At 46.0% G+C, this 121,896-nt stretch overlaps 2 protein-coding genes across 4 annotated transcripts; both read right to left on the bottom strand.

Moving 5' to 3' along the window:
- Positions 1 to 549: 549 nt before the first annotated feature.
- On the bottom strand, positions 550 to 110,363 carry KIF1B (kinesin family member 1B; the record flags this gene model as incomplete). 3 transcript variants are annotated; one of them, XM_084242122.1, is made up of 48 exons in its annotated part: positions 550 to 592; positions 1,065 to 1,183; positions 1,346 to 1,538; positions 2,110 to 2,259; positions 3,946 to 4,067; positions 4,979 to 5,050; positions 6,076 to 6,315; positions 6,431 to 6,576; positions 7,806 to 7,867; positions 8,611 to 8,744; positions 9,595 to 9,709; positions 15,037 to 15,142; positions 16,147 to 16,231; positions 16,834 to 16,900; positions 18,106 to 18,214; positions 20,049 to 20,104; positions 20,688 to 20,806; positions 22,391 to 22,481; positions 23,450 to 23,612; positions 23,793 to 23,922; positions 24,223 to 24,308; positions 26,235 to 26,353; positions 31,205 to 31,453; positions 32,792 to 32,929; positions 33,538 to 33,716; positions 34,928 to 35,076; positions 36,024 to 36,117; positions 53,270 to 53,342; positions 53,442 to 53,622; positions 53,821 to 53,904; positions 54,696 to 54,802; positions 55,294 to 55,373; positions 58,407 to 58,482; positions 59,332 to 59,411; positions 71,123 to 71,334; positions 74,349 to 74,390; positions 75,298 to 75,440; positions 76,357 to 76,435; positions 77,138 to 77,213; positions 80,270 to 80,287; positions 80,990 to 81,055; positions 82,427 to 82,504; positions 83,547 to 83,658; positions 84,822 to 85,000; positions 87,030 to 87,095; positions 89,159 to 89,338; positions 90,130 to 90,206; positions 110,258 to 110,363. In XM_084242122.1, 48 exons carry the CDS (start codon positions 110,361 to 110,363, stop codon positions 550 to 552), a joined length of 5,451 nt encoding a protein of 1,816 aa, XP_084098248.1. The 3 variants fall into 3 exon arrangements, with proteins under 3 accessions (XP_084098248.1, XP_084098249.1, XP_084098250.1); XM_084242123.1 differs by lacking the exons at positions 74,349 to 74,390; positions 80,270 to 80,287 and having other exon boundaries at positions 71,123 to 71,256; XM_084242124.1 differs by lacking the exons at positions 550 to 592; positions 1,065 to 1,183; positions 1,346 to 1,538; ... (24 more) ...; positions 74,349 to 74,390; positions 80,270 to 80,287 and adding an exon at positions 46,570 to 48,180 and having other exon boundaries at positions 71,123 to 71,256.
- Positions 81,381 to 81,842, bottom strand: LOC311177008 (signal recognition particle 14 kDa protein; the record flags this gene model as incomplete). The annotated part of the gene is made up of 1 exon (XM_084242713.1): positions 81,381 to 81,842. One exon carries the CDS (start codon positions 81,840 to 81,842, stop codon positions 81,510 to 81,512), a length of 333 nt encoding a protein of 110 aa, XP_084098839.1. The 3' UTR covers positions 81,381 to 81,509.
- Positions 110,364 to 121,896: the final 11,533 nt, after the last annotated feature.

Below are 121,896 nucleotides of genomic sequence, written 5' to 3'. Positions count from 1 at the left end.
TGCATGAAAAATACAGGGATTAGCCCTGGTGAAAGAGACAGAAGGGATACAGGTATGTTTTTTCCTCTCAAGTTCCAAAAAAGCCAGTAGTCTCTTCCGTTAGTCTCTAAGCCACCCAAGAATAATTAAAGTGACTTTACAAATGGTGAAATGAAAAGAAGTATTATGTTGTCCTGAAAAAGAGACAAAGGTATCCAAACACAGCAGTACAGACACCAGGGGTGGTCATATTGGGGACCTATCATATAAAAGGAAGCCAAAGTACACCAAAAAATAAGTGGAGATTCGCTGGATCCCCTCTGAGCCTTTTTGTTTGCTTGTCCCCCCACTTCTGTTAGGTCACATGCTACTAACAGGATTTTCAGCACAGGAAAAAAGTACAGAGCAATGAAGGTGGGGACAGGAGAGCTAGAAAAGTGCCGGACAAGGAGGGCGCGTAGTGAAGCCACAGGATCACATACAAGAGTAACCGTCAAGAATCACAACGAGAAATGAGAGGTAACACTTTCTTTATCTCTCGGAAGGCGAGTGAGGGCGCTCAGCAGTGGCTTAGTACTTCGGCTGGCTCGGGCATCTGCGGGAGAGCTTTGACCTGGGGGATAGACGGGGGGGCTGGTCAGAAAGCTGGGCCCAGGAGGTTCTCCCTCGGGGCCAGCTCCTCTATGGCTTCTCCTGGAGTGTCCCTACCCTGCCCAAGCAGCTGGGGGCAGTCATCCCCCTTCTGGGGACATGGGAACAAAAGCCCTTCACGGATGAGGGCAAAATGTGGGGAGACAGCTTCCAGTCTTCCCTTCACTCAGCCCACAGATCTCAGCCACGACCCCCCAAGGACAAAGTATCAAAGCAGGAGATTATCCAGTTGCCAGTGCCGTCAGCGTCTCTGCAGCCATTCAGAGCCTCAGATGACACCTCATGAGAAGCCGAGGCCTCATCACCACCCTAAACCCCACTTCCACCCACCCTGCCTCAATTTTAAACCTGTTTGAACAATACTTCTTTCCCTATTTATGTTGCTGTCAGTCCCTAGAGCCAAGGAGAGAGGCAATGCCTGAGCAGCTTCTCACCTTATTGTGCCGGCGAGGAGGGGGTTAAAGGCGTACAACCAGTCGTTCAAGTCTTTGTCGTTGAGAGCCTGCAGGAGGACCCCACGGTGCTTGGTGCACACAGCAAAGGTGTTAGGTGTCTGGAAGAGATTCAGGTAGGCTGCGTCACTGCAGAGCCCGAAGGCAGAGGGCACGCAGCACTCCCGGGATCACAGTCAGCACCTCCGGCCCGCAACACACACAGACTCTGGAACCCACAGGGAAGGGCGGGTGTGGCGGCGGCGGCTGGGGGCAGGACTGACCTTCAGCATGGCTTGCTGGTCCTCACTGTATTCCACCTGCGCCGTGGACAGATTGATGATGCCCCGCTCCACAGGGTCTTTGTCACTGTTGTAGATGAAGACGTACGGGCGACGGACCACCACGAAATGCTTAGCCCAGTTGCTGGAAAGCGGCTCCTTGAAGTGCAGGTAGCCTTTCTTCGAGACCACAGAGCTGGAAAGTACAAGAGGGGTCAGTTTCTCACAGAAAGGCAATGCTTGTGAGCTGAGGACTGTGAAAATAGGTCTCACTGTGGCCAAGTCTCCAGACTGAAAAAAACCGGCAAATGAACTATCTGGTATAGACTCTTATCTGTAACCTAGCAGAAAGCATGCAGCACCACCGCCAGGCTCTGCCCGGGACATACAGGAGCTTCACCTGGCCTACAGCCAGGCCCAGTGCTGGCCCCAGGTTCCAGGACTCCAGACAGCACAGGCCACACGAGGAGAGCTGGCCGTGAACCCCTCTTGCCAGTCTGTTTCCAGCCTGAAACACCGCCACGCAAGGGAAAGGCACCAGCATGTCAGCGGTTTGTCATACTGTGAAAAGATCACCACCAAGGTTCGGCTACCATCCACCTCCTCACGGATAAAATGAAGGAAAAGGACAATTTTCTTCTTGTGGTGAGAACTCTTAGGATGCTCTCTTAACTTTCTCATATAAAGGGGAGCAATGTTTATAGAGTCTTTTTAATAGCCTATGATTTGCTTTTATACCCAGTACCCCCAGTCAATATAATACTCACCCTGGTCTAATTTCTTCAATATCTGGAACAAGATTGAGAAATTCATTTTTTCCTGCACGGGCCAAAAAGGGCGTTTCCACAGCAGGGACAATCTGAAACTGTTCATATTCTGCGCAGGGGCTAGAGGCCCGCGAACTGGCTTCTGGGGTCCTTTAAGAGAGAGAGGGAGGAAGACGGGGTGATGAGAGTTTCAGTGAGGTCAGCACACTGTGCACAACCATCACGCTGGGGGGTCATTGCCTCCTCCTGAACACGGGGGCCTGGCAAACACTGGCTTCAGAGAGCTCCACAGGGAGCACAAGCTGGTGCCAGAAAGTTAATCCTGAATTCAGGTGTCATCCTTCACAAGTTACACAAGAAAACTGGTCACTGGTGACCAGAGACAGTCTCTCTTCCTATTTCAAAGCCCTCTGAACAGAAGTGTCTGGAATAGGAACTCCAACCCCTCTGTGTGTCTGTTTAGTCCACTTAGGGCAGTGGTGCTCAAATGTAGTCCCTCACCAGTAGCACGAGCTTCACCTGGAAACTTGTTAGCATTTCAAGTTTTCAGGGTCCAAAGCTGTTGAGTCAGAAACTCTGGGTAGGGCTCAGCCATCTATGTTTTAGTGAGCGCCCCTTGAGTGAGCATTTAGGCATGCTGAGGATTGGCTGGAAAGCAAACACACAGGAAGAGCCTGGGTTCCTGAGTGACTGTGTGGAGCGGAGCTCACCCCTGATTGGACAGTCCAGGACCATTATGTGAGAAGTAATTCCTATGCTCTGTGCTCTGAGTTCTCTTTGTAGAGCAGCTTGGCCTAATTGTATTTATGTATTTATTTATGCCACTTCTATACAGCCCATTTCTTTCATACTTTACCTTTCCTCAAACTGGGATGCTTTTCTTATATTGACAACATGTCACATTTTAATTAATGCTATTTTTTCTTAGTAGCACATAAAATAATGTTTGCAGTTGCTGGCATCCTAAATGTAACAAAATTACCTGACTGTCTAGTTTTTGAAGTCATACCTGGATGTGTCCGTGCTGGTGCCGTTAGACAAATGCACGGTAACCAGGTGGGCGTGGACAGGTGAGCACAATGAATGGAGACGGGGCAAAGGAATCTGATGGGGCATCGCCAAGCAGCGTTTGTCATGCCTAGTGGAATCCAGGCTAATATTGTCTTTTTCTTATTTACATATTTTATTGTGTCATCAAAATATTTTTTGGCAAAGTAGTTTCAAAACATTTTTCCCAAGGTGGGGCTTTGATGTTTAAAATGCTTGGCAAGACAGACAGGGGTGGGGACAGAAGGACAAAATGAGAGGAAAGGGAGGAAGAGGAGAAGTCAAAGTTTTGATGCAGAGTTAGTACAACGTGACATTAAAAAATGCCAGTAACGGGCCTCCCCGGTGGCGCAGCGGTTGAGTGCTGGGTTGCGAAGCTGCCCGCGGCCTCTGCGGCGCCGGTTCGATCCCCGGCTGCTCCCCGGCCACCAGAGGAGGGTCCCACATGGCGCGCAGACCTCTCCTGCCGCCCGCTGCTCCCCTCAGCAGTGTCCTTCGGTCCTTCTGCCTGCTCTGCTCCCCGCTCTGGCTCTGGTGAATTCTCTCACCCTCCCAGTGCTTCTGACTGTACCCAGTGCTTGTATAAACAAAACAAACAAACAAACCAGCAAACAAATAAATAAAGCATGCCTCTATTAAAAAAAAAAAAAAAAAAAAAAAAAATGCCAGTAACATTTCCCCAGTCTTTGTGACATCCAAAAGAGGTTCTCATAGACTCCCAGATGCAGGGCAGGTGCTGCCTCAGTGGAGAACCACTGAGTTAGAGGAGGGTGCAGCCTGGGAACTTACTTCTGATCCAGAGAGTTGCTCCTAGAGTCTACCAGGGAGGGGCAGGTGGAGGAGGGGGTGAGGGTGGCGCTGCTGAAACTGGACACAGAGGGGTCCCTTCCGAGCGGGGAGATATCAGACAACTGGAAGCAAAGAGAACACGGCACGTGAGATTCAGACAAAAAAGCTACCCCTGCAGCAGTGGTCTGGACACCAGTAACTCGCTTCATACAACTTCTGTTTCAAGAAAAGAAGCCTTGCACGCATTTTACAGCCTGCGGGTCACATTAGGGATCAAAACAATCACAATTTTGCTTTGTAGATGCCTGTCCCCTCCAGGATTAATAGAACACCCACCCCCGCATTAATAGAACGACAGATACTGTTCTAAGAACATTGCAGGGGTCCTGCCCTCCTAGAGCTTACATTCTAGTGGAGAAGGAAGACAATAAGCCAGTCAGCAAACACTATACCCGGGTCAGGTAAGCTCTACCGCAAAAAATAAAGCGGGAAAAAAGGTGAGAGAGTGTCAGGAGCTGTCGGCGGTCCATGGGTGGCTAAGGAAGTCTGTTACAGGGAGACAATGTTTGGGCAGAAAAACGAAACAGAAAAAGAAGCCAATCATGGGAATATCTGAAAGAAAGACTGTTTGCAAAGACCCAGGGCAGGGATGAGCCTGGAATGTTCAAGGAACAGTGAAAAAGGTCAAGAGGCCTGGGACGGGGTGGATGGTGCAGACCTTCTCTCAGTATTCACCTTGCTCTTGGTTGAAGGCAACAAGCCACCCAGAACCTCAGGACTTCCTGTGCCCGGTCACAGTAACAGAGCACCCCCTATGGAATGTGCCTCTCTGAGAGATTTAGGGAAAAGCAAATTTCCCATCTGTCTCAGTCGCTCTAAGAGACACAGAGGGATGCATTTACCTTCAGTCAGGGGTCTGACTTTGAGAATTCAATAAATGCAAAAGCAGCTGTGTCCTGCAGCCACATACACAGTCACACCCACCTCAGCTGCTGAACGCAGTGGGGACCTGGGGCAGAACCAAGCAGCTCACCTTGCAGTCACTGATGCTGCCGTGCACCTGGTTGAGCTCTCGGTTGAAAGTGTGAGTGAGAAGTTGCAGGCACTAGGGAGGAGAAGGGAAGAGTAAGTTTCCGTGGCTACGTGCAGTCCTACTGGGGAGGCAGGTGGGGACACCGAGTCTAAGACCACAGTGGCTCTCGGCTGCTTGAGAAAACACCTAAGCACACGGTGAGCGCAGCCTGGTGGATGCCAGTGGGACAACAAAATGAGCAGACTTTTAAAAAAGCTACCCACGTTTCTCAAGACTACCAGAGTGAATTACTACAGACATGACGGTCAGACATGCTGAACATGTAACAGAATCCCTTGTCTCGAGCCACCTTGGTGCCAAGAGACATGGAGACTTCTGGCTGGATACACTGTCGTTGGATTATTGAAACACACAAAATCCCTTCTCCTAGACCCCACCTCCAGCCAGCTGCCCAGACCCCGTCGCCAGACACCACCCTCAATGGCCTTCCACCGCTTCATCAGGCAACAGGCCAATTCTACCCACCAAAGAGTCCCCTTCTTCATTGCACAGGCCCCTACTCTAGCTGAAGAGCTGCCATTATTGCCCCTCTAGATTACTGCAATAGGGAATTCTTTCTGCTTCCAGCCTATCCCTTCACCACAAGTTCACCCTCTTTATTGCTGCCAGGGAAGCCAGTCTAAAAAGAAATACCTGTTGAAAATATTTCTGCATCACTCCGAGGATACCTACCAACTTGTCAGTACTGGCCCTCATGACCTGACCTGGCCCACCTCCCGTGTGAATTCCCTCACACCGATGGAGCATGCACTACCGGCTCCTGGCTGGACCTCCTTTGAAGGCCAACTCACCAGAGCACTCCGAGGGCCTCCCTGGCCCCCCTAGGTGGCCGCTCCTTTGGCCCCCCACAGCATCCTAGATGTACCCCAGCTATCTGCCTGCCACCCACTTGCCTGAGTTCATCACAGGGCAAAACTGAGGCTTGTTTGTTTCTGTGTTCACAGCATTAGCACAGGCCCTCAGAAAAGAGGGACGCGAAAATGCAAGAACTGCGCGCCGGGCTCACAGCGCTGGGGGCCCACGGGGGAGGTCCGCACCTTGGTAGCCAGCTCCTTCTCTCGGTCCACCAGGCTTTCAATGTCCGCCGAGTCGTAGCCGCTGCTCTCGCTGGGCGTGATGGCACTCTCGAAGGTGGTGGTGGAGATCTGAGAGGAGATGCTGGTGGAGGTGCTGAGGGTCCCACTGCTGAGGCTGGGGGACAGCGAGTCGCTCAGGGATTTGGGGATGCTGTCTCCAAGTCGCTCGCGGAGCAGCAGGAAGTGGCGGGTTCTCTCCACCTGAGGAGACAGACACTGCTGACGGCCCAGCAAGCGCAGAACACGCTAAGCCCGTGTAGATGCCGCCTCTGGGGAGGGCAGGTGCGTTTGTCTGTGGGCCCTGCCAAGCCGGTACCTCGTGCAGGAGCTCCAGCTTCTCCAGCTCCCACTGGTGCTCTAGGATGAGGCTGTCTCCACGGGGCCGCCAGCCCGCCAGGTTCTCCTCGCCCCGCACGTAGGCCACCGACGTGTCCAAGACTTTCCTTCTCCGCCTCTGCATGCCTGCGGCGAGGGAAAGCAATGCTTTGTTTTCATTCTTCAGGGAAAAGTCCAATTTCAACTCTAGCCCCAAGTGAATTAATAATTCATATACGTGGCCAATGAGGCCAGTTTGGTCTCAAAACACCCACGATTTTGTTTATTAATAAAACTTCACCCCTTTTCTCTCACAGCAACTCTCAGAACTTCTTCTAAAATTGAATTTTATATCCTTTGTTAACTATGAAAAATACAAAGCAACTTGAGAAACTGTCAACGTAAAAAGTGAAAATACTGAGATTAAGTCAAATATAGTTCCAAACGCTTCTCGACAAATCCATGTGGCGAGACAGGAGGGCCACACTCCCATCGTGCTTCAAGGTTCAGTTAGGACAGCAAATGACAGGGGCGTTACTTCATTATTTCACACTGGTTTTTAAAAAATGTTACAATGGTCTTTCGTATGAAAGACAGGAATTTATGTTAATTTTTAAAATTCTGTAAGGTGCTCATCTGGACTCTAATTAGCTGCTGTTTTTTTCAATCTAAATCTTATCTCTGGATCCTGCCCTGATTTCCACATATGGTCTCTAAATAATTCAAATCACATTAATCAAATTGTTTTTTAAAAACCGGACTTTTTCCTTGCTCATTTTCAAACACAGAAACGCAAACTTTTGCTTGAGGTCATGGTGTAAGGGAAACCCAGCGATTCAAGAGTCATAAAAAAAGGGCATGAAACAAGCTTAACTCAATAATTTGTCTCTCTAGGGCTCAGGAAGCTCAGATTCTAGTCCAGTGGCACCTGTATAGGTACACAGTGACGTCATCCTGGGCCAGAGTTGGGGGCAGTGGCGCCGCAGTTTTCCAAGCCATGTTCATTCTAATACATCCAACTTTCCAACCTCTCACAGCCCAGTAACATTTTGTTCTACACTGTTTTTATAACTACCACATACTGCAAATGCCATCACAGCTCAGGAGAGCTGTGCATGGCACCATTACAGAACGGGCTGCCTGTAAAATACACCTGGTTTTGAAAAACTCTCTTATCCATCCAGTTCTCCAGATAGCACACTCCAAACGTAGGCAAAGATAACTATCCAGGGCCTCCCCTGGTGGCGCAGTGGTTGAGCGCTGGGCTGCGAGGCTGCCTGCAGCCTCTACTGCGCCGGTTCGTTCCCGGCCACCGGCGAGGGTCCCACAAAAAAAAAAAAAAAAAAAGATAACTATCCAGATGCAGAAGTGCTTACCTGGACTACCTGTGTCTGCCATTTTGCATAAACTGAGTTCGTAAATTCCAGTGACTCGATTGCTGTTTGAATTAAAACAAAGAATTGCTTTATTTCTTACAACACAAAACCAGGTAAATCTCAGTTCTCTGCTTGAAACACTGCCCCCCTATAGGCACGCGTCCCACCCGCAAACATAATACAGATGCTTCTTACAGCCACTGCTCTATTCCAATTCTGAATTTAAGAAGTGTATTTTTTCCTAGAGAGAGGCTGTTTCCATCTCAATCTTTCAAACACTCATCTCAATAGGATGAGCACAACTGAATGATAAACTAGAAAATTTTATGTGAGAATTTAAAAATTTGCCTTTCTTTATCACAAGAGAGAGGTGAGGGGAAAACGTCCGACCAGGATGAAATGACAAACATCTTGGGGTGTGCATGGGGGGGGCACTGAACTGTCTATGACAGTAACACTCCTTTTTTAAGCTGGGGGGTGATGCACAGCTGTTCACTTATTCTCCATGATACTTCTTTTTGATATACCCTAAGTAGGAATAAATCTTAAAAAGAAAAAAATCCCAATGAACATTAGAAATACTATGATATTTTTAGAACATTCGGTCCCAGCAGAATTATTTGGCAATGTTACCAGTGTAACATTCCTTCCTTCCAGCAGCTTCCTGTCAATATTTTATTAAGTACCAATCCTCCAAGTCACTGCTCTCCAGGTGTCAGCCAGCGAAGTGGCCCAGAAGCCTGGAGGGTGGCTGATTCTGCGCTGGGAAACCCAACCCGCAGCTAAACTTGTCTGAAAAACTTACGAGTCTGGTGACTTTGAGTAGCCGCTGCCGAAGAGGCTGCGCAGAGAGCGAGGCGGCGAGATCTTGGCGTCGCGGGAGTAGAAGACCATGCACACGTCCTTGGTGATCACGGCCGGCTGGATGCAGTGGTCCAGCTGCAAGCAGACAGAGCACCTGTGACCGACCAGTCTGGGCCACACCTGAGCCGCACCTGGATATCGGGTCCAGAGGCGGGGGCTGGAGGGCCCCAGCTGCACCAGTGGTGGCAGTAACTCAGCACATGGTGGTGGATGGTTGAGGTCCTTGTAGATGCATTTCTTTTCTCCAAGTTTTTTTCCCTGTAGTCAACTAATATTTGTTATTTATTATGTGCCCAGCACTGTTCTAAATCCTTTTATATGGCCCCTCAACAAATCTCTTAAGTAAATCCTGTTACCATTAATTTATACGAAAAGTTTCTGAGCATTCCCAGGCCCCAAAATAACCTACCAAATCACTCCAAACAGGAAGTTACACTTAGGGCTTGTGGGGGAACCTGCATTATTACCGCTCCCCCTGCTTGTGAGATGGGGAAACTGACAGAGGGAGTGAAGTCGCTCGTCCAAGACAGGCAGGTGTAAGGGGCCGCATGGGGATGTGGATGCAGCTGAGCTGGCAGCAGGGCCTGCGCTGGACACTACCACAAGGCTCTGCCCATACCACTAAAGGCTCCACCCACCACGAGGCCCCACCCACACCACGAAAGGCACGGTTACCCTCAAATCAGACCACCTTCTAAAAGCAGGGAGGTTAGACTTCTAAAGCCGAAGCTGTTACAAAAGTCATGTGCCTTTTTGATTGTGACCAGGAGCAGACTCTAAAACATCATCACAATAAACCAAGTATAATAAAATAACTTGAGGGTGTGGAGGGAGTGGGGGGCCATCAGCTGACACTGCCCTGCCTGCTCCCCGTGCGCTGCTCAGGCGGGATGTTCACAGCACTGCAGGTTCCGGGCCTGCTCACCTCTAGGTAGGCCGACAAGGTCATGTAGATCTTCTCCCCGTAGGGTGTCACGCGGTTCAGGAGCAGGGAGTTGTGGAGGGAGCTGTCCCACACCGCCTCGAATCGGTAGAAGGTCCTAAGGCGGGAAAGGCAAGAGGGAGTCACCCCAAGAAGCTGGAGTCAGCAGTGCAGGTGCTGGCCCTGAGAAACAATGGAATCTATACCCCAACACTTTCAATGTACCAAGATCAAACAACTGAGCAGAAGCTTTACCCCAGGACAGGGAGGCTGCCCCATTCTCTGCCCCCCCACCCACCACAGAGGAGGACATAGGTGTCTGCTCCTTTTTTCTTTTCTGACCAGCCTGCTTTTTCCTCAACCCATGGACATGAAAGTAGGGAGCGCAAGCAAAGGGATCAGGAAGAGAAGGTTAAGTGAGCATGGGCAGAAACTGAAAGAAGACAAAGTAAGTGCCCCTGCTGGGCCGAGTGGGAGCAGGAGGCACGTGGGGACCCGCAAGCCCAGTATCCACATCACGGCCCAGTCCTCTGGCCTCAGGAATGTCCCAACCCTGGAGGATGAACCGAGGAGACAGGTCGAAGAACAGAAGAAGAGCGCCTTGCTTTAAATAAAAGATCGAGGTCATTCTTAGCTGATGTTTTTGTAAGAGAATGATCTTAACACCAGTCAACTATCACATTTAAATAACTTAATAAAAGCTTAACTTAATAAACATCAATCAACTATAAGTTGTCCTGGTGTCTCTTTCCCCGTGACAGACTGCTTGACATGAAACCCGCCAGCTCTGCAAACCTAGCCGGGAGCTTTGTGCTGAGCTCACCATAGCCCCTGACCTCTGACCCCAGACATATTCCCTCGTCTCACCCTGCAGAATAGACACTCCACGGTTGCCTGCTCTCCGCAGATGTAACACAGGTCACCCGATTCAACCAGAAGGATTCCGTTCCTGCCCCATGTACTCCTCCTCATGCCTCCCCAGCTGGCAGCGTCACTGCGACTGTCTTTTTTAGATTTCATGACAAACACTTGGCATATCTTCTCTCCAACACAATCCCAGGCATCCTACTCCAGACACAATGTGCTTCCAAAGAGGTCCCGAACCACCTCACCCTCCCAGGGCCACTGTGTGGAGTCTGATTTACTTCATGGCTGCTTCTGGATCTAAGTCCCCTGCAAGCACTTGCTAACCTCAAGCATCTGGGTTTGGAGGCAGCGAGGCAGTGTGTGTGGATGAGAAAATGCTCTACAGGACACAAAGGAATATGGAGTCAAATGCAAGACAAAGACAGACAGAGCAACCGAGGGGTCCTAATGGTGACCAGAGGAAGGATGAGGAGGCCGCTTCTCGCCCCTGGCTCTCCGGGCTCAGCACAGCCCTTCTGCACCCACAAGGCTCTGTTTTCCATCAGCTTTGTTTTAGGACAAACCCTGGTATTGGAATTTGTCCCTCAGTATAGAACGGCATCTGCCTTTTCAGCAGGAGCCGCACGAGAGCGCTGTCACTGGGATGCTCTCTCACTGCGCCCCTGCCTTCGTCCAGTCCTGGAATGCGACCCGCCTGTCCCACCGCAGGGTCTGGGCACACATTGGCTTGGATGCTTGGACGTGCCCAGGGTCAGGGCATCTATTACTCTGGAGACACCAGACAGAAGCGCCTTCACTGCCATCTATACCAGTAGCTCGTGAGGTTCAGACTCTAATTCGGCCTCCAGGGCTGTCTTGGAGGTTTCCGATTCCCTTCTCAACTGCCTGATTTTGGGAAAGAAGGCTCTTCACACCTCTGCTTTTAGGTTAAGCTTTCACTTAACCTAAAAAGAAAGTTTCACTGAGAAACTTGATTAACACAACGGGAATTTTGACTCCACAAGAACTCCTGTGTAGAGATGAGGTTTCTTGTTCTGTTTTGCTTGGCTCGTGAGAGTCAGGGCAGCGTGTTCCTTTGGCAGAGCCCCTGAGTGGTCATCTCAAAGGGTGGGTGTACGAAAGATAGCCAAGACTGGTGAGAAACATCGAGTGAATCAAGCTCGGAAGAGAATTTAGCGTCAGACACAGGCCGAGTCCTGAGACACCTTGTTGGGTCAGTCAGATGTGACCCCATGTGGTTGTCTCACAGTCGCCCGAAAAGCAGCTGCACGTACAGTCTAATCTTTTTTTAAAAAAAGCAAAAAACCCTTAAGCGATGTTGCCATGTATTGCTTCCTTAAGCCAGACAGAGATGGGAAAAAACTTCGTTGGTATAGAACCAGGATTTTTCCTATTCCAAAATAAGAGTAAGTAGATGAGATAAGTAGTCTTGACAGGAAAAGAGAAATGTTTAAAAATAAACAAAATATTTCTCAGACTCAGCTTTTCAAATAACCAAACTGGTCTCTTATTGCTGTGGCCAATTATGTAAAACCACAGAGCAAACAAACCTTGCAAGTTATTGACAGAGGACAGAGAAGCACAGAAAACAGAGCCTGCGATTTCCAAGTAAGAGTGAGCAAGTAAGAGTCTACTTTGTAATGTTGAAGAGGAAAATGGCCTGAAGAGGCCTAAGAATAAAGTGGATAAATTTAGAAAATGAAATGAGTTTACAAATCACTTAAGAAGTTACATTAAGAAGTTACACATCAGCAACACCCAGGCCACAGAGCAGAGGGCTCAGGAGCAGGGTTTGGTCTAGCCTAGGTTTGCACGGGGGAAAACCACTAAATTAAAACAGCAGTCACAGCAGCATAAGACAGCGTGAAGCGTTCTGCTAAGCTAGAGACTTTATGTGCAAAAAAGCAAACAAAATACCTAGGAATATCCTTATCAAGAAAGGGCCTGCAAAAACATAGAAAAAGCTTTTGTTAGTGCAACAAACAAGACAAAACAAAACATCAAAAGGAAAGGAAAACAAGACAGGAAAAAGACAAATCTGCTTGATAAGCAAAGTGAATTCAATGCAAGACAGTTAACAGAAGTCCGGGGACAAGGCTTGACAGTCAGTTAAGGAAAATGCTAGTCAGAGGGGAATGTGGAGACCAGTCTATGGACAGCCCTTTAGGAGGTGACTTAGCATTGGAAATGGCTGGAAGCTGCTGTGGACTTAAGGGAAAAGCAAGTCATTAGGTAACATAAATGGGGGTCTGCGGGGAGGGGGAGGAGGCATGGACCAGCTATACTTCACTGTTGGGGCATCAGAAAGACGTCTGTCGACACGCTTACAACCTTAGTCAAACAGGACCAAGCTCTCGTACGCCATTCCATGAGCAACTTGCCCCATTACCTTGTGCTCTCTGCTCCCTGACAAGGGCTGAGGTCTGTTCTCACTGCACATCCTACACTGGAGAGAGTATCTCACATTCTCAGTTGCCCGAGAATCTGTTCCAAAGAGCTGGTGGTGTGCGTGTCACGGGTGAGAAGTGGAAAGCTCCAAGCTGCTCATGCAGTTTGATTTTATGATCACAATCACCTAGTTTACTCAACAGTGAGGTGGTTCAATGAAGCGTGAGGATAAAAAGAATTGTTGCTTAGAGTGAAACAAGACTAAGTGTGAAAATTTAGTGTAAATCTTCAGCTGAACGTTTTAAAAAGATTTGGTAGTGGTGAGTTCAGAAAACAGCTGTAATACTAAGTTTGGGTGAGAAAAAAAGAGGGAAATGATCAAGTTTTAGTGATGAATGATTAAAAGTGTAAAGAATTTTGCACTTAGATTTTCTTCCTAGCTTTCCAGTTCTTGCTCCACCAAATCAAAAATCATAGCTGATGGATCCCGAGTGTGGTTTTGCGAGACCATCCTCAGACCAATGAGGGAGCCTATAATTAAAGAAAAGGTTTGGGCCTGGAACAAGAGCTCAGCAAATTAGTGTGCATTTTTGTAGGTGAGTGAAAACAAAAATGTTTAAAGTGTGTATCTTTTGTAACTTTTTTTTTTTTTTTGCACAGACAAACTGGGGTGCAGGCCAGAGGTATGGGGGTGAGAGGATTCACCAGAGACAGAGTGGGGAGCAGAACAGGCGGACTGACTGAAATCCACTGCTGAGGGGAGCAGCGGGGAAACAGGAGAGGTCTGCTGCACCATGTGGGTAGCTCCCTGCCTGGGGACTGAAATCAGGCCACAGCAGAAATAGTGCTGAGATTTAACCCAAGGCCTTATTTTGCTATTCTTGATGTTAGTCAGTGTCTGTTGTGAAAAATAAGCTGCTTCTTCTAACAAAGCCGAATTCACCTCCCACAGCCTCTGACCTGGTGACGGGTGTGAATCAGGCTTTCGGGTCACGCCCGTTCAGGCAAGTTCAGCACAACCTGTATTTCAACCAAACACCACCTTTTCCTGTGTATTTTACTAAATGCCTTAGGGAAATTTAAGACATATTTCTCACAGGGGCAAAGAAGACGTGGCAAATGCCAATGGAATAGTTGCCATAAATGTCCGGCAGGGGAGGAGTGCTCGGTAGGGTTCATGCCAACTCCAGAGAAGGGGTGTCATTCAAGATTGTGCCCAGGTAGGCCAGGGAGGGTCCACGAGCCCTCTTCCTCTGCCCTCAGTCAGCACACGCTCTCTCATGCTCCGCCCACTCCGCAGCCCCAGCAGCTCCTCTTACAGCTATAAAGCAAACAGAAGTTTCTTTTTTCTCTTTGCTGTGCAAAGCTATAACACGAGGAAACAATGGAAAGAAATTAATCCTGACCCAAACCTTCCATTTTCTCTGCCTATTGTCTCTTCGTTCCTCTCCTTCCCAACACAGACATGAGCAAGGTCTGCAGCAGAGGACGCACAGGCGCCATGCCTGGGAACTCTGCCGCCCCTGCTGTCCAGCCCTCACTGCGAGGCGACGCAGCCTCTGGGCCCTGAACAGCTGCTTCCTGAGGCTCTGACAGGCCCCGGCAGATCAGGCTGACGTGGGAAGGGAGGGAGGCTCTGGACGCCACGCACTGCTTATTGTCAGTTGACTGTAAAGTGGGATTTTAAGGGAAATCATTTGAAAACTAAATGATTTACAGCAGTCAATGGTGATCAGGAGAGTTTATATGTATTTACTGCCTTTAGGCCTAAATGACAATGCAAGGCAGAGGCTGAGCCTGAGCCCCCGCGGGGCACCCCTGGGGACCAGAGAGCTTGCCCCCACACCCTCAGGACCAGAAAGCACGCCCCATGGCAAGCACTTCCCGGGACACTCGGTCTTGGCAATCATCAACCCATCCTGCCAAACCCCCGGGCAGCAAGTTGCATTTCCTTCCCCTGCTTGGTCCTCAGCGCCTGCTCCTGTGGAAGGCTTCCCTCTGCCCTGGCGGGTGCGGAGCCACAGCTCCCGCAACTTGTTGGGTCACTTCGGGAGCATGGGGTGGAAACGGGGAGTTCTGAGGGAGGAGGGAATGAGTTTCTCATCTGAATGGGAGTCAGTAAGGAACCGGGTCTAAGGGTGCCTCAGTCAACCTCAAAGCGCTGACCCACCCCCGCTGAGGGCACCCCACCTGCTGGAGTTGTGGGAGGACTTCAGGTACTTGGCGGAGATGATGTTCAGGGAGAGGATGGCATCAACCGCAGCTTCCTCCACCTCAGCCTTGCTCCTTATTCGGCCTGGAGAGAAAGGGAAGGAACCGCGATGTGGGTACACTGAAAACAAACAAACTCAGAAGCCAAAGAAGAGTCTTTCAATCTTTGTGCAGCTGCAGGTGCGGGAGGGAAACGCAGAATGTTCTGGCTCTTCACCTGCCTCCAGGAGGTGCCTGTGAGGCCTGATCTGTTCTCTGTTCTAAGCATTTCTCACATTTGCCTCCACGCTTGTGTCGCCGTCACCACCCTGCTCAAAGGGTCCAGATACCCAACGGGCAAGGAGAAGAAAACTGAGACTTTATTTCATAAACTCTGTCTGAAATTTGGCATTTCCCTCAATTATAGGGGGAGGGACCAAACCAGAGGCAAATCAGCAGCACCCGGGACACTGTCCTCAGCTGTAGTCACAGGTGCTTTCTTGTCACACTCGAGAAGTGTCTTGACAAAAGTCATTCTGAGCGACAGAAGTTGGACCCACTGCCTACTGAATGCACGATGGAGAAGCGCTTACATCACAAACTGTTCGGACTTTGCCTGTGCTGTCCTGCCCCTGCCCCTTTTCTCCACTGGGCCCGCACGTGGACCGGCAACGCTGGACTCTAGCCTGACTCTTACACAAAGTATTTCTGTCTGGAAAACAAAACTAACACACACCCTCAGGTTTCTCTCGGCCTGCTCAGACGCAAGCGAGTGCTGCTGGCTGCCTCTGAGCACGCATCAGCACAGGTCTCTTGGCGCCTCCTCGAACCTGGCACTCACTCATCACACTGCGGCACCACCTCCCCTACCCCCCACGCTCGGTGAGCTGAGGCCTCTGCTATGCGCTCACGGCCCTGCACAGAGCCTGCCCCACAGTAGCTGAGCAGAAGGCTGGATTTCCCCAGTGATGGGCGCTGAGACACTACAGTAATTTCAGGCTCAAGGCCTCTCTATTCCCCAGAGCTCCCGTCTTCCAGGCGCGTCTTCTGCATATTCCTGGTGCTGCGAACAGGACAGTGACATCCCAGGGCCCGGCCCAGAGCACTCACCTACCACCAGCTCCCGGACATCCTTCCAGTGCAGCTCGCTTCCCTTCTCGTGGATGATGGTCACTGTGATCCTGCGCTGGATGCCCTGGGGGATGGGGGTTGGGGGGGAGCGCCGGGCAGTTAGGATGTGGAGAGCAGAAACTAGTGTCTCTAACAATGGCCATGGACGGGGGCTGCAAAGAGCACGTTCTAACGCGGCTCTAAAGGCTGACACCCAGGCTGTAGGTACATCAGGAGGACGAGACTCCCACTCTGAGCCCATGTGGGACACAGGCCTACATGAGCACTGGGGGAGCTGTCAAGTCACCTGAGGAGCCCTACATTCCACTTCCAGGGTGCTGGCCCCGTGGAGCCTCATCCTCCGTCCCCATTAACAAAGAACAGAATTTCCAAACATCGTGGACTAATAATTATATAAAATTGACATGAAAGCGGCACAAATTATATAATTGAATGAAACAAACCCTTTTCCAAAATCAGTCATTTAAAATATATATATAAGCGGGTATATAAGAGGCAAGGTCTGAGGAAGAAACATTAAAAAAATTTTAAAAAAGAAAACAGGAGATTTCCCCTGCCCTCCAAATCCCCTCAAAGGGGGGTGCAAAGCAAAGAAGCAGGGTCATGTTTCTTATTCAAAACTCTCTGGTGCTCCCTCCTAGGCCCTCGGCGCTCCCATATCAGTACCTGGTGAAGCAAAAATGTCCCCTGGCAGGGCAAGCCCGCTGTGTGGTCAACCACCGCTGGAATGTACCTGCAGAAACGAAAACCAGAGCCCATCAGGTGGAGCGCGGATGCCCCCTCAGTGTGTCCTCCCTGCCAGATCTGTCCTTGTGCTACAGCCCCCTGGGGTTTTTCTTCTTCCCTATTTCTTTCTCGCTCACGTGGGCACTTGACCTCACAGCCATGGGCATGTGCTCCAAGGACAAAGGCCTCCCCTGGCTCCACCAGGCCCTTGCATGGCAGACAAACAATAAATAACGCACAAGTGCAACACAAGTGTCCAGAGACGAGATTGTTTCAGGTTCTAGATCATTTTGAAAAATCAGAAAGTGAGTAACTTGGTAGAAACTATGACCGTACCCTCGTCTCACTCATGATTCAGTTAGTCATACTGCAGATCTACCCATGGAAAGTCAGCTCCTTCGAGCAATGACCTGGCAGTGGCTTCGTCCGCCCGTGCTCCGGGGCAGGCTCGCACAGCGCTTCATGGGCGGGGGTGACGTGGCGCCGCAAGCAGAACCACCAGGCCATGACCCACCCGGTATATTTATTGCCAGAGCCCCTGGCTGCTGCTTCAGGAGTGGGACCGCTTTTCTTTGTTTTTCCAAAAGTATTTTAGAGACAGCTATAAATAGTAACTGCATTTGCCACTTATCTTATCCTGACACAGCTCATACAGTGAGTGAGCTGATGCAGGACGATGGTCCTCGACTGGGGTGCCCATGGGGCATTTGGGCGGCCTGAAAGCATTTTTGGTTGTCAAAACTGGGCTGCCGCATCTCATGGAAAGAGGCCAGGGGTGCTGCCAGATACCCTGCAAGGGTAGCACAGCCCCTCCCCCCACAGAGAGTCATCTGGCCCCAAATCGTGGCCAGTTGAGAAAGCATGGCGCGGGGAACCCCTCTGCTCCAGCCCCTTGCGGTGACATGAACGTGCGTCCCAGCCACACCACAGCCACGGCTCTGACTCCCCTGCTGCGCTGCTGGTAACCCCACAATGCAGGCGCCTCCCTCAGAAGCGGGCTGGGGCTCCAAGACCTCGCTGTTGTTAACAGGAAGGTGAGTTTTGTACTGGGCGGTCAGCTTTCTGACAAACCTCTGATTCAAAGAACACAAGACCACTGATTTCAATTCAAAACTGGAATTCGATAGTGATTCGTAAACAAGGAGACGCAAAACGACATTTCCTAATTTACAAAAACATTGAGTTATTTAGAAATTCGCAAGCTGGACTTACTCTCCAGTGGGCTCCAGCTCGCTGATCTCAAACCACACCAGGAGGTCGTACTTGCTCATGCTCTGGCCAAGGCTGGTTTTGCTCATGGTGTTTAACTTGGTGGCTGGAACTTTTAAAAATTTTTAGAAAAAGTCAAATCTGGTCCGAGTGTACTAAGCAAGAGTACAGGCTTCTTTCAGGCAGTTTCAAGGACACACTTGGGAAAGGCAGCAAGTCGGGGGCAGGCTTCCCTGCTGAGGACCCAGGGCCCACGGCAGCTACATTGTGGGGGGGTCCCGGACCCAGACAATATGGGAAACGGGCATGTTGATCTTCCTCCCTCATCAAACGGTACCAACAAGGAGACGCGCTCTGAGCTCACAGCCCTTCCTCAGTCGCCCATGCCGGTGAGAGATGTGGGCAGAGCCTGCGCATCTTGGGCCCACTAAGGCAGGTGGGGGGAGGAAAGACACCCCCCTCCCCTTGCCAGAGGCTCCCAGACCTCCCTGCACATGGGTGGTCAGGAGCTGAAAGGTGGAGGAGCCCACAGCCTGGCGGCTGACAGCGCCCCATGCAGGAGGCTGCAGCCCTTGGGGCTCCAAGGTGCAGCCAAGTTTGGGAACCATGGATGGGTCTGACCTGCAAATAAGGGGTTCTGTCAAAGGTCATATATTACACAGATTCTTCTCATTTAAATTCCATACTCTTAACTGTACCAATGAAATCAAACCCAGTATTTCTAAGAATTTCAGATTCTATTCTACATGGTGGGTTTGGAAGCACTGTGCAGATCATGAAATCTGGCAACACCAAGAGGGCTCCTCCCGGAAGCTGGGCCTTCAGAACCTACAGGGAGAGAGTCCAGTCCCCTGGGAGTTAGTTCTGCCACCCACTACCCGGCTGATCCTCTGACCAAGCTGTTCCACTTGGAGCCTGTCTCCGCAATGTCACCCCTACCCTGCTATGTCAAAGAGGTATCGGGAGGAGCTACGGGGCTTTGTCAGTCTCGTGGGGCTGTCACCCCAGCACTGTCAGTGCCACCGGCTTGCTGGGGGTCACAAGAGGAGCTAGAGACGCTGGGCCATAGACAGGCTGCCAAAGGGTCACTTAAGGGTCAGAAAGCAAAACCATAAATACAAAGAAATCTATTAAAATCCTTATAACTGAGAATATAATTGCAAAGAATCCAAATATAAGGAGCCCTTCCCCCAAGGGTGCAGTGAGATGCACAGACACAAGGCCCCCTTGCATCTGAGGGAACGCAGGGCAGTCCCCACGTCCCGCCCAGGCAGCACAGAGCAAGGGGGCGGCCGTCCACCAGGGCCAGGCTTCAGGCAGGCTCTGAGGATGGGTCTACGCTAAGGCAGAGCTAACTCAGCCACGGACCATCTTGTCTGGGCAGCCCGCCGCGCTGGCCGCGGCCACTGGCCAGAAGAGAAAAGGCAGCGTGGCAGCCCCACCCTGGCAGGTGGCAGCGGCAGAGCAGGCGAGCACAGGGCGTGTCCCACACGTGCACAGCTGCTTTGCCGGAGGCCCGAAGCCCAACCACGCGATCTTTCTCGCATGGCCTGAAGGCAGCGGGAGAGGAGGACGAAGGTGGAGAATGAGCAAGGGGCAGGAAGGCAGCAGAAGGCCGTGAGGAGAAAGGATGGAAATAAAGAAAAATCAAACCATGAACATGAAGAATAAACTTAATACGCAAAGGGAAGCCAGGTCAGCTGCTAGTTCCCGGACTGCACGCAAGGCAGAGACGTGGGAATGGGAAGCTTATGAAATCTGCACTAGCAAGGCCGGAGAACCGCCTGGGAGAGAGCCCGGCTGGTTCTTATTTGAAACTGGGACCTAGACTGTGAGGAAGGAACACAAGAGGGCATGCAGAAGCGGAGCAGGAACCCGCACACGACTTTCACTGGACGGCCCTTCAAAGGGAGAGGGACCCCGAGCGGGACACGGGGCGGGCTCACCTGGCTTGGAGAGCGGCATGGGCGGAGGGAAGAAGCGCCGGCAAGGCTGAGGGGGGCTGCAAAGGAAGCAGACGAGATCCTTTGAGACTGAAGATCAGAGTCCCCCTGGATTTTGATGGCTCGCGTAACCCCCTTAGGAACAGATCGCCCGCACTGCCAACTTGGCATAACACCAGTCACTGACAGGGCTGTGTGGTAAAGTGAGGCTGAGACATTTAATGAGATTCTGTGACAGTAAGTGAAGTAAAAATTTCTGTGAACTCTGTCTGTCTGCATCTAAGAACCCCTGGCATTGCTTTCCTCACCCACGTAGTGTCCCCAGAAAGAGTTTATGCATCGTTAAAGTTCTGGGTCATTAGGGACAATTAAACACAATTCTCACAATATGTCCCCATCACCTCAACTTTCAATCCTATTTAAAAGTCTCTTCCTACAAAAACATGGTTCTCCAGGTCACCTGGGCAAAATTCAATTTGCTCGACCTGAAGTTAGTGATTGGGTGTCTTAGAAAAAGGCGGTGAAGTCTCTAAAGAGGAAACAGGGTAATGCATAAAGCTGTCGCCTCCTCTATTCCCTTGAGTTCTTCCTTTACAGCAGTTGACAACGTCAACAACAATCTTTGCTCCTTTTGGCCCAAACCTGTTAAGCTCCTGTCCTTGTAGGTGAAGTGGGTGCTGCTGATAATGTCCAAAGACTTCAAAAACGATAGGCTTGGTTTTGATGTACTCCACAAACGATTCTGTGACCTCCACGGCGATCTAGCAAGGAACAGACAAGTGAGACCAGAGAAACATTTCGTGTAAGAAAATCACATCTCTGCTGCGATCAGAACTTCGGCGCTTGAGTGATGGGTCTGCACTGGGTACTTTACCATGCAGGCCCCACCCCAAAGACAGGGTCTCCCCTCATGTCTTCATTCTACAGTGACTCTGCCAAGGTTTGGGCATTCAAGAACCTCCATCATCTCCCCAACTGACCTCTGGTCCAGCTGCTCTTCACCACTCACAGTCAAGCTCAATCACACTCACCACGTGCTGGTCCCCCACCTGCCCACCCCAGACTGCAGCCCCAGACCTCCCCATCTAAGCATCTCTACCCGGCAAGCCCTGCTGCAAGGCTAACATCGATGAAAAGAGGACGGTGGATAATGGACAGGACACGATGCAAGTGTGACCTGTCTTTTTTATTTAGAGGCCATTCTTTGGGAGCTCCCTACCTGCTCCTTCTCATCCAGCCATCGAGGGCCACCCCCTAACAGAAAAAGTATCGGGTATTGAGTTCATGGAAATATCTTTCCGTTCTCGACTCCCACTGTGGTCGTGAACCCTGTACACTGTCTCTTGCTCCTGTGCTACTGCTGCTATAGATGCATCCCCGGCCATAGCTCTAGTTCCGGGCACGCTCCTCTGTGCAATCCCGTGGGGTCAGGCACAGCCTGCGCACAGCAGCCAGCCAGCATCTACCAGAAACACACATGCTTGGATTCATGTGATTAAACACAACCAGAGAGAGTGTGTTTTGTCCTTGCTTGTGCCATTTTCGGAGCTGTCCTGCTCTCTGGTACCTGACTGACCAGATGTGGCTGGCAAGAAAATGAAAGACCGAAGAAGCAGTGACAAACTCTGGGCTCAAGCCCCATCTCTGTCTCTTCCTGGCTTTGTCACTTAGGCGAGTGACTAATTGCTCTGAGCCTCAGTTACCTCAGCTGTGATATGGAAGTCAGGAGTCCATGGAGAAAAGGTGAGGACTAAGTGAGGACAGAAACAGCACTCGGATCAGTGACAGACAGGAAAAAGCCCCGAAGGAAAGCTGCTGCAAGGAGGAGCCTGCTTGAGCAGCGCACTGAGCCTGCCCAGAGGAGAGGCTCACTTCTTCCTCCTCCTAGGAGGCAGCTGAGAGGGGCATTAGAGTAGTCACAGCTTCCGCTAAAGGAAACACTCTGCGTCTTAATGTCTTAATTTAACTTGAAAGGTATTTAATAGTTTCTACGTTATTGCAACCAACCCGTGAATACCTTATGGTTTAAAGGACAATATATGAACTTGAGCATACTTATTTTTTTGGGGGGAAACAGTGAAAACAACTTATCACATTCAAGCTGATGCTAGACTTTACTGCCAGCTCCCCACCCCCACTCAGGGGCCCACTGTAAGTCAGAGCATGAGCTCACCACTGGCCCTGCCCTCCATCATCTACTCTCCCACAGTCCCAGGGCTCAGGGCCCAGGTTTTCTCCCTCCTTGGCTGAGGAAGGTAGAGGGGCCCCAACGGGAGGATTCCTCACACCAGAGACTTCCAGGCACCACAGAGCAAACTTACTGCAGCCTTGACCCTGCCACTTACATTCTGCACGTGATAAAAGCCCAGAGGACTTCCTCTGCCGTTGTTTTTGAGGGGTTCCGTGGAGAAAGCTTCATCGTGGCGATGCAAAAAGCTTAATAATAGAAGAAGACAGGTGAACCTCACAGGCAAGCTTTTGTCAGGGGCTGTTTCGGGACCTCAGCCTGGTCCGTGCACAGCGTCCCGCAGTCTTTAATCGAGCCACATTATTTCCATTTCTGTGTCAAGAACATTTTCCATCTCACTCAGTATTTATTTCAAAAGTGACTGGGAAGGGCCTCCCCAGTGGCGCAGCGCTTGAGCGCTGGGTTGCGAAGCTGCCCACGGCCTCTGCGGCGCCGGTTCGATCCCCGGCTGCTCCCCGGCCACCAGAGGAGGGTCCCACATGGTGCGCAGACCTCTCCTGCCACCCGCTGCTCCCCTCAGCAGTGTGCTTCGGTCCTTCTGCCTGCTCTGCTCCCCACTCTGGCTCTGGTGAATTCTCTCACCCTCCCACGCTTCTGACTGTACCCAGTGCATGTATAAACAAAACAAACAAACATAATAAATAAATAAATAAAAACATGCCTCTATAAAAAAAAAAAAATGCTCAAAAGTGACTGGGAAACGACCTGATCCTGCCACCACCACGCTCTGTGGGTGCAGACGCGGGAACACTCCTGAGTGCGTGGAGAGCGCGTCCAGGGGCTGTTGGCACTTCATTGTTTTATACTTTTTATTAATAGGAAAATTTCAGCATAAAGCATTTAAAAACTGAATAAAATAGGCTCCTTTGGGTCAGATCCTGCACTCCCGGCAGAGGAGCTGCCCACAACAGAACCCTCTGAAGGATGCGCGGCCACCGTCCACCCTGCCCCCCCGGAGCTCCAGTTCATTCCCTGTAGGTTTCCGTTTCTTAGTCCCATTGAGTGAAGAAGGGATTTTTATTTCCAACTCCTAGTCGTGTCTCACACATACACACACACACACGCACGCACGCACACACACCTCACGGTTCTAAGGCCCCTAGCTGTGCACCAGGCCATGCCCAGGTCGAGGGGGTGGTGGGGGGCGGTGGCTTACTTGAACTGACAGAAGATGTCCGCGTACTCGGGGAGGATCCCACTGGCCTGCAGCACAGTCACCCGGAAAGTGAAGGCGCTGCCCAGTTTCAAGTGGTTGCCGATCTCTTCCGAAAACCCTTCCATCACCATCTTACCATCCAGCAAAGTGCCTGACTTCAAATCTAGAGGCCAAGTGAGCACACACCAGTTCAAACGATGGGCAGAGCACGAGGGGGTGGGGGGAGAGGGGGAAGTGGGGGGGCATTCTTTCAACTCCTAGTATGAGAGTGGCTAGGCCCTGGACAATGGTCAGACTCTCTCCTCTTTGGCACTGTCCCAGCTCACAAGGAGCGTCCACATACCCAGATCACTCATTCGGTTCACTTCTTCTGGAGGAGTGATGATCTCCGAGCTCTGGCCCTGTCCTTCCACGATCCTCAGCTCCTCCAGGGACAGACCAGAACGAGTCATTGCCACCGAAGAAAAGTCACTCTGAAAGCAAGGCAGGGCGAGTCCTATAATGTGTGCCCTGGCTTCTTATATTTATTTGCCAGGAAAATAATAATATAGACTGTAAAACTACATGGACAGTTTTGAGAGCTGGCCGAGAAAAGGCAATGCAGCGAAACACACGTCCTGGCTCTTTACCTGGCCTTTGTGACGGGGAGACGTGACCCACATCCCAGCTCTAGTTCTAGGCCCCAGAACTGGTCTCTAGGACCAAACAACCCCTCAGGACCCCCTACTTGCTTCTCCTTCCACAAGGCCTTTTTCTTCTTGGAGGTGTCTCACCTGATTAAAGTATTCATTATTGAAAGATATTTTAGCTGTTCCTGACTGTCGAATTCCAGAGCCATAATCAGGAGCTTCTTCATCCGCTAAGTAGAAAAGAAAAAAAAACACAAGGAGAGAATGAGACTGGGGTGAGAAGGAGGGAGTCTTAGGATCATCCAGGCACAGAGAGGAGACGCTGAAGAACAAGTCCTTTAAGAAAGAGAGAACGGGGCCTCCCCAGTGGCGCAGCGGGTAGAGCGCCCCGCTGTGGAGCTGTCTGCAGCCTCTGCAGTGCGGGTTCGATTCACTCGATTGCTGGCCAGCCACAGAGATTCCCACACGGCGCGGCAGACCCCCTCCTGCCTCTCCCGCTGCTCCCCTCAGCAGTGTATTTCAGTCAGTCTGCCTGTTCTGTACCCCACTCTGTCTCTGGTGAATCCTCTCACCACCCCCACGCCTCTGGCCTATACCCCAGCTCTTGTATGCATAGATAAATAAATCTTTAAAAAAAGAAAAAAGAAAGAACGAAAGAGCAGGAAGCAGCTAAACTGCAAGGGCTGCTTCCGATCTGCTCAGGTGAACTGACCAACCCCCGCAGCTCACATGAGATCATCTAGGAAATAAAATGTCGTTTAAATTTTTGATATCATTCAGAATGTCACACCTAGAAATACTGATCCCTTCACTTGGCAAAACTATACTTAGCGATGGTCAACAGGTATTGGAAATGTTAGACGGTGCTTGTGCAGACTTCCATAATCTCTCCAAACACGGGTGACCCTGTCCCATGTCAATGAGGGAAGGAGCTGGAAGGTCGCTAAGCACAGCAAGGCACTGGGAAATGAGAGCAGACAAATGACAGGAAACAGCCACATTCCTTCCTCAGAACATAGGCCAGCTCACAGCCACCATGAAGCCTCAGAATCTTGATCCACGCATAGGAGAGCACCACAGAGTAACAGGGCGGTCCCCAGGGAAAGGAAAGGTTCCAGGTTCCCTGCCCCACCCAAAGGGAAAGTGGGGCAGAGCAGCAAGAAGCAAGAGACAATAGGGAGAAGGAAGGAAGGAGACCTGGAGGGGACACGTGCACAGACATGTGAAGAAGCCACACTGGCAGAGGGGCCAGCCAAACAGGGTTGACCCAAAGCAGGACTGCAGGGGTGCAAAAGCCTGCCACAGTCTAAGGCTTGTGGGGACCCATAGGAAAGGGGCAGAGGGGCCAGGCAAGTCTGGAAGGAAAGGAGCAAAATCAAGCTAAAGGCTGCCATTGCCAGCCTCCCCGTGGGTCTCTCACCCACGTCTGTTTCAAGCGTCTCCTTCCACGTCCCCGAGTCCTCGGCACCAGGCCTGACTTGCCTGGCCCCTCTGTCCCTTTCCTATGGGTCCCCACAAGCCTGAGACTGTGGCAGGCCTTTGCACCCCAGCGGTCCTGCTTTGGGTCAACCCTGTTTGGCTGGGACTTTACCCACGAGGGGATGGGTAACTTTGGGTGTTTTGTGTGAAAATTATTTTATCTATTCTTTCCCTTCTCTCTATCACACACTGATTGTATGAAAGCTCCTTTCCACTGAAGTTCTCACGCACTAGAGTATGCTTTGTTTTGAAGTGGCGGATGGCAGAACCCATCTAGAGCAGGCAGGCTTGGAGTCCCAGGGTGCCCCTCCTGCTGCCCCCATAACAACAGGACAGAGAAGGTAATACAAAGTGCCCTGAGGGAAAGCTGGCCAGGCAAGCACGTCAGGAAAATCCCTTGTTCCTCCAGAAGCAGTTCCATACATTATTTAAAAATGCAAATGACTTTATGAAGTTCAAGGAAATCCCTTTATCCCAATATTCCACAATAGCAGGAGCCCAAACTAAACAGCGTCTCCTCAGGATACTCAGACAATAGTCAGAAAGGAAGCACCAGGCCTCCTGGGGACAGAGGCGGATGACAGCCTGTACTCGGACCTGTGGCAGGGCCCACACAGGCCTGCATGCTTGTTGGGGGCATGGAACCCACAGCCCTCACCTCAGGAGAGGGTACCTACCTGCAATGGCCTGCACAGCCACACGAAGCGAGCCCCGCACTTCGCCTTTCTCGCTGACGATGGCCACCCTGTGAATCAGGGGCACAGGGTACAGCAGGTTGCTCAAGTAGACAAAGGCCCTGGGGACAGAGAGCGGAGACAGACACCTAAGCGTCCCACAGAGGAGAGGCTGGATTTCAGTTTTCCCAGAACATACATTCTTCATGAACCCTGAGCTGGCTTCTGGGCTCCCTCGGCCCCCTCTGTTCTGTCACTCCCACCGCCTCCAGCTGCTGTGTCAGCACAGATGACAGATAAACAAATGCAAATGCTTGGTCAAGCGGTTGACAAAGACCAACTTACACCAAATTCTCCCCTGCAGACTTTACCTCTGTGGGTGGAAGAGTAACAATTGGAAGCAGACTTTCTAGATACTGCTGGGTACTGCCAACATGGGGAAAGAGAGCCCCTCACAGAGCTTGGCCTTTAAATGTGAAGAACTGCACAAGGGTTTTGGTTTGTTTTTCCCATAGATAAAACAGAAATCAGGAGATGAATGAAAAGGTGACGGGAATACAATTAATATGAATGAAACAGAGTTCAAGTCACAGTAATAGGGGTCTTTATTTTACTCTGAAAAGTGACAGTTATCTTTAGGCTGGTGACTGGCACATATGGGCAGAGGCTGTGCGGGCAGAGAGACTGTGAGGGCAGAGAGGCTGTGCAGGCAGAGAGGCTGTGCAGGCAGAAGTCTCTGAGCAGCAAACCGACAGCAGACTCCGGATGGGCATCAGGATAAATGCTAAGGGAGGAGACAGCTGGCCCCTTATGGGGTGCTTTTACTCCCGGAGATCAAAATTAAATTCACAAAGACATCTACAGAAGTTACAAACCTAATATTTTCTATTCCAAACAAACTAGCAAAGTCCTCTCACACTTGTATTCTTTTTTTTGTTGTTATGCTATTTTGTAGTCATTCCTTTTTTTTAAAAAAGCAGTAAAAACTGGTGACCACAGAGCTTCCCCTTCCACTAAATGGATGGGAAAGAGAATCCAGTTCCCACTGTTACTTCCGTCATCCCACTTGGTATACGCTGATCTTTGAACACAAGACAAGACAATGAGTAAACATTTGCATCAAGAAATAAACAGAACTAAACGTGACACGTAAGCCTGGCTTGTATGCTCCTTTTCCTACTCTGAAACCTACTTTAAGACAAAGAGAAAAGAAAGGTGAAATGGATTCTTGGGATTCCAACTCAAAAGTAATGGAAACAATTCTGAAAATAGACAAAACTACACCACAGGAAAACAAATGTTAATAAAACCTTAAAACATAAATGAGAAATGAATGAAAAGTGTAACCAAAAAAACTGCAAATGAACGTTAAGTCAGGTCAGGTGAGGTCTATTTCCCTTTCAGTCTGCTGCAGAGGTGGGGAGGGCAACGCCAAGAAACAGAGGGTCAAAGTTTTGTTGTTCAAAAATTAAAAATGAAAAGTCTTTTGAGAAGGTTTATAAGCAAGATTCACAAACATCAACTACTGTGACAGAATCTAAAAGCTAAGAATTTGGCGTGAGGTGCCAAACGGAGGTCTTGGCATCCGAGGTCAGCACACACACAGCCACCCTCACGCTCTCAGGGCCTGGCCGACTGGCCTGCTCAGTGCCCAGGGCATGCAGAGCCCTGCACGCGCTGCTCCTGCCTGCCGTCCTCTGAGCCCACCTGGTGGCTCTGATGTCACACCATTATGTCTCCTTCCAACCCCACTCTCCACAGGTGCCCCCAGTGTTACAGGGTCTCAGGAACACGCAATCTATCCCCGCTGTGACTGACATTTACCGACGTGATACTCGACCTGCCTGTCTCACCACTGACGGCTAAGTTCACCAGAGGGACGCGTGCCGTGGGCTGCTCCACTGCCCGCAGACGGCCTGGCACGTGTACTGGGTGAACATACTCAAAAAATATCGGGCAGTGACTGAACATCTCATGGACAGAGACAAAAAGGAAAGGGAAAATGATTGCTCCTTGACCTTTAGGTACACGGAAGGTTTTCCAGAAATATGGGTTACACCAGAGCGTGAGAAGCAAAGTTATCCAACTTTATACCAGGTGGATTTTCAAACGGTCCTCATGATGGGTATTAACTGTAGGGAACAGGTTTAGATTCCTAATTATGCTGATTTTTACAGATATATATTTTCATGCTTAAAAAGTTATTTGAAACCAGGAACCCTTGTTTTTAGTTTGTAGACGGCTCACCTGTGGACAGGCAGAGCACACAGGTTTAGACCCCCCATGAAGCACTTAGAGCACACGTTAAAGATGGGAATCTCCTTTCTGCCTATGGCAGTGGTTATTCCAGATGTGGGAGAACAGGGAGCATTCCCTTTTTGAAAAAGGGGATCCCCTTGCTCTGTGGCAGGAGCAGGGGTGTCCCACGTGGCTGCTGGGCCCGCCAGGCCCAGGCAGCTCTGGTCAGCATGGCCCTCAGTCCCAACCAAAGCTGGAGAGTTTTCCTGAGGTTTCCTAGGCCGGAATTTTTATCAGTACTCAGCTCTCTCGAGTCCTAATAAACCCTCACCTAGCAGACTGAAGGAGAACAGGGGTGACAGAGGGGAAGAGAGAAAGCAGGTATTAGCAGAAAGTTCTGTGAAGTTACACCAAAAAGGGAAACAAATTTTTAAACATAAAGATAAGGAAAAATGAGCATAATTATGGTTCTAGTTAAAGGAAGAATGTCAGTTCAGGTGCTTAGGTCACAGAATAGTCATCATTTGCCCCCTTGCAACCCAGAAGACTAGCTTAAATGTTTCACATTTTCATCCCCAATCATGATGGATGGTTGATAACATCCCAGCATGCCAAGAGAATAGCTAAAGGGACAAGCTCTTTTAATTTTCATTAAAAAATTCACCGGAGGCAGCCAAAGGTCAAGAAACAGCACCTACAAATGGAATTTCACAAGAAACTAGAATTTTTTACAAGTGAATCGTATTTGCAGTGATGTGCCAATAGGGGAGACCCAATCCTGTGAGCCACAAGAACGAGAACAAGTCCCTCTCCTCACCTCCCAACCCAGCGGTGTCACACGAGCACACATCTTGTTTGTAGAAGAGAAATGCAGTCAAGAGTGAAAGTGAAGTGCTACCCTTCACTCCATTGCCTATTCTGATCTCACCTCCTCCTCTAAAACCCCTCTTAAAAGGCAAAGTCAGTTTTAGAACCTGGGAGCCCAAACGGAAAGGCCAATTTCTGAGCCTTATTTACATACACATTTCACCTGAAAAGCTTTACACCAACACTTAAATCTGACCCGATGAAGATGAATAAAACTGGAGAGAAAATAATACATATATCTCAAATGAATGGATTTCTACATTAAGTAGGATTCTGACTTAAATTTCCCATATAACCGATTCCAAATGCAAACGCTTCTGGGCAGAACTCTTAACCGAGATACTCATCTTGTTAGTGTGAATGACAGAATCTGAAAGATCAACAAGCCCTTTCAGGATCTTCTTCCTCCCTAATACTTCATTTTCAGCCTGAGAACACCACAGGCCTCGGTTTAAGTCACCTCCTGGGTCTGGCCATGTGAAGTGAGGCCGCCAGCCCCTTGCTGTGCCGGGTGAGAGCACCAGCTGCACAAGGCACCAGGCCCAGGCTGCGCAGGGATGGAGTGTGGTTCTCACGTTGCCATCTTAGGACGGAAGAGTGCTGAAGGACACAGCCAGAAAATACAGCAGCATTTTTTTTGTACGTAGAACCACCTTTTTCAATTTTAATAAGCCAGCTTCCCTGAAACTCTAAGCATCTATTTCTGGCGATACACCAGCAGAAAACAAGAGTCATGGTTACATAACCTCTTCATGTTTATTCATTGAAAAAAATGAACAAGAGCCCCTTCGCCATATATAACCTGGAGACGCCGGCCGTGATAACGGCGTGCGTGTCTGGGAAAGCCTCACTTTCCCCATTTCCAGTACTGCGATCATTTTCACCATTATTTATTTAGCTCTCACTGGGTCGCCAACAGCACACATGAGCTAAGTCTGACAACTGTATGTCCCTCCTAGCTGCACTTTACCAGATAACTGGTGTTTCTCCAACCACGCCAACAGAATTCCCTGCTTTTTAAAGGACACAACACTATGCGATTCCAATGCACCAGTGAAATTAAATTTAAAAACCTTAAAACCTGGACTTAATCCAGTGAGCGCTGCACTGCTGAGTCTGTAATTGGAATCACTGCGGCATGAAGCCCATATGTAGATGGAGACCCCAGTACTGGGAGCATGAGCGTGGGGCTCTGCACCGCGGCAGCTGGAGTCAGAGATGAGGCTCGCCGTGGGCCCGGGCTTTATGCGAAGCAACTCCGTGGAGCACTGAGCAAGCGCCCAGTGCTGGGCCTAGGAGAATCGTCACCAAGCGCCCAGTGCTGGGCCTAGGAGAATCGTAGCTAAAAATCTAGGGGGCCAAATGTCTGTAGATTGGCTCAGTGCAAAAGGCCAAAGAAAGGCATCCATTTCCGATACAAGAAACCTGATGTTCCAGATGCCTCGCTGAACGCAGCCTGAGCCAAAAAGACACAGCCAAAAAACGCAGCCTGAGCCAACTACCCCTACCAAATCTGCTTCATCTTCATGATTCCTGCAGGGCTCGGCCCGCCCTGTCACCAAGTGCCTCCCTCCCACCCGCACTCAGCCAGCACCGCCCACTGTAACACGGACTCTCAGCTTTACAGTGACTTTCTCTTCTGGGGTTTCCTCCTTCAGAACAAAATCACCGGGCAATTTAAGTGCAAGTTCCCCCAGGCAGAGTGCTCGCCCTGCCTCCTGCTGCTCCCGCAGGCCAAGACCTCACAGACAAGATCAGTTTCTCCAAAGCTGAGTGGCTAAAAAGCAAGGTCACCCAAAATTGCACAAGGAGCCTCTTTAGAGCAAGAGCTGGTCCCTTTTTGCCTTTCTCACAAGAACCTCACCAACCTTCCCACTAAAATGAACCAAGGGGATCGGTCGTAAAACGGGTCATGCCCGTCACTGAAGAGGTCCGATCCCTCCTCCGTGCCCGCGTCTGAGCCGGTGTCATCCACGAACGCCTCATCATCAAAATCCTCCATCTCATCTTGCTGCTCGTCGGCCAGCTCCGTGATGTCGGAATCGGCCGTGGAAAAAGTGGGGGAGGGTGTACGGTCGGCCAGGCGCTCATTCACACAGCCGTGGAAAATGGGGGAGCTAGACACCCGGTAAGAGCCGAGGGACACAGCCAGGGAGAGAGGAATAGTCGGTTAAACAGGAAGCTGTAGGTGCCAACAGGACAGAACCCACCAGGAAATCAACACAGTAAAAGCAAGTGGAAAAGCAAAAGGATAAAATGAGTGTAAACCATCTGGTTCGGGTGAAAGGGAGTAAGTACTAGGCCTTGGAGTAGGAAAGCAAAGGAAACACATGAGGACAATACCCAGGTGACCCAGGTGCACGGTGTGCTGGCAAATGTTTACTCTCCAGTTCACACAAAAGATCAGCAGCCAGCCCTCAAGGAGGCACTCAGCGTCAGGTGAAATGGTAAGGGCTTAAATCTTCACTTAAGATTTAATCTCCAATTCTCTCTCCATCTCAGAGCAGAAAATACATGGATGAAATGGTTATGTTTGGATAAGACGTGCTTGGCCAATTCATCTCTTTTAAAAACACTACCAACAGAGTAGTGTGGAAAACTCTCACTCCATTTCTAGATAACACTACGATGTTCAGCTCTGCCTTTTTTTTTTTTTTAATTTTGTATATTGTTTACATCATTTTTCATTTTTGCACAATGTATGCTTTTTCATCTTGGTTATAGTCCCCATACAATTCCCACCCCCCTTGTTCTGATCCTACTCCTTCCTCCCCCTGCTGTAGCGTGTCTCTGATTTTGATTTTAACTTTCAGAAAGTTTCTAACTTTCAATTTGAATTGAAAAACAATTCAAATTCTGCAATCATTATGTTGAAAACTTATGCTTCTTGCCTTTTTACATTCCAAACCTCTAAGAACTTGATTCAACGTGGACTCACCCAGGCACTATTTATTTTCATTAAACGCAGAAGGTAATGCATACACAAGAGAGGCTTGTGTGGATTACCAAGGCGTGCAATTAATTCACCCCTGGCAAAGACTAGAGTGAGATGAATTGCTTTTAAGAAAGTAGGTCAAGTCCGACCACGGAGAGCTGCCGTCTGACAGGAAAGCTAGCCACCTGTGATTCTGAACCGTGCAAGATACAGACACAGGTTCTCTTTTTCTTATAAATCTCTAATATTCAATTGTGGGGCTTTCTGTGAATGGAGCTGAGAAGCAGGGGAGACAGTCAATTACTTTGACTGAAGTTATGAGCTTCAAAACCAACAGCATTTTGAGCAAAGCTGAAGGGAAGTAAACAGTGGTTGTGTCCGAGTGGATAAGACCATACGCTGGGTTTATACACGGGGCTTTTTATACCCTTCTTTTAACGTTTTATACTATCCACTGAGGTTGTAAACAACGAAACGATTTATTTTTTAAAAACAAGAAATCAACCAGGCTATCCCATACCTGCCCACGAGTTTGAACCAATGGAACCGATCATAAAATGGGTCGCTGCCCGTCACCGCAGAGTCACTGTCGTCCTGGGCGCTGGAGGCCACCTCCCCAGCCCTGTCGTACATCTCCCGCATCAGGTCCAGCCTCTGCCTGTGTGGGAAACACAGAGAGCACAGGGTTAAGGATGGGTGTGCAATGCACCTGCTTTAATATTTTAGGAGATTAAAAACAAAAATAAAACTGCTCCTACCACTCCATGTTATTAAGAGAACAAAGACCAAGTGCACAGAAACCAAAAAAATCTGTATCCACAGCGTGCGAGTCTAGAGACAAACCAGAGGAAGTCGGGAATGGCCACCTAAGCTCCACGGAGCCATGGGAGAAAAGCAGTTCAGTGGGGTGTCGTCTCAAACCCATTGGAGCAGTAGACACAGCTCAAGAGCTGTGGTGACTTTCTTTCTGTCACTGATCACCAGGAGGTTCAGGAGAGAAAAGGTGAATGCTTCCTGAACCCAACAAGTCTTACGAACTTATAATGTTTAAAACTTAGCACAGGGTCGATGGAGGGCAAATTTCCATGATGTGTGTGAAGCACAGAGTAGGATCCACTCACTTAAAAGGAAGTGGGTGGAAATAAGCTTCATCAGCTGCGTTCAGAAGCACCAGAGACCTTAGGGGAGTGTGAGGGGGCCCAGTTGAAGGACTCACGAGTGTGTATTTCCTAAATGAAACAACTGACTTTATGGATGTTTTCATACTTGAGTTTCTCCAAAGACCAGTAATGGGTTGCTCCATTCTTCAGATCCTGGACTTCTACTGCCACCACTGTACGGGGGAAGGGCCTGTCTTCGTGAGTTTTCCCCATCTCGGAGGGAAGTAGTTCAGGAGGCAAAGGGGAGTACAAGGTGTCAGTCAGCAGCACAAACTGAAACTGCACCTAAAAGGAAAGACAGACCATCAGCAAATGCCTTTCTATTTCCAGCCAGCAGGGCACAGCCAAACATGTAATATGTGGTTAACAAATAGCCTGACAGTCACTACAAAAGGGCCACTGGTATAGTTATCATAGAGAATAATCCTAACTTCAGATTAAGCTACTTACCTAGACTGCCTTCCTGGTCTGGCATGCACAATGTTTTTGTACAAGCTAAAAATCTCCAAAAGTATTTTTTGGTTGCCTGAATGAAGACATTTGCAGGATTTATACAAGAGGGTGTAAGGTAGGTCCAAGAATGCCTCTCCAATCTCTTACTGATGGGAGGGGATGGACACATGTCATGGTTTTCTATCTTAAATCCAGAGGATTGCTGGGCCTCCTTGGTGTCCTAGGGGTTAAGTTTCAGAGCTGTCACCACTGCGGCCTGAATTTGATTTCTGGCCAGGGAACTAACCCACATATGGTGCAGCAGACCTCTCCTGTCTCGCCTGCTGCTCCCCTCAGCAGTGTACTTAGATCTGCCTATTCTGCACCCTCTTTCTGTCTCTGGTGAATCCCCTCATTCTCCACACCTTTGGTGTCCGCCCCAGTTCTTCTATGCAAAAAAAAAAAAAAAATCCAGAGGATTGCAACAGTTACTCTTGAAAGTTGTACCACAGATAAATGCTTTGCATGCACTATATGACCCATGCTTTCTCCATGGTCTGGCGCTGTGTCAGCACTTCTGATGCTCTTTCGTTCCTCACAGAATCCCTGAGGTGGGGGCAGGGGGTGCTGTCCAGGGCCGCTGGGTTTGGGAGGGTCAGCACAGCCGGGACGCTAGGATGGGACCGACTGGCTGGATACAGGGCACACGTGCTTGTCCACTACACAAATTGAATGGTGTTAAACTAATAGCAAATTGAGACTCACAGTAACCCAGGAGAAATGATTTTCTACTAGTATGCATCTACTAATATGTTTCTCAAGCTCAGGCAGCAGTACAGCCTCCTTCTTTGTAAAATGAGCTAGAAAACATTATTTTCAAAATTTCATTTAATAAATATTTAGTTAGCACCTACTGTGTTCCAGGCACACCTACTGAGTAAAGGTACCTATGACCTGTCCCCTCCCTAACACAAAGCAGCTGAGCCGACCCCAGGCAAGGGGTGCCCAGGGTGAGAGCCATGAGGCGCTGCAGGGCTGGGCTTTGGCTCAGGCAGCCTCCCTACCTTCTTCTTGAGTTCCACGCTGATGGCGTTGGCCTCCTTCAGGTACACAGCATTGCCCCAGAGCAAGTCCCGTAATGAAGTGAACTGGTGGGACTTCCATTTCCGGAAGGCCCACTGGGCCAGCTCGAATTCATGCTGTGTCCAAGGAACTGGAAGAGCAACGGGCAAAGTCAGGGGGGCCTCTCCCTGCGCCGCTTACACCTGCTTCTCTCGAGATGCTTATCAAGTTTTCCAGTTTTTCTCCATTCAGCTGCTTTTGTATTTCTTATTTTCAGGAAAGCTTACTAAATTCTGTTGCTTTATGAAAGAAGCATATGCATTTCAGAAAACCTAAAAATCCCATTCATTTAAAATAGTAATCCCATTCATTTAAAAATCTTCTGGTGAAAGATCTATTTTGACCACGGGGTTTAATGAACATCCCCAATGCGTAGTACTTCATATGTATCTACTTTTTCTTTCTAGTACAGGGAAAAAAGCCATAGATCACCCAGACATTTAAAAGCAAAGAATTTAGTACATCAATCAAGAGTCTTCAAAGTTAATCTGAAGCCTCGGGATCACTCACAGAGGTGAGAGGCTAAGTGCATTGTGACGAATAACATACTGTATTATAAGGCAGTGACTAAAAATAAAGACCCCAATTCAGCTACAAAATTCGGGGAAACCTAAGATAAATAGGGGTGATTAAGTACGGTGATTAGAAATCTACTAGAAATTACTTTAATGTGCAGTAATGTACCTCAAAGTCCTCACTGGGAAATCTTGACATAGACCATAAACCAGGAAATAGAACAACACCGTAACAGGTGTTAAGCTCTGGGTTCACCTGCACCGTGAAATGAAGCCCCGTGTGCAGTCAGGGTGAGAAAGCACAAGCCACATCCAGACCCGGCTGCTGAGGGGAGCCCAGAGCACCAGTCCCACCTTGGAGACTGCAGCCTGGATTTTCGGCACTGAGCATCTCTCAGCTCAACTTTAAAGAGGCTCAGTAAGAGGTCACTAAACGGCAGGGTCAGCTAAGATCAACCCCAGCTGTGGTCCCAGTAGGAGGCCTGATCAGCTCCTGGGATCTGACATCTCATCTCCACGTCACCTTCCTCCTCCTCCTCTTCCTCTTCGGTCGTTTCTGCGGCCAGGGACCGGGTCTCCACCTGCTTCTGCAAGGCCTGCAGTTTGCTCTCATAGTCCTGGGTGGAGAGAAAGGAGATCACATGTAGGAGAGAGAGGAAATAAAAAGGGAGGAAAAGAGAAATGAAAGGAGTCCTGGGGAAAATGCAGAAAACAAAAGATGAAAGGAGAGAGAGGCCAGAAATAACCATGAAAAGACAGACACACAGAGGAATTCTAGGGGAAAAAAGCACACAAGACAGTCTGTACTGGATAAACGCTAAGAACAAAAATTAACTGGAGTCTCCTTTACTCCCTTTGACGAGAGTTCTTTGAGGTTGCAGTCCAGAAAGTGGGGGTTATTTTGAGGGCCATGCATGGACCCCCACATGCTAAAATGCATTTAAGCAGCGGCTGACACATCAAGAAATTCCAGGGAAAGACAACACTGGGAAACACCTGAGTTCACAAGTGTTGCCAATAGCTCCAATTAGCTCTTCGGATGGAAAAAAGTTAGGACTGTAATTCCTGAAGCTCCCTATGGATGAAATAATACCACCTTCTAGCAGTAGGGTGAGTTTAGCCTCCAGGTAGTGAAAAGAAGACTGTGGCACTGCTAGGGGTGAAATGATCTATGGATGCATTTAATTACTCAAGAAAGACTCTATTTAAAAATACTATTTAAGGGCCTCCCTGGTGGTGCAGCAGGTTGAGCTCAGCGCTGTGAAGCTATCTGCAGCCTCTGCAGCACTGGTTCGATTTCCAGACGGCCAGGGAGATACCCACATGGCGCGGCAGGCCTCTCCTGTCTCACCCGCTGTTCCCCTCAGCAGTGTTCTCGGTTCATCTGCCTGCTCTGCTCCCCGCTATGTCTCTGGTGAATCCTTCCACCCTCTCGCACCTCTGGCCTGTACCCCAACTCCTGTATAAATACATAAAACCTTTAAAAATACTATTTTAATATAAATCAAATGCATCCCCCATTTCTCCACCTACTCCATACATTCTCAATGCGGGCACCATCGCTCCAAAGGCAAAAAAAAGGTTTTTGTGGAATTAAAAGAAAGGTACCCTTTATATACATAAAGCACAAATATACAGAGAATGTACAAATATACCATATTTGATTTACTCAAATTTTATGGGAGGGAGAGATTAAAGGAAAAAGGGTCTAAAAAGGTTCCCCGTGTTGGGCCTCCCCGGTTGGCGCAGCGGTTGAGCGCTGGGTTGCGAAGCTGCCCGCGGCCTTTGCGGCGCCGGTTCGATCCCCGGCTGCTCCCTGGCCACCAGAGGAGGGTCCCACATGGCGCGCAGACCTCTCCTGCCGCCCGCTGCTCCCCTCAGCAGTGTACTTCAGTCCTTCTGCCTGCTCTGCTCCCCGCTCTGGCTCTGGTGAATTCTCTCACCCTCCCGTGCTTCTGACTGTACCCAGTGCATGTATAAACAAAACAAACAAACAAATAAATAAATAAAAACATGCCTCTATTAAAAAAAAAAAAAAAAAAGATGTGAAAAAAATAAATAAATAAAAAGGTTCCCCGTGTTAATGAAAAGAAGCTTGCATTTCTTTGAAAATAAAGCAAGAGAAAATGCACATATTGTGCAAAAATGAAAAATGATGTAAAATATATAAAAGAAGAAAGAAATGAAAAGAAAACAAGAGGAGTTAAGAAATGAGAACTTCACATAATAAAAGCTCATCACAGCACAAGCAGAACATTTTGAAATATATTGTCCAGATTTCCTGCTTCCTTGGGAGTGACCCAGCTACAGGTTGTCACGAGACAGAAGGGTTAGTATGACCATGGATGGTTTTCAAACAGAGGTCTCCAAGCCACAAAGCAAGTATTCCCTGCATCCCAGAGGACACCGACCTCCCCCCGCCCCCATCTCCCATTAAGGCCACCCCACACGGAGCTCTCAATGGCAATGCTAAGAAGTGCAAAGAACCACAAGGCTCCAGGCATTTGGCATTTAGTCTCTGTTCTGGAGGGAGCTGGCAGTGATGGGGAGCCAACCACAGTTTCATTATTATATATCTTAATTGCTTTTTAAGAGACTAATTACTATGACAAAAAAGAAAGAAAGATTCAGGTTGAGGTCCTGGAACTTGCTCTTACTAGTCTTATAATTCTGGAGAAGTTAAATCCTCTTTAAACTTCATTATCTCCTTTACAACAAAGATTTTAGGGCCTCCCTGGTGGGCTAGGGGATAAGTCTCAGCGCTATCACCTTGAAGGCCTGAGTTCGATCCCCCCGGCCAGGGAGCTGACCCACATGGTACAGCAGACCTTTCCTGTCTCGCCCGCTGCTCCCCTCAGTCTGCCTGTTCTGTTCCCCGCTCTGTTTCTGGTGAGTCCTCTCACCCTCTCGCACATCTGGCCTGTACCCCGGTTCTTGTATAAATAAATAAATCTTTTTTAAAAAAATGCTGGCACAGTTGCATGAAAGGTGGACAGAAAGCAGAATAGTCACAAATCCAAGTGCCACCCAGACCTATTAATGAGGAGAAAGAGCTGAGAAACATCGTATTAGCTAAATGTATTCAACTGTGTCATCAAGATAGGGACATAGTGGGCCTCCCCTGGTGGTGCAGCGGTTGAGTGCTGGGCTGCGAAACTGCCTCTGCAGTGCCAGTTCAATCCCCAGCCGCCAGCGAGGGTCCCACATGGCACGCAGACTTCTCCTGCTGCCCGCTGCTCCTCTCAGCAGTGTACTTCGTCGGTCAGTCTGTTATGTTCCCTGCTCTGGCTCTGGTGAATTCTCTCACCCTCCTGCGCTTCTGACCGTACCCAGTGCTTGTATAAATAAATAAATAAATAAATAAATAAATAAATAAATAAATAAATAAATCTATCTTAAAAAAAAAAAAAAGTTAAAAAAAAAAAAAGGGACATAGTGACACTTGTATGTCCTAGATGATGCAATGTGGAGCTCACCAAAATGCCTCTCCAACATTCTTACCCCAAAACCGATCCCAGATCTAATCTTGAGGAAATCATCAGACAAATGAGAATGTGGCCTGGGCTCTTCAAAGACACCAGAGTAATAAAAGATAGAAGCAGCACAATGCAACATACAACCCCCACTGGATCCTGGACCCACACGCACGTACCTTAACATTTATACTTCTTAGACACTCAGGGGACTTAGAAAATGGACTGTATTTTTAGGACCTTCAGCAACTTTGTTAGGTTTACCTCTAGGTATTTAATATTTTGGGATGTGGTTGTAAACAGGACCATTTTCTAAATTTCTTCTTCTTCCAGATCATTGTCTGCATACAGGAACAGACTATACATTAATGATATGAAATCAGTATTAAGTTTCTGGATTGGGTGGTACTCAGAGAATCTCGATTTTAGGAGATACACAGAGAAGTATTTAGGGGTAAACTGTCAACACTGCAACTTATATTCAAACGATCCAGAAAAAACATAAATATTTGTACACAGGAGTTCGTTATACCCGTTTCTTTTTTTTTCTCTTTTTCTTTTTTTTAGCCTCTCTGTAAGTTTGAAATGTTTGATGGTAAAAGGCCAGGGAGGGGAGAGTTCCTTCTCCCCACTATGGCCAATATATTACACGGGATCTGTTTAGCACAAAGAGGAAAACTGTTGGTTCACCTAAAAATGATCAAGTGGAAAATGTTAGTATTTCATCTTAAGGATTTTTCCTGCTTTATTTTTTTCCCCCAGTTAAAAAAAAATATATTCAAATACACATGGTATTTAGCATCCTAACCATATTTAAGCGTTCAGTTCAGAGGCAAGAAATGCATTTGTACATCAACATCACCATTCACCTGCAAGACTCTCCTCATCCTGTGAAACTCAACTGCACTTCACAGCCCCGACCCCTCCCAACCCTCCCATCTCGACCTCCCTTCTCCTTCCTATCTGCCATGCTGACATCTGAGCATCTCCCATTAGTGGGACCCTATGGTTCTGGTTCTTGTGACTGGCTTATTTTTGAGAATTCCTTTAAGAACAGGCCTACAAGCTGGTCTAACTACCAAGGAAAACAATGTCCTTGAATTCGGAGAGTGATGTAAGAGACAGGAAAGCTGACATAAAAGATTTCCCACAGTGCCATGGGCCTAAAACTGTATTTTCCAGGGAAAATTTCTCTCAGCAGTGGGTACCCCAAATATCAACACCATTTCTTGAACGGAACCCTCCTCCCTAAACCCGGCTGTCTATGAGCTTCCAACCAGGACATTCTGCGCGTCGCCAGAAAGCACTAAGAGCTGAATCTTCCTACCACAAATGGATAGAGGTTCAGGTACTACTTTTTTATTTCATGGTGAAAATTAGAGTAATTATGGAAAGCACACTAAAAATAATGTATTTATAAGTAGCCCTTGTGCTTTTAAAAAGTTCTAACTAGTTCAATAGATGCTCTTGAACGTTTTCTTCACTACACTGCCTACCTCCCATTATTTTCACTGTCTCCTCTCCTTTCTGCTTGAACTCCCCATAGTGAGATTCTTATCCCTCACCACGGGAGCCGCTGTTACCAGGACTGCCTAAATGCTCGCCACAGTGACAAATCCAGGGCGTTTGCTCCGTCCTCACCTTACTAAATCCGTTCCCACTGACACAGCTGCTGACTCGACTTGTTTCTTGGGGCACTCTGTTCTGATGTCCTTCAGCTTCCAGGCAGTGCTCCTATGTGGTCTCTCGGCCACAGACCTGTATGGCCACAGCCCCAGGTGAGCTGGTACGTCTTGTGGCTTTACTTGCATGTTCTCCCAGGTGATGGTGATGGGGACAGGTGTGCTGCGCATTCACTCACAGCAATAAATCTTTCCCATGGACTAGCCCATAGTCCTCACAGGCCCCCACAGCAGGCATTGTTACTCCCATGTCACACCTTCCAGAGTCACAGCTGCTTCGTGAACCCAGGCCCATCGCAAACAGCTGCCTGCCCCTTGGCCGGCTCTCAGCTTATGGTCTCCAGCCTGATGACCCGGCCTCGTATACAACCCTGTCTGTCCCTTTGCGTGTTGTTTATGGTGATGTTTTTCCTAGTGATACAAAAGCTGAGTTGAGTCGCTGCATCAGAGACCACATGGTCCACCAAGCCTAAAATATGTGCTATCTGGCCCTCCTAAGGCAGGTACCCGGGGTGTGGATGCAGCCGTCTTGGTTCTCATGAGCGCCCCCAGGGGACGCTGGTGCACACTGCAATTGAGAAGAGCTCTATGGATTTGTGTGCAGAGGAAGAGTGGACGTCAACAATAAGGTCCTTATTCTAAGTTCTCTTGGAAGCCCCAAACAACCACAAAGATAAGATACCAGCTATCGTTATTGGAACAGTGACTGACCCAGGGCCGGCTGGAACAGGTAAAGTGCGGCCTGAGTGAAGATATGGAAGTATCAAGCAGATGGGGAAGGGTTCCAGTCTTGAGGACATGCTAAGGCCCAGAGGTGGGGACAAGCTGGGCACCACCACAGAACACCAGTCCAAAGCGCTTGCAGTGAGAGAATGTTAACAAATGAGGTTTGCCGGGAAGGGCAAAATCGCGGAGGCTACCGTAGAAAGCTCAGAGTTTGAAGTGCAAGGTGAAGCCACCAGAGGTCACTGAAAGGATCTGACTTTTGTTCTTAAATGATGATGCTTTTAAATGCTGGTTGCTATGCAGATAATGGATTATAGGGGTCAGGAATAGAACCGGAGGCAAGTTAGGAGGCTGCTGCAGTCATCTGGTTGCGGGGAGGGGCACGCTAAGACAAGGCCTCTCTGAGGAGGTGGCATTGAGGGTGAAATCAAGGTCACTGTTCTGGGTTTTCTGGTGAGGCTGTTTTTGACATTAAAGGTTGGGCTCCTTTCGCTGACATTGCCTTCCTCTTTTAATGGAGATTATAATTAGCAAGCAATAGCCGGAAAGGCGCTACCCACACCCCAGTTCTGGCAGCACCTCACCACCAGCAGCACCAGGGGACGCAGGTCTGGCCCTCCAGGGCTCCACAGCCACTCTCCTCAGACCCGGGCTGCCCCTGCTTTCTCCCAGACCCGCCTCAGCTCCCCTGACTTAATGCTCCAACCTCGATGCAAGATCCATGGCCCAGCAAGAGCCTCATCCCCATGTGGGCTGTAAACACACACTTTATCCCCCCCCCCAAACCACTTTGTTGATTTTACCTCCAAATAGCTATGGGAGTCGTCCCCTGCCTCCAGCCTGCATCTGGACAGCATCGTTTCTCATATGGCTGTTACAATGGCTTCCCTGCAGCGCTTGGTTCTGAACACGCCCGCTTCTCACCCATCCTTCAACATGCTCTGTGGCCATTTCTGGAAATTGAGTCTAATGCAACTTCCCTGTATAAATTCACTTGGCTGCTTCCCACCCCACTCAAGTAGAACCCCAACTCCTTAGAACACCACAATCGATCTGGCCCTTGTCACTTCAACTCCCCAATCTTTTATCACTCCCTGAGCCCCAGCTGGTGTTCTGGTCACCCCAAACTTACTGACGGTTCCCTGGACCTGACATGCTTCCTCCCTCCCCCTGGGGTTCTTCGTGTGGATAAATCCCCAGCTGTACATTGGGGCTCTGATCTTGGCTTGGGGTTCCTCCTTCAAAACCCTTCCTGCTCTCCTCCTGTGTACACGTCACTCCACACTGTGCTTGTCAGTGCTGCCCTAGAATTGGTTGGGTCTTGGCAATTTTCCCACCAGCAGAGAAATTCTTGCGGGGAGAGGGTACGAGGCCTGAAGCAGACCGATCCAAATGCAATGTTTTCCTCAAGTTCCAAATTTCATATTAAAAACTCGTGGGGGAAAAAAAAAAACCCTGTAGACTTTGTATTCTACCCCACAATGCATGATTTGTGTTGTTTTCAATATTAAAAAGTCAAGTCCAAATGTTCAGTAAGACTGATGGGACATGCCAGCAAATCTCCTGCTGTCTCACCCCTAGTCTATCACCAATATTTTGGGTGGGAAAAAGAAAAAAAAGCTACATAAAGTTACTCAACACTTTTTAGAAAATTAGTTTCTGTCTATACAAAGGGAAGTATAGACCACTTCAATTTTTTTAAACTGAAAATCAAGATTACATAATAATTGAAAATGGAGTTCAAGGTACACTAAGGAATCACAAAGCAGTATTGGCTCTCCCCATGCATCTTCTACTAGGAAACTTTCTGTTGAAGTAAAATGTAGTATTAAGTGGTGGTTGAACATCCCATTGAAAGTCGAATGTTAATAAATGGAAAAGAACAACAAACGCTTTAAACTAATCAAGTTCATACAGAAATATATTTTTAAAAAACTCTGACGGTTTCTTCAGATGAAAAAAACCTCACGTGAGAGTCAGACCAGGCTTCATCAGCGTCTCCTGTTGCGCTTCGCCCTCCTCCCAGGCCAGAGAGAAAGCACACTCTTAAATGATGATTTTTTAGCTTTATTGAGTAAGGACTTTATTTTTCAACATTACAAACTAACTCTCCCTTTTGGAAAAGGTAGATCTTACACTCAAAGACAACCTTCAAGCATTTTTTTGTTTATGAAACCGAGGGAGAAATCCACAGTTTGTTCACAAGGAGGTCCACAGCTTCTTTTTACAGTAATGATGGGAGGAAACCAACACACCTCACAACCTCGAGCGGCTCAAACTAAGCATCTCAGAGCAGATTTTCAAATCTTGGACAGTTATGAAACTGCTCACCATGCAGGGCATGGCTCCAGGAGGTCGGAACCAGCCTGCCCTGCATGGTGCCTAAGAGGCGTCTTCATCAAGGTTCCCGGACTGGGCAGCCACCCCTCCTCCCAGTCTTCAGTTCAAATCATTAAGGCAAGTCAACAAAGGCCCAGTAAGGCACAGGGGCACAGCAGCTGGCGGGAGGAAATGTGGATTCTGATGGCTCTTAACAGACACGGGGGTGGCAGACACCAGGTTTGGTTTGGTTTGTTTTTTTCTACATCAACCTGTACCTAAAGCATGGGAACGGTCACTTCACGTCACTTCAATGGAATACATTCTCAGGCATTGTGTTTCCCATGAAAAGAGAAACAATTCTCAAAGCTAGAGAAAACTAGAAGCACAAAGAAAAGGGAAGCCCTTTGATTTAGACTTACTGGCTGAACAGACTGTCTTGGACAAGGAATACCGTTGCGAGTTATGGGTCTACACCAATGCATCAGGAGGCCTCTCAGTTCCCAACGGAATCAAATCATCTTAAATTTCAATAGCACAAATGTTCTCTCCCCCATTTTGCTCTGATAATAACTAGGAATCGCTCAATAATAAAATAATGGTTTGATGGCGATCATCTCTCTTTGGTCTTTTTAGTATTAAGCTCAGGGAGAGAGAGCGTCAAATCCAAAACCAACGCACTACAGCTAAACCAACAGCTCAAAAATATGGCACCAACTTCTTATTTAGGGAGAGCCAAAGAAATAATTGAATTCACACCAAGTTATTTTCCAGGACCAGCATCTGCTCTGAAAGGCATGAAGGGACATCTCTGACAATCCAGTAAGCCTTGGGTGATTTCTTCCTGGTGTCTGAAATTGGGGGCTCCACTAGACGGCTAAACATTTCAGCAAGATGAGGCCCCTGGGTCAGCAGACGTAGCACCAACACAGACCCAGTTCTTTGGAGTGTCAAAGTGGGCCCAGTCCTCCCCCAACCAACATTTGTGGGTGATACTATTATAGGACTTTTCAGTCCACAGTGTCACCTGGTTGCCAGTAGAAACTCATTCCCATTGTCTAGTGAGAAAGGGAGACACCTGCTCACCACCAGATTGTAAAAGGCTACCATGAATGCAAATATTTATCGGCCTAGCCTATGTTATCTCAAATGAGAGAGATAGAATCCTCTTTTATTGTAGAATTGAAAGCTGAGTAATTATTATTGTTAATATTAGATAACTAATTTTTTACAAGGAAAGAAGAACTGATGAATCTATGCTAAGAGGAATAAAGGACAATTGGGTTACCACAGGATGCACTGAAGTGACTTATCTGAAGTCGCCCACTGTACATTCCAACCACCTGGTACAGGAGATTGTCACCTTGGTTAAGTCAACTGACTAATTAATTCACCCACATCTAATCTGCCGTAAAACCTTAGATGAAGACTAGGACTATTCTAGCTATGAAAGTGAAAAAATCCCCCAAAGTTCATTGGAAGCAACTTTCTGTACATTAAGGAAAGCACTTTCTTAGAAGCAAAGAAAAAAATACTACGACTAAAAATGTGTTCTAACAAAGCACAGTGCACACACACAAAGGAAAAAAAAAACTAAAACACCCCACATAAGAGCAATCTTTCAGGCTTCCTTGAAGGCTAACTGCTCTCTTGGCTGCAGTTGTTCACGCTGTTCTGGAAGACAAGCGCGACTTGTCAGACAACTTAGTGTGGCTTGGGAATCTTCAACAACACGAAGTCGGGCGATGGCACGGACGTCTCTGGCTCTTCACACGGCCTCTTTACAAACTTTCTGACCAGTTCAGGAGCTGAGGAGGGATGCAGAAAACTGTTCTTCCCATTAAGATCCATGTTTTTTAGTGGACTCTCCAGTGAGGCAGACAGACCATGACACAGTAAAGCGGGGTATCGATACAGTAAATGCTCACCCGCGTTTCTCTTTCCTTGCTTGAGTACCTGGGAGCCTCACTACTGCTAATCAGAGATGGTTTATTAGTATGCATGGCCTCTTTTATTTTAAACCCAACAAAAGTTAAGCTTTATTTCATTGTCTACTGAAAATAAGCAGCACCCACATATGCTGTAGTCTTCTCCCCAAGTCCCACCCTCACCCCTCTCTCCACTAAATAACTCCCTATAAACTTACATACACTGCTCCAAGCACCACACAAATATTCTGTTGGCATGTTTTGATAAACTCTGTGTGTGTGTGTGTGTGTGTGTGTGTGTGTGAGAGAGAGAGAGAGAGAGAACAAGAAACGATATACCTAACTTCAAAATGCAAACCACAATGGAAATCCAGATGTGGTGGCAATTGAAAGATTTCGGTATTACGACAAATTTTATAAAACTACTGATACATTCAAAAGAAAAAAAACCTATTGAATCAGTTTCTATGCAAAACACAGATGTGGAAGTTCTGTGGGAGATGCAAAGCTGAGTTCTATAAAACATGTCCACAGACATTTAGTTTGGGCTTATGAAAATTCCAATCATACTTAAAGGAAGGAGCAGACATGGATGAGAAACCCAAAGCTATGACCACACAACTGTGGATTATTGTCAAACTCATGTCTCATGGGGAAATTATGGACATTTAAGTCTACATGTCAATTCCCCTTCTGAATGTGTGTGTGAGCTAGGAGGCAGGTCTTTCTGGACATCAGACCAGTGACAGGCATGGTCAGAACACATCCCACTCACACCAAAGAGGGCCAGGCTGCAGCGGGTATTACCCAGGCACCAAGAGAGGACGAAAGTCTCAGAAAATAAGGGAGGTCTCAGGGTTGTGTCCAAAATTCCAGAAACAGCCCAAAGATGGTGTACCAAAGAAAGGTGGCAGTGGGTAAGTTTACCAGTGCTTTATGTTTTCACAATATTAAAACCAGCCAATATTTGTAGGAACGCAACATTTAAATCAAAAGGCAAATGGCAGAAACTCAAGACCAAGGCTAGAACCAACTCAAACCGTGAGCTAACATAACCTATTTCCTCCACCAAGATTTCAAGTGTGTCCAGGAATTTACACTGTGGTCTCTCGGCCCGCTTTGAGGTTGGGCGCCGAGAACTGGCGCCGCATGCGCGGGGGCGTCCCCAGCTGGCTGCAGGACGCCGGCCTGTCAGTGTGCTTCTGGCCGGGGCCGGCGGTGCCCTCCACCGCGCCCCCGGGGCTATAGTTACAGTAAGACTGGCGGTGCTGGTGCATGTGGCGCTTGGCCTGGAAAGTCTGCAGGTCGGCTGTGGGGTGGCCGCCGTGGGGGCCGAGTGACTCCGACGAGGCCGACGCCTGGGCCCGTGCACCTCTGGGCTGGCCATTGTTGAGGGAATTGCTTCTCCAGCGCAGCGGAGGTGGCTGCGGAGGGCTGGTGAGATGCTGCTTGCTAACCTGGATGTGATCTTGGCTTCGCCAGCCCTGGGAGCCCCCAGGTAAGGCGGGGTCCTTCGCAGCTGCGCGACCCCCTTTTTCTTGGCTCTCCTCCTTACTTCCTCGCCTCCCCTCCTCCTCCTTGGGAATCCTGAGCTCTATGACCTCGTCTTCGGTGATGATGATGTGGGTCCCCGGGCTCCAGGAGTTCCTGTGCTTCGGGTTGCTCTTGAAGGGGAACCGCGGCTTGCGGTTCTCGGGTGGGATGAACCTGTGCGGCCCGTTCTGCCGGCGCAGCTGCTTGGAGATCTCCTGCTGCTGCAGGTTCCTGAAGCGCATCTGCTCCTGCCGCATCCAGCGCAGGCGCCCACGCCGGAATGCAGGGTCCCCGCTCATGAGCTGGGACACGCGCTCCTCCCGCCCCGGCGCGCCCTGCCCCCCGCCGGTGCCCTCGTCGCCCGCCGGGCCCTGCGCGTGCAGGGGTCCCGGGGCCTTCTGCTCTGGAGAGCCGATCAGCGGCAGGACTTTCTCCATTTTGAGCATTTTATTCCGCAAGACTTTGATCTCCTCGTCCTTCATGTTATTCTGCTTTTTGACCTCCTGCAGGATGTCCTCCAGCTTGTCGATGTGCACCCGGAGGTCGTCGACGTCCGTGCCCACCTTGCCGCCGGCCAGCATGTCCTCCGCCTTCTCGTCCCCGACCCCCACTGTGTCCCAGACATCCCTGGCCACCGCCCGCCAGGAGTCGCGCTCGTTGGGGTCCTTCTTCCCGTACATGGCGCAGAGCTCCTTCATCTTCACGATGGCCAAGGCCTCAATCTCCTGCCGGCTGTGCCTGAAGTCGTTGAGCGCCACCTCGTAGCAGATCTCCTTGACCGCCTGAATCTTAAGGTCTGAGATGGTGACCCACTTGGAATCTTTGCTCAGGCGCCTTCTTTGGGGAATCTGATACATTTTAATTGGTTCTCGCTTCTTCCCACTGCTGGGGAGGCCACATTTTTTAACAATGGTTTGTAACTTGCTGGGAGGTAGCTTTTCTCTCAGAGAAGTTATCAATTTCCAGCTCTCTTCACAGGATCTCTTGTCAGAATCATCCCCGCTATCAGAATCCGCGTCCTTTGGAAAAACAAAATCAAAAAATGGCCCCAAAATAACCAAAATTAAAATATAAAAAAGGAAAATCAAATCGAAGAAAAAGCAAGCAAAAAAGCCTTAACCAAATTCAAAATCAAACCAAACCAAACAAAAAACAAAACAAAACAAAAAACAAAAACAAAACAAAAAAAAAAACAACTAACAAAACAAAACACTGTACTAATGTGGAAGTTTAAAACATATGCACATGTAGATTATAAATAAAAAATGTGTTTAATACCACTAATCCAAATTTCTACTTTCTGGCTAAAGTGATGAAATCTGCAATCAAATTGCTTAGGAGGATTTGACACGGTGAGTGAGTCGTTCACTCAGAGGTCACACGAAGTTACTGACAAGATGGTGTGAAATACTATCTCTACTCTCCCAAGAAAATGCAGTAAAGCCTGCACCCACACATGCTGACACCCATGCAGCCACTCCCCACATTTGCCTTGGTTATTGCTGTTGCTTCTTCCAGAAACTCTCTCCCCCATGAGTGAGCACAGATGCCATACAAGATGTGACGAGCAGGCGGATTAACAACGGTTAGTAAGGCTGTAGGACGCCACGTTTGGTTTAGCTTTACTAAAAAGAGCAGCCCTAGAAAAGGTTAGAAGATGAGAGAGTAGAGAAAGAAACAGTCAACGGGGATGATGTTAGAAGTGCCGCGTCCCCGCTGGCCAACCGCGTCCTGCTCTTAACGGGTAAGCTGTTCATTCTGTGAGACAAGAGGGTTTTGAGACTAGTCTTTTCATGAGCATACACTGGATTTGCAATTTTCTTGTGTCATAGCAAACAGACCCATTTCCTTTGACAGTTAAAATCTGTTATACTGAGAAGCATTAAAAAGGGACCTAAGTGGAAATCTCTTTGTTTTCACACACTCACACCAAAAATACCTCACCTCTAGAATGTTAAGAAATAAAATACCAGGATAAACATTAAACTAAGCACATGTTTTCATTAAACATCATTTAAAGTTCCCTCCGCCCCCAAGGTATTCTAATAAATACAACTTAGAGATGTGTCCTATCTACGAAAAGTCACATTGTTTCTGGCTGTTTGAGGAATATCACTTTAAGTGATGATTCGTCCCACCAACACATAAAACACACAGATTATATTCTGCTCATGTAAAGTGGCTCTATTTTAAAGCATCTCTCCAACTCTTATCTTTCCATTGTCATTATCTTTTCTCCAAAAAGGTAACCTAATGAGGCCCGAAACAGCAGCCTGACTGCACAACAAAGTCAGGTCAAGAGCTATTTGGAAAATAATCAGTTAACTTTCACAAGCAAATCTTGATAACATGGATCTAAGTGAAAATAACATTAGAGGGATTAAGGATGAATTTCTATTAGGAAAGAAAAGCTCTTGGGAAAGAAACTACTCACTAGGGGACTGAGTTAAGACTGTCAGGAAATAAAGTGTTGTCACTCAATAGTCTCTTATACTTCACAGTGATTACCAAAATTATCTCCAGGAAAGGGCTTGGCTTTTTGTTTGTTTATTTATTTATTTAAGATTTATTTATTTATTTTATACAAGAACCGGGGTACAGGCCAGATGCGCGTGAGGGTGAGAGGACTCACCAGAAACAGAGCGGGGAACAGAACAGGCAGACTGACAAAGTACACTGCTGAGGGGAGCAGCGGGAGCGACAGGAGAGGTCTGCTGTGCCATGTGGAACCCTCGCCAGCCGGCCGGGATCTAACCAGCGGTGTAGAGGCTGCGGACAGCTTCACAGCGTGGCATTCAACTCCCTGCACCACCAGGGGAGGCCCTATTTTTTTTTTTTTTAATGGGACAAAACTGATAAATAGTATCTTGCTCTCTTCTCTACACCAAAAATTTCTATGTATAGTTACTTTCTGGGAAACAAAAAAAAAACCTTTAATAATAACGACAATAATTTGGTCCCTGGATTTGAAGATGTTGCTAGTTACCAATTTGTACCACTTCTGATGGCCTATAAGCTGGTACTAAGCCCATTTATAACTCAACTTGTTTGAAAATTTAGCTACAAAAAGCAGATAAAGCTAAATTTACAGATTCTATAAGATTTTCTTTTCACTTTAAGTTTAAAAAATCAGAAAGGCTAATCTTAAGTTGATAAAAGATAACATTAGTAAACATTAGAGAATTAAGTCTGACGCCTAAAAAGTTTCCCTACAAAACGGAGTCATATAGAGCACAAACTCTCCCTCATTCCTCCCACATAATTAACAACTTTTGCTTTTTCCCCTGGCTACTTTTCGTTTCTGCTTACAAACTCCTTAAAAAATGACATGAATACGAAGTTAGGAAACAACAAATATTCTAATCCTTGCTTTAATATCATAATTGATGAGTTAAATCTTTAAACTCTAAAAACATAAGTGAGCGTTTATATAAACTCAAAGAAGTCAAATCAAGAGGCCATAATTTTCTTTCTTTAAAAAATACTGTCATATTGTCATATCTGTACAATATATTCTTATAGCTCAAACATATCCTCCATCACATACTGACAATGATACTAAAAACTCTGCAAAATGTATATGCCATGAGGTGAATCCTATCTCATGTCAAAAAGAGGTTTTAAGATATTTAGCCATGTGGGGAAACTACTCAAGTCTGGCCAATTCACATGTTACTGAACAATCCTTGTGTTTTCATTAAATACCAAATGCAAGTGGGCCTCCTGAAGAGACTCTACAAGTAGTTTATGCAAATAAGAAACACAAAATAGGTGTGTAAAAAAGCAAGAACAGAGAGGACCAGGTATACAGAGAGCCCTACCTACAAGAGACCACTCAGCCACAGAGCCAGGGATACATTTCAGGAACTGTCATTAAAGAAAACATTTGCACAGATCCCATTTTTTAAGCCTGCCATTTTGCAAAAATGACTACATAGAATAAATAGTAAATATTTACTGAATAATTTCTTTGTAGCCCTTCAATATTACTCAAAGGGTGCAGTAAAAATATATCTATTGGTTGACCAATACAGGGTCACTTTCCACTCACTGTTGTTATTTGCTTGATATTCTTCAGGTTAAAGCATCAGAAATCAATTCTTGTTGAGGACAAGATGGTTGAGTGGAACAGAGTTGAACTTATGGGAGGCAAGTAACTTCTTGCTTTACAGAGCTGCTCTTGAGACCCTGGCTGAGTCTGAGGCACACAGAGAGAATGACAACCAGGGCCTAACTGTCGACTAAGCATGATCCCTGGAAATTGAGTCTGTCTTAGAGAAGTTTACTTTCTCTTTATGTCGTGTTCAACGTCTTTATCTGAGAGCACAGCAGCTTATGGACAGACAGCATCTTTATATTTTTATAGCTAGTTACACAAAGGTTGGTCCTGGGACCAGCAGGGCTGCTGTCACCTGGGAGTGTGTAAGAAATTCACAATCTTGGCCCCCAAGCCAGAGTTAACAAGATACCTGGGGTGGGGGGCAGAAGCACAGCCCCACTGGACAGAACACTGAAGCCACCCAGAGGACCCAAGTTTCAACCTTAACCCAGGTGTTTCCAAGGGCAAGACAGCACCTTTAGCCTTGGTTGCCTCCACTATAGACTACAGATATGTTACTTACTTCACTTACATAGAAACTTACTTACTTCACTTACATAGAAACCTACCAAAGTAGGTTGTTTCCAGGAGCAAAAAAATAATGGCTGTTAAAGCTCTCTGTAAATTACAAAGCACTACACAAACACAAGGTCCTGTCGTTAATAAAAATACAGCTTAATTATACCTGCCCTCATTTGATCTCTTACAGACCATGAGAAGCATGTTATTAGATTACTGCATTATTGAGATAAAAGGCTCTTTCATGTGTCACAAACCTAATCACACTGCAGTTTTCATTAAAAACTAAATGCTAACTGGGCCCCCTTAAAGACACTCTTTCTATAACACTGTTATTACCTTATCCCAAACACTTGATTTAGCCTTACAGTCCACTCTTTTTTAGGCTTTTCTATAATTTTCAAAATAAAAACTGTTTTAACCCACTGCCAAGCCTGAGAACTCAACCTCAGAGAGCCTACCTTTGCGGGGCCCCTGGCTTTTCTGGCCTGTTTAGCACTAGCCTCTTCTCCAAAGCAGAGCATGACTAGAGGGTTACAGTTTACAGATGGCATTTTACATGCTGTATTTTGGCTAAGAAAAGAAACCAGTCCCCCAGCTTAATCCCTCATACCCCTGATCTTAAAAAAAAAAAAAAAAAAAAATTCTTAAACTCTAGCCACAGCATCCAAAGGTTTGTTAAACCTTTTTTTGTACAAGTCAAATGAATGCCAGGGTCATGCTTGTCAGAATTGGGTGGCTTTAAAAATGAAAATCTAACTAATGGGATTAATCTATTTATTCATAGATTCTATCAAACCCGGAAAATCAGTCAACACCATAAGGTGCTACAGTTGTCGGCATTGTAAGTTACACCCTAAACTGACTCTGCAGGGCTTACCCAAGGCCCTTCTCACCCCAGAGATGCCAGGCTGCCCCCTCCTGCTGAGTTGCCGTGCAGTCACCGCTTCCACTGCCACCCACATGTCACTGAGGCCTTATCGAGAATTCAGGCTCCATGCAAGGGAACAGTAAGGGATTAACACATGCAACTGTGCAGCAACACTTTTAGACACAGTTTAACTAATTTAAAAAAAAAAAAAAAAGGAAAAGAAAAATCCCCCAAGTCAGCCCAAGAGCAGAGAATTAGTACTATCAGGTGATCGGAAACAAAACCAAGGCAAACACCCGCCAAATTCAATATTCAAAGGAATGATTATTAAAACCACCACTGATGCAAATCCAAAACCACTACTAAGAGGCAAAGGCTACCAGGAAAATTCTCACTATTTCCTCCAAAAGCGCTTGGTTTTGATAGAAGAGTTGATTTTAAGACATAAAAGGCACCAAACAGTCCCTTTATGGACAGTGTGGAAACTAATGGCTACGGGAGACCCAAGTTCGTGCTCCATTAAGGAAATGAAAGAACAAGCAGCTTGGGCTCCTCTGAGAAGGGAAGGCGGAGAGCAAGCTGCCCTTTTCCTAAGAGAGTATTCAGGGTGGATTCCTACCAGTCTCTGCTGCTCCAAGAGAAGATCTGCTTCTTCCTTCTCCTTTTTGTACAGAATCTCCATTTCCTGTAGCCTGGAAGGAAAATGAAAAGTCAGGGAAACTCTGAAGCGCCACCACACAGCTGCGTGAGCGCCGCCATCCTTGTGGGGGCCGCCTCCTGCTTGGCCTTACCTTTTCTCCATCTCCTGTTTCATGTCAATGCCTTGTTTTTCCAGAAGCTCTCTCTGGGCAAACGTCCAGTCCACAGGCTCAGAGGGGGTCTCAGCGGAAGGCGTCTTCTCCCGCTCAGCCCGCGCTTGTTCAGGGTGGTTAAACCGGAACACGTGGTTTTTGCCCATGATGATCCGGTTTCCTAGCGTGGAAAAGAACCAGGGTGAAGTCAGTTTTGAGTGTTGCAGGGTCCAGGTGACTCGCCTCAGTCTCCCTCATACAAGATTGTCAGCCCTAACGCTGAGCACCGCTTTAGCCTGTACGCAGCATAGTAAGAGGCCACAGAGTCGCTCATACAAGTCCTGGGTGCACCGCTGAGGACTTCCCCCTTCCGGCTCACCTGAGCGCAGCTGAACGGGCTGGGCCACCCTCTTGCCATTCACGTAGGTTTCTGAGCGCTCACAAGGCTCAAGGGTCACGATCACTGAAAGGAACGCAATCTAAGGTTAGCGTGCAAGCCACCAGAATAAAACAGTGGGAAGCAGATGGCTATGCGGGTTCATGGTAATGAGGATCGAGTCCTGTGACCAGTCAAGTGGTTGAGCATCGGTAGTTCATTTTAGGGTACCAGAGCCAGTCCAATGTAAGGGGTCATTTAAGGATGTGACTATCACAGGAACATTTAGATGAGTTTGACAAAACTCAACTCTGGGGGATACTAGGTTTGGTGACAGCTTGATAGTTTAGTCTGTAGAACTGAAAACTGTCAGAAATCTTAAGTGTGGGATGTAGGTACTACCAGAAACTTAAGAGGAAAAGCTAGTATTTTGATTAAGGAGGAATGAATTATGTAGTACACAAAAATACCATTAGATTATTGTTTTGTTAACAACCTGGGCAAAAGTCAAGACTGACTTTTTCTTCCTTTGTAGATAAAAATTAATTTTACTGGCTTAAGACCCAGCAGAGGTGCTTCAAACCTCCCACTATCCATTTGTTCCTTTCTTGTCTATTAAATAATTAACATTCAAGACCAAGCCTAATTGCCTAGGTCCTGCTCAGTTCTTGGCAGTAACAAAAGGAGTCCTTTTGTTCAGGCCATTTTCATGTAAAGTGGCTCTGTCCGCTCCTGCATTTATAAGCAGCCCAGGGTTCCCCATTTTCAAATATTAGATAGTACAAGAAAGCACCCCTGAGAGTCAGGGAAGACCAAGTCTGGAGGGTTTCTCAAGACTCCCAGGACGGACAGAGTGAAAAGCTAAGCAGAGGCCTCACCGTCGCCGCTGCTGCTCCGCTCGCTCCGGAAGATACAATGCTCCTCTTTAATGTGCGCCCCGCTCAGCACGATGTCCTGGCGCCGCTCGGCATCTGCCTGGCCAACCCTGGACACAAGGGGAAGTGTTGCCCAGGGCAATTCAGACACAAAAAGCACGACAAACAATGAACCTCTTTCTCCCAAAGAATATTCTTTGTATGTAGAAAAAAGGTACCGGCTTTTTATATCAGCGGCTTTCAATTGCAAATCCCACTTTCATATATGACCAGCCTCCCTACATCAGAATAAGAAACCACGGAACCACGAACCATGTAACTCGGGCAACACGAGTGAAGTAATCTCCCGGATGAATTCATGTAAGATGTTAGAAGGAAACATTTTTTGTAGAGTCTTTTAGGGAAAAACTACACGTTGACTAGCTTAGAAAACACATAATTTGGGAAGAATAGAAATTATAATTTTTCACTACTCCTGACAGGAAAAACAGCCAATTATTACAACAGATTTTTCAACAAGTAACTTCCTTTTTTTTTTTTTTTTTAAAATTTGGTTACGTAGGAGAAGGCTTTAAGCAACCAGAACAAGAAAGAAACGTACCTTGTAATTCCATCTTTGATATAGTAGAGTAGACACTCGGACATCAACGGGTCCTCATTGAGGTTAACAAGATGTGGGGTCTGGAAAAGGTGACAGATTATCAACTGGGAGCAAGCCCGACAGAGAAGGCTGTGATAGTAACAGGACCTGCAAGAGGCTGAGGCCTCCTGGACACCCGGAGCCTCAAAAGGGACTTCTTTATTCCTGGTTGCAATTCCATAATGAAGAGAAAACATTCCCTTCAGACCTTCCAAAACTGCTCTAATACCCCCCTTAAAAACATGGGTTCTTGGTTAAAGTCTTGATAGGTGAAAGCATGGAGAACACAAAAGAAAAATCAGAAAAGGCTGACTGTTTGGATGGTCAATCATTTTTGTAAAAGCTTGGGCAAAAATCTTGAAGGGCAGCACAACAGACATCCCAGACACACCACCTGATATGCTGTGACTGAGCTCGGGCAGGAAAAGTGGCCAGCAGATGGGGGTCCTTCCTGGACTCCCCTGACCTGCCCGGGGAAGGCCTTTGACAGGGACTCACTTCGCCAACCAGGGGCAGCCTGTGGTCACGGGAGGGCAGCCCAGAAGCGGCCGCCGCACCCAGATACCACGTCACCCCCCCATCATTCCTCCGGCCTGGTTAAGTGGGGCTCAGAGCGTGTGCCGCGACACTCGCTGACCCTGGGGCTCTCTGTATGTACGACGTGTTCACATTAATAAACTTCTTTTGGTTTTTCTCTTGTTTCTCTGTCAAAAGTATGCCACAGGAATCTCAGTCAAAAACTCAGAAGGGGGCCTCCCCGGTGGCGCAGCGGTTGAGCGCTGGGTTGCGATGCTGCCCGCGGCCTCTGCAGCGCCGGTTCGATCCCTGGCTGCTCCCCGGCCACCCGAGGAGGGTCCCACATGGCGCGTAGACCTCTCCTGCCGCCCGCTGCTCCCCTCAGCAGTGTCCTTCGGTCCTTCTGCCTGCTCTGCTCCCCGCTCTGGCTCTGGTGAATTCTCTCACCCTCCCGCGCTTCTGACTGTACCCAGTGCATGTATAAACAAAAACAAACAAACAAATAAATAAATAAAGCATGCCTCTATTAAAAAAAAAAAAAAAAAACTCAGAAGGGTACAGGGAAAATCAATATTCTCAAGAAATATTTAATATTTCATTTACTTTATAAAATGTTCCCACACCTCTGTCCTTTCTCTCAATAATTTTTATCAGTTCCTTCATGGTACCAGTGCTTTAGTTTGTCTTTACCTTAAAGAAGAAATTGAATTTACTGATACATTATTAAATTACATTTAATAACACATCTTTTGAAAATCCTCTTCATTTAGCTCTAACGTTTCTAAAATATTTTAAAAACCAGCCTTCTTGAGTGAAACTACCCTAATGGAATCCCAAAATAAGTCACATGGTCTTGAGGTCAAAATCTACTCAAGAGAGCGCCAACAAATGTGGAAAATGGAAGAGTCAGAGAAGAGAGTTAAGAAGAGGGACTGCAAAAGATAAATTACAATGCATTAGAAAAGCCTCTACAACTCTCCGCTAGTATCTGCCTCTGCATTTTCAGTCTTGCTGGGTTAAGAGTCAAAGCTCTCTGATTACAAAGTCCTTTGAAGGCCAACACTGGCTGAGCAACATCAGAACAGGTGGTCTGTATCGACGGATGACTGACAAATAAAATGTGTGTATATTTAGGCTGCACAATGTGTTATTTAATATATGCACGCATTGGGCAATGATTTACCACAAATGAGTTAATTATCACATCAGAAAAAAAGTTCTGACATTGAATTTGTATGTGGTCAGTGCTGTATTCCTTATTTTCTACTAAAGAGTTTAGAAAAGTTAAGCAAGAAGGTAAAATATAAGAAAGAAAAGCTCTGAAAACAGAGATGTCATGTTGGGATTTTACAGTTTATATCCCAGCACTTACCCAACTCATGACTTGTGTTAAATATTCTAATACATTGCTACAAATGTTTCTCCCACTGTCCTTATCACTTAAAGATGTCATCAAATACATTTAGGGGCATGGAGAGGCATAATCCAACCCCAGCAAGTCTTAAAATTCTATCAAACTGCTAAAATCTCTACAATTAAAAGTAATATAGCTGAAGAAATGTGTCTTACTGAAGGGAAACCATATTAACTATGAAAGTCACTGACCCTTGGCAATATAAACATAAAATGCCTACTGTTTCAATTCTACAATATGTACCTAAAATGTTTTAAGTCAATATTTGTTGAGAACAACACATCAGAATTTATGAAGAAGTTATGACAGAAAAAGCTAACCGAAAGAATCCTAACAAAACCCAGGAGAATATTTCATATTACATTAAAAAAAAAAAAGCACCAATTCAAAATTCCCTACTTATTTCCTCCTCATGCCCAGCTGAAGAGATCATTGTATGAAAAGGCTACGTCACTGTGGCCAATTTGAGGTCACAGGAAATGGACTATTAATTATGGGAATGAAATACACATTCTGTGCATCAATATAAGTTCTATTACTTCCATATAGATAAGCACACAATCACTTGATAATCATTTCCCAGTATCTAATAACTAAGCAGCATCTTAGGACCAAAAGAATCTTTCTAAGAAGCATCTCCGACTTATGCAGAATGACAGTGAAAGTGGAAAGGGGCCCAGTGGGGACCCCTTGGCTGACAGGAGGGGAGGTCAAGGATGGAGGGCAGCTCTGGGGGTGCAGTGGCTTTAGCGCGACCTGCTGAAGTAGTATTTTCCTACCAACCTGACAGCTGAAATGACCTCCCAGAAGCTATGAGTCCGGGGTGTTAGCACCTGTGGGAGAGTCTACACAGCGAGCAGCCAAAGTGAAGCTAGGCGAGGCCTGGCCAAGAGCTGGAGACAAAGCAGCAGCGAGGATGATGGGACACACTGAATCGTGATGGAAAATTCCAGGTGTGCTGCCTTGGGTTCTATTTTGTAAACATGACGAGCATTTTAGAAACAGGCTACAATTGGAGAGTAAGATGAAGTCAGAAACATCTAAAATTAAGCCACGGCCCAGGAGGTGAAGGGAACAAGGAGGAAGCACTTCAACACCCAAGAGGTAGTGTGGTGTGTAGAGGCTTAGAATACTTGAGTCTTACCTTTTTAGGTGAGAAAACACCCAGGGTTCCTCCATCTTCCCGAATGGCAACTCCCATTTCAGCCAGCAAGGCCTCCCTAGGACAACATCGAGCACATCAGCACACCACTCAGACCCAGCGAGACCAGCCTAGTGGGGGGCTGGCAAGTGAACAGGAGTAGCCAGGTGACCGTGAAAGCAGGTATTGCAGGTGGGAAGGAACCCACCACCCCATCTTTAATGAAAAGCTATTTTTAATAATAACAATAACAGCTATTTTTTAATAATAGTTATGTCTACCATCTCTGCAGCTCAAAGTCTCTGTAAGAAACTTTACTTGGAGCTTAAATCTCAGTAGGAAAATTATGTGAGACATTTACTGTATCAATATACTAGAACTCATTTCTGCCACATCTTCTCCAAAGAGGAGAGGCAGGAACTAATATTTTAAATCTATATTTATTCCAGTAGCAAAAGGGTTATTCTGGGCTATGTTCACCTTCAGGGTAGAGGTTGAGCTAAAACAGGAATTTTAAAAGTTTGTAACTCAAACCACTTTACCTCTTATCAAAAGGGTTCTAGAAAGAGAGAGCACTGAAGGACAATAACGAGAATAACTTCTTTCACTTGGGCCTATATATCAAAGGCAGGTTTTTCCACAAATTAAAAACTCCACCTCAGAATCGTCCATCCTTACAGGGACCCTTAGCACAAGCAGCTTGTGAAGGCCCAGGAATGACTCTCCAAGGACAGGCTTCGAGTGAGCAGACAAACTTGAATTTCACTTCCAAGTGTAACTCTGACCCTAAGTCCCAGCCAGGTTTATTTTTTGTTTTGGGAGGAAGAGTTTTTGTTTTGAATTTCTATTTCATCTCTCCTTACTACAAAAGTAATCCAATTTCCTTGGAGAATTTAGAAACATCCCCCCCAGAGTTTAACCTCCTGACCTCTCCATTCTGATGGCTTCTGTTTTACGCAGCTTCTCTTCCCAAGTTTCATTCAACTCAGCGATGATCTTCTCCGATTCCTAAGGGAAGAAGCACACAGTTAAAATGGCTAAGAATCTCGTGATTCGACTCCCAAGTCTGGGAGGGACAGTGAGAAGCAAGTGATATCTTTTATGGGTGGAAGGCAGTCTACTAGGATGAGACATCTTTCTTTCTCAGTAGTCAAAAGAACAGTCAAAGACTAGGCCTGACACTAAATCAGGGTCAGGCAGAGCAATTCTCCAGAGTCCTTCCTAGTGAGCATGTCTGTGCGTGTGTGTCCAGCGGGAAGGAAACTAACAACACCCCAAAATGCAGCCACTTCTACAAAAGAACAAAGTCTCCAAAGGTATTCAGTTTCACTAATTTCACAACACTGAGGGGGCCTGAACATGCCACCCCCACAGGGCGCTGTGGCACATGAACAAATACTTGAAGTTGAAGTGGTTTGAGAAGTGGGAGGTGCAGGAAGGGCTCTAATCTCCTGGAGCAGGTCAGGAGGCCCTCAGGAGAGGTGTCCTGTGTGGATCCGGAGGAGAGGAGCATCAGTCTCCAAAGATGGAGGGTGCTGAGGGGAGTCTGAACAAAGAGGTCTTGACACGCTTCCCCGTTGACTATACTCAGCTCAGGCGCCCCTCCCCACCACTGGTCCCATCATGTTTTCCCACAACTTTCCGCTCATCATCAACCTGTGTGAAAAAAAACAACTGTTCAGGTTTAATGCTTCTTTGGGCCTTCATGCTCGAGAAGGCTCTGTGTGCCATGAAACTGAAATAAATTGCCGTGCTTTTTTTCTCTTTTTCAATTTGCCTTTTGTTACAGGGGCCCGGCACAGCAGGAAGAGAAGGGGAGAAGGAGAGCTATTTCCCTCCTTTACGACATGAAGCCTTCGTGAACACGCCCCAAAGCCCAAAGCAGAGAGGGCTAATGCTGAAGACAAGCGGCCACTGAAGTGACAATTCCCCGTCATCTGCTGGGCGTTTATTATATGCCAGAAATATAAGAACTAAAGCATATATATGAGGGGAGCCCTATAAGTAGGGCTGTGGCGGGAACAAAATCCCCCTCCTGAGACACAGTCTAGTAAAAGGACAGATAGCCAATCAGCTTGAATCAGTAAGTCAGGTCTATGTCAGACAGTGATAAGAGCTTTGGAGAAAAAGACAAAGAAGGGAAAGAAGGGGGGGGGGCAACCTGGAGCGGGAGTGCCACGACAGGCCACACAGAGGAGGCCCCAGGAGCGGAGACAGAGGCGCCGCCGCGTGGGCACACGAGGGAGGAAGCAGGACGTGACTGGCATCTTGGAGGAACAGCGGTGTGGAGGAAGGAGAGCCGGGGTGGCGGGAACGACAGAACAATGCTGAGTGCTAGAGGTGCAGCAGCGCCAGGTGCTGGAGAGCGGGTGAGCCAGGGCGAGAGATGCTCGACCCGAAGAGTGCAGAACACGCAGGAACAGGTCAGGGGAGGGCACAGGGTAGGAGGGCGAGCCAAGGGGTAAGGGTGCCCACAGAAGGCAGGGAAAAGTGCCAGTCAGGGAGGAGAAATGAGAAATCTAATCTCTTCTCCATCATGAAGACATGTGAGGTGATGGTGGTGTTGATGATGGCAGTGGTGACTGAGGGTGAGGAGAATAAACAGCTCACGAGATATTTTACCGCATGATTCATTTAACAGGCTATTTTAAGATGCCTCTAGGATCCCCAACACATAATTATTTACGTAGAAAGAAACTGTGCCTATGTAATGCCATAAATCGCACAGTTCTAGCATCTAGTATTCTGGAACAAGGACAGGAGGATTGATGGTGGGGACGGGAGGGCACGATGATGAAGAAACAAGGAGAATGAGCAGAGCTAGGCAAAGAGCCAACCTGACGAAAGTCAGAAGCAGCACAGGCCTTAGTAAAGAGACTGTGACGGGGACTCAGTGGGAGGTGCTCTTTTAGCAGAGTCCGTAACACAGTGGAAGATGCTAGAACAAACTTATAGTAGACGAGGGAGAGGGAAAGAGACAAAGCCACCCAGCTCGGCTCCTGCTAACCCTCTGAGCACGCACACTCTGAAAGACATGGGTGACCCGGGAGCGTCACTGCACAGCTGCCAGCAGGGAGGGTCAGCACGCAGGCCACATGCCACCAGCGCATGAGGAACCAGGCCGCCACACTGGAGGCCAGCAACCCAGAGAAACCCACGCAGCTCCGGCCAAGAGGGGCAGTGCCACCCCCATGTGTCTACAAAGACCACGGGCAATTCACGGATGGTGCCACCACAGCCGGGCCTGCCGCATCCACATGTGTGTAGATGGCAAGTATGAGACCGGCTGGCACCACAGGCTGGAGGATGTTAAGGTCACTAAAGACAGCCGGGTGGTGGGCTTCCCCGGTGGTGTAGCCGTTGAGCGCTGGGTTGCGAAGCTGCCAGCAGCTTCTGCAGCGCCGGTTCGATCCCCGGCTGCTCCCCGGCCACTGGAGGAGGGTCCCACACGGCGCGCAGACCTCTCCTGCCGCCCGCTGCTCCCCTCAGCAGTGTACTTCGGTCCTCCCGCCTGCTCTACTCCCCGCTCTGACTCTGGTGAATATTCTCACTCCCTCCCGCGCTTCTGACTGTACCCAGTGCTTGTATAAATAAATAAATAAATAAATCCTAAAAAAAAAAAAAAAAAAGACAGCCGGGTGGAAACCATCATGATCTGGAAGTGACAATTTAGCATGCAAAGGGACAGGACCACAGGCTGCCCCTGGCCAAGCGAGAGCTCCTGCAAGGGCTCCCTCCAGAGAGTGGCCCGTGAGCTGCTGGTGACGGAACATGAACTGACCCAGGAGATCCTTCAAATGTACTTTTTTCCAAGTTGGTTATCTTCAGGTGACCACGTCAGAGTGAGGTCTGTTCAAGCTACTGGCTGTGTTAAAGCTCCTCTTCCAGGTCTGGAAACTTGCCTCAAAGAAGCAAAGTTACTGCCTAGGAATCCTCTTAACACTCTGCGGCCAACTGTACCCTCACTCTGGCTGACTCACACCTGGAGGGCACATCGGAATAGTCTCTTTTTGTAAACATTTAATGAGTAAACTGAGAAAGACAGTACTTTATTTTTCAATATGGCTTCAAGTTGTCATTTTTTGGGGTCAAGGAAGCTATTTTTTAAAACTGAAGAAGAAAGGTTAGAGAAAATGGTATTTTCTTCAGTGCTGGCAAACGTCTGGGAAACAACTCCAGAACCATCCTAGGGAAACAGATTAACGTGGGGCCATGCTGTTCCCTAAGGCAGATCTAGACTGGGCTTCCCGACTCTTCCTTCAAGAAGGCACAGCAATGGGACTTAAAGGAAGTAGACACAACCACTCCCCATAGGTCACGAAGAGTGGAGGGCGCATCCTTCTGAGTAATGAGCTCTGTTTAAGTAAAGCAGAGACCTGACAGGCACAGGGCTTCAGGCACGTGTCCAGCACGCGGCCTCAGGGCTGCCCCACAATCAGTTCTCAGAGGCTAATTTAAGATGAAATTGAAATGGGGATTTATTTACACTTCAGAAACCAGGCACTTAGGAGACATCTTTGAGAGGCCTGCTTCCCTACAGGTGCTGCACATTAAAAAAAATCCCAAACAGGGCGACATCAGGAGCTTTGTTTTAAGCTCCAAGGAACGCTGGGCTGAGGTATCATTTGAGTTTGTTCTCAAGTCACACACAATAGTCACTGTGCAGCCTGGTTAATAATTATGTTCTTAAGGCTCAATGCAATCTAATCTCCTCTCCATGATTCAGCTAAGGGAGCACTGAACCCCACAGAGAGTCAGAAAAGTCTCCATTAAAAAAAATATATATATAGTTAAGACCGAGGAGCCAGAGGTAAGCTGGGAGGCTTGCCCATGCCGGGCGCCTTCTAGCCTGCAGTCCCAGCCCAGAGGGGAGCAGCACCCACCGCTGGGGCAGACCGGGCGTGCAGGGGAGCGCGTTCCCGCATCGCCATTTTGCAGCAGGGACCTTTCTTGCTGGAGACTGTGTGAACCCAGCATAAGGCTCACCGAGGAGCCAGAGGTAAGCTGGGAGGCTTGCCCATGCCGGGCGTCTTCTAGCCTGCAGTTCCAGCCCAGAGGGGAGCAGCACCCACCACTGGGGCAGACCGGGCGTGCAGGGGAGCATGTTCCCGCATCGCCATTTTGCAGCAGGGACCTTTCTTTGCTGGAGACTTGTGAACCCAGCAGAAGTTCCCCAGAGGAGCCAGTGGTGAGCTGGGAAGGTCGCCCAAGATGCCGGCCAGTACCAGCAACACAGTGTCACAAGGAATACGGCAAATTAGAAAACAGGCAGTAGAGAGTAGAAAAACCACATGCAACCCAGCAACTCCTCAGCAAAAAAGCACACCGCAAAAAGAAAACCATCTACCAGATTGCAACGACAGTAACTTGGAAGAACTTCTGAGCCTTCCAGATAGAGAATTTAAAATTGCTGTGATTAAAAAACTGACAGAAGTCATAAAGGAAAACAATGATAAGGGGAAAATAATTAATGACCAGAAGAATGAAATTGAGTCCCTAAAGAGGGAAGTAAAAGAAATGCAGGAGATCAAAGAATTAATGGAGACGCTAAAGAACTCTGGGAAAAGCAATGAAAGCAGAATAGACGAAATGGAAGAACGAATAAGTACTCTTGAAGACACAGAAATAAAAAGAACTAAAACAGAAAAGGAAGGAGAAGTACGAAGGAAAAAGACTGAAGAAAGACTTCGGGAACTATCTGACTCCATGAGGAAAGGAAATATAAGAGTTATAGGAATCCCAGAAGGAGAGGAGAGAGATGTAGTAACAGAGAAAATATTCAAGGATATAATTGAAGAGAACTTCCCAAACACGAAGAAGGAGCTGAAAATTGATATACAAGAAAGCAAGAAGAACACCAAAATTCCATGACGAAAGGAAAAATACAGCAAGACACATAATAGTAAAGCTCCCAAGAATCCAAGACAAGGAAAAAATAATGAAACTAACAAGAGGGAAGAAACAGATAACATTCAAAGGGAAACCAATCAGACTGACATCAGACTTCTCTGAAGAAACACTACGGGCAAGGAGAGAGTAGAGGGACATAGTCAGCAGACTCCAAGAAAACAGATGCCAACCAAGAATACTCTATCCCGCAAAGCTCTCCTTCCTCTTTGAAGAAAGAATAAGGACCTTCCCAGACAAACAGAAACTCTGGAATTTTATTACGACTAAACCCCCACTCCAAAAAAATACTACAAGGAGTCCTAAAGCCAGAACCTCAGAGGGACGAATAACAACAAAAGAAGGCCAAAGAAAGTTATTAAAAGAATAAATAAATAAAATCAAAGGAAAAACAAACACAATGGCAAATACAGATGCTAACATATCAGTACTAACTCTAAATGTAAATGGACTAAACTCTTCAATAAAAAGACACAGAGTTGCAGGCTGGATTAAGAAACAAAACCCAACCTTTTGCTGTCTCCAGGAAACACATTTAGCTGCAAAAGATAAAAATAGACTCAAAGTTAAAGGATGGAAAACAATTCTACAAGCAAATGGACCAAAAAAGAAGGCAGGAACAGCTATACTCATATCAGATAAAACAGATTTCAAACTTAAAAAGATAAAAAGAGACCCCAGTGGTCATTACATTATGATCAAGGGGACAATACTTCAAGAAGAAATAACACTCATTAACATATATTCACCAAACGAAGGAGCACCAAAATATATCAGACAACTATTGGCATCTCTGAAAACAGACATCAGAGAAAACACATACGTAGTGGGAGACTTCAACACACCACTATCAACAATGGATAGATCAACAAGACAAAAAATAAGTAAAGACACTAAAGCTCTAAATAAGGATCTAGAGTGCTTGGGCTTAACAGACATATATAGAACACTAACCCCCAAAAAATCTGAGTATACATTTTTCTCAAGCGCACACGGATCATTCTCTAGGATCGATCATATACTGGGGCACAAGACAAACATCAACAGATACACCAAGATTGAAATCATACCAACCATCTTTTCTGACCATGAAGGCATCAAACTAGAAATAAACCAGAAAAAGAAGGCAAGGTACTCTCCTACCTCGTGGAGATTGAAACCCACACTACTGGAAGTCCACTGGACTAACGAGGAGATAAAAGAAGAAATTAAAAAATTCTTTGAATTGAATGACAAGGAGGACACCAATTTCCTAAATGTATGGGATGCAGCAAAAGCAGTAATAAGAGGAAAATATATAGCAATAGATGCTCACATCAAGAAACAAGAAAGAACTCAAAGAAACAACCTAATCTCGAAGCTCAAAGATCTAGAAAAAGAACAACAAAAAAACCCCAAAACCAGTAAAGAAAAGAAATAATAAAAACCAAAGCAGAAATAAATGAAATCAAAACTAAAAAAACAATCCAAAAGATCAATGAAACCAAGAGCTGGTTCTTCGAAAAAATAAATAAAATAGATAAACCCCTAGCCAGGCTCACAAGGGCAAAAAGGGAGAAAGCACAAATAAATAGGATAATAAATGAAAGAGGAGAAATCACAACGGACACAGCAGAAATCAAAAGAATAATTAATAACTACTATGAACAGTTATATGGAAACAAGTTCAACAATCTAGAGGAGATGGACAAATTCTTACAACTCTACAATCACCCAAAGCTAGATAAAGAAGAAATAGAACACCTAAACAGACCAATTACAATTAGCGAAATTGAAATAGTAATCAAAAACCTCCCCAAAAACAAAAGCCCAGGACCTGATGGATTTACAAATGAATTCTACCAAACATTCAGAGACGAATTGGTGCCTATCCTTCACAAACTCTTCCAAAAAATTGAGAAGGAAGGTATAATACCTAACACATTCTATGAAGCCAACATTACACTCACTAATACCAAAACCGAACAAGGACAACACAAAAAAAGAAAACTATAGGCCAATCTCCCTAATGAACACTGATGCAAAAATCCTCAATAAAATTTTAGCTATCAGAATCCAACAGTGTATCCATAAGGTAATTCACCACGACCAAGTAGGATTCATTCCAGGGACACAAGGATGGTTCAACATCCGAAAATCAATCAACGTTAACCAACACATCAACAAAAAGAAATATAAAAACCATATGATAATATCAATAGATGCCGAGAAAGCTTTCGACAAAGTGCAACACCCATTCATGATAAAAGCCCTTGAAATTCTTGGGATACAAGGAACATACCTCAACATCATAAAGGCCATATACGACAAGCCAACAGCCAGTATCATTCTCAATGGTGAAAAGCTGAAAGCATTTCCATTAAGATCTGGAACAAGACAAGGATGTCCACTCTCACCACTGCTTTTCAATATAATACTGGAAGTCCTAGCGAGAGCAATAAGGCAAGAGAAAGACATACAAGGAATCCAAATAGGAAAAGAAGAAGTCAAACTATCACTATTTGCAGATGATATGATAATATACATAGAGAACCCCAAAAACTCCATAGAAAAACTAATTGAACTCATCAATCAGTTCAGCAAAGTGGCAGGATACAAAATCAACATGCAAAAGTCAGAAGCCTTCCTATACACTAACAATAAATCTGAAGAAGAAGAAATGAAAAAAACCATCCCCTTTATTATCGAAACAAAAAAAATCAAATACTTGGGAATAAATCTAACAAAAGAGGTAAAGGACCTTTACAAAGAAAACTATAAAACACTGTTAAAAGAAATAGAAGAAGATACAAAGAAATGGAAAGACATCCCCTGCTCATGGATTGGAAGAATAAACATTATTAAAATGGCCATCCTACCTAGAGCAATATACAGATTCAATGCTATTCCAATAAAAATTTCAATGTTATTCTTCAAAGAAATAGAACAATTATTGATGAAATTCATATGGAATCACCAAAAACCCCGAATAGCCAAAGCGCTCCAGAAAAAAAAAAAAGAAGGGAATGGAGGCATCACACTCCCAGATTTCAGGCTATACTACAAAGCCATAATCATCAAAACTGCATGGTATTGGAACAAGAACAGACACACAGACCAATGGAATCGAATAGAAAATCCAGAAATAAACCCACAGATTTATGGTCAACTAATATTTGACAAAGGAGCAAAGAATATGCATTGGAGCAAAGAAAGTCTGTTCAATAAATGGTGCTGGGAAAACTGGGCCGCTACATGCAAAAGAATGAAGCTTGACTACTACCTCACACCATACACAAAAACCAACTCAAAATGGATTAAAGAACTAGACATAAAACCTGAAACCATAAAATACATAGAAGGAAATATAGGCGAAACACTACGTGATTTGCACATCAAAGACATCTTTGCAGACACATCACCCAAAGCAGTGATAGTGAAGGCAAAGATAAACAGCTGGGACTACATCAAATTAAAGAGCTTCTGCACAGCAAAAGAGACAATAACAAAAACAAAGAGAAACCCCACCAACTGGGAGAACATTTTTGCACCCAACACTAATGATAAAGGACTGATCACAAAAATCTGCAAAGAGCTGATGAGACTCAGCAACAACAAAGAAAATAATCCAGTCAAAAAATGGCCAGAAGAGCTAAAAAGAAACTTCTCTGAAGAGGAAATGCAAATGGCCAACAGACATATGAAAAATGTTCAACATCACTTGTCATCAGGGAAATGCAAATCAAAACTACCATGAGATACCATCTCACACCAGTGAGAATGGCACATATTAAAAAAACTAGCAACAACAAATGTTGGCGAGGGTGTGGAGAAAAAGGAACTCTTCTGCACTGTTGGTGGGAGTGCAAACTGGTCCAACCACTATGGAGAGCTGTGTGGAGATTTCTGGACCTACTAAACATAGAGCTTCCATAGGATCCAGCAATTCCACTCCTAGGTATTTACCCAAAGGACACAGAAACATCCATTCCAAAGAACACCTGCACCCCTATGTTTATAGCAGCACTGTTTACAATAGCTAAGCTTTGGAAACAACCCAAATGCCCAAAAATAGATGACTGGATCAAGAAGATGTGGTACATATATACCATGGAATATTACTCAGCATTCAAAAAAGATAAACACATGCCATTTGCAGCAACATGGATGGCGCTGGAAGGGATCATGCTCAGCGAAATAAGCCAGAAAGAAAAAGAAAAATACCGGATGGTCTCACTCATAGCAGGAATCTAGAAAACTTAAATAAGGGACCAGGAAAATGAATAACTATAAGAAAGTGAAAATCAAAATCAACAAAAATCTATGAACCAGAGACACTTTTGGGGGGATGGGTGGAGGCCGGGGAGGGATTGGGGTCAAAATGGGGGGGTTGAAATTGTATGGGGAATATAAAAATAAAATTTATTATAAAAAAAAAAGTAAAAAAAAATATACAGTTGAAGTTATGATTTTAAAAGGTTAAATGCTTATTAAATTGAACATTCCCTGAAGTCACCAGACAGCCCTGGTTTTACTGCGCTGGACACGGCATGTCCCGCAAGCCAGTCCAAGTGTGAGGCCTCCAGGCTACCTAGTGCTGCGTTTCCCTGTGGTGCTTCTAGAATGGATAAGTGCGGGTATTTATAGCCGAAGCCTAAGCACTGGCACTCACAGTCCTGGACTTGATGCCAAGCTGATAAATAAACACCAGCGTCACCACACTGTGGCTTCAGATACATGTTTAAAACCGTATCGAACTAGGATCCAAATCAAGGAGTTAGGACCAAATAGTGAAAGCAATTGTACAGCACACACTTTGTGGCGGGCCCTTTGGAGTTTATGATGGGGTAACACAGGCTGTTTCCATATGGAAATGGGCTATTCAGTGAAGCAGCAGCTACGCTCCATGTACAAGGATTCTATCAACTAATATTTTTTTGATCAAAAATAAAAAGCAAAGGGAAACTAAATGTGAGGGAAATGAATTAACCTCCTCTATTACAGTTTTCCATTAAAATCTTTTTCCTCCTGTGCTGTCATGTCTTAGGGGTGTAGCCCCTTCCCACTCAGCAATGAAACAGTACCACAAATGAGAGATTCTCAAGCATGTTAGAGCCGCCTGGCTGGGGCCTGGGCTGCTCTCTGCCCGCAGCATTGACATGCAGGTCTGCAGAGCCCCGTTCTCGCCATTCAAACATAACAGCGGAACTAAGGCGGCTGCCACGCTCTGTTTAGAACCTGAGACTTAATGTAAAACCCCAGAGAAGCTATTTTCTAAAGCCAGGGAGAATGGAAGATTCCATTTGTGCTGGCTTAAAAAAGAAGTAGAACAGAGAACTATATTTTCTGGAGAAAGTAATACCGTTTGGTTTGGTTTGGGCTTTGGTGGGAAGGCAACAGGGGGGGCGGTGTCTGAACAGTGGCAGTGTTATTCCCTAGAAACTACTTGGAAGACACCGGGTGACCTAATTCTTAGAGAGTCTGGTTAATGTCCTGACTTGTAACATTCAGCATTTTAAGTTGGTCCGACTTGGCAGAATTTCTTTTACATCAAGATGTATGTTATAGAAAAGTGTAATTTCATTTCTACACTAAGGTTTTAACAAGCACATAGTAAGATTCAAAATCCCCAAAGAAAAATATGTGGGAGAGTTCCCCACTCTCCCCACAGAGGCCCCCCTCTCCTCCTTGGCTCTGAAGAGACGCCTGCTCAGCAAACTTATCACCAGAGCCTTTGCCATAAAACATACCCGCAGAGCTTCCCGCCAGGGCCTGGCTACGTTGCCCTCACTTGTCACGTGGTTTTACAGCAGCAGCAACTACCCTTCTGTTTGTGTTATTTATTTATTTATTTATTTTTTAGCAATTTTTTGGTTTTGTTTTTTTATTGAGGTATAATTCACAGGACCCACAGCATCTAAGAAAAGCTTGCTCACTCCCTCTCCCTTTCCCAGGTAGTTCACAGAGCTTCACCCACTACCAGTTTTGTTTCCGAAGTACCTCATTGTGGAAGTGAATAAAGTGTTGAAGAAAAGGGAGGCTGATTTAGAAGCAGAAGCCCTTTCTTCACATAAAATCTTTTCCACCCTCACCTGAAAACCCAAACGAAATAACCCGCCACCTTCAATGAGGCCCACTACCCCTCAGGACTGAAGGGGCTGGGCCAGGCGTACCATCACCGCCAGGGTGCCTGGCCCCGGGGATGGCATCAGCAGTGGCTGTGGGATGCGCGAGGGGCATGTGAGCAGAATCAGGTCTGCAGGTGCCCAGTTCCTTCAGAGCTGCCCTGTGCCGCCTCCCGTGTGTACCCACACAGGAGCAGGCAGCCACCACAGGAGTCCAAGACTTTCTATGAACTTCCAGAACATCATTTCACATTTGCTCTGAATAAGCCTGGTGCAGCTACTTGAACGTTCCAACTTTCTTTTGACTGTGCATTTATTTCACTCAACAGAAGCCTGGCTCCCTGCATGGTCTGACTGGGCACTGACTTTTCTGACAGAGGCCTGACTCCACAGTTTCTATCTTCAAATGAACCAAATGTTTCCAACCAGTTTGTCAACTTTCACCTAAAATCTCAACTAAATGATTTCACTGTTGCTTATAAACTCCCTCAGATTATCTGTGTGATCTGCCCATGTACCTCTCCCTTCTCTCCTGGTCATGTCAGATTCAAGCCTTCTGGTCAAAAGACACTGTCCTACAAAGCAGCCGGAACATCTTCACAGGAGAGAAAATTCTTCCTTGAACCAAAACCTCAGTGATTCCTAGTCCCAATTCTGCCTTGTGGCACCACACAAACTACCTCATGTTCAGTCTGAATTATTACTTACCTTTAGACGTTCGATGGCTTCTTCTCCTCCAGGTGTTGACATGATCCTTTCCTGAATACTGCTCACTGATGTTAAGCCCACCTGACTATTGAGTGAGCAGGAAGATGGAGATGAACTGAGGGACCCCATGGATGCTGTGGAAAAATTGCCAGGGCGTTGATTCTCAGAGGCTAGCAAGTACCTATGTTTATTGTTCTGAAAATCTTTCAGATCTGGGAGATAGAAAGAAGGGAAGGCAGAAAAAGTGGAAAAGAGGGAAAGGAGCAGAGGGGAAAAAAAGACAGGAAGGAACACCAGTGTAAGAAAGGACAGCATTAAAGCGCCAAGACAAAGACCAGTCATCATAACGACAGATTGTAACCGTTCTAGATGGCAGTTCTAAAACATGTCTGTCTTTAATGCTGGACCCCAGAGGCTGAGAATCACTTCTAAATTTAGAGTCTAAAAAATCCCAGTCTGGGTTAACATCTGCAGGAGGTTAAGGCCACTCTTAGAGGCACACTCCCTAAGCGGTCACATGGCATTTCTTTTATTTCTTTTATGGCTCCAAATCTACATTGCTTTCAGATTTACACCACTCTTAAATCGCCACTAGTTTGTAATACTTAGAGGGGGAAATGATGATAATACATTATCAGTGCGGTCTATCGTTTTATGGAATTCAGTAAAATTACCCGAGAAAAGGTTACAATTTGAAACAAGAATCTCAGCACTTAATAATAATCCCCTTTGTATAACCATGTTTCAATATGCTAAAATGGAATTTTAAAATATGCCTTTAAAATAAAGGAGTGTGTGTGCATGCATATATATATATATATATATATATATATATATCTCACAGAAATTTGATATATATGCATCACAGGAATTTAATGTAAATCTCGGTTAAGAACTCAGGGCCTACTGTTTACCTCAGCAGGGAAGAACAACTGCAAATTAATGAATTTTGTGTAGTTTATGTTCATCAGAGCAAGCAAATATTTTGGCTGATTATCTGCTAATTTAAATAAGGCTCTTGCTTTGCCTAATAGTATGACCAGGAGACTGGTGGTAAGCCTAGTTCCCAGTACAAATGCAAGTCTTGGGAATATACTTTCATTTATGAAGGTTCTTAGTAGAACTGCAAATTTTGTTTTTATTTGGTAAGAAGAGGCACAAGCAATGAAATTTATTGTTTTGCTATCTGTGCTTTCCTTCATTAGTCATCCTGCCCAGACAAGACACAGCCATAGCTGTTGCTACAGACCTTTAAAATTAGCTCATTTTTACTATTTGAGAAATTTTACATTGCTTATAACTCGTATCAAAACTAAGTAAGTTTTCCTTAAACGACATATAAGTCAATACAAATAGCTGGGAAAATGTTAGCTCTTTCTAGGTCTATTTATCTCTACTTAGAGTCAGTTCTTGAAGCCCCTTAAAATCAGTGGTTGCTTCAAGACAGTTTGAAAACCACCATCTGCAAATACAGAACATAGGAAAACAAGCAAGTTTTAAAAGGGTGATGGGAACTGGAGCAAATAATTAGCCACCAGGTGATGCCAGCAAGGTGGGGAAAAGTAGGATGGATGGAGTTCAGAAGGTCCAATGGACACATGCAAGTCCTAAAAGGGATCAAGAGCAGTGGATCAAAATGAAATTCTGAAATAGCCACGGCTGTTTTCCTGCGTGAACACAGCATTGAGGCTCAGTCATGCACGCTTAGGGAGACGCCGCAACTGCTCGGAGAAGAGCCAGGCGGCAGGCGGCAGCACCAGCTGAAGCGCAGACGCAGAGCAAGAGGGTGCCTGCCCCCACCAGCTTCGGTCAGCTTTGGAAATCTCAGACAGAGCCCTTCCAGTCCAAGAGTCCCTCTGCAGCCCAAGGTGACAGTGTCCTCGAGGCCCAGGCTTGTCACAACAGCCGTGGCTGTTTCTCCTACGTGTCTCCTCACATGCCCTGTGAACTACCGACTACAGAAGCTGACACAGCAGTAAAAATCCCAAACTTCACCTATAAAAATCAAGATTTTTCACTGAAGATAATTCCTTGATGAACAATCTTAAAGGGTAAGAAATGATTTCCTCATCAACTTCATCTATATGGAAGAAATAATGAGGTGCGATCCTTTATAAAAGGTCCTCATTTCAAGAACACATTTGAGACATCCAAATTTAATTTGTATTTTATAGAAAGGGGGGGATATTTACCTAACCATAAAATAAAATGAGGCCCCAAGTGCAGAGGAAACCAATTTGGCATAAGCAGGGCTGAGTGCTAAGGAAACAGAGTTATTCAATCATGGATTGTGTGGCTAGCTGTAAGTGGTTGGTTGGTTGTTTTTAAGATTTATTTTACTTATTTATGCATACAAGAGCTGGATGTAGGCCAGAGGTGTGGGGTAGGGGTGAGAAGATTCACCAAAGACAGAGTCGGGAGCAAAACAGGTGGATCTACTGAAATACACTGCTGAGGGGAGCATCAGGCAAGACAGAAGAGGTCTGCTGCGCCATATGGGTTAGCTCCCTGGCTGGGGATCAAACTCATGCTGCAGTGGCTGTCGATAGCTTCATAGTGCTGGGACTTAACCCCTTGCGCCACCAGGGAGGCCCCTGGAAGTGGTTAATTATATATATATATATATTAAGGCTCAGAAATTACATAGTTAATTTAAAAAGGATTTTTCTATTAAATGTTCATACCCTGAAGAATCTCACAGGGAGGAAAAAAAAAGGTGTAATAATGATTAAATGATTAAATGCAAGGGCTCTGAATTATACTAACCAATCTGACCCAATCTCAGCTGCAGTGTTCCTGGTGGTAAAATGGGCCTATTGGGACCTTTTCAGTCAGTGACAGGGTTAAAGGAGATAATATGCCCCAGTGCCCAGACCAGGGCCTGGTGTGGACTGCATGCCCAAGAACATGAGCTGCCATAAACACTCTGATCATCACCCATGACTTTGGATTCAGTTTAGTCATATAAATGGAAAAACTGAAGAGTAGAAACAGCCAGAGACTTTCAGCCTCTCAATTTTATTCAAGCCACAAACTGAAATTCAGCCATGATTGCTGTGCTAAGTGGAAAAGGGCAAAAATAGGATCATTTCTGAATCTACAATATGCTCTGTCTGGGATTTCTCTGTCAGGATTGCTGGCATGCAAAGCTCATTTTAAGGCTGATCCAGCAGAGGCAGGTTAGCAAGTCAGAGTACTGGAAATAACCAATGCATGAAATACACACATTTGCCTCCACTTCCAGAGTAATCATCGATCAATGGATCAACTGGAGGTAAGCAGGAGGAAAACACAAGAAGGGTCAGAGTTCAGATTCAGCAGTGACACAGAGAGGGAACAGGGCAGTATTTGGCATTTGGGAAGATGAAAAAATTAACACAGAAAATATCATTTTACAAAATGTATTCATGGAAACTGAGATGCTCATCAGTAAGAATTAAACTAGAAAAGGCCTTGAAAATCTTATTAGAATGCTAAACGATATAATATTTTACAATAAAAAAATCAAAATGCCTTATTAAATAAACCCATACATTATCCTATCTGAATAATGTAGTGTACTCTAGTTAATTGAATTTCTCAGTAGACATTACATAGGCAAATCACTAAAGGTTGAAAAAAAAGATTCATTTAAAGACAACACTGTAAAACAATGCTTTCTGGAGGTCTAATTTTTGAACTTGTTCAGAGTTGTATATTTTCCCCTTCATGTGTTCATAGGAAGTGGGTTAGGGGCTGCAGCCATTTGGCAGGAGGGAAGCCACCCTGACCTTATCTGAAAGGAGACTGGAGCGGTGGGTGTCTTGCGTATGTATTGCTATCACTGCATTAATCCAGAGAAACCCATGAGCGAAAACCAAAATTATAAGAAACATTTTTATGAAGTGATTAAATTTCTCAGTAAGTTAACATTTCAAATAAACTTCAAATAGAAATGTAATAAAAACACAAGCAATGACATATTCATGTTTTAAAGTTTCATGGGTTCAAATGAATAACTGGCAATTACTACATAAAGGAATTCTGAGATCATTTTCTTTGGCTTCTAAGAAGAGGATAAACAAAAAACAAAAACACCCTCCTCGACCACCTAGCTTCACTGAGTTCCTTAAATCTAAATGTGCGAATCTGCTGAGCAGAGCAGTGGAATCTGTGCTGACCCTCTGGTCACTTACTGTCAATAATGTCGCCCAGGCCCTGAGCACGGAGAAGGTCCTTCAGGCGTGTCACCTCCTCCTTTAATTCACGAACCAGCTTGGCGTTGGGGTCCTCGTTGATAACAGCATTGCATTTGATTTGTTTTGCACGATCTGCGTATCTAGATCCAAAAAGAAAATTCATTCTCTAACCCATCACCTAGATGCTCTACTTCTCACAACTAATATTCCATTATTTCTAAATCAAACAGCTTGAACAGTTACACATTTTATGAGTCTTAAGAGTAATATAATTGTTGAAAGCTTTGTAGTATTTTCTAAATCTGAGAAAAAAGGCTCAGATGACTTACTGATTTGCAGACACAGAAACTACTCATTTACAGAAATACTCCAGGGAACTTTCTGGCAGCTATCTTTTTACTGTTACATATATTCATAATTGTATTACTTTTTTTTTTTTTTTTTAATAGAGGCATGTTTTATTTATTTATTTGTTTGTTTGTTCGTTTGTTTTGTTTATACATGCACTGGGTCAGAAGTGCGGGAGGGTGAGAGAATTCACCAGAGCCAGAGCGGGGAGCAGAGCAGGCAGAAGGACCGAAGTACACTGCTGAGGGGAGCAGCGGGCGGCAGGAGAGGTCTGCGCACCATGTGGGACCCTCCTCCGGTGGCCGGGGAGCAGCCGGGGATCGAACCTGCGCCGCTGAGGCCGCAGGCGGCTTCGCAACCCAGCGCTCAACCGCTGCGCCACCGGGGAGGCCCACATAATTGTATTACTTTTTAATGCCCCAAATATTTCTGTGACAAACAGCACAAAAAGGACACTTCCTTTTATAAAAATGAATGTTATAAGAAACATTTATTATTATCTAAAAGTTATCCAAAATCTCCATTTTAAAGACTTTCCTATGAAAAGGTTCCCGCCTTGCTCAATGAAACTGACGACCATAAACAGGCAAATTTTGTTATAATAAAAATCCTTTCTCCCAGGCCTCCCCCGCTATGGGAGGGACAGCTTGCTCCCCATGTGAAGCGCCCCCACGGCACCAGCAAATCCATGCAGACCCTGCTCAGTACCTCAGAGTGCTCAGGGTCTCGTCATAGTTGATGTCTGCGGGGCTCAGTGCCGCCACCATCGCAGTCCGAGAATTGCCTCCTATAAGGATGAGCACGACCATCTCAAAAAAGAATTTCACTGGCTATGTCAAATCAAACAGCACAACCCTGGATCCCAGAATTTAGTCAAAATCCTTGACCATCACCGTGCCAGGCTCTGGCATACTCACTGTCAGCGTCCAGTCTACTGTGTTCAGTTTCCCTCTTCCCGCTTTCCTGAACCCCCTCCTGGCAGGACCCCAGCCATCCCACCCACATGGCTCCTAGTGGGTGCTCCTTCAGGCAGCAGCACTTGACACCAGATGACTCCCTTCTTCCCAGCAAGGGGGAGAGAAAGGGGCTAAGGGGCAGTGACTGAAGGAAGGGCAGTGACAGGGAGGTGCAACAGCATCAGCTAAAAAGGAGTAAGGGGCGGATGACGCTGGATGCTATGCCCCTACAGGAGCGTGGGATTTTCACAATGGAAGAAGGACCAATCATTTGGAGCAGGGGTGTGGGCAGGAAGCCCATTATGCCCGAAGCTCATGTTCTGAAGTCAACAGAATATGGGCGAAAAATCTGACTGTGAGAGTGAATTCAACCAGATTAAGTCAAGAGTAAAAATGAAAAAGGAAAGGAGCACTCAAGCCAGTAACATGGACAGGCGAGATGATTCTTCTCCAAAACAGACACAGGATGGTTAACAACAAAAGATAGCTGGTAACAGCTTTAAACGCTAACTACACACCCATAGTCAGCCTACCTAGATTTTCTCGAAGGAGCCAAGTAAGTACAGAATCCCTGTAGGGAATAAAATCCGTCTTCTTCTTCTTCTTACTCTATCAAAGAGAAAGAAATGTCTTGTAGCATTCTTAGGGAGGAAAAATATTCCCATAAAAGGCAAGCCAATCTGAAAATTCCCAAGTACATAAAACCCCACCACTGATGAAATCCCACACCCACAGTGTAAATGCTTCACAATATCCAAAGCTCATGTAATAATTTTTCCTTTTATATTTCATTTTTGAAAAATGAATGAATGACACACCACAGTGGAGAGTAAACGATACATCCATTGTGTAGTTTCAACCATTTGCAATATCTTGTCAATCTCCTTTCAATTATCCCTCAAAGACTTCACATTTTGTCTTCCTGAACCATTTTGGAGTAAACTGCAGATATCATGCTCTTTTACCCCTAAACGCTTCAGGAAATACAGCCACTCCCTTACGCAGTCACAGTTCAATGACTAAATTCAAGAAATTTAGCATCGATAAGTACCATTGCCTAATAACATGTCCATGTCAGGTCTTTTACAGCTGATAATGTTTTAGAGCAAAGCCAACACTTCCCCTATTAATACTCCAGGTACACATCTAACAGAGTGGGACTTTCAAAAAAAGTAACTACAAGATGATTATCACACTTAACAAAATTAACAATCATTCCTTAATATTAGCCAAAATGCAATCTCCGGCAGTAATTGTCATTTTTGCAGAAGGCAAACATGAATCCTCTCCAAGGTGAAGAAGCGAGTCATTCAGTTAATGGACTGACATAGGAACCACCACGTTATCATTCAGTTAATGGATTGACATAGGAACCATCACGTTATCAGATGAGTGGGTTGACACCTACCTAAGTAACTCTTGTAAAATACTACACATTTGGTTCTTTCTCAGATAAATTCAACCACTGGTGTTAGTATTCAACGTGAAAAGCTCTAAGAAAGAGATGTGATTTGCTAATGGAGACTAAAGACTGCAAAATGAATTTTCGACACGTCATGAGTCTACTCAAACTCTCAAACTGCTCTTCCTGTGACTCTTCTCATAAAGCAAAAGGCACCAAAGCAAAGCCAGAGCTGAAGTGGAGGAAATTATATCTTTTAAAAGTGAAATCAATGTAAATGCTCTGCAGATAACGCCTAGTATCTGCTGGCTGACTACCATCCTGTAATTAAAGAGGCTTACTAGGAAGAAAGCCAGGGTTCACTGATAAACATCTCCCCAGCAATTGGCTGTTTTATAATCTACTCCTGGTATAATCGGACGCTAAATTAGGGACAATCTTCTTGCAAAAGCAGAGTATTTAGAAAAGGAGCACTAGGCCACCGACCTCTGATTTGGTGAGAAAAGAAGTAGGCAAATTCCATCTCCTCCTACTCTCCCCACAAACACTCATTCTACCAATCAGAAAGTCACTTCCAATAGCAGTTTCTATTTCTAAATTATACAGACCTCTACAGAGAGTTTAACCCTTTCACTCATTCATGGCTTGGTAGGGCCCAGCTACCCAGCTACAAAATCCGCGAGGCCTGCGTTTATTCCTTGCTAGCTCCCAACACACCTACACGCTCTGCTCTGCCCATGGCTAGTGCTGAGATACTGCAAGATTCGGAGGACACCAGTGCAGTAACTGCACACGGCACTGTGAAAATAAGTGTGTCGGCTTGCCAAAGATGTTTTATTTTCATATTTGTCAATTAGACTAAATTAAGAAGGGCTAGCTAAGTGAAGAAGCAGAAGTAGAACTTCAATCTTTCCATTGGAAAATACCCCAGAGTTTTAGCCATTTCTTTTCTATTTGTTCTCTTATACAAACTGATCTGTTCTCACATTCGTAGTTTTTTTTAGTTACAGAAAAGCTTTTCCGTAGTTACAGAAAAGCTTTACTTAGATCATTGACCTCTCTAAAAAGAAACACTATTAAGTGTAAAAGGTAAAATCCTGATTCTTATCGATCCCCACTGGAAATAATATATCTTAATTCGCCAAAAATGTTGTTTTATAAAAAATAAAAATTTATTTTGATGTTATAGTTATGAAATCAATGCAAAGTACTAAACAGTATTTAATAAAAATGATTATAAAAACCATGTGTGAACCATGATTGTGGCACAGTCATGTGGGAGATACACGGATTAACACATGAGACTCTCCCTGTTTGACACGGGCGCTATCAGGCGGGCAAATGGACACGCTGGAGGATCACCAAGTTTTGAGTCTTCCTGGTTCTGGGACCCAGATTAGCTATGCGAGGGAGAGTCACAAGTATATAATAGCAAACTGCAGGTGGGATATTTTAAATCAAAGGCAGATTTTTCTAATTAACAGAGAAAACCAGAAAAAGGGCATTTGTGTGTGTATGTGTGTGTAAGCAGAAAATCAATAAATCCACATATTTGAAAATATCAGCGTAAAGCATCTCAGTGCAGATGCTGCCACAGTCCCAATTCTACTCATGTGACTCAGAACAGACTGCCGGGGGCTCCATCAGTCACATAGAAGCCACCAATACAGTTTGGTGTCTGTATTGAAATATAAGAAACAGAAAACTCTATGGTATTTAGATTTAAAAAAGGGAGCAAATAATATGTTTTAGGTATAACCAAAGAGTAGAAAAAACTGTTTTTAAACAATTTAAATAATCTATGACTTTTCATGGTAAGAAATAAGGACAGATAATACAAAGAGGCTTAAGAAAAACATACTAATGATGTCAAGAAGCCAGGTCTGTTTAGAATGGTGCCCTAAGACATATCTCCATCACACTTCCAGGTATCCGGGACACTGGAAGTGCCAGTCCTGTGGATCACTAGGAGAGACATGCAAGATCACACAGTACAAACACTTCCTCAAATTTCACTCTTGTTCCTTTATTCTGAATTCCTTCCCCAAATCACATCGTGTTCCTGAAAATTAATGTTGGTGTGAAACCTCATGATTCATGGTCACTCTAAACAGCAAGTCTAAATTTCAGAGCCACAAAACAAATGGCAAAAAGCTTTCTGGAGGTTTTATTACTACTATGATGCTTCCACACATCCTCTGAGGATTTAAAAATCATCGAAAAGTTTCTGCAGCTAGTTCATTTCTACCAAATCCCACCGTACCTTGCTGGTGCAGTTATCCTACAGATGAAAGCATTTAAAAGAGAATGAGAACACAACATAAGCATAGGAAATAACTGATTTAAATTTTATGTCATAAATTGAAAATGACTTCTCAGAGACAAACAAGAAAGCATTTAATTCTTTTAGGGAAAACTGAAGTTCTGAAATAATTTAGTGCACAGAATGATTAATACTTCCTTAACTTCTAGGCTAAATAATGCAGTCTCTTCTGTAAAAATTATTTCCATCTTAGGGTTCCACTGTTAAGGAATAGGAAAGAAAAAAACTCTGGCAAAACACAACAAAAATAACTTAGTTTGGTGGGGTCACACAGGAGGGCACTGGAGCGCTGGTGGTGGCAAGGGAGGCCTGTGCACACGCTGAGGTGTGACCTGGGCCTCCCCAAAATCCAGTTATGAAAATGAATGTAAAACAAAAAAATTTGATTAAAAACAATAAAATAAAATTTTATCCTGAGAACATCAGAATAAAGTATTCAAACCTCAGTCACACCTTAGGCTTTGCTCTAACCTTCATCGGTCTATGTTTACTTCCCTTCTCCTTAATCTCTTTTCCTTTCAGTACAAAGTCAAAGCGAGTATCTTATCTGAAAAGTTCCAAAAGGAGAAAGGCCAGTATTCCTACAGGAACATAAAATCCTGCCAGGCAGCCTGCTGGACCCACCCCTCCACCCACCCACGATGGGTGCATGGCACTTACCACCTCTGCCAAGGCGGAAATGACTTTGCCCAAAGTTGTGAGAGACTTATTAATGTTCGCTCCTTCCTGAAATCAATACCAAACATGAAAGAATTAGGAGGAAGATTTTCTACTGTTGACACATCATACATTAAGACATAAGATACAATCAGCCACAGGCGAATTTTATTTGGCATTGGTGACCACAAGTCCTAAAAGCATCTTTTTTTTTTTTTTTTTTTTTTTTTGGTGTTGATAAACAGGTTTAATGATGATACATTGCTCTTCGCACAGATGGCTACAGAGACTTTAAACTATCATCCAGGAATTTACAACCATGCAACAGAGATCAGTTAGCCATCTAAAACAAACTGGCTTCTTACAACTACCCTGTAAACACAGAAGCCCTTCTTTCATCCAGAATAACTCTTATCTCACATAAGGACAGTTATTTTAGGGGAACCAGAGATCTAGCCTTGTGGCCAAAAGGAAAAACAGCAATTCAGTGGTTAATTGGTGAAAGCTGGAAATCAGGTGTCCTTCACTGTGCTGCTTTGCTCTTCTTACTCTTGCTCTTTTTGTCCCTCTTCTTCAGACCGTCCATGTTAGCTCTCAATAGGTTTGAATAAGCCATCTGAAACTTATTCACTTCTTTGGAGCTCACCACAGTGCTGATCTTCTTTTTCCCATCAGTAGCTCTTAACAGACACTTGTTGTCAGAGGGCTCAAACCCCTCCACCGAGCCCTTCCTTGGAATAGGTTTAGTTCGACCATCATACTTCTTCAGGGTGATGAAGACGCTGCCCGACAGCCGGCACTTCTGGAAAAGCCTGGTCAGCTCCGACAGGAACTGCTCGCTCTCCAGCAGCACCATCCCCGCGCCGCCGTCTCCGCTCGGTCCGTCCTAAAAGCATCTTTAATCCTCAATCTTTCCTCCTCCTTTCCAAGCATGTTGTCAGGGGAGTCTTGAAGTACCTTCAAGAAACTTGTGCTGAAAAAACCTACAACTGGAGCCTTCTTCACCAACTTACCAGCAAGGCACTTCTGGCCCTGTTAAGTGCCATCTCTGGACAAGGGCATGCGTGCCCTCACACCTGGAGCCACACTTCCTTCCCCACCACTGTCTCTTAATTCCACCTAGCCAAGTCCTGCCTGTTCTTCAAAATACAACTCAATCCTCACCCTGACCATGAAGTCCTCCTGAACTACCATGTTACATAACATGTCCTTTTACTGAAGTCACAGATCAGAGTCAGCAAAGTTTTTCTGTAAAAGCTTTGTGGGCTACCTGGTCTCTGTCACAATTGCCCAGCCCTGCACCACTGGACAGGAGGGCAGCCACAGATGAGCTGTGTCCAGATTACATTTACAGAAACAGGCAGGCAGCCAGATTTGCCTACTGGCTATGGTTTGCTGACCTGTGCTATGGGACTCTTATCGATTTGGTAGGATAAATACCTTTAATCGAGTCCCTTTGGCACCAGTTGAGTCAGCTCGTTCGCTTCCTGCTAGATCCACCAAGCTGATTTTACTGACCTGATAAAGGAAAACAACACTGGCACAATTCGAAAATAAGCAAGGCAGAAATAGGGGGAAAAACAAAAAACATGTAAAGGGAGGAAATTAAAAGATGAAGGCATGGAGAAGACTAAAATGGTTACCTAGGACTCTTAGGTGGCATAAGAAGACAACATACTACAGTCAATTTAAAGAACAGCACAAAAGTTCATGGCAACTAGTATGGTTCAAAGGAAGCAATTTTAGAATAAATAAGTGCTCTTCCATACACTGCAAAGTTTTGAGTTATTTTTTCTTTTTTTTAAAGATTTACTTATTTATGCATACAGTTGTCAGGCCAGAGGTGTGGGGGGTAAGAGGATTTACCGGAGACAGAGTGGGGAACAGAACAGGCAGACTGACTGAAGTACACTGCTGAGGGGAGCAGCAGGTGAGACAGGAGAGGTCTGCTGTGCCATGTGGGTCAGCTCCCTGGCCGGGGATTAAACTCGTGCTTCAGTGGCTGCAGACAGCTTCATAGGTTGTGTCTCAGTCCCTTGTGCCACATCTTAACCTCATTTTCTTTCTTTCTTTTTTTTTTTTTAAAGATTTATTTTTTTTTATTTATACATGAGCTGGGATACAGACCAGAGGCATGGGAAGGTGAGAAGACTCACCAGAGACAGAGCAGGGAGCAGAACAGGCAGGCGGACTGAAAGCACTGCTGAGGGGAGCAGTGGGCGAGACAGGAGAGGTCTGCCATGCCATGTGGGTAGCTCCCTGGCCAGTTGGGAATCGAACACATGCTGCAGAGGCTGCAGACAGCTTCACAGCACTGTGCTCAACCAGCTGCACCACCAGAGAGGCCCATTAACCTCATTTTTTGTTCTGCAGTTTTACTTAAGAACCCATGCTCAGAAGTGGTTTAGAGGGGAATAAAAATGATCAGCAGAAGACATAAAACACAGCCTCTGAAGGAAAGGGCCACTTTCCTCCCTTCCACACAACATAGAGAGCAAGAGGGATTTTCTGAAAATTCCCATCCTCCACAACTCAGGCCCAGAGACTGCAGTTCTCCTACCTTCTCGGTGGAAAGGTTGGTCTCTGTATCCTGCTTCTTTTGGGTGAAAACAATGGTGAACACAGCATGGGAACGGCTGCTGGTCTCGTTCATGTTGGTAGCTGCCACCGTCCTACAGAAAGACGGCGATCACATGACAATGGTATTCTTAAGAAGGAAATGAAAATGACAGCAGTTTCCACATTATAGACCTAACAATCACAAGCGAGAGCTTTAACCGCTTTCACAGGCTGCAAGGCTGTCACTTACACAATCGCACTCAATACACCTTATCTGGGGACCATCAAGTTATTCTCCGACCCCAAAGGCGCCCCATCAGAATCATTCTTCATACTTCAGTTGTCCCTTTAGGAATCAGTGAGGCATTTACTTTTTATTCTTTATTGGATGCTCATTTATTGCTGAATCAATTAGAACCAAAAGCATAGGATGATGACCATTTAGCCAAGACTTGATCAAATCCTCACGATAAAACTTAATGAAAGTTCTAGGTGTCTCAGCAGTGTGTTGTTTTTTTTTTTTTTTTTTTTTAAATGGGCCTCCCCGGTGGCGCAGCGGTTGAACGCTGGGTTGTGAAGCTGCCCGCGGCCTCTGCGGCGCCGGCTCGATCCCCGGCTGCTCCCCGGCCACCGGAGGAGGGTCCCACATGGCGCCCGCTGCTCCCCTCAGCAGTGTACTTCGGTCCTTCTGCCTGCTCTGCTCCCCGCTCTGGCTCTGGTGAATTCTCTCACCCTCCCACGCTTCTGACTGTACCCAGTGCTTGTATAAATGTATAAATAAATAAATAAAATATTAGGGAGTGGGTTCAAGCTTAAGTGGAGTCTTTATTTAAAAAAAAAAAAAGATTTATTTATTTATACATTTATACAAGCACTGGGTACAGTCAGAAGCACGGGAGGGTGAGAGAATTCACCAGAGCCAGAGCGGGAAGCAGAGCAGGCAGACTGAAGTACACTGCAGCGGGGAGCAGCGGGCGGCAGGAGAGGTCTGCACGCCATGTGGGACCCTCCTCCAGTGGCTGGGGAGCAGCTGGGAATCGAACCAGCGCTGCAGAGGCTGCGGGCAGCTTCGCAACCCAGTGCTCAACCGCTGCGCCAATGGGGAGGCCCAGCAGTGTGTTGTTTTGATAAAAAGAAAGATGCTTAATATGCTGAAGCCCCTCCTGCTCCAGCATGCAGCCTGAGTAGCTGCAGACGGCGTCTCAAATCCTTAGCCAGGAACAACTGGCCTCAAGACGTGCCAGAGACCTTGCTGATGCGCCTCTTCCTGCCCTACCTGGCCTTGTTGCCAGCATCCATGAGGTCGGCGATGTCCGTGTAGGAAGTGACCGCCAACTTCGAGAGGTCCTCCACGTACGGGCCCAGAAGAGGGTGCTCCCGCACACGCAAATTACCCTTGTTTTTTGGATTCAGCAAATCTCGAACTCTTTCACAGTAAATTTCCATGTAGCTTACCTGAGAACAAAATATTACAGTTCAGGAAAAAAATCCATATACATTAAATTACTTCTAAAAACTTTTATTAGAAACGCTACAGTTCGAGGTCATGGGCTGTGACAGAGCGTGACGCCACGATGGCCGCCCGCCCACGAACAGCCTCACGGAAACAGCCTCTGTCCTTTGCAGCAAGAGAAGCGCGACCCGGCAGGCTCCGCACACCACATGGCTACTACTTGTCTTAGGCAGAAAAATATTTTTAGTAGAAACTTAGCAGTGGCTTTTTTCCCTCAACGATGTACACTCCGTCAATAACCGGGAACTACAGTGGGGTCACCCAAAAGCGTGGCTTAAGCTCAGTGCTAAAAGCAGGGAACACTGCCAGTATTCCAGAGCAGGTAAACGAGAGGGGCCAAGACAGGGATTTGAGACTGCTCACACTGTGACTAGTTATCTCGACCAGAGGGGCAGGACTGGCCGAGGCAACCTGAGCACGCGGTGGACCTGCCACATCTTGTGGGAGGAGTGAGCCTCAGCGACACCTCACGCGTGTTCCTGCCCCATCAGCAGGGACCATCCTCTCCTGGGGGTGAACAAGCCGTCTTTTCCTAATCTTAATTTGTCTAAATAACCCCCGTCCCTATAGTTCCCTCACCAAAAACAAACAGCATTCCTACAGAAGACTGCCCACAGGATAGTAACAGACCAGGGGGCTGAGTGACGGTGCTGGCGGGGTGCTTCCTGAAGGCCACGAGGCCACATGCTGAAACACCAGACAAAAGAAATGGAGATAAGGGTCCATTTCGGATAATCTGAAAATGTGTCTATAGAAATTTGAGGTTGGACAGGCACAGGCTGTACGAGCTGAACGAGTATCATTCCAGAGACTGATTTTGAAAGATGGTTCTGTGTTCCTGATGTAGCCACAGGATCAGACTTCTAAGTAAAAGAGGTTCTGAACTGGGTAAGCTCAAAGCAGTGAGCCTCGACATGCTGCTGCCCCAGGAACCGGACACCCCCATGTCACTGAGCCCTGAAACATGCCATACAGCCTGTGCCTGTCCAACCTCAAATTTCTATAGACACATCTTCAGAGTATCCAAAATGGGCCCTTATCTCCATTTCTATTGTCTTTCGCTTGGCCTTAAACTGTATTTTTACACTGTATTCTAAAAAAGTTGTTCAAAATTGATGGGCTCACCATCTCTCCCTCCAGACTGACTTTACTGCCACATTCCATGTCTTAATCTTTGAATTCAGGGTGGATTTCCCTTGCCTGTGGCAGAACACATGAATCTCCCTGGCTTTCTCCACCATGCTGGCCATCCACGTTAACTGCTGAAAGTACCATCACTTTTGAACCTGGTCCCTGAGCCTTTGTGGGGTACAGAGTAAGAGCACGCTGCCCCAAAAGTCACTGACAGGCTTGCTGCAGTATTTTGACGGAGCCCTCGTATAGAGGGGTGACTTTGAATGGACTAAAAAAATTTTGTCACATGATTCAAGAAAGATTTAATTTTAATTTTATTTAATTTTATATGTGTGTGCATATACATATGTACATATATAGTAAATCCTATGCCTGTCAAAATCATCATTTGTAATATTAAAGAAGAGTCGCACAGTGACTCTTCTTCACAATCCCCAAATGAAAACAGGCATATAATATAATTTACAACAGGCTCAACCACAATAATCATCAAATTTCTAATTTAAGCAAAAGTGAGACACTTTCCCTTATCAAGTGGCAAAGATTAAAAATTGAAGATAATAAATGTTGGCAAGGGAACAATGGGTGCCTAATGGGATTGAAAACTGGTGCAGCTTTTATTTCTAAAAGGCTATTTGGCAATTTAAATATACTAATTTAAATATATTATTTGAAAATAAAGTCAAAGACAAGAACAAGGACTAACTGCAACCTCATTCATTCATTAAGACTCAAACTCAGAAGCAGCCTAAAAGCACAAAACTGGTACGAGGACAGGGCCTGTGTCATGCGATGTCTGGGCAGGACGCAGGCTCTGGCTGGCCCGAGGGCACTCACCTCCACAGAGTACGACATTTCTTCATTACAGTTGTCATTGATTTTCTCAAACAGTTCTTCACATAACTAGAGAAGCAGAATGAGAGAGGCGTGGGGAGCGTGAGTCAGAGAAGCACTAAGTTACAAGACCCCTTTCTCTTTCTTAAAATATCAACAGCATCAGCACCAAAGGTTAATGAATAAAAGCAGTTTTTAATTCAGTCCTCTCATCTAATCTTTCTCCCTCAACAATTAACATCTCAACAATGTCACCTTGGAAAAAAAGTTGCATTTAGGGGAAGAGGAGGAGGAAGCTTGTTTTACGGGCTCACAGCCCCAGCACATGTAGCTGATGCGAACTCAACTCTTCCTGCCAGCAACCCATGACGTGGTGTCCCGGCTGTTATCATGGCAGTAAAACTACTACGAGACTATGGTTTGCATATATATTACTTATTATAAATTCTGTTACTCTATGTTATCAGTTACTATAGGTGTCATGAATTTATAATTACTTATCTATAAAGAGAATCACTGCATTTGCAGGGGGTAAATGAATGCATTTTCGTGACTAATTTTGAGTCCGTAAAATTTGCCCCTTTAACAAGATGCCCCTCTCTAGCACAGAGTGCTATTTCTAATGGAAACATAAATTTTTCTTGATCAGGAAAACTATAAAATTTCACTCTTCCTATGCCTTGAACTTATTTTAAATGCAACATTTTAATAAGAACAATGAACATCTACTGAATTTTCTCTTGCTATACTTTAGCATTAAGGCAATCAATATACCATTGGAAAATGGAGTATATGGTTGTGATTCCCTTGAAAACTAAACAGAATTTAAAATATATTGTATATTGTAAATGACAGTTTGTAAGTAATCATTTTTTAAAAATCTAAGTTTTTGTCTTAAAATATTCCAAAATTTTACCAAGGGGAAAAAACCACACATTGTAATCCTATAAGAATTCTAATAAGAAAACAATCAAAGGCACAGGAGGGAGACTCAGTATGGCGGGATGGGATGAACCAGGGGGGACTGCTCAGTCTCACTTGCTGACGCTTCCTGCCAAAGACGTGCCCCAGAGGAGCGAAAGCACAGACCCCAGCCTGCCTCGCCTGAGTCTGAATCCTGGCTCTGCCACTCACTTGGGGAGTGACACGACCTCTGTGGCTCCATTTCCTCATCTGTAAAATGGGGGTAACCACAGCATCTACTTCTTAGGCTCATATGAGGATTAGAAGAGCCAGTATTTATAAAGCCCTTAGAACTGTGCTTGATGCAACTGTTTCTCCAATTAGTATGAGAGCTACTACTATATACAAAGAAGGATAATTCCCAAATATATCTTACAGTAAATACATTTTTTACAGGAAAAAAAGTCTAGCATGTTCAATTTTTTCCTGAAACTTTCCCAATCTTTATTAATAATTAAGCATTTCAATTACATTGCTGAATTCAAAGCTATAGCCCAATAATCCATTAGAAAAGGTAGCTAATGCTCCCTTATGTATTTTATTCTCAGAAAACAGATCATCACGGATGCCTATAGTAAAACAATACTTTAAAACTAACTCCAAATATCACTAATAAAAGCCAACCGCATTCCTGTTATTGACAAAGGAAGTTCCTTTTAAATGTGCAGCTCTTTGCCACTCCGGAACACTACAAGCTCAAAGGACTAAGTGCTCTCAAAAAGAGAAGTCACAGAGTGCTTGAGTTAAAAGTATAGTCTTAAACGACGCTAATAGTATCCCCAAGGGAGGCAATAAAAAGTGAAAAACAGTTACTTTCTTCAGAGGTGATCTACATATGAAACTGGGGGAAAAATCAGGCCCACATCATTCATAGGTGTCCCCAGCATCAGGACAGCATCTGTTCACAATAGCACTTTGAAAAGGAGCGTGTGACACTGTTCACAGCTAAAACGACTTGATTCAACGATAAGCTCCCGCCTTCACAGCAGCTGAGCACACCCCTATCTTCTGCAGGGGACTTTCAGCGCCTCTGAGAGAAGTGGGGCAGGTTATTTATCTCCTCTGTGCCTTGCATAAGAGACTACCCGAATAAACATACATATGATAATTGTGAAAGCAACTGAAGACAAAGAATAATTTGAACTGAGGTTTTGACGTTTTGTTTTTACCTGTGGGATGATACCAGCCTGGCTCTCTTCTTGTTTACCCATCATTGTGTAAGACTTGCCAGCGCCAGTCTGCCCATAGGCAAAGATGCAGACATTGTACCCCTCGAAGGCGTGTAAGAGCATTTCCTTCCCGATGTCATTGTACACACGGTTTTGAGATGCAAAACAGGGATCTTCAGGCTGCGAAGAAGGACAGTATAAGCAAGTGGCATTTGACTCACATTCCTTCCCATGCTGTTTCATTACCTCTATAACAAACAAGATTTTAGAGTGAGAAGCCCCCTAAAATATGCCAAAAATTTTTAAGTCTCTCCACACAATTTATTTTTCTCATTAAGAACACACATGTACACACGGGCACTATTACAGTCAGTAAGGTCAGAGATAAAAATACTTACATGAAATTTTCTAGCCTGATTACATTTCATTTTCCATAACCTTAAGTTTCACCCTTTTGTTCATAGTGAGCCCCAAGGGAAAAATTTTTAGTGGAAAATGAGACTAAAAGACCAAAGGTCAAGTCTCTATATAAAAACACTCCTCTTAACTAGCTCCAGATAATAAGGCTATTTCTCAATAAACAGTTTTCAGTGACGAACGTTTCCCACCCCTGTTTCAGGGCCCTGCCCTTGGCAACTGGGCTTTGTCAGGAGTTTAAAACCTCTCCGCGCCAGCACGGGAGACACGGGACACGACTGAACAGACACTGCCCGGCACAAGGACGGCGCCCCGAGTCTGATCCTGCTCTGAGCGAGGGTGTGCCAAGGGCTCTCTGCCTCATGTCCTCAGAAGGTGGTGATATCCCTTCCCTTTCCTTCCCGCTCCCACACAGCTCATGGGCACGCTCACACGGCTCATGGGCACGCTCACACAGCACACAGGCACACTCACAGTGCACGTGGGCACACTCATGTCACATGGGCACACTCACAGCACACGGGCACACTCACACGGCCCACAGGCACACTTACGGAGGTGTGAGACCAGTAGGAATAGTCGAAGCTGAAGGACTTTGGCGCTTCCTTTGGGTTCTTTGGGTTAATAATACCTAGGAGATGAGAAGGTTTTAATTTTATAAATCATCCAGTTACAGGTTCTTCAGATGCTATGTTGTGACTTCAAAACATCTAGATAGGTCAATTCAAGCCAGTGACTCTTACTAGGGCAATTCAAAAAGCACCCATATTTTGAGCAGGCATCTACACACAGACGTGAAGAGAGTCGAAGCAACACCCTTCACTGGGTGTGCCCAGGATTCAGACCTAAGCCTGAGACCTCGAGGGGCCGGGTGAGTATTATGTGGCTAAATCCTGCAGAGTCTGCAACTGAAACTTAGAAATGCTAAATCTTGATAAGTAATAGTAACAGAAACGCTACCATTTCAAGGTGCCTCCTAAATCCTGACATGTTTCAACACATTAGAAATAAAAATTAGAAATTTTTTTAAATAAACCTAGCTACTATTTGAAGCAAAGATTTTAAAGATCTAGTTATCTATTTCAGAAAAGCACCTGGTAATAAGCACTCGCTGGAAAAAGCCTTGTTTCTGGCACCCACAGCTAATTAGTAACTGACACCTGGGTTACTAAATAGGCATGTACACATGGACACACGCGCATGTGTGTGGACACACTGGAATCACAAGCTACTGCAGAATGCTATAAACAGCAAAATGAGTTTCGAACTGGAAAGCAGGCCTTCTCCCTGCCCATGTTAAGAGCCTTCTCGCGGGGCCACTCCAGGCACACTGCACTTCAGAATGGACAGATGTGGGGCCTCTCCACCCTCCTCATACACGCAAAGCTTCAGCATCTCATGTTTCACATGGAATAGAATCTTCCTAACATGTGGTCGTGAAATCTCTTCAAGGGCCAGACTCATCAACCAATCTGGTCTCTAAGGCAGGGCCATACCCCAGGCTATCGTGAGATCAGGATTAAAAAATATGTCTGTCCAGGGCAGCTGCTGCTCAGGACACAAACAGCAACAGTTGCTATGGTGCGCAGTCCGCGCTCTGCTGGATTCCACTGGTACAGCCACGCATTTATGTTCCAACCTCAAATGCTGACAGAGTATTAAGAAGCTCACGCTGCACATACTCATGTGACAAGGAGACAAGGTTCTAGAAAGAACACTGCCTCCCACACAGATGGTAGCCGAAGCAAAGACCGAAATAACAGCCAACGTGGCGGAGCACTGACTCCAGGCGGGGAGCTTTCTGTGTGCGCACCCATTTAATCCTCACAGCCACTCAACAGGCAGGTGGCTTAGCATCTCCACTTTATGACAAAGAAACCATCAGGAGAGGCCAAATCACTGACCCAAAGAGCCAGAGCTCGCTGGTGGCAGACCCAGCACGTGAACTTAGAGCACACCCCAAAGAGCAGACACCCACCGCTGGGAAGCTCACTCCCCAGGGGCCGCAGTCACCTGGGCGGCCTGGCAGGCATTCTGACGCAAAGGAAGACAAGCTCCTGGCTGATAAAATTAGCCAAAGCAGAAAACAAAAATACGATTTCTTGGTCAAAGTCAAAGCACTCCATTGGAGTCCTGTGGATGTGGCACCCGTATCCGCAGCTCTATTACGGACAGAATCCTCAGCGCATGGCCCAGGCCTTGTGGGTTCCCTACAAAGCTCTGGGGTACAGGTGGAGTCCTGCAAATGTCATGTGGATTTCAGTTTGACTAAATTCTTTACCATTTTCAGGGCATTGAAAGAAAAATGAAATTATGTATATACCCATTCAATATATAGATAACATACCGATACATTTTATCAACTTTCTAGTTAGACTAGAGAACTGGGGCCTCCCCAGTGGCGCAGCGGTTGAGCGCTGGGTTGCGAAACTGCGCGCGGCCTCTGCGGCGCCGGTTCGAACCCCGGCTGCTCCCCGGCCACTGGAGGAGGGTCCCACATGGCGCGCAGACCTCTCCTGCCGCCCGCTGCTCCCCTCAGCAGTGTATTTCGGTCCTTCTGCCTGCTCTGCTCCCCGCTCTGGCTCGGGTGAATTCTCTCACCCTCCCGCACTTCTGACTGTACCCAGTGCATGTATAAACAAAACAAACAAACAAACCAGCAAACAATAAATAAAAAAAGCATGCCTCTATTAAAAAAAAAAAAAAAAAGACTAGAGAACTGCATTAGCTGCAAGAACAGGCCACTTTTAACACAGTGATTCTTGTACCAATGTCAACTGCACCAGGACATGAGCAGGACTTCTAATTTGTTTCTCAGGAAACACGCAGGTAAGACTGGAATTATAGTAATTGAGGAGTAAGCGCCACATAAAAACCACGTCTTCAACAATGTCAACGCGGCTGCATGAGCAGCCAGCCTCCCCGGGCCACGGGTCACCAGCCCACAGGCTTTGGCTAGGACAAACCACCCGCTCTGCAGGGGGTGGACTACAGACATATTTTTCAGGACTGGAGTGAGACCATAACTCTGCCTTAGATACTGTATATGTCACATTGTGTTATTTCTTATAAAATCACTTTTTTTGAGCTGCTTTTAAGCTCCTTCTGCATGGGAGGCCTCTGAGCACACTCCAGATCTGGACCCACTTCCACAAGCAACTTTTCACAGATGATTGTGGAGTCACCTTTGACTTTCTTCTCTTATTCTGCCCCTCTGTCCACCCTGTCAGCTCTACTTTTGAAATGTGTCCAGCATCTCATGGCTTCTCCCCAGCACCACCATTACCTCCTGGTGCAAACCACCTTCTCACTCCTGGGTGACCAAGTGCCTCTTCACTGGGCTCCCCGTTTGCCCTGGCACTGGACAGTGCAGGCAGTAGTCTTTCTTAAAGGTAATGCAGAGCAATCCTGCCTCTTGGGAACCCCTCAAATAGCTTCCCATCAAACACTGAACATATGCCATTGGGCTTTACAATTGCCCCTCTCCCACGCCCTCTCTGACCACCTCTCCAGAGTTACCCCTCCCACTAAAAGGCCGCCCACCTCAGGGCCTTTGCACTGGCTGCTCTACCAGGAACGCTTTGCTCCTGGGATCTGACCTGTTCCCTAACTTCACATGGGTCAGTTCAAGCGTCACCTTGTCGGATGGCCCTTTTCTGGCCAGACTAGCTAAGTTGATCCCCACTTCCTCTCCAACCAGTTAGCTTGCTTTAGTCTTCTTCCTGGCGTTCAAGACTAGCTGGTTTCTCCTGACTCACTGGAATGTTGGTTCCATGAGACCAGAATTCGTTTCATTCACTGCTCTATCCCTATGTTTCAGTGTCTGAAACATGCTAGACATTCAGGACCAGAGAACACTAGAAAAACCCACATGGGGTTTTCCTTTCCTTACAGAGTGTCACTTCTTCATGGCGGGACAGCACGCCCCCTCTTTCTATATCACCTGCGGCGCTGACACTTCGTAGGTGGGGACGCTTATTTGTGAACAGAATGTAGTTCTCTCCTCACTTGCTTCCTTAGTCTTTTCTCCCTGAGCAGCCAACTTCTTCAGCTTCTGGAAAGAAATATTGATCTCTGGGGGAAAATGGAATGTAAATTCCAATCTAGAGAGTAGAAGTATAACTTTTAGGAAACAGCAGTTTGGTTGAACAGGAAACAGAAGGAAAGATAACCGGGTTTGAAAGTGCAGGCAAAGAAGACGTGCTAACAATCCCGGGAAAGGCAAAGTCAAAGGTAATGCAATGGAGGCAGAAGAGTGGACAAAGGTTGGAAATTCCTCTTCTCTGGATCTTTAGACTTGTCTCCTAAAGTTATATTTTGCAGGAAATATGGAATCTTATGATAGACAAAAAATCTCTTGCTACTGAAATTTGTTGCTGCAAAATTTTCTCCAGTGTTCCAGAAACAACAAATTTTTACCTTGCATAAGGATTCTTGTGTAGGTGTGAAACAGATTCTTGACCTCACACACTAGATAGACACCAAAGGGGCATAAGTCATATGACAAACACCAAAAGATTTTAATATATGCTGATACTCTCAGCATTCATCTTCCCAAGTAGCTCCCCTGAAATGTACGTTCAAAAGAAGGGCTCAGGGCTCAGCACCCGGGCCAGTATCCAGCACAGAGAGGGGACTCAAAAGCACAGGCTGAATCTTTGTTGAAAATCATGACCAGGGCCTCCCCAGTGGCGCAGCAGTTGAGCACTGGGCTGTGAAGCTGCCTGCAGTCTCTGCAGTGCCAGTTCAATCCCCGGCCACCGGCGAGGGTCCCACATGGCGTGCAAACCTCTCCTGCCACGCCCGCTGCTCCCCTCAGCAGTGTCCTCAGTCAGTCCGTCCGTCTGCCTGTTCTGTTCCCTGCTCTGGCTCTGGTGAATTCTCTCACCCTCCCACGCTTCTTACTATACCCAGTGCTTGTATAAATAAATAAATAAATCTTTAAAACAAACAAAAAAAGAAAATCATGACCACATCACTCAAACACCTTCAACAAAAACACTGTACAATGGCCCTCCATCCAGACAAGTCCACTTTTCCTGATCTTTCTGCCTTGTCTTTCCCATGCCCATCTCCTCTGTACTAATACTTCAAGTTTGAAATAATGCTAGCTTTCATGTTAACATTGGCCTTTCTCAGGAGGATTATTGCAAAAGATCTCAACACCTTATTTTTTTATATATATCAATGTTCATAGCAGCTTTTTCTTTTTTTTTGATATACACATATTTTATTTTTTTTAATTTTTTAATTTAAATTTTATTTTTTATATTCCCCATACAATTACAACCCCCTTATTTTGACCCCAAGCCCTCCTTTCCCTGCCCGCCACCCGCCATAGAGTGTCTCTGGTTCATAGTTGTTTGTCAATTTTGATATTTTCTTTCTTATAGTTATTCTTTTTCCCGGTCCCTTATTTAAGTTTTCTAGATCCCTGCTATGAGTGAGACCATCCGGTATTTTTCTTTTTCTTTCTGGCTTATTTCGCTGAGCATGATCCCTTCCAGCGCCATCCATGTTGCTGCAAATGGCATGTGTTTATCTTTTTTGATTGCTGAGTAATATTCCATGGTGTATATGGACCACATCTTCTTGATCCAGTCATCTATTTTTGGGCATTTGGGTTGTTTCCAAAGCTGAGCTATTGTCAACAGTGCTGCTATAAACATAGGGGTGCAGGTGCTCTTTGGAATTGATGTTTCTGTGTCCTTTGGGTAAATACCTAGGAGTGGAATTGCAGGATCATACGGAAGCTCTATGTTTAGTAGGTCCAGAAATCTCCACACAGCTCTCCATAGTGGTTGGACCAGTTTGCACTCCTACCAACAGTGCAGGAGAGTTCCTTTTTCTCCACACCCTCGCCAACATTTGTTGTTGCTAGTTTTTTTTAATATGTGCCATTCTCACTGGTGTAAGATGGTACCTCATTGTAGTTCTGATTTACATTTCCCTGATTACAAGTGATGTTGAACATTTTTTCATATGCCTGTTGGCCATTTGCATTTCCTCTTCAGAGAAGTTTCTTTTCAGCTCTTCTGCCCATTTTTTGACTGGATTATTTTCTTTGTTTTTGTTGAGTCTCATCAGTTCTTTGTAGATTTTTGTGATCAGTCCTTTATCATTAGTGTTGGCAACACCTTATTTTAAGGAAGGAAAAGCTAAACAGCACTATAATTCACTAGGCACCTTTACTGAGAACACTTATTAAGTACAGACTATCAGGCACTGTGCTGAGGGTACAAAGGCAAGCTGAAGAGTTATTTCCTCCCTTCTAGAATTTATGGCCAAGGAAAGAGACAGATTTATAATAACACAAAATACATACTGATACATTCAAATGGCGGTAGAGTCACACTAGGTGAGCATGGGGGTAACTTCATGAACACACAAAGAATATAAAAAGGAAACAAATATAAAAGAGGTGATTTTTGAGTCAGTCAAGTCTGACTTGGTGTGTGCAAACTGCAAAGTGTCCCGGGAACAAACCCTTCCCTGCTCCAGCAGACAAGAGAGCAAAGCCATCTGCGTAGACTTGAGGTCCGGGAAGCAGCTCTGCAAAATTTGCTGCCAGTGGGCAAAGCCAGCCTCATCAACCCAGGAATGAAGAAGAGTTCAACTTGGGGTCCCCATTCTTTGCACCTCCACAGCCCAATCTTCAGAAAGAAATTAAACCCCAGCATTGCCTTCCTCTGTGCAGACAGCACCCAAGGGTCTTTAGGTCAAAATAACTTAGAACTACAAGTCACTCCCAATCAAGTACTGTATTTTTAGTATCAATGACTCACTGTTTTTATCCAAATAAACTAAACTCAAACTTATAATTGTTAGAACAACAATTCTGTCAGACTGCGTAACGAGAGAGAGAGAGAGAGAGAGAGAGAGAGAGAGAGAGAGAGAGAGAGAGAGAAGTGCTGGTGCAAACTATGATGTGTAAGAAAAATATGTATTTGGTTATTCAGATGACCAAAATATATTTCTCATATCAACTTGGTCTCTATTTTATTTTTTTAATTATTATTTTTTTAAATTTATGTTTATTTACTTATGCGTCCAAGAGCTGGGGTGTAGGCCAGAGGTGCTGGGGGTGAGAGGATTCACCAGAAATAGAGTGGGGGAGCAGAACAGGCGGATCTACTAAAATACACTGCTGAGGGGAGCAGCGGGCGAGACAGGAGAGGTCTGTCATGCCATGTGGGTAGCTCCCTGGCCAGGGATTGAACTCATGCTGCAGTGGCTGATAGCTTGATAGCCCTGAGTCCTTTACCCCTGCACCACCAGGGAGGTCCTCAACTTGGTCTTTATAGTTTCTGGTTCAGGGCTCAAAGAAACTTTGGAATTTCCAAAGTATAGAGAGTGATAAAGGGGTCTTTTGTTATGTGAATGAGGTGAGCCTAAGGGTGGGGGGCTGGTTGCCCTGGAGAACCAAATGTGTGATTAGAGGATTAGAACTTGCAGTCCCGGGCCTCCCCGGTGGCGCAGCGGTTGAGCGCTGGGTTGCGAAGCTGCGCGCGGCCTCTGCGGCGCCGGTTCGATCCCCGGCTGCTCCCCGGCCACCGGAGGGGGGTCCCACATGGCGTGCAGACCTCTCCTGCCGCCCGCTGCTCCCCTCAGCAGTGTACTTCGGTCCTTCTGCCTGCTCTGCTCCCCGCTCTGGCTCTGGTGAATTCTCTCACCCTCCCGCGCTTCTGACTGTGCCCAGTGCATGTATAAACAAAACAAACAAACAAACCAGCAAACAAATAAATAAAGCATGCCTCTATAAAAAAAAAAAAAAAAAAAAAAAAAGAACTTGCAGTCCCACCCACGCTCTCCACCATGCCCAGGCAGGGGGGAGGGCTGGAGATTGAATTCAAATGCCAATGGCCAATTAGCTAATCAATCATTCCTATATAACAAAGCCTCCATAAAAGCCCCAAAGAAGGGGCTTCAGAGAAATTCTGGGTGGTGAGTGCAGCAGCAGGAAGGCCACAGGACAGGTTCTCTGAGGATGGGAGGAGAGAGTCCTGGAGCCCTCAGTAGCCTTTTCAGGGTTTTATTGGGAGTTTACCAGGTACATTTATTGGGAGTTTACCAGGCAGGGGTGCGAGGGGAAGGGGATTAGGGGTGAGGGGGCAGGAGGCTGGCAGGCCTCCCAGCCCCCAGCGTAGCTTTACTCTTTCTGGGTCCTCTGGCGTTCTCTCATGGCCTCTACTTCTCTGCTGGTTCCTTTCGCTCTGTTCTTCCTTTTTCTCTCTGACTCTGCTCTGCTGGCGTCCTTGTGACACCGCCATTATAAGCCCCGTCTTAGCCCAGGTGTATCCCATCTACATATGCCCACACCCTACTCCAGGTGCCCGCCATCAGGCATGCATTTGGGACCACAGGGATCCGTCATCAATCCTAATGGCGGGATGGCAGAAAAGCCTGATACTTTACTTATCCTACAGTGAGCACATGGAGAGTGGGGAGAATGGTGTACCTGGAGAGGGCATGGATGGGGCATGCCCTTCCCCCAAACCTTGCTCCATGCACTCTCCCATCTGGCTTTTCCTGAGCTTATATCTTTGTAATAATTTGGTGACCTAGTGAGTAAATGAATTTCCTGAGTTCTGCCAATTGGTCTAGCAAATTAATTGAACCTGAGGAGGGGACCCGGGCACCTCTGGTTTCTAGCCAGCCTCTCAGAAGTCCTGTGCTTCTGACTTGGACACACTTGTGCTGACTTGGTCTACAGTGGAAACACCAACCTGGGATTTCGACTGGCACTGAAGTCTAAGGGGAAGCCAACTAGCCAATCTGTAGCCAGTTGGTCAGAAACACAAATAATCGCCTGGGGGCCTCCCTGGTGGCGCAGCGGTTGAGCGCTGGGTTGCGATGCTGCCTGCAGCCTCTGCAGCGCCGGTTCGATCCCAGCTGCTCCACGGCCACCGGAGGAGGGTCCCACATGGCGCGCAGACCTCTCCTGCCGCCCGCTGCTCCCCTCAGCAGTGTTCTTCGGTCCTTCTGCCTGCTCTGCTCCCCGCTCTGGCTCTGGTGAATTCTCTCACCCTCCCGCGCTTCTGACTGTACCCAGTGCATGTGTAAATAAATAAAAATAAAAATCTAAAAAAAAAAAAAATAATAATCGCCTGGGCTTGCGATTAGCACCCTAAATGCAGGGCAATTATAGACTAAATCCTTCAGCTGTGGAATCTAATGCCCTCTCCATGCAGGAGATGGTGCCAGAACTGAGTTGAATTCTCTGACCCCTTCCTGGGGGCTGAGAAATGCTTGTTGGTATGAGGAAAGCCGCAACCCTCCCCCATCCTCTCCCACCCACACACACACACACCACACACACACACAGATTGCAACTGGGTCTAGACACCCTATTTGGTTGGTGTCAGAGAAGCTGGATTTGCTAGAATGACCCAGGGTGATGGAAATTCATGGTTTGGGAAGTGAAAGGGTGAAAAGGCAGGGAATGACCCCCGTGGCATGAAACTCCTGCTCTATCTGTAATCAATGACTAAAAGTAAAAGTTATCAGTAGAATTTGGAGATGGCAGCAGGCCTGACTCCCAGGAAGCTGGCTCACTGGCTGTGTTAGAAAACTCAGAATAGTAACATGCTAAATACACACCCCCCTGGTTATCACTGTCTGTAATAGATAAAACAAAAGTAAAAGAACATGCAGGGTGATCCTGGACAGCTCAGATTTGGGTCAACTTGAGCTCTTCAGTCATTAGCCTCAAAGCCACCCAGACAGAAAGTTTCACAGGGTGTGTAGGGTAAGTGAAAATTATCAGGATTTTCTGCCCTCCTGCTATTAGCATTAATGATAGATCCCTGCAATCCTACATGATGGCGGGCACCTGGAGTGGGGTGTGGGTATGTGTAAGTGGGTGCACCTGGGCTGAGAGACTAGGCTTATAAGGGTGGTGTCATGGGATGCCAGCAGAACGAGAGGAGTGGCGAAGCAGCAGAGCAACAAAGGAGAAGCAGAGAACAGAGCCCACGAGAGAACGCTAGAGAGCCCAGAAAGAGTGAAGACTCGCGGGGGCTGGGAGGCTGGCAGGCCTCCCAGCCCCCAGCCTGCCGCCTGCTGTGTACCCGGGTGCCGCACTACATATGGTGTAAAAAGCTCAATAAAAGCCTGAAAAGCCACTCAGACTTGAAGAGCGGACTACTTTTTCCAAATCCAAAGGGAAGATGTCCTCATGCTTACCCTCCCTACAGTGTTCACTGCTCCTCCCCCTTTTGTGTTCAAGCTTTTTATTCTGCACGGGCAGCTGACTTTCCTTACACCTCAGGAGAGCTGGTCAAGGAGCGAGGGGACAGGACAGGCCCCTGCGTGGAAAGGCCGACCCGGACGGAGGGCCTTCCCCAGAAGAAGCGGAAATGCCATTCAAGTAACGATCACGAAAGATCCTATATGTTTCATTTAGTTTATTGATGAAACTACAAGACTTCTTTCCTGGAGTCCTCGCAAGTCAAAATTAGCCTGTAAAGTGCCCCCAAACGCCCTTTTTCCCTTGACTTCTTTCCAGCTGCTACTTCACATAAAGATGCAGAAATGTTTTCATCACTAAACCCTAGAAAATAAGGCAGTCAAAACAAGGTTTGTACTTAAAAGCCTTTTTTTATTCTCTAGAATGAATTTTGTTTATCTAATATCTGGAAGCCTCTATGTAGCAATTACACTGTTGTTGGCAAACTAGAGAATTTGCCCACAACTACAATTAACTTATCATTGTGGCAACACTGTAACTTTATATTAACTTTCCTAGCAGAGTGGTTTAGGCTCCTTAGAAATCCCAGTGACATCTTCAGCGCAAACTTCCTCTTCCAAAAGTTTCCTATATCCAAAATTAAGAAAAATGGCTGTGAAAGTATTCTGCACACCATTTGCATTTCCAAACTGTAAAACTAAAACCCAAATAAGCACAGGTTTTGAAAGGGAAATATATTATTTCTTAATGTATACAAGAATGGCGTAAAGCATACTGCCATAAGGTAGATTTGGAGCAAAACACCTACAATCATAAAGTTATTTAATCTCTTAAAACAACACATTTAGATACCAAACAGGCTAAATATACTCTGTGTTCACTAGATACACAATCCCAGAGTATTAAAAATATACAGTAGGAAAATAAAAACTACCAATGCTGTAATTTCACAGAATCACCAATTAGATATAAAATAAACATGCTAGCTAGCTACACTCATCATTAAACAAATTCCCAATTAGCAACAATTCTGCTCTTCCTGAACAAATCTGAATAATTTGAATAACAGGAAGGCCTCTCATTCATTCTAAGTGACCCAAAGATGTCGGCATTAATAATAATAATGCCTTTTTTATTCAGTTTCTCTGTATCCAGAAGAGATGTTAAAATAGTTTATTTTAAAACGGTACATTTATTCAGCATCATGATCAGACTATTACTTTCTAGCAAACAGCAGACTGGTGCCCCTCCCCAAAAATCTACATTAAAACCCCCTGTAGGGATGCTTTGCATGTTCCACAGAACAGAAACCTAAATAACCTGTTATAACGAGTCACAAGCACAGCCCTCGAGTCTGCCCACACGAGCAGGCCTAGAGCGTGTCTTCCCTGCAGCGCCGAGGCCCTGCCACCACGGGGCTCGGCTGCTGTACCCTGTACGTCCCTGGCTCTCCTCGCCTGCCAAGCACCGTCACGGCTACAGCTGCTGCCCAAGTCACCATAGCCACCTTGGTTCCGAGGTTCGGCAAAGCACTGGCCTCAACCCCTAGGGCCAGAGCTTCTGCCTCTTAAGTTTCCTCCTTTCAAGGGTCCAAAATTTGAAATTGATTCTTGCATTTGCTCAAACAGCTTCCATCATTACCAATCCATGCCAGCCACCACACTTGCCCCACTTCCACCACCGTGCTGCCACCAAAGCCGCCTCGACCAGTGTAGTTTCCGCCATGACAAAGCTGTCATTCCCCCCAAAACCATCAAACTCTCCAGACCCACGCCGCCCCCTCCAGCTGGACAGAGGCCCGCCCATCTCTTGCTCAGAGGGGGCGGCCTGACCCCCCTGTGGTGCTCCTCAGTGTGGCATTTCCGGTGGCACTCATTCTACAGTCACGGTCATCCAAGGTTCCAAAAGCAGAGCCTCTCTGCTACACCGCCATCTGCACGATTTCAATCACCTCACTGTCCCCTGCTGCTCCAAGTCGCCTCAGGTGTTGTTCTTCAGTGACTTCTTAAAAGCCGCCAGCAAAACTTCTCCCAGTGAAGCGGCCACGGGCCTTGGAGAACCTTCTCCTGACACGCCCCCTTGGTTCGACAACTTCAGCATCCACCTCCCACAGCCTTGTGTTCCCGGCTGCTGCCGCCTCCTCCAAGGTGGCCTAAGGACGGCCCCAAAGCCTCTGGGGCGCAGCGTGAGGCTCTCTCCCCACCACGCAGTCTGGGAGCCTTCCTGCTGCTCTGAGTGGCTTCCCAGACGCCAAAACCTGCATGAAGAACTTCACAGCTGTGCCGGCTCTTTGGAGACTCGGACCTGGACACGACGGCAGAGGAGGGGATAATAGAGCTCACTGGGAGGCGTCCACGGCAGAAAGGTGAGACAAACTTTAATCTGACAGTTGAGTGAGGACTCTGCTCTGGAGCCAGACAGCAAGGGTTCATTTTCTGGGTGTCCCAATTCCTAGGCGGGTGAGCCCAGTGAGTCAGCCGTATGTATGCCGTGGTCTGACGGGGGGGGGGGGGAGCAAGAGCACCTGCCACAGGCTTCTGTGGGGACTGGCTTCTGTGGGGACTGAGTGAGTTAAAATCCCTAAGTGTCTTTAGGTGCCTACTGCTGTTGCTGGGGATGACGAATGTGGTTTGGGTTTTTTTAATTTTTCCCACTAAAAGGCAATCTAAAAAGTAAAGGAAGCTTTTGTTTTCCCTTCACCCATTCTGATTCCTCGACTATTTTCAGTTACAAAAACTCTCGGACTCAGACCAGAACAATGTCCCAGACGCTCCCTCCTCTCCTGACTACCCCTCTGCATTCCAAGCTTTCCTCACAGTCATTGCACCACGATGGTTATTGATCCCAGACAAGACTAAAAACTTCCCGAAAGCCTCCCAGCTCTGCTTGCTGAATAACAGAAACCCAATTCCCTACCGGCGCTCACAGAACCGGACTTCATGTTTCTTATTCCAGCCACCTGTGCACGCAGCCTTCCTCCGAAACAGCAAAGAGTCGTTTCCAGCCACCAGAAGTGCTTTCAGAGCATCAGCACAAATCTCGATACACTTCCAAAATGAAGTCTACAAAGACCCACTTGGTCACCACATGAGCAGAAGCTGCGGTCCCTCCCATGGTCTCTCAATCCCTCCAGCCGGGCCAGCCCCAGCTCCAGCCCCGCATTACCACCTCACTGGCAACCACCAAAAAAGCCATCGGTGCCATGGTGCTGGCGTGGACTTACCAAAATGAGCTCCAAGACATTCAGAGAACAGCAAAAGAGGCATTTTTTTAAAAAAGATTTATTCATTCATGCATACAAGAACCGGGGTACAGGACAGATGTGCGGGAAGGTAAGAGGACTCACCAGAGACAGAGCGGGGAACAGAACAGGCAGACTGACTGAAACACTGCTGAGGGGAGTAGTAGGTGAGACAGGGGTGGTCTGCTGCACCATGTGGGTATCTCCCCAGCTGGCTGAGATCGAACCCGCACTGCAGAGGCTGCGGACAGCTTCACAGGGCTGTGCTCAACTGCCTGCGCCACAAGGGAGGCCCGCTTTTTTTTTTTTTTTTTAAATGAACTTGCCCACTTTTTCTGTGGAAAACACAAATGCCTATCTGAAGGCCACATGTAGCCCAGAGTGGGTATTTTTTTTTAAAGATTTATTTATTTATTTATTTATTTATACAAGCACTGGGTGCAGTCAGAAGTGTGGGAGGGTGAGAGAATTCACCAGAGCCAGAGCGGGGAACAGGACAGGCAGACGGACGAAGTACACTGCTGAGGGGAGCAACAGGCGCAGCAGGTGAGGTCTGCGCGCCATGTGGGACCCTCACTGGCGGCTGGGGATCTAACAGGCGCCGCAGAGGCTGGGGGCAGCTTCACAGGCCAGCGCTCAACCACTGCGCCATCAGGGGAGGCCCCAGAGTGGGTATTAATTAAGGCAACTTCAAAAGATTAAGAATGTGAGATACATAGTAGCAAAGAAAAAGGATTGTTTCCTACATGATTCTTTGCTGCTTGGGGATACAGACATGAAAACTGAGGTAACCAAAGACGTTTTGATGATCCACTATGCAGTTCTGAATACACAACACGAAAGGCCTACTCCGATGCAGGTTCAACGGCTACTGCCTTTCAACTTAGATTCCCACCGAAAACAAGTCAGTGCCAAATGACCCATAAACATTAGAGCACCTCATCCTCGGTACAGCAGGTCCCATGCCTCACAATCAATGGGGGCCTCGGCTGGGCAGGCCTAGTGATACCCAACTTGCTCAATGAAGAACCTAAGGCTCAAGAGCCTAGCAACAGAGGGTGGGTCAGGACCTCCCTGGCGGCGCAAGGGTTAAGACGCAGCCTATGAAGCCAGCCACTGCAGCACGAGTTTGATGCCCGGCCAGCCAGGGAGCAACCCACATGGTGCAGCAGACCTCTCCTGTCTCACCCGCTGCTCCCCTCAGCAGTGTATTTCAGTCAATCTGCCTGTTCTGCTCCCCACTCTGTCTCTGGTGAATCCTCTCACCTCCCCCCCCCCCCCGTACCTCTGGCCTGTACCCCAGCTCTTGTGTGCATAAATAAGTCTTTAAAAACAAACAAAAAACAGAGGGTGAGTCAAAAATGATCAATTCATAAATAGAACACTCCAGAGCACTAAGATCAAGTTCCTGAAGAAAACTTAAGACGTGGGGGATGTACCTGACACTCCATCAAACAGGGAATCAGGGAGACAGCAGGTCTGGTAGAGGGAAGGAGAGGCAGTGATGTGCTCCCGCGTTTATTCTGGGTGAAGTGGAAGCCATGTCAGAATTCAGAGCAAAAGCTCAGCACAGCTCCGCTCTGTGAGGGATGGTCTGCTGAGAATGGATGGCCTGGGGACAAGGCCTGAGGCCAGGATACCGAGGAGGCCTGTGCAGGGGTAAAGGTGGTCAGATTCTGGACTTTCTGATGGACTGGATAGAGCAGAGAGGTGTCGGGGGTGATTACAGGGTGTCTTGTCCTAAATTACAAAGAAAGCTGCCATTGCTGAGTTGGGGAGAATGCAAGGGGGCAGAACAGGAAGAGGATATTATCAGAAATTTAATTTAGGGCATGTCCAGTATGAAATATTAGACAGGCAGGTAGAGATGCCAACAGCAGCATAAAGTCTTCCAGAAACAATTTCTGGCCCCGCCCTATGGGGCTGACACTCTCCTTCACTGCAATCCTCAGAAGTGGCTCCAGTGTCTGATAATGGGGGACCAGCGAAGGATGGTTCCAGAATAAACTAGATTACTACATGGCCGTTAAAATCATGTTGTGAAGGAATATTAAAGATTTTACTCAATAAATTAATGAACTGTTGATAAATAAGAGTGGATATTTTACAACTATTTTATAAGCTTTGTGCTCAGGTATAGACCCTTTTCTGTATACATTTTCAGATCTCACTCAATATTCATTGATTCATCTACTCATTCACTGAATGTTTATTAAATAAAGTCACTAGGCTAGGTTCTGAGAAAAGACCAAAACAGTCCTGTCCTCACAGCTAACTGTCCCTATTAGTAAAAGCCAGTCAAGCAGTGCCATTCTAATGAGTGGTAGAGAGCTGTGAAAGTTTTGTATATTAAGGCAATGAAAATAAACTAGAACAAGATAAGAAATGTTTATTATTGAAGCAGAGCACTCACACGGTGAGGCCCTGTCTATTGCTTAAAGATATTAATGAATGATATGATTCATTAAGTTGTATGACTTAATGAAAAAGTCCACTTCTATTTGTCTTCCAGGTAAAAATAAGCAGGTGGGCTTAACCAGGGTCAGCCTTTGCATTAACTGCAATAATAATAATAATAATAATAATAATAATAATAATAATAATAATAATATAATAATACTGTATAGTTAAAATAGGAAATAATTTAAGTATGAACTACATATTCTTAAAGTCCTTTCAATCCATCTTTACATATTTTCAGTAATTTCCTAACCATCCATTTTCTAACCATCCAACTCTATGCAACCCCCTTTCTGCATGAGGGGGCTATTTGAGCTGCTGCATCTAGCTAGATCACTATGCAATTTTAAATGATCAGTATTTAGAGACACTCTAGGTTTCTAATGTCTATTCTGAATATTAAAATCTGTAATTACACCGAAATAATCTGCTTATAACATAAAATATACCTATTAGAGATATTACTTCCTGTAAATATTTTTAATAAAATGTGAGTATCTTCACTCAATTAATCATACCTCGAAAGATTTTTTGCTCAGAAAATTATCCAGAAATGTACACAGACATTTCTCTTCAAGAATGTTAGAGTGTCACATAAGGAAAAAAACAACAAAATCAAATCTGATATATCCATATTAAAAAATTGTATATCATCACTAGAAGTTATATAGAAAATACTTAACATTAAGATTTTAGATTTCAAAAAGCAAGTTACAAAACAGTATGTAATATCCCAATTATATAACAAGCTTAATATATTACAAGGTGAGAGGAAAACACAAAGATTCAATGGCAACTCTGAATGGTGAGGCTGGAAGTGATTTTGTTCTGCTTTGTGCTTTATGTATTTCCTAATAATTTGACTGCTTTTGTTTTCAGAATGAAGGGCATTTTTTTAAGTTATACATGTGAGTGCCTTATATCACGTATCGGTACGTGGAATAACGGTGCCCAACACGATGACCTGAAAAGGGGTGAGGGTGGGCAGACCCGTGTGGACAGCTGGTAAGCTGTCTTCCTTTGCCTTTTCCCCTTGAGTAAGGACATCACACTGCGGAGCTCACTGGAGCAGAGCTGCTGCCAGGCACACGCCAGGGACTCAGCCTCTGCAAGTCTGCAGGGAAAGCTGGTCCAGGAAGGAGGGGAATATGCCACTACTGGCTGCAAAAAATTGGGACTTAGCCAAGCCAGGCCCTCCAGAGACCCCAGTCTCATTTTGCACTGATACATTTCAAAAAACATTTACAGAAATGATTATTTTGTATATATTTGAACAAACATTCAGGAAGAAAATGGTATAGCACATGACAAGAGAAAGGTAAAGCAAAATTAACTTGTCTGATAACTAATATGTACCAAGTACCCCTTCACCCTCTTCTACATTATCAGGAAAGACCTCATAGCAGGAACATTCCACTGCATTCCATCTGCAATCAGCTATAATCTCTGTGAGCAACAGCCCAGACTCGCCGCAGAGCTGCTTTTTTTTTTTAAAGATTTATTTTTATTTATTTATGTGTACAAAACTGGGGTGTAGGCCAAGAGGTACGGGGGTAGGGTCTGAGAGGATTCACCAGAGACAGAGTGGCAAGCAGAACAGGTAGATCTACTGAAATACACTGCTGAGGGGAGCAGCAGGGAAACAGGCGAGGTCTGCTGCGCCATGTGGGTCACCTCCCTGGCCAGGGATCGAACTCAGGATGCAGCGGCTGGTGATAGCTTGATAGTGCTGAGACCTGAACCCCTGCACTGCCAGGGAGGCCACTCACATAGCTGCCTTTTAATGCAGCTATCACATATCGCTTCATGTATTTTTGTGTAACAAAAATTTTGCTGTAGCGAATTCATTTAATTTTTTTAAAACAATTTTAGGTTCGAAATGCACGCTCTCTCTAGATCTTAATGTCAGTGTTTTTTTTTTCCCTAAAAAAAACAAGCCACTAATACTTTCTAAACATAACAAGTGGCTCACTGAAAATCTTCCACTTCAAAATTATTTGTATTACATAGTTAAATAACTAAGAAGCTGCCACATTAAACAGAAACAGAAAACTTTAATAGAAAACCAAAATTGCCAAAATTTCTACAGAAAAAGTTTCTCATAAAATTAGATAATTAGCTTTCCAAGAACACCCTTCGCAGGAAGCCAAATTATTCCAAACCCTGTGAGCCATAGCAAAGTATTAGCTATTCTAACCAAAGTATTAATTTCTTTTAATAAAAACCAGGCATTTCTCCTTTAATATTTCATCCAAAAATATCAACATTTTCAATTCTGGAGATGAGCAAGAATGGATAAATGAAACTCACAAACTCCTATTTTTCCCTAAATTGACATTATTTTCTATGTAATCAAAATAATAAGGTCAGCAAGGGAGCTCCATGTCTCAGAAACTGAGTTCAAACACCAAACATTCACCATCAATAATCTCTTACTGAGCTTTCATTCAGATGACTGAAAAATAGCTTCAAAATCAGACAGGACCACATCTATTTCTCATAACTGTCCAAAACTGCAGAAACCCAGGAGTAGGGCCAGACACCTTTAATTTTACCACATGCTCTGACAGTATGTTCTCCTGGAGATGCGTTCATTTTTTTTAGTACTCAGCACACCACCGCACACCTAGATTCCTGCTAATGAGGAAGGCCCTTTCAACTTAATGCACATTCTTTCATGCTAAGATCACGAAGGAAACAACTTTTACACATTATAAACATGAATTATACTATCCAGTTATTTAAAATATACAGTGTGGTCAAGACTAAAAAATAAGCTATTACCTATACTGTGCAGCTGAGCAAAAGGGAAAAAACTATCTTGAAGATGTTGCTGCTTAATCTCTAGAAGAAAACCTCACACATCGGGGCCTCCCTGGTGGTGCAAAGGGTTAAGACGCAACATTATGAAGCTATCCGCAGCTACTGCAGTATGAGTTTGATCCCCGGCCAGCCAGGGAGGTGACCCAAGAGCACAGCAGACCTCTCCTGTCTCACCGGCTGCTCCCCTCAGCAGTGTATTTCAGTACATATGCCTGTTCTGCTCCCCACTCTGGCTCTAGTGAATCCTCTCACCTACTCTCCCCTCCCCCACACCTCTGGTCTATACCCCAGCTCTTGTATGCACAAATAAATAAATCTCTTTTTAAAAAGTGGATTATAAAGAGACAAAAACTAAGGGTAAGTCAAAACCAAACCAATAACAAAGTCTAGAAATCTGCCTGTAGAATTAAGGCTTCCAGAGGTGGAGCAGAACATGGAGAGTGGACAGTAGAGTGGCCCATGGGCTGTGGAAGACTGTGGAGTGGGTGTGGGGTGGTGATATGCATCTCAAGAGATATGACCCTGTACCCCTAACCCATGTACAGTGTTATAAACCACTGTTACCATAATAAAATTAAAGAGAAAAAAAAAAAAAAACGCATGATATATATCAGCAAATTTAGAGGCACATGCCAATAAGCAAAAATCCCTTCAAATTAAGTTACAATTAAATGTATTTTCCATAGAAATAAACTATCAATAGTCAGACTTTAATATGCTCACGTAGGCAGCACAAACACGAAAACTGGAATGAAATAGAGAGGATTAGCTAGATCCATTTGGCTAAATATTCAGTTCAATACTGTGCAAACCCTAACTACAAATCAGCACAAATCAGAAGGGTCTCCCCAACAATTCACCATTAACTTCTTTCCGGAAAAATGACAATTCTACTTTATCACAAAGTTGAAAAGAGTTCGTGATGGTAAAACCTACTACTACTCTAAGTAATAATATGCCTACCAATTCTTATCAGGTAATTATCAGTGCAGGTATCAAAGAAACCAGCGTAAGTCATTTTCAACTTAGTGACTCTATAAAATAAGCTAGGAAATAATAACTGGTAATGTTAGGGGGAAGTGATGTCCTGAGTTAATCCTATACAGGCTTTGTGGACTCCACCCCCACTCCAGACTAAAGCCATCAAGACTCTGGGAAAGACAAATCCCATCACCACCAAGGGAGGGTGGCTGGGACCTGAGGGTGGAGTTGGGCAGCCAGGTTGGATATAAAAAACCAAACACGTGGGCCTTGGGCTGGCTCTCTGGCTCGCGATCGCTCACCTCCTGGCTTCACCGCTCCTGGCTGGCGGCCAGCTCTCAGAGCGCCATTTTGGGATTCCTAATCGGCGGATCGGGTAGGACTCATTTAAAACTTTGTCTCCCACTTTTCTCCCAGAGCTGGACATTTCCTCATTTCCCCTTCCCTTGTAAATAAACCTTTTATTAACCTTTCGCGTGTGCCTGCAGTAGAGCATTGATAAGTCCTTTTAAGCGCGCGGGTGAGGACCCACAGTCAGGCACCCCGTTTTGTATCGGGGTTGCTCTACAACAGTAATCTTATCAATAACTCACAAGTTTAAGATCTATTATATCTGCATCTGTTATTCAACTCAAAGAACCATCATGAGGAAAGAGAGCAACTTTTAAGATCCTCTTGGCAAGTTCAAGTGCCACTTAAAATCAAGAAAAATAATCAACCCTGGGGCCGCGACAGGTATATTCTAAGTCATTACTTTGTATAAATCACCGCTTTCACCTTTGTTATCATTAAGATTTCGACTTAATAGCACATGTACAGTTTTCAGAGATTTTTCAGCTGTAAAGAATAAAACAGTACACATTTTTAATTATGCTATAGCAAATACCACAGAGAAAGTATGCAGTAGGTCATTCAGAATTGCAAAATTCGAAGTGTTAACAACCAAATCATCATTTGTTCTAGTCACAGCAAGAAGGGAGGGACTCACTGGTTGAGTTGCCTTGCATCTGGATGATGCATTTGGACTCTTTGCTGGTCTCCCGAGAATTGAAGGGCCGCACGCGGACAGCCACCTTCACTGAGGCTCCCGACATCCTGAGGGGCTTGTTATGTTGACGCAGTCCGGAGATAAAGAATCAAACCTTCTTTTGAAGTTATATCCAAGTTTCCTCTAAAAAGAAAAAAAATTTTAAAGGTAGTTAGAATTTTTTAAAATGAGCATAAAAGCTACTTATTACCACCTTCTATCTTAGCACTATGTCTGGGTCCACTGCTTTAAATCTTCCCTATAAATCTTGTATATTCAACAGTAAGTTATCAACTACAGGAAATTTAAAAAAATTAAACTTGTTTTCCCAGCCCATTACTTTTTTTTTTTTTTTTAAAGATTTATTTATTTAGACAAGCACTGGGTACAGTCAGAAGCACGGGAGGGTGAGAGAATTCACCAGAGCCAGAGCGGGGAGCAGAACAGGCAGAAGGACTGAAGCACACTGCTGAGGGGAGCAGCGGGCGCCAGGAGAGGCCTGCACGCCATGCGGGACCCTCCTCCGGTGGCAGGGGAGCAGCCGGGGATCGAACCGGTGCCGCAGAGACCGCGGACAGCTTCGCAACCCAGCGCTCAACCACTGCGTCACCAGGGAGGCCCCCACTACTTTTTTTATCAAACTTGGAAAGTTCCCACATTTCATCTCAAATATATATGTCAGGACAAAGTAACAGGCATCACTGCCCTCTTTTTCTGGATCAATCTTCAGTAACATATGGAAAAACACAAAATGTTTCCTTGTTAAAGAGCATTCCTCACACAGTTAACTTTCCATTCGCAAAACTACTCATTATGTTGCTTTGAAGAAATGCACTGAACTTTCTAAACTTTAATTAGTTTAAACATTTGGTTTCCCATCTACAATTAAATAACAAAGGACAGAGATAAGCTCCAGCTGCCTCCTTCCAGGAACCTTTGCATTTGTGTGTGGCTGCAGCTAAAGTCACCCAGTGCCCGGCCTGGCGACCTGGTGACCCAGCATCTCTTCTCTGATCTGTCAGTCTGTCAGTGACGTGGCAGAATCAAATTGGGACGAGTCACTGAATAATGAAGCCACAACAAAAAATGTGAACATTTTTCAGAGGAACTTTCCCTCCCAGAAGAACAAAATGAACACTATCTTGTGGGAAAAGGGAGGAAAAAACATTCAGTAATTTCCACAAAAAACAAAAGATCTTTCTAGGCTCCAGCTACACAACTACCAACCAATGAAGGCTTTCCCTTGGAAAAGTCAAAATAAATAAAAACAAAAAAGCTGGGCCTCCCTGGTGGTGCAGGGGGTTAAGGCACAACCTACGAAGCTATATGCATCCTCGTCAGCTAGAGTTCGATCCCCAGCCAGGGAGCTACCCACATGGCGCAGCAGACCTCTCCTGTCTTGCCTGCTGTTCCCCTCAGCAGTGTATTTTGTTACGTCTGCCTTTTCTGCTCCCCACTCTGTCTCTGGTGAATCCTCTCACACCCCGCACCTCTGGCCTGTACCCCTGTTCTTATATGCATTAATAAATCTTAAAAAAACAAAAAAGCCACTCTCCACACCTCACTGTCCTAGCATATGTCCTTACCAGCACCACAATCATTTGAAATCCTTGTGTCTGGGACAGTATAGTCATCTCTCAGATTGTAACAGGGTGGTGCCCAGGAAAGGGGGAGGTTCCCTGCCTCACCCAAGGGAGGGTGGAGCTGAGCAGGGAGAGAAGCTGCAGAAGAGACTGAGGAAGGAGCAGGATGGAGCCAGGAGACCTGGAGGAGGCGCATGGAGCCTAGAGACACGTGAAGAAACTGCGCTTGTCTTTTGGTCGTGGACTGGGTGACACAGATGTGGGTGAGACCCGTGGGGAGGTGACAATGGCAGTTTTTATCTTGATGTTGATTTTGCTCTTTTCCTTCCGGGCTTCTCTGGTTGTTTCTGACCCTTTTCTGAGGGTCCCCACTGGAAGATGCTTTAGACTTGCGGCAGGCTTTGGGGCCTTGCTCTGGGCCGATCCCATATGGATGGACTTTTACCCACGAGGGGACAGGTCACTTTGGGTGCTTCATTTAGAAACTAGACTCTTTGCCTTTCCTGTATTGTTTCCTAGTTTTATTAAAGTTCCTTCCCATTAAAGTCTCATATGTTTTGTGTTGATGCGGCAGATGGCAGAGCCCATTTAGAATAGGCAGGTTTGCGGGGTTTGGGCTGCCCCCTCCCTGCCCTGTAACAAGAGGTGATCTGAGACCTCAGAGATCTCGCCTGTCAGCACTCAGAACAGGGGCAGATCAAAGAGCTCAGTGGATGTTTTGGTTTTTTGAAAGATTTTTATTTATTTATGCATACAAGAACTGGGGTACAGGCCAGAGGTGTGGGGGGGAGGAGGTGTGTGTGTATGAGAGGATACACCAGAGACAGAGTGGGGAGCAGAACAGGCAGATCCACTGAAATACACTGCTGAGGGGCACAGTGTGCAAGACAGGAGCAGTTTGCTGCGCCATGTGGGTCAGCTCCCTGGCAGGGGATCAAACTCATGCCACAGTGGCTGGCAATAGCTTGATAGGGCTGAGACTTTAACCCCTGTGCCACCAGAGAGGCCCTCAGTGGATGTTTATTGAAGAAATGAATGAATGAATTGTATTTTCCAGGCATGAGAATTATCTTTTCAAGTCTTCTGTCTGGCTTACTGACTTTTTTGTTTCAACAAATACAGTATTTACTGATATTAACATTTTATACTCGACATAATGCTTTCCCCAGTCTGTTTCTCATTTTATTTTAAACAGATGATTATTTTTTATTGTGATCACATTTATCAAATGAAAGCTTAAGTTACTAGCTTGTGCAATCAAAACAGTATTGTTAGGGGGAAAAGGCTGTCCTAAAGCTGATTCCATACAGGCTTTGTGGACTCCACCCCCACCCCAGGCCAAAGCCAAAGCCACTGGGAACTCCAAATCCCATCACCACCCAAGGGAAGGTGGCTGGGACCTGAGGGTGGGGTTAAGCAGCCAGGTTGGTATAAAGCCAGACCCGTGGGCTTTGAAGGGGTCCCCCCATTTTGACTCTCCGCCAGCTCGCAGCGTCCGGCCAGCTCGGAGAGTGCTTTTTGGGTTTCCAGGTCCTCGGATCGGGTAGGACGCATTAAAGACTTTATTTCCCTATTTTCTCCCTGAGTTGTACATTTTCCTTATTTCCTTTTCCCTTGTAAATAAACCTTTTATGAACCTTTTGTGTGTGCCTGTAGTGGAGTATTCATAAGTCCCTTGTAAGCGCACGGGTGAGGACCCACAGCCAGGCAACCCGTTCAATATCGGGGTTGCCCTATAACAGCATGACTTAATGTATGACTCGATGAGTACGTTCCCAAAAAGTGAATAAAGTTTTCAGAAAAAGCAGGACACAGAACACCTTTCAAGCCCCTGGAGACCGATCATCACCTGATACCACAGTTGTCATCTCAATGCTCAACATGTCCCACTGTTATAGGGCAGCCCCAATACAAAACGGGGTGCCTGACTGTGGGTCCTCACCCATGCGCTTACAAGGACTTCTCACTCCTCCACTGCGGGCACACACGACAGGTTCATAAAAGGTTTATTTACCAGGGAAGGGCAAGTGAGGAAATGGACAGCTCAGGGAGAAAAGCGGGAGACAAAGTCTTCAATGCATCCTACCCGATCCGCCGATCTGGAATCCCAAAGGGTGCTGAGAGCTGGCCGCGCCCGGGAGCCGGGAAGCCAGGGGGCGAGGGAGAGCGCGAGCCCCCCAAGGCCCACGTATTTGGTTTTTATACCAACCCTGGCTGCTGAACTCCACCCTCAGGTCCCAGCCACCTTCCCTTGGGTGGTGACGGGATTCCTCTTTCCCAATGTCCTGATGGCTTTGGTCTGGGGTGGGGGTGGGGTCCACAAAGCCCGCAAGGAATTAGCTCAGGACATCCTTCCCCCTAACACCATCATCTCCTCCCCCAAACCAGCAATCTCTGCCCATCTTCCCATTTCTATCTGGCTTCAGACACACATCCAGGGTCAGCTTCTCTGTGAATCCTTCTATGAATGTTACAATATGAATGCAATACCATATGAAAATGTTTAAGACAAATTTGCATTTTTCCCATCCTTTCCTTCCTCTCCTTTCCACTGCTCGTCCCCATCCTTGGCCTTAGTCGCTCCTGCCCAGCATAACTGCACTAGCAATGTCTGAGCGGCTACTTTTAATCCCTTAGTCCTTAGAGAGGGTTGCCCGAAACAGAATCCCACAGGGGTCTTTTGTAAAGCAAATGAGCACAGACATCCCCGGAGCAGAGCAGTGCTCAACAGTCCCGAGACAGGCTCCATAAATGGATTTTTTGGGTTTTGCTGTTTTCCATTTTCCAAAGATGACCTAGCAAATCTCCAGCTGAAAACCCTGCTTTATGGAACTGCTTACCCCTGGCGCAGCAGTAGCCTTCCTATTCCACTTCCAAACTCAAGCACTTTCTGTTATGCTTTTGTCAAGCGCCTTTCCTACCCAACGTCTTTACGCCTACTAGCGGTTTCTCCCCTACCAGGGGCATAATGACGATTTTTGTTTTGTGTCTATTTGATGGGCCACTTTGTTTTACCTCTCTTAAAGTACCCACATATTCCTGGAATGGGGGGAATTTCCTACACAACTTCCAGTCCAAGCACACCGTGCGAGCCTACTGCCACCATCTTACATGGCTGCATCCATCCTGCATGGTTCTTGAACAGCTAATGTGAAAATCCCAGACCCTCACACATCGCTTTGAACTTGGAAAAATGGTTAATACCAAATCCCAGCAAGAAATTTCAAAATGATCCTGAGACATTTCGTGTGCCTACAAGCAAGGACCCTAAGAAAGGTAAGTAAGGTCAGGGCAAAAAGACACAGATGCCAACTTAAAGGAGCCCCACTGGACAAAGATAATTAGAATAGACAGACACTGAAAATGAATGGAAAAGCAACCATGTATCAAGTCACAAGTCCATAATACCTTTTAAAACATCATTATTATGAAAACTGACAAATAAGACAACAGAGAACACATCATCTGCAGAGATCCTGTATAAGCCACATCCCAGGATAGTGAAGTAGTCAGGAGAGTAAGTTCTTTACAGAAACATTCCAGCTTAATAAATGCAGAAGAGGTGACAAAAATAGGAGATCGCCATTTTCCAGGCTGCAGATAGAAAGGCACTTGGCAGCAACTGGCCCTGGCTGGCTGTAGTGCGAGCTTGAGGCTGTGTGGACCAGCTTGATGCTATGTGGATGAGGCAACAAGCCCTGAGCCAAGGCTTACTCTCAGGGTCGCTACCAGGGACAGCCAGGCTTCTGCCTCCTGCTGTGCCCAGACAGGCACCACCAACTCAAGTGTTCCTGTCCCCTCCCACCTGAGTGGTCAAGCCTCGGGCCTACCGGCCAGTTCACAATGCATGTGGGGAGCAAAGAGCTATTTAAATGACATGCAAGAGACAGTCAAACTCAGAATATGGAGTCCCACACACATGCTTTCAACAGACAGGGCCTGCCAGCGCCTCTCGCTGAAAACTGAAGCCAAAGATTTCTTCATGGCCCAGGACCACATGAGCTCTTCTGCCTCTTTTTAAAATTTCTTTTCATGTTCTCGTCATCCTCCTGTTCTCACACAGGCCCCAAAACATGCTCTTCTCTCCGTCTCATTAATTTTACGGCTTCTTCCCGTAAAATCCCTCCATTTCCACACCACCATCCCTGTCAGACCCTTAATACATCTGACCCAAGACTTCTCGGCCTCTGGTCTTCCTCCAGCCTCAAAGGCACCACACCACGCGGCCCCTTCCTCTGCCCCCACCCTCGCCCCCCAGCACTGCCAGGATGCACCAGCCTGAGCACACGTCAGCTCACAGCACCGGCCCCTTAAAAGCCCTGTTCTCTGCTGTTGGCCAAGCGATGTCTGGAGGCCCCCCAGCACCCAGTGAGCTCTGCCAGACATGCGCTCCAGCCCCAAACACAGCCTCCCATCCACATTCCTCAACAACCACCCACCAGGGGCTTCCCGAAAGCAGCTCATGTTTTTCTGTCCTTTGTTCCAAGGCTCCTTCTACCCACTGTGTCTTTCCTCCCCTCCTATCAGCGCCAGGGAGTGCCTCTAGAGCCTTCTATCTCCAGAGCTACCATCTCGAAGGTCTTCACGGATTCTCCACACCTACCAAACCAGATGCAACTGCTTCACCACTAAATACTTCTCAACTCACTGACCTGACCCAGGACACTGTAAGTTGTTTACTTTTCCCCTCTCTGCCACAGAGAATAATGACAGAGCCCCAAGTCCCCTGCAGCACAGACTCTTGAACGCAGTAGTTAAAATACATTGGTTGACTTCCTGGTTACTGTGTGTCAACAAACTTATGTCTGAATGGCATTAATAAAAAATATAAGTTGCTCCAAAAGAAAAAGGGATAAAATTAAATTTTAATTTCTTCCTGATTAAAAAAGCTAAAATGTTTTTGGAAGTATATATACATTTTAAATTTACTTTCCCCAAACCTCCTGACCCTGGGGCCTCCCTGGTGGCCTAGGGGTTGAGTCTCAGCGCTATCACCACTACGGCCTGAGTTCAATCCCAGGCCAGAAGCTTTGACCCACCTGGCGCAGCAGACCTCTCCTGTCTCCCGCTGCTCCCCTCAGCATGAGTGTATTTCAGTAGAGCCGCCTGTGCTTTGGTGAATCCTCTCACCACCCCCTCCACCTCCAGCCCCTCTGGCCTACACCCCAGTTATTCTACACAAAAGTAAAGGAAACAAAATGTCAAAGCCACCTGAATTTAAATAGATACCTCTTTTCTGATGAACTCTCTCCTGATAAGACCACAACCTGGCAGCAGCCCTGCCACCACCTGTGGCTGTGCAGGTGTTTCTCTTCACCAGCAGCCCTGCCGCCACCTGTGGCTATGCAGGTGTTTCCCTTTGCCAGCCCCCCTTTTAGGGGCAGCTTTTCCGCAGGCTTGTGTCTCTGCAAGTGTCTTTGATTCTTCTCTCCCTTTTTATAATAAACCTGCCCTTTGGATATAAAATAAACAAACTACAACCATCTTCCCCACTGATAGGAAACAACAATGGACTACAGGAGTTACTTCGTTGCTTCCCTACTACTACAAACTGTATCTTTTTATAACATGGGCGTCAAAGAATTACAGCTTCAAAACTCTCTGATCCTTTAAAAAAAATACTGAATAAATCTGAAATCAAGTTTAAAGTCCAGTGAGAAACAGTAATTACAAAATATTCCAGGAAGTTATAGGAAAGCAATGCTGCTTATAATTAACAGGAAAATCCATTTTCCAAGTTTTGAAGAAGCAAAGGAAGAAAGGCGGGAGGAGAGGCTGCACATCCTTTTAAGCCTTTTACACAGCCCCAGTTCTAGACTGTTCCTGTGACCAGCTTCCTTCCCTATGACATACAATCAGAAGCATTAGGGAAGCGGAATGGAGCAAAAATTCCAGAAGCACGCACCAACATTAAAGGAATAATGAAACAGGTATAATTCATTTGAATTTTTCTAAATTTTTGCCCAATTGTTTAAGTTTGATCTTGCGCAATTCTCGCTCACCCTCAGAAGTACCCTGGGTTATTAGGAGCTAAGAAGGAGACTAATTCTCAAACTGACTTTTCAGCAAGGTAAAGAACCGAGAACAAAGTAATGTCAGTTTTTTGGTTGGTGTGATTTGTCACAGCCGCTGTCTATAGAGAATGGTCAGGATTTTATTTCTAAAACAAGTCAGTTCATATCGTTTCCTCTCCTTAAAAACCTTCCACCACTTCCACGGCCTCAGAACACAACCTCAAAATTCCAGGACCCCCATTATCCAAGCTCTTCTGGTATCACCTTAAGCCTCCTTCTCCACCAAGCACCCCTTACTAAGCCAAACACGCATTCCCTGCGATCCCAACTCCCTTCTCAACCTAAGTCATGTCTTTCATGGGCAGGGTCAAATGGCATTATGAAACAGGAAACGTTAGGTCACACTTTCCTTGCTGGCCCCTGTTCAGAACCCGAAGTCATACCGTCTTTTCCTGTTCTGTGTGGTTTCCCTGTTTTTCTACTTATTTCTCTCCATCTTGTGTTATAGCAGTAGTTCATATAACCCCCATACACTGATTTTTTTATATACTAAATTTAATACAGTCATTTTAATTTACTATATGCATGATTTACTACACAGCAGCAAAGTTAAGACATCAACAAGCAGTCTGTTGAAAGGACATCTTTTCCGTGAAATTCCATTCTAAAGAATGAGTGCGCACCCAATGTAGCTGGAGAGTCCATTGAAGATGCTATGGAATTTCCCTTGATATTGCAAGTTTTACCTCCTCAACCTAACACTTTCCTTGAAGCCCAAGCAGGTTTTAGGACCCAAACTTGTGTCACTGACAACAGCTATATTGAAAAAATTATCTTCATGGGTAAGAATTAATTTTTGTATTTTAATGACCTGTCCGCCATGAGCCAACCTCTGAAAGCCCAAAGTGAATTCAGTATTAGAAAAGCTTCGCCGCATCTACCCGGGGTCAAGAATCAGAGTGAAAAGGTAAAAGAATAATAATAATAAATCAGAGGGGGGGGGCCTCCCTGGTGGCGCAAGAGGTGAAGACACAGCACTATGAAGCTGTCCGCAGCCACTGCAGCACGAGTTCAATCCCCAGCCAGGGAGCTACCCACATGGCACGGTGGACCTCTCCTGACTCCCCGCTGCTCCCCTCAGCACTGTGTTTCAGTAGATGTGCTTGTTCTGCTCCCCACTCTGTCTCTGGGGAATCCTCTCTCACACACACACACACCCCCGCACCTCTGGCCTACACCCCAGCTCATACATGCAAAAATAAATATTTTAAAAATCACAGTGTACAATCATCTAAGGATCAGATTTTCATCTCAAGTGGAGCTAAACTAGCTCAGTCATTTCCCAACTGTTCCTTTTTAATCTCTATCTAAGACAATGTGATACGATTTTCAGATCTACTAGACACATGTCCTTCTGCCACTGCAATTAAGAAACCAGGGATGCTCTTTTCCACTGGTGACAACTGATTTCTCAGAAAGGTACATCAAGAAACAACAGCTCCTGTGATGCAGGGCTTCCACTGCACCAGTGCGGATTCTTGTTTTCCTTTTTCTTTTCTTTCCTTTCAAATTGGATGGTCAAAGCTAAACTCTACCAATAAGTCAATTAGTTCTAATGCCTGAAGTTATATTCCATCTCTTATTTTGGCAGATGTGTCAGGAATTCTGTCACTCAAATGCCAACATTCCATGGAAGTTCTATTGTCAGAGCGGATGACAGCATCTCCCAAGAAGGACTGACTGGCAGAGCGTGCTCAGCTCAGCTGGGAGGCGGGAATGGCTCCCATCAGAGGCTAATTCAAACTCAGGATGAGTCAAGGCTCTTCCATTCTGCAGCTAGGTGCCTGAGAGGCAGAGCTCACTATGTGGCAAGAATGCAGGTCAACACTGTGCCACTCCTGCCACATGACAGACCGGTGCCAGAGTTAATAGGTGTGTTTTTGATGACAACACAGAATCAGAGCATTCCAGGCTCTCACCAGGTTAAAGGATGGGTTTTCTGCTGGGACACTCAGATTCAGCTTCATCCGAAAAGTTACATACCTGAACCAATTTAGTCATCGCCTTCAGAGAAAAGACTTAGTTATATTTAAATGCTATATTCTCAGTTTGGAAAGCAGGTAGAGTACTTTTAAAAAAAGGGGGGGGCAGGAGGGAGGTGTTTGAAGAACACTTCTTCCCATAAAGACCTGTTGAAAACACTTAGCTCGCACATCCTGGTATCAGGATGCCTAGAGCACTTTCTCTTACAATTTCTTTAGATTTCATTAACAGGAAAAAAGGTTTCTATCTCTTGTTTTTAATTTGATTTTTTATTTATTTTAAAGACTTTATTTATTTTTGCATAGAAGAGTTGGGGTGTAGGCCAGAGATGCGGGATGGGGAGGGGGTGAGAGGATTCCCCAGAGACAGAGTGGGGAGCAGAACATGCAGATGTATTGAAATACACTGCCGGTGAGACAGGAGAGGCCTGCTGCGTAGTCACGTGGGTCACCTTCCTGGCAGGACATCAAACCCAGGCCATAGAGGTGATAGCACTGAGACTTAACCCCTAGGTCACCAGGGAGGCCCACAAAAAAGGTTTCTTTTGACAAACCATTAGGCTTTCTTTTACCAGAATGAAAAGTATATAATTTCTCTCTCCCTTTCTGCCTTAACATCCAAAGGTTTCAAACTAAATTACAGTAACTACATTATACAAATTGCTGCACTTTATATTTACTTTTTCCTCCTGTTACATAGTTTTTGTTTCTTACTTGTATTTTAATAGCCTCACTATATATTTCGTATTTGTAGTAAATTGTTCAAATACTTTTTAGAAGCAGTAAGTGGTATAAATTATAAATAAGTAGCCTATGATTTATGGAACATTGGAAATGTTATGTAATCAAAATTCAGTTCCTAGAAACAAACAAAATAAACCTTTCAAAGTTACAAAAAAACTTGTATCAAATGAGCTTGATAGTTGTGTGGCCAGAGAAGCAGGAGGCCCAGGAGCCCGAAACCAGCTCCACCAAAACAGACGCCAAGTTCCGAGAGGGAGGAAGTCCGGGAGGGCAGGAGGTGAGCAATACTCTCGTCCTGCAGAGGCGTGAGGCATGCTCCCTGGTTGCAGCAATTAAGGCTGGAAACCAGGGCGAGAGTGATGCCCGGGAAGTGGGGGAGGGGCAGCCACACTGAAGTGTCTTTGGCGTTGGGGAATGATTAGGAGCAAGAAAGTGGAAAGGCAAGCGTCCTTGCTGCTTCCAGAACCTGGATGTGGGGGCAGAAAAGAGAGGAAAGGGGTGGAGGAGGGATTTTTCTTCTTCTCGGCCCCTTTTGATAGACAAGACTTGCTTGTTTCTGTACACTCTGCGCAGCTATTTACCAGGCAACTGCATGTGACAGGCAGCCCCAAGAGTCTGGGCTAAAGCAGAGGAAGGGACAGACAGACACCCTTGCCGTGGAGGCGCTTGCGTTCTAGCGGGGAGCAGGGCCCAGGGGCAGCAAGTCAGGCCGAATGAGCGGATGCGACCGACATGATGTAAGCATGTGAGGAAGGGAAAGTTCAGCAAAGTTGGGGGGCGGAGGGGTGAGAGCGGCCCAGGTGCACAGGTGGGCCTGTTGAGATGGTGAGGCGAAGCAAACAAAGGCTCGGAGGAGGTGAAGGAGCTGGTCGGGCAGATTTCAGGGGAAGAGAGTCCCAAGTAGAGAAGGAGCACAGGCCCGAAGGCCGGCGGGGCTGGCGGCTCCAGGGACCGCGGAGGGGGGGGGCAGCCGAGTGACAGGGGGAAGAAGTGTAACCAATACAGCAAGTCCCCAGAGGGCACAAGAGAGTGACATTCAGAAGAAGGGCCTCAGAACCTGGAGGGGCAGGCCAGGTTTTGTGCCAAGCACGAGGCAATGGGGAAGCTTGAGGACGGCGGTCAAGATTTTAGAAAAGCTGCTGTGGAGAAGGGGAAGGAACTGAGCAGAACTGCGGAGACAGCCGCGGGCGAGCTCAGCCTCCCACCGCGGAGCCTGC

This window comes from Talpa europaea, assembly GCF_964194135.1.
Source record: "Talpa europaea genome assembly, chromosome: 9".
Classification (NCBI taxonomy): Eukaryota; Metazoa; Chordata; class Mammalia; order Eulipotyphla; family Talpidae; genus Talpa; species Talpa europaea.
This window is presented reverse-complemented; position numbering and strand designations above follow the sequence as displayed.